General features: G+C 54.2%; 6 protein-coding genes across 17 annotated transcripts in view; 1 reads left to right on the top strand and 5 right to left on the bottom strand.

The window, feature by feature from the left end:
* DNAJB5 (DnaJ heat shock protein family (Hsp40) member B5) overlaps nucleotides 1-10,168 on the top strand; it is a 15,835-nt gene extending 5,667 nt beyond the window's left edge. Inside the window, exons 1-4 of one of the 2 annotated variants that reach the window (XM_065657010.1) lie at nucleotides 660-852; nucleotides 926-1,170; nucleotides 3,224-3,822; nucleotides 8,129-10,168. In XM_065657010.1, the coding sequence (XP_065513082.1) occupies nucleotides 960-1,170; nucleotides 3,224-3,822; nucleotides 8,129-8,362 (1,044 nt within the window). In that variant the 5' untranslated portion in view covers nucleotides 660-852; nucleotides 926-959 and the 3' untranslated portion in view covers nucleotides 8,363-10,168. Of the gene's footprint in view, nucleotides 1-659; nucleotides 853-925; nucleotides 1,171-3,223; nucleotides 3,823-8,128 lie in introns of those variants that run through there. The other variant, XM_065657011.1, reaches the window with a different exon arrangement.
* A 3,585-nt stretch (nucleotides 10,169-13,753) lies between these two features.
* On the bottom strand, nucleotides 13,754-35,719 carry VCP (valosin containing protein). Its single transcript, XM_065655784.1, has 17 exons — nucleotides 35,543-35,719; nucleotides 30,637-30,748; nucleotides 30,036-30,208; nucleotides 27,757-27,899; nucleotides 26,640-26,770; nucleotides 24,795-24,926; nucleotides 24,283-24,385; nucleotides 22,345-22,478; nucleotides 21,956-22,091; nucleotides 20,042-20,154; nucleotides 19,220-19,384; nucleotides 18,973-19,095; nucleotides 17,694-17,906; nucleotides 16,181-16,489; nucleotides 15,115-15,270; nucleotides 14,650-14,804; nucleotides 13,754-14,241 (listed from the first exon to the last, which is right to left on the bottom strand). The coding sequence occupies exons 1-17, from the start codon at nucleotides 35,557-35,559 to the stop codon at nucleotides 14,136-14,138; spliced, it is 2,421 nt and encodes an 806-aa protein (XP_065511856.1). The 5' UTR covers nucleotides 35,560-35,719; the 3' UTR covers nucleotides 13,754-14,135.
* A 1,456-nt stretch (nucleotides 35,720-37,175) lies between these two features.
* FANCG (FA complementation group G) lies at nucleotides 37,176-49,130 on the bottom strand. 2 transcript variants are annotated; one of them, XM_065657562.1, is made up of 14 exons: nucleotides 49,041-49,130; nucleotides 46,449-46,539; nucleotides 45,646-45,777; nucleotides 44,823-45,016; nucleotides 43,939-44,092; nucleotides 42,705-42,835; nucleotides 42,200-42,346; nucleotides 41,217-41,377; nucleotides 40,909-40,975; nucleotides 39,971-40,308; nucleotides 39,786-39,841; nucleotides 38,777-38,914; nucleotides 37,761-37,893; nucleotides 37,176-37,416 (listed from the first exon to the last, which is right to left on the bottom strand). In XM_065657562.1, exons 1-14 carry the CDS (start codon nucleotides 49,128-49,130, stop codon nucleotides 37,299-37,301), a joined length of 1,950 nt encoding a protein of 649 aa, XP_065513634.1. In that variant the 3' UTR covers nucleotides 37,176-37,298. The 2 variants fall into 2 exon arrangements, with proteins under 2 accessions (XP_065513634.1, XP_065513635.1); XM_065657563.1 differs by lacking the exon at nucleotides 49,041-49,130 and adding an exon at nucleotides 46,855-46,951.
* Nucleotides 47,146-64,265, bottom strand: PIGO (phosphatidylinositol glycan anchor biosynthesis class O). Of its 3 annotated transcripts, none has more exons than XM_065657560.1 (12): nucleotides 64,170-64,265; nucleotides 63,041-63,534; nucleotides 61,542-61,685; nucleotides 60,319-60,442; nucleotides 59,097-59,256; nucleotides 58,458-58,631; nucleotides 54,926-56,498; nucleotides 53,830-54,033; nucleotides 53,316-53,518; nucleotides 51,884-51,954; nucleotides 51,208-51,324; nucleotides 47,146-49,422 (listed from the first exon to the last, which is right to left on the bottom strand). In XM_065657560.1, exons 2-12 carry the CDS (start codon nucleotides 63,531-63,533, stop codon nucleotides 49,323-49,325), a joined length of 3,363 nt encoding a protein of 1,120 aa, XP_065513632.1. In that variant the 5' UTR covers nucleotide 63,534; nucleotides 64,170-64,265; the 3' UTR covers nucleotides 47,146-49,322. The 3 variants fall into 3 exon arrangements, 2 of the variants coding, with proteins under 2 accessions (XP_065513632.1, XP_065513633.1); XM_065657561.1 differs by lacking the exon at nucleotides 64,170-64,265 and adding an exon at nucleotides 63,881-63,907; XR_010607916.1 differs by having other exon boundaries at nucleotides 49,339-49,422; nucleotides 50,004-51,324.
* An 89-nt stretch (nucleotides 64,266-64,354) lies between these two features.
* Nucleotides 64,355-71,175, bottom strand: STOML2 (stomatin like 2). Its single transcript, XM_065657573.1, has 10 exons — nucleotides 71,051-71,175; nucleotides 68,793-68,945; nucleotides 68,348-68,447; nucleotides 67,624-67,682; nucleotides 67,171-67,272; nucleotides 66,200-66,334; nucleotides 65,490-65,634; nucleotides 65,095-65,174; nucleotides 64,741-64,869; nucleotides 64,355-64,609 (listed from the first exon to the last, which is right to left on the bottom strand). The coding sequence occupies exons 1-10, from the start codon at nucleotides 71,099-71,101 to the stop codon at nucleotides 64,478-64,480; spliced, it is 1,086 nt and encodes a 361-aa protein (XP_065513645.1). The 5' UTR covers nucleotides 71,102-71,175; the 3' UTR covers nucleotides 64,355-64,477.
* A 96-nt stretch (nucleotides 71,176-71,271) lies between these two features.
* ATOSB (atos homolog B) lies at nucleotides 71,272-119,487 on the bottom strand. 8 transcript variants are annotated; one of them, XM_065657572.1, is made up of 12 exons: nucleotides 118,594-118,658; nucleotides 106,439-106,533; nucleotides 91,181-91,293; nucleotides 81,505-81,597; nucleotides 80,720-80,920; nucleotides 77,737-78,996; nucleotides 76,109-76,167; nucleotides 75,795-75,891; nucleotides 74,866-75,024; nucleotides 73,978-74,046; nucleotides 73,308-73,513; nucleotides 71,272-72,970 (listed from the first exon to the last, which is right to left on the bottom strand). In XM_065657572.1, the coding sequence occupies exons 6-12, from the start codon at nucleotides 78,814-78,816 to the stop codon at nucleotides 72,817-72,819; spliced, it is 1,824 nt and encodes a 607-aa protein (XP_065513644.1). In that variant the 5' UTR covers nucleotides 78,817-78,996; nucleotides 80,720-80,920; nucleotides 81,505-81,597; nucleotides 91,181-91,293; nucleotides 106,439-106,533; nucleotides 118,594-118,658; the 3' UTR covers nucleotides 71,272-72,816. The 8 variants fall into 8 exon arrangements, with proteins under 8 accessions (XP_065513644.1, XP_065513643.1, XP_065513639.1 ...); XM_065657571.1 differs by having other exon boundaries at nucleotides 91,177-91,293; XM_065657567.1 differs by lacking the exons at nucleotides 91,181-91,293; nucleotides 118,594-118,658 and adding an exon at nucleotides 119,453-119,487.
* Nucleotides 119,488-126,582: the final 7,095 nt, after the last annotated feature.

Genomic DNA, 126,582 nt, shown 5'->3' on the forward strand with positions numbered 1-126,582 from the left:
CCGGAGGAGCTGCCCTCCCAGCTGCTCCGCCACCTCCCTGCGTCTCTGTGACTCCAGCAGCGTGACCAGGGCAGGAATTAATCACCCGTCCTTTTCCTTCCTTGGGTTATGGCCACCCGGTTTCCCATGCCTTAGTATAGGCATGGCCGTGGCCTCGGCCCCCGCGTGATGCAGGGAGCGAGCCCTGGGCTTCTGGGTTACTGCAAGATGTCACTGAGGGCTCTCGGGGAGTGCAAGTCAGGCTAGAAAGTGGTGGGGGTTTTTATTAAAAAAAAAAAAAAGCCCTCCCACCATCACAAGATGTTTCTGTCTAACGGCTTAGTTCTCTCTTCGCTAAATACAAATTACGGCTCTGACACGCCAGAGGCGCTTATCTCCAGCTGAATGCCAGTTGCTTTCAGAAACAAAATGTTTGAAGTTCCTTTAAGGTGAAGACAGCAGCGTGGTCGCTGCTGCTGCTTTCAGCCTCCAAAAACCTCCTGTCATCACCCCGACTCCCATCCCGGCTGGGGCAGAGCCGGGAGGGGACAGTCACGGGCCAAGGGCCACATTTAGACATGGCTCAGCCGTCCCGGCTCGGCGCTGGGGGGACGGGATGGGGACACGGCCCTGGTGTGACGTTAGCGGCGGCGTGGCCTCTATAATAATGCCGCGCCCCGGGACAGGCTTCTCCCTCTCCCCGCCAGCCTCAGAGATGAGTCTCCCCATCCCCAGCGTGGGGCTCGGGGGGGTAAAACCAGAGCCGGGGCACATCCTGGTGCCGGGGCTCTGAGTGCCGGTGGGAAGCGTGGACTTGAGCCGGCTCTGGTGCTGCTGGCCGCGGGGACGCGCAGAGCACCGGCTCCGTGACAAGTGTGTGCCGGTCCCGTTCCCAGCCGCCCCGGTGCCGTGTTCGCCTTACGGAGAGCTGTCTTTCTGCTTTCAGGAATAAGTACTCAGCTCCCGGCAGCGTCGCCGTCATGGGGAAGGACTATTACAAGATTTTGGGCATCCAGTCCGGTGCTAACGAGGATGAAATCAAGAAAGCTTATCGGAAAATGGCCCTGAAGTATCACCCCGATAAGAATAAAGACCCCAATGCTGAGGAGAAGTTCAAGGAGATCGCGGAGGCTTACGACGTCCTGAGTGACCCCAAGAAACGAGCTGTTTACGACCAATACGGGGAGGAAGGTAAGGGAACAAGCGCTGCCTGCACGGGGGCAGGGGTGCTGGGTCCAAATTGGTTATTAATGGCCGAGGGGGTGTTTTCGCACAGACCTGTCCCCATGGTTCATGCCTGCCCCTGAAACGGGGCTGGTAGCCATGAAACCGGGTGGGGGTGAAGGCTCCACAGGTGCCGGGAATCACCTCTTATCCCACTCGTCCCTGGGCTGCTCTGCTTTTCCAGCCCATCGTGCTGCTTCCCGGGGCAGCCGGGCTCTCCCTGCCCTCTGCCCCCACACCCCGGCAGCCGGCTGAGACCGTGGAGGTGGAAGGAGCTCACCTCCTGGGTCGTACCTGGGGTAATTCGTTAGCCACCCTTTAATTAACCTAAATACCCCAGCGGAGAAGTGTCGCTTTTGCCCACATTCCCTCACGCATTTGGCCGCTGGTCCTGCCGTCCTCCCCTGGTACGGTCTGACCTACAGGATTCAGAGCTTTTCCCAATTTAAGTAATAGGTCCTTGTTTTGAAACCAAGCGGCTGGTGTTGTCTGGTGGTTGGCATGGAGGAGGAGGAGGAGGAGGAGAGCCGCTCCACCACAGGCGGCCTTATTAGTCGAAGATGGAAGAACGCAACCCCATTCGAGGAGAGCGCCGAATAGCATCTGCATTAATCAGCCCAGGGCTTGGGCACTTAAAAGAGCAGGAGGTCTGGCAGGAGCAGGCTGCTGGGTGGAAGAGGCAGCCCCTCTGGCGGGGCCAGCGGGCAGGTGCATCCCCAAACAAGCCACCAGCGGAATTAACCAGCGGTGGGTTAATTCTCGAGCCGTTAATTATGTCAAGGCTGCGGTGGATGAGCCACTGGCAGAATTAACCAGCAGTGGGTTAATTCTCGGCCCATTAGTTATGTCAGGGCTGTGATGGACACGCCGAGCCAGGGTGATTTGCTGTGTAAAATGAGAAGCGGCTGTCGCAAGCGGGAAACCAGCCTTTCCCCAAAGGCACCTGAAATTGGACCCGCGGGCACTGGTGTCACCGAAGGCACCTAAAACCAGAGCGAGTTAAGGAGTGAGGGAAGAGTGGCCCCCTCCTGGCAGTGGGACAGGGAGTGCCAGCAAAGCCAAACCCCTTTGGCATCGGACCAGTCAGAGTCCATGGGCCCCCCCCACCTTTTGTTTCCCATCAGATTCCTTTTTTTTGGAGCAACATGTCCCCCAGGCTTGCCCGCCATGTGCTTGTCCCCCTCATATCTCCTGCAGCAGAGAGCTGGCACAAGAGACAGCCCATCAGAAATAGCCCTTCACTGTCACCAGCATGCCCTGAAAATAGTCCTGGAGCTAGGCTTGGCTTAACCCTTCCCACCCCTCCTGATCAAAAATAGCCTTGCGGAGCATGTGTGACCTCTTTGGGGAGGGCACTTGCTCTGTGCCTTGGCTGCTTGGGACTTGGTGGGGGTTACGGTGACATAAGGCTCAGCCCAGGACCTGGCTGGGGAGTTTCCCCTGGAAATGGTTGCCAAAAGGTCCAAACCTTGATCTTACCTGGCGTTTTGCAGAGTCTGTGCAGAGGGAGCTGTGTGCCGAGCTGGAGGTCTGACCTCCACCCGCTCTGCCACCCAGAGCCGTGGTCGCTGAGCTCAGAGCCTGTTCTCACCTGCAGGACACGATGCGCCTGGACCAAGGCCATCGGTGCAGCCCAACAGACAGGGCTATTTGGGCAGAAGGGAGCCTGCCCATGGGCAAAAATGGAAACGGGCTGGTCAGGAAATGTTTTAAATGAAAACGCTGTGAACTGGGTGGAGAAAACCAAAGAAGCACTTCAGTAGGGACAAAACCTGAATGGATTTTGTGCTTGCTGGGTGTGGGGGCAAGAAGGACTGTGTGTCATGGGTTGAGGCGGTGCCTTCCTCGCCCGTGCTCTCCGCAGGTGGCTGTGCTGGAGAGGGTGACCTGCACCCCTAGGAGATGCTGGAAAGGCTGCCTGGAGCCAGCAGAGACCACACTCCTGCCTGGAAAGTGCTGTCCTGGCATGGCGTCCACCGGCGGGGAGCGTTCATGTCTCATCTTACCCCTTCTCTTCCAGGTCTCAAAACTGGAGGTGGCTCCTCAGGTGGCTCAGGGAACACTTTCCACTACACCTTCCATGGAGACCCCCACGCCACCTTCGCGTCCTTCTTCGGAGGCTCCAACCCTTTTGACATCTTCTTCGCCAGCAGCCGCTCCCGGATGTTCAATGGCTTTGACCAGGAAGACATGGATATCGATGTCGATGATGACCCTTTCAGTGCCTTCGGCCGGTTTGGCTTCAATGGCATTAACGGCGTTCACCGGCGGCACCAAGAGTCTCTGCACTCGCGGAGGAAGGTCCAAGACCCACCCATCATCCATGAGCTCAAGGTGTCCCTGGAAGAAATCTACCATGGCTCCACCAAGAGGATGAAGATCACCCGCAGAAGGCTCAACGCTGATGGCCGGACCATGCGGACTGAGGACAAGATCCTAAACATTGTCATCAAGCGGGGTTGGAAAGAGGGAACCAAAATCACATTCCCCAAAGAAGGGGACGCCACCCCAGACAACATCCCTGCCGACATTGTCTTCATCCTCAAGGACAAGCCTCACTCGCACTTCAAGAGGGATGGGACGAATGTGGTCTACACGGCAAACATCAGTCTTAAAGAGGTGGGTATGACTGAGAAATCCCATGGAGTGGGAGGTGGTGCTGGGTCGTGGCATGCAGGGCCAAGACAGGAGTCCGTCCTTGTTCTGCACCGATGAGGAGGGACCAGGTAGGTCCTGAGAGACTGGAGCAAAGACCTCTGCAGGGAGGAGCTCCTTGGTTTTGGAGGTGCTCAGCCCCAAAAGGTGTAGGGCACAGGTGCCGCAGTCCCTGCTGACTGCACCTTGCTTCTTGAGCCAATGTGGGTGGTATTTATCCATTTTCTCCCTTGCCCATGTGGCTCATCCTTCTATTTTAGCATAAGGTGTTCACATATGGAAGAGAGCCCAGATTCTCTGTGGGAACAAGGGAAAACCCAAGTTGTCCGGTGTGCGTCTGGTACCTGCTTGTTCTTGTAGCTTAGTTACTGTCCAGGATATCCCGGGGAGCCTCTCACGTGGACAGAAGGCAGGGTCACACTGAGAGAGATGGTACCTCGCCCACCCTGAGCAATGCCTTTGCCAAAACCAGCTCTTTTCCTTGGTTCTGGCTTTCCTAGGTGAAGAACCAAATAAAGGAAAAGGAAATGTTTCAGGCAGTGAGCAAAGCCCAACCCATCCCGGCTGCCAGTGCCAGGGGTGACAGCGGCGCTGGGCTCATTGGTGACAGTGGGGCTGAGCGCATGGGTGACAGTGGGGCTCGGCTCATTGGTGACAGCGGGGCTGGGCACATCGGTGACAGCGGGGCTGGGTACATCGGTGACAGTGGGGCTGGGTACATGAGTGACAGTGGGGCTGGGCGCATAGGTGACAGTGGGGCTGGGTACATCGGTGACAGCGGGGCTGGGCGCATCGGAGCCAGCGAGCTGTGCGGGGGTGGGGGAGGAAAGGGAGAGCACCCCAGAACAAGATGTGCCGTTCGCCGCCGCTGCTGTATAACTACTTTTTATTAAATCGCAGCTGGCAGCTGCATTTAACATTGACGCTTTTGGCAGCTGCCATTTGCTGTTCCTTTCAAACTGTAGACGCTGTCTGTCTTCTTAATGAGCTGATTTTTTTTTTTTTTTGTCCTTCCTGAAGACAGATTTATGTTCTCAAATGCATTTAATAGAAATAAGCTCAATGAGCCAGACCTGAGGTAGGGAAACGTGAGCTCATCAGCGTGCCAGCGAGTCGGGAGAGCTTTGCGGTGTCTCTGCACCCCAGCTGGGGCTGTGACTGGGTGAACTGGGAGCACGGGGCAGCCACGGGGGTCAGACAGAGCAGCGTGCTCCCGGAGCAAACTTGGCTCCAGTTAACCTGCAGACTCGGTAGCTGGATTTCTTTCTCAGTGCGATGTGAAGAGGTTTATTCCTGCAGTGACTGGCTCCCCTGGCCGCTCCAGAAATACTCGGGAGAGGCTGCCTTATTTATGGAGCCATGCGTGCCATATCTCAGATGTTTCCTTCCGTGCATTCCCCTATCTGTAAAAGTAACCCTGAGCTGGCTGTGCTGATGTCCAGGCCACATTAGCCCAAGTTCATGCTCTGCTCAGGCTGAAGGGACTTTCGCCTGGAGTTGCCCTTTGAGCAGCAAGTGGAGAAACCTGCTCCAGCCCCACGTGCTGCTGCACCAGAAGTTCTGGTGCTGAGCGCCTGTGATTTCCATGCCCAAGGCATGCTTGCACAATGCAGTCACAAAGGGGAAAATTGCTGGTTTGGGCAAATTCATTGTCTCTTTGAGCTGGATTGTCTGTCTCTGTCCTCCCCCACCGCAGACCCAACGTGCTGGGCGTCCTTGGGGAGCTGCCGGTCTGGCTGCCATCTCTAACCTGCTGGTGATACTCTGCCGCTTTTATCTTCTAAGAGAAGAAGAACCTTAAGTGCTCTAGAGCACGAGCGGTGTCGGGAGCTTCCCCGCTCCATATGCCACCTCCTCAGTACGTGATGGGATACAACCTCTTCATCACCTCAGCCTGCAGCCGTGGCCCTGGGCGCGCTCCTTGCACCCTCCCTCCTTGCGAGGCTGCCTTTTTTACCTTGAGTTTTAGTATTTTCTGCTGCCGGGAGAGCAGCGCAGCACGGTGCCAGCAGGCAGAGCTGGCGGGTTGTGGGTGCTGTGGCTCAACTCACGGCCATACTGGGGACAAGGCACATGCTGCTCCGTCTGGGGGTGTTCAGGAGAGCATCTTCCTCCTCCTGCATCCCACAGACCTCTCTGTGGAGCACCCCGGGGAGACAGTGTCCCCCCAACCCTTGTGTCGTGGTGCCTGGGTGCCCTGTCCCCCGTCTGGGGTGGCGCGGGGTGTTTGCCACGTGGCTGCTGCAGGAGCCGGAGGTGCATGAGGGCTTCCCCTGGGCTGCAGGGAAGTGTCCCTTCCTAAAATTACAGGCGCGTGTGGCAGAGGGAGGAGTGACACCCCTGCCGCTCCTGCGGGCAGATCTGCAGGCAGCACCTGCCCTCGGCAGCCGCCCGCTTTGCATCCTTAACCTGGCGTCACCTTCCCCCGAGCACCCGCGCATCCGCAACCGGTGGCGACGTCCCCCCCTCCCCGTGGCATCACCACGAGCGGAGGAGGACCCGGCGCTGACCTAGATAAAGCTCTGCTCAGCTACCAAACCCGCGGTGGTTTCATCCCGAGGGATAAACCCAGCCTCTTTCTAGGATGCGGGGCAGCTCCCGTGGTTGGTGGTGTTACTTCAGCAACCGGTTTCCCAAATGCCAGTGAAGTTCGAGCAAGAATGAAAAACAGGAACATACGGCGGAGGAGCCACCGCCTCGAATTCTCGCGTCTTGGCTCTAGGAAGGAAACATTAAGATCCCGTCTGCCTTCACTGTTAGTGCCTGCTCCTGCTCGCATCCCTCTGCCTGCCCCGTCCATGTGTTCCCATGGGGAGTTCAGGTTCTCTTTCCTGTTTTGTGGCTGGAGATGTCCTTTCCCTGGCATGCAGCCGCTGCAGCCCTCCACGGCACACGATGGTGGGCACCGGCGAGCAGAAAGGCTCCAGCATCCCTGGGCAAACCCAGGGCAGGAGTGCATTGATGGGGGGAGATTGTCCTTTGCCTCCCCGCAGCCTCCTGGAGCTCCAGCCGAGCACCCGCTGCTCGCACGGAGCTGGCGATGGGCATTGTCCTGCAGACAGAAAAGCTCATCCTGGAGGAGACCCTTCCCAGGAGAAGACCCTTGCACATGAGCAAGGAGATGGCCCCAGCTCTCCTGCTCTCCCCTCAGCTGGCTCTGGCGCAGGTCCCTCCACAGCCACCCTGGGCCATCCGCCCGGAGCCAGTAGCCAGCAAGAGCAGGAGAGACATTTCTCCCGGTGCCTGTTGCTGCTCTGCCACCAGAGGCTTTTCCTGGGGAGGGGGATGCAAAGCATCCCACTGTCGAACCCAGAAACAGCAAATCGCATCCTCCTCCCTTTACAGGGTGTTTTTAGGGGGACGGTAGGGCCAGGACCCCAGGACGCAGCTCAGGAGGGGCAAGCATGCACCAGCCCCCCCAGGGAAGCTTGAGGCTGTACCCCTGGCACCTCCCCCAGCTCTTCCAGAAGCATCTCTCTGCAGTCCTCTCCCTCAGCCCTTGCTGAAAGCCTGGAGACGATTCTGCCCACGTGTATGCCAGAGCCGTCTGAGTTATTTAAGGACACCAGGATTTTTCTTGCTGCATTCCCGCATCACGTGGCTCAGCTAATGCAGCCGGCTTGCGGCTGCTGTGGGGGGCTGGGGGACAACGGGGTGGCACCCACAAAACCCGTTCTTGGCTTTGCAACAGGGACCGGACACGGTGACCAGCCCCTCCGGGACTCCAGCTTCTAGGCAAGCTCGGTGCTGTGCTGCGGCTGCAACCTTTTGGGGGGTGTTGGTTGTTGGGGATGGGACACGGGCTGTGCTATAGATAACCCCAGCGCCGGGCAGGGCTGCTGCGCTCGGGACGACGGCAGCTGATGAGCCATGGCGGCATCCGATGATCTCAGCTGGATTTTCGGCTGCCCGAGGTTGGGCAGCGAGGCCGGGGAAGGGGCTAAATTTAGCCCGCCCTGTTGCTGCGAGCAGACGGGTGCCTGCTGGTGGTGCCTCCTGGGGAGCCCAGGAGCTGGGGTGGGGGGTCCTTCCCCCCACGAGCCTGGGGAACCCCCTGTCCTGGGGCACCCTTCTCCTGCAGCCCGGTTCACGGTGGTCAGGCTGGCCCCAGCAAAGCCCTGCTGGGCATCAACTGATGCTCTTGGGCATCATCCAAGCAGAGCTGGTCGGTTTAACCCACGAAGCAGCCGGTGGGGGGACATGGCGTGGCTGTGGGGATGTTTTGGGGTGTCAGCCCCGTCTGATGACTCGTTCCTTCTTCTCCCCCCAGGCCTTGTGCGGCTGCACCGTGAACATTCCCACCATTGACGGGCGCGTGATCCCGCTTCCCTGCAACGACATCATCAAGCCGGGGACAGTGAAGAGACTGCGTGGGGAGGGGCTGCCCTTCCCCAAGGCCCCCAGCCAGCGAGGAGACTTGATCGTAGAGTTCAAAATCCGCTTCCCGGATAGAATAGCTCCCCAGACGAGACAGATCCTCAAGCAGCACCTCCCGTGCTCCTAAAGCCCAGGGGGGACTCTCCTCCAAGCAGCAATACTCCAAATGCTCTGTGTCGCGGCATTCAGCCCGCATGGAGCAGAGGTGCCACAGCACTTTTAAATGCAAAAAAAAGAAAAAAAAAAAAAGACAACAAAAACCCAACCACTCACACCACTTTCTTTTCCCCAAAATCCCACCCAACCTACTCCCCATCCATCCCTCTCCCCGTCCATCCCTCTTGCCCCATTTTCTACTCCAGCAGCAGGGAGGCTCCTGCCCATCGCAGCTCTCCCAGCTGCCAAACCTTTTCTTTTTTTCCCCCAGAGGTCCAGGTTTTCCACCTTGCACAAGCGAGCGGTGTGGGCCCTTTTCCCAGGGGGCTACATCACATTGTGGGGGTTTTTTATGTCACCCGCTTTCCAGGCCACTTTTCCCACAATAGGCTGGACTTGTCGGGGTCCGGTGCAGTGTAAATAAGACTCCGCAAGATCCGGCATCCCCGCTCTTGGTTTTTCTCTTTCCCCTCTTCGATATTTGCTGCTGTTCAGGGTCCCGGCTGTACCGCGGAGCCCATCGCTCCCACCCGCGGTGCCCCCCATTCCCCCCTTGTAGCCGGACTGTTTTCTCACCCGGGACCACGGTACCACGTCGGGCCGTGGTCCTCTCTCCTGTGCCAAGCCTACAACCGAGCCTCGGCTGTGCCAAATGATGGAGCACATGGGGATGGTCCCGTCCAGCCTCCCGCCCCTTCCCGGGGCTGTCCCCGGCCCCGACAGCCCGGGCTGGAGCTTTCTTGTTCAGATGTGTTGAGTTTGCATTGCCGCTTTTTTTTTTTTTTTTAAATAGATATATATAGAGAGCTCGTTAGGTAAACTCTGTAAGGGTTTTTCTCTGCCCATTTTGGGGATCCTGGCGTGGTGCACCCTGACTTTTTTTTTTTTTGAAGGGGATGATTTAGCTGCACAAACATCAAGCCCGTCATGGCGGGTGTGCGTGTGGCACAAGTCTGGGTGCAAAAGCAAAGCCAAGCGTGAGCAGAGCTGTGGGTTTCACTAGCTTTTTGAGTTCAAACTTACGGTTTTTCATAAGAAGAGAAAGGCGTGTGTATATATTTTTCTACAGGGACGATTCATTCAGGTGGTATTCCTGGGCGTCGGGGTGAAGCTGGGAGGCACATGAGGCAGTCTGCGTGGTGGCTTCGTTTTCAAATGCTGTATTTTTTTAAAAACCTTTGGATTTCCATCAGGAGAATTTTTATATTTCTTACCTTTATCGGCCCACTCTGCCTCGTGCCAGTATTTTTTTTTCTCCTGGGAAAGGGCTCCTACGGAGCCGGGAGGCGCGTTCGACCTGGCTTTGTACAGCTCCTCTTCCACTGCAGCACCTCCAGAAAAACCCCCACCAAAATATCCCCCTTCTGCCCCACGGATCTTCTTTTTTAAAGAGAAATCTCTGACTTGAAACAGGGGTTCTTTTGGGGCAGGGGGATGAGTGTGGGGCATCTGTTGGGGCTGGGTGTACAGCTGTACAGTGTATCATACAGGGCGAAGAGACCCGTTAGGCGCTGCTTAATTAATTGCCCGGTTTGGCCAAGGAGGGGATGCTGCTGTTTCCCTCCGCTGGTCCCTGTGGAGTTCGACATGGAGAAAACCTGGTGGACGCCGCGAGCGAGAAGACAGGCCAGCGCGCAGATGCAAGCTGCTTTGTTTTTCTCAATTTCAATGAGACCTGAATGTTTTATAGTGGGGTCTTTTTGTAAATTTTTTTCTTTTTTTTTTTTTTTTTGTAATGTCAGTATTGAGAGAAAAATAAAGTATTTTAAAAAATTTACTTCCTGGGGGGTGTTTTGTGATGGGGGATGCTGGACTGTGCTCATGCAGACAGCAGGGACAGGGTCGGAGCTCTGTGACAGGGTTGTCACCACCACCGGGCTGGCCGGGGACCTTCAAGGCTGGTAAGGAAGGGAGGGACCGGCCTGGCGCCCAGGAACCTTGAGGCTGGTAGGGAGGGGAGGAACAAATCTGTTTGGTTTGTCTACTTGGTGCACAGGACCTTCAGGGCCTGATAATGAGGGGAAGGGAATGAATACGTGACCTGCTTGATCACAGAGAACGGTGCTCGCCTGATGAAATAGTTGTGCTAATGACATTACCAGGGGTTGGGAGCAGGCGGGACCGGTCAGGGATGCACAAACACCCATGGGGAAGGGGATGTCATTTGGGAGGGCTCGTCCATGGGGCAGAGGTCACCTGTAAAGGAACAGACTTCCTTAGCTTATTGAATTATTGGAAATACTGCTTCTTAGAGAGCTCGGTTGGAAACTGCTTATATACAATTCACTTAGCATAACAAAGTTTGCTTAGCATAACTTCTGCAAGCTGTGAACTTCTGAACTCTCTGGATCATCACGTGAAAAAGGCGTCGGAGTCCTCAAGCTAGCAGATACAGGCAGCTGCCGGGAGATAAGGAACAGAATGGTGTCTAGCAAAAGGTGACAATAGAAGAATGTTTTGGCTGTTGCCAATAACTTGTTTTTCTCCAGCTGCAGGTGTAAAATAGCAACTGAAGGTCAGGAATTTGACTGACAGCCCATCTGATGAAAATGAAGGGATCGAGTGAAGAACAGGAAGACCTCAGGCTCTAATTTTGCAGTTGGCCCAGGGTGATGTGTGGGGCATGGGGGCTTGGATTTTGGGGGTGTAATTGTCTGAGTTTTTTTCCGCTAAGGGTGCCTCTTCAGGAGGCACCAGCTCGAGCTGCTACGCTGTACCTTGAGAATAAATTATTTATTTTAGAAGAATTTCTGGAATCTGTACCTGAGTCTCCGCTGCAGGAAACCTCAGGAAAAGAAACTTTGCTAACAGCGAGGAGGAGGGATGCCTGTGGCAGGGGGTTGCCTTTGGGGCAGGAGTAGCCATGAGGAGGGGATGCCCTTGGGACAAGGGATGCCCACAAGGCAGAGATGCCCGTAGGGCACCTGTGCCTGGCCCAGAGCGGGCAGGACAGGGGACCTGCCAAGTGTGGCCACTACCTGCTCTATGCAAGGTTTTGGGGTGCTGCAGGAGGGCCCAAATCCCTCGGGTCAGGCTCCAGCCTCTAACCCCGACGCCTCGGCTGGAGACTCCCCATCCTGCACCCACCATGGCTGAGCTGCAGCCCCTGTGAGGTCACACAGTCCCTGTGGGACCCGGCTGTGGGGCTGGGGAGGCGGGGACATGGGTCTGGGGCTTCACAGGGAATCCCAGGGGGTCAGAAGGAGATGAAAACCATGGTGGCGATGAAAGGGCTGCCCTCAGCTGCCCCCCTCGCTAATTGCACACCACCCAGGGCAAGCTCCAGCCACCAGCCCCTTCCTCGCCCCAGCACCTTCAGGGGGCCCAGCCCCCCCAGCAAGGCGCTGGGCAGGGGAGAAGGGTTCTGAGGGAAGGCTCTGGCCTCTGCATCTACCGGGGGTCTCCGCTGCAGGGGTGGTCCCTGGAAAGGGGCACGGGCTGAGGCCAAACCCAGTCCCCAGTGCTGACTGCTCTCCTGGGGCTGCTGGGGGGTTCATAGGTGTGGGGGGTGCCACCCAAGCTCCCCAGCTGCTGAAGTTGTTGATTCGGGGGGCACTGTCAGCCCTTCCAGCAGGTTTACACTGCTCCAGGGCAGGGGCAGATGCTCTCAGAGCTCCCATGGGTGCTGTCCCCACCAGGAGCCACATCCCACAGGCAGCAAGGAAGAAAGATGAGGTTTTGCAGCCCTCCTGCTGGATTTAATTAGCATTTGCAATTAGGAGAGACGGCAGGGAAGACATGGGGTGCTGGGAGCTGAGACACACACCCCCCACCCCGTAGTGTCCCGGCCTCTACAGCGGAGAGACATGCCAGGGATGGGTCTTTCCCCTGCGCTGGCTGGGCTGGTGGGGAGCAAGAAACCCACGCCCTGCCTGAGCTGAGGAGAGCTTTGGGGCATCCTGGTGAGCACTTGGCTGAGGCGCAGAGCAGCCCTTTCCCCCTTCCCAGGTGGCTGAGAGGGGCTGGTTCCTGCTTTCCCCCCTGGCTGGAGCTGCCTCTCTTGGGCTTGCACTGGTGAAGCCACAGGACACAACGGCAAAACCCAAAGCCCTGCAGAGCTGCAGGGTGAAGTGCAGGCAGGGAAGGAGCTCTGGATTAAGAGCTTCCAGGTGCCAGTGAACCCAAAAAACAGATGGTGTGGAGCAGGGGAAGCACCAGCCCTCCCCTCCTCAACACCGCTGCAACAAGAGATGGCGATGGCTGATGTACCTGCAGGAACCAGCAGCAGCGTCTTCTCTAACAGAGGCAGCATGAGGACAGGGTGGTGCTGGCAGAGCTCAGAAAGTAGGACAGAGCACCTGAGCTGCCCACCCTCCCCAGGGACCTTCGTGGCCTCCTACCCTTGCAGGAGGTTGTGCTATTTAAACACGGCACTCCCAATTTCAGCACGTTTCTCCTCATTGCTATGCACAAGCCCCCTCTCATGGACAGTCCTGTCCTTCTGCCATTTTGAGACTCCCCCTCACATCCAGCTGGTTTGATGGAGCCCTCCGGGATCTGCCAGGCTTTGGGCAGGAAATCCCATCACTCCGCACAACTCCTGCGGGGGAAAGTTGCCCTCTCCTTGGTGGCTCAGGCCCAAAGGCCCAGGGCACCCTTCTCCCACATAATCTGCATTTAACCCTCTGCAAAACCCCTCAGTTCCTGCAGCCCCCTAAAAGCTGACAGCACCTGGCCGCTCTGTGTCCTGCAGCCGCCACCTCAGAGGTTCCCCCTTGGGCGCTGGGCTGTATCGCGCTCCTGCCCAGCTCCCGTGCAAGCAATGGGACCAGACTCAGAGCTTCCCTCACACAGAACCAAGTACAGCAGGAGCAAGTTTTTCAGTTCAGAGAAGAGCAAATAAACCTAAGGCAAGGCAGGGAGCTAGAAGTGGAATGGAAGGATAAGAACCGTGATCAGAGCCCGAGGACAGGGCAACACCACCGGGCTGGCTGGTACCAGAGCACCAAGACCGTCATCAGAAACCCAAGAGGACTCATGAGATGATGTGCTGACGCTCTTCTCTTCCCTAACCACAGCAGTGTCACGCTGCACAAACCCCCCGGCCAGTCCCACAGCCCCCTCGCGCCTGCCTTCAGGCAGGGCTCGCAGGACAGGGATGGCTGGATAAGCCCGAGGAGCCAATGCAGATGAGGGCCAGCACTGGAGAAGCAACATCACATACCTGCTGCCAGGCTCTCCTAGCAGGTGCTTTCTGCCAAGCCAGGGCAGGGGACGGACACCGTCGAACCAATTTATTCCACTAACATGAAGCTAAGAGGTGTCAAGAATGAAGAGCAACCCCGCAGGCAGCAGGGAAGCACACACCCAGACAGACTGCACCAGAGCGAGGAGCGCACAGACACAGGTTTACAGTCCGCACAAAGGAACTGCCGTGGCCTGGCTAGAGTTTTGTGGGATTTTAATTTTTTTTATTATTTTTGTGTTTTTTGGGTTTTTTTGTTGTTTTTTTTTTATACAGGCTAGCGTTGTACCCTTTGCTAAAGCTGCTGATTCTGCCACATAAACTAAAACAGAAATTTCTCAGAAATTAAGTCGGTTCCCCTCCTTGTTAACTCACTGTCTGCCTCCCAACTGAACAACGGTCTGGATCCGTGTTTGCAGAAAACATTCCCTGTACAAAGTCTCACGTGCAGCTACACTGTTCTGACTGAGGAATGAAGAAGCCGAGAGTCCATTGAACATCGGATTTTTCCCTGTACAACATGGCCTGATTTGGAGTTTGGTCCACCAAGGACAGCGAGTTAACCGTAGAGATCATCGTCATTGTCTTCACTGTACACGTTGCCCCCACTGCCGCCTCCTGTGCCCTGGCTGGGGCCGGCGCCGCCCTGGCCACCCGACGGGAACCTGTGTGCAGCAGCGCAGAAGGGGAGAGAAGAGAAGCCGTTCAAAAGCCTCCTCACAGCTCAGCACCATCCCCTCCCTCCGCACCAATACCCCAGAGCCAAGCAGGAGAAGTGGGATGAAGCCTTAGGGCAGGTCATGGTAAAAGGCTCACACGGCTGCTGGCTGTCACTTGTGTTAAAGGAAAAAGGGTTGATGGACCTTCAGGAGCACTAACAGAGTGGCTAAAACCGGCCTGCAGCATGGTCTACACCCACCACGTCGTGCACTGCCTGCTGTATACGCTGGGGAGAACAGGGAAGTGCACTGGGAAAGGGGTTTGTCAGCCAGAAACCAGCAGAAAGCAGCCTCTGTGCTCTGCTCTGGGACCGACAGAGCCACACTGCCCTCCCCCCGCTCCCCCATGGTTACCTGAAGCTGCCAAAGCCACGGCTCTGCTGTAGAGTCTGTGCAAACATCTCGTATTTCCTGATGTCGTTGTCACTGACAGAGCGGCGAGCAAAGCGCATGGCCTCCTCAAAGTGATCCCGGCGTATCTCGGGAACTGGGTCGTCCTCCTCCACTTCCTGCAGCGGGAGAGAGGGCCCAGGTGAGCTGCGTGCCCGAGCTCTGCACCCACAGCCCAAATCCAGGTCAGGGTGCTCCAACACCCACCAAGGCAGCAGCTGGAGAGGGACACTGTGGCAGACTGTGAGCACAAGGCACCCCAGGAGGGCCTCAGCCTCCGCAAGATGAGAACAAAGTGCTCCAGCTCCACGCCGAGAGCCCACTTGTCCCCATCTGAGGGTTGCAGAGGGGAACACATCGCACCGCATCCACGGGCAGAGGTGGGCTGCTCATCCCATGAGTGAGGAAAGCTCAGAGTGCCCCACTCACCATGGCGGAAGGGTTGGTCTGCCTCTCACGTTCTCGCCTGATCTCACTCTCAATGGACTCGCGGATGGCCAATTTGCAGGCACGCTGGCAAATCTCTGTCAGGTCAGCCCCCGAAAAGCCATTGGTCATCTTAGCTAGGAAATCCAGGTCAACGTCCTGGTGAAAAAAAAAGAGGCCTCTCCTTAATACCTTACAACCTCAGGTGAAAAAGGGGTGTCTTCAGGCCCCATGGTACCAAGGTGCTGCCTTAACTTTGTCCAATTTTGTAAAGATCAGCTATTAAGGCTCTTGTTTCTGGGAAACATTACGCACACATAGGGTCCACACTCCCCACATACCCACCAGGAATCCACAAAGCAGCAGTAAATGCCTCTGCACTTGTGGATTTACGATATGATTTGCTCAGGTCTCAGCATCAGGAGTCAAACAAAACACTGTCAGACTGGAAATGGAGATGGGGCACAGGCACACCACGACACGCGACCTCCTCCTCCTCCTCCTTCCCCTCCACTGAAGGGGTAGTATTGCAACCTCCTTGGAAGTTTTCCTTCCCAACAGAACCTAAAAAGGTAAGCTTGAGACAAAAAAGCTTGAGCTCTCACTTGACACCTACTTTTTTCTGGTTAACTATCAGTTGCGTTACTGCCTGCTCCCCAGGCAAGGGACATAGCTCCTGTCTATAATAGAGTTCAGCAACAATTAACTGCAATGGTTCCTCTTCAATTTCCATTTCCCACCCCCATATTCTACAGTTACTTTTCTTTCAGAGTACAAGAATCTCTTCCATCTTGCCATAACAGGCTTTCCTGTTCCCACATGTGGGCAGAACTCCACTACATGACAAAGACCTGCTGTGCTTACACACCAACACCCAGCTTCGCTGGTACGTAGCTTCAGAGCTCAAGCTTCCCCCTACATCTTTATTTCCATCCTTCAGGGACCGAAGGCTTCCCAGCTCTGCACCCCGTGCAGCAGTCACCAGCCCTCTGCTCTGTCCGCAGCTTGTGAGGAACACGTGCATCACACAGCAAACCCAAATCAGATGCAGTCAGGGCACAGATCCTACCTTGGCAACCGGCGATTTCCTCAGGTTGGCCTTAAGAATAGCAACCCGGGACTTCTCGTCAGGTAGGGGGATGTAGATGAGCTGATCCAGGCGGCCAGGGCGCAAGATGGCTGGGTCGATGATGTCCGGCCTGTTGGTGGCACCGATGATGAAGACATTCTTCTTGGTGGACATGCCATCCATCTCTGTCAGGATCTGGTTGATGACACGGTCTGCAGCACCACCACCATCACCGATATTTCCACCTCGAGCCTTTGCAATGGAGTCCAGCTCATCAAAGAAGAGCACGCAAGGTGCTGCTTGGCGGGCCTACGAAAAGGAAACGGGAACAATTAGTCCATGTTAACACCACCTAGTAAGGAGCACACTGGTCTCACACTAAGCCTACCCTACCATTAAAGCAGCTCAGAGGAGTAGCAGAGCACTGCTGCTGCAAAGAGAGCTCAGAGCAGCTGCTCCAGAACAGTCTCCTGACAAAAAAATCCTCAATTAAATTCTCCTGAAAAAACAAGATCAATTTCCCCAAAGCTGGCGCATTGTAACTCCAATGCTTAGAGGGAAAGCTGGAGCCAATCTGCCTGGACTAGAAAGTTCCCTGCAAGACCTGGGGATGTCAATTGGTTATTCAGACACTCAGGTATCAGTAGGCAAGATACATCTAATGCAAGGGGGAAATCCAGTCGTTATCTTCAGCTATCTAATGAGTAGTTATATAGAAATGGGAGCCAGATCTTTCTTTGAGGTGTGCCGTGAAAGGATGAAAAACTACATGCACAAATGCCTGCAAAAAAAAAAAAAAACCAGTCAGAAATAAAGAAAAAAAACTCTTCCCAATGAGAGAACTCAAAACACTAGCACACAGGCCCAGGGAGGTCAGGCACTCTCCACCTTAGCACATGTTCAGAACACAAGGCACCAAGCAACCTCATCAAGTTTCCAAGTTATCTCCCTGGTCTGGAGAAACAGCTGGACTACAGGGCATCCAAAGTTCCCTCCCGACGAAAAGTTTTCTCTCTCTCTCCTTCCAACTTTGTTCTACCAGCACCTTCCCTGACCACAAGAGCAAGAATTTGCAGGATAATCCATGCAGATACCTTCTGGGACAGGGGGCAACACTATCTACAGGGCAACTGAGCAGCAGGACCTCTTTCCTAGGCCACGTGTACTGCAGAACAAGAACCCACAGGATATTTTGAAAATCTGTAGATGGTGTGGCTAATGAGCTGCCAAGGCAAGTTTTTAGGGATGTGGAGGATATTAATGTCATCCTAACGCTAGCCTTACTGTTAAGGCACTGGGGCAGTTATGATCCTCTAACAACAGATGCAAATTGCAGCCAGAGAAAACAGTTTGTTTCCCAAACATCAGGAAAGCAGCTTCTGCTCTCAGTGCAAGTGGAGAAAACACAAAAGACAAAAACCAAGAATCAGGCTGGTAAGGCAGACACAGTGGAGACAAAGTTCTGGAGGTACCTCAGCAGAAACACAGCACACAGAGTAGAAGAAATACTCACCTTGTCGAAGATCTCGCGCACGTTGGCTTCAGACTCACCAAACCACATGGTGAGCAGTTCCGGCCCCTTGATGGAAATGAAGTTTGCCTGGCATTCATTGGCAATGGCTTTGGCCAGCAGCGTCTTTCCACAACCAGGTGGCCCGTAGAACAGAACCCCTTTTGATGGGGTCATACCAAATTTGAGGAACTTGTCTGGGTGCTCCACAGGATACTGAAGCAGAACAAAACAAACAAAAACCTCTTGTGACGAGCCAAAACAGGCCTGTACCTTAGAATCACAGAATGGTTTGGGTGGGAAAGGACCTTCAGAGACCATGCAGTCCAACACCCCTGCCATGGGCAGGGCCATCTTTCTACAGGTCAGTTTTGTTTCTCCTCCTACCAGAAACACCATCGGACATTTCTGGTGGGTTAAACACAAGATCCTGCCTGCTTGGTGCCACTGGTTTTTCAAAGGACACTGGTTTGCAAAGCACCATGACTAAATTGGAAAGCCGCCTTCGACAACCTATTTACCTCTAAGAACTAAGTACCAGTTCAGGTAGTTTTCCAGCACACTTAAACCCAACTTCACTCTGCCCCGCAGAAGCAAAAGGGAACAGCTCATTATCTGTCCTATTCGCTCTGCTCTCCAGAGACGGGCAAGGTGTCTGCTGTGAGCATTTATCTTCAGCAACGAGGCCAGAGATAGGTGATGATTTTATCATCAGAAAACTAGACAGAAAATTAGATTATTTTATTCACCATCAGGATGTTTCTATGTTGCCAGCTGAAAGCAGGAATGTATCAAACCCAGACCATCCCAATGCAGCCACCAGGAGTTTCCACAGATTATTCATGACTTTTTGTCCCAGTCTTTGCTGTCGTAGGTTTCACAATTACTTCTCACTTTTCCCTGTGCTAATGCTGATGGGAAGCCGTTTGGAGGCTCTCTGAACGAGAATCGTCATCCACTTCCTGGCATATAAAGCCACCACAAAGGAGGATCCTCAGCAGTGGTCCTGCTGCTGGTCTCTACCTCAGCAGAACTGCTGCTGTTGCTGCATGTAGCACAACACCCACCCAAGATGATGCTGCAGACTAAGCCTGATGCTGCTGCGCAACACCTTCCTCTCCAAGTTCACCAAGATGAAACAGCATGGTATTTCTAGACCATTATAAGCAAATACCATAAACCCCTCGGCATTTACCCTGTTCACAGCCCAAACAGGAATCTGAAGAAGTTATTGATTTTATTATTAAAGTCGACTAGGTGAAAATCTGTTGGAAACTCTTACCTGTACGAGCTCCTGGAGTTCTCTCTTTACATCTTCTAGACCACCAATGTCTTCCCAGGTAACTTGTGGCACCTCCACCACAGTCTCCCGAAGAGCAGAAGGGTTGCTCTGGCTCAGAGCCCACTACCGTTAGAAGAAATGGCATTATATGAATGGCATTATATGAATTCTAACACATTATGTTCACTTGCTCCAGATAAACAACTAAACATTGCACCCAAAAGGAAGAGGGGTACTCCTGCATTACCCTGAAGTCATCCATGGTCACAGCCAGTGAGTTCATCACTTCAGCATCAATGGTTTCATCTTCTAGGTCTATGAGATCCATCTTCTTTCTGATAGCCTGAAGAGCAGCTTCTGAGCAAAGAGCAGCCAAGTCAGCACCAACATGGCCATGGGTCTCGTTTGCCACCTGAAAGCAGAGCACTGACTATGACTCACAGGGATACAAGCAAGCGCTGTGCAAGGGCAACGTGTGCTCTGGTCACTCACTGGGAAGCGTAACGAAGCTCTGGAGAACACGAACATCAGTGCTTTGCTGTGGATTCAAGACAATTGCTACCACATACTTAACAGGCAAAGACACCACTGTTCTGCCTCCTACTTGAGATCCAAGTTGCAACTGGAATTCAGACAGTGTGCAGAAAAGCAAGCCTGAGGACTGCCGTTCTTCATTCAGGACAGAGATTACAGGAATCATCCAGCTTACACACGGTGTCCAGTGTCACCACATTGCCCACCCAGCTCTGTGTGAGCTGTTTCAGGCTTGCTTTGCTTTTAAAGAGAATGCCACAGCAAACCAACCCAGGAGGAGAGCGCCAAGGCACCTCCAGATTGGACTGATGCAGGTTTGTTTCACTTCGCCATGCCATTCTTACCTAGCGAGTGTGGATTTTTGGTCACTGGGAAACTAGTTGGAAGGAAGCCCCGAGATCCCACATTCACCCAGTTTTATGCTGTCCTGAATGAGCAACTACATTTATGCAATCAAGCCTTAACAACTCTTCCACTATAAAATAGAGCAGCAGGAACATCTGTCTGCAGAGACAAGCTTTCCCATGCTACTCACCTGTTCCAGATCCACATCATCAGCCAGTTTCATATTTTTCGTGTGGATCTGCAGGATCTCCAGGCGCCCAGTGGCATCTGGGATACCGATATCTACCTCTCTGTCAAAACGACCTGGGGAGTACAAAACATATGTTGAGCTGCTGATTTTGTGCACCGGAGGAGCTGCAGTTGCTGCCTTCCTCTATCTGAACAACATGATGACAAGCCACAAACACAAGCCATTTCAGAAAATGCCAGAGTTCTGGGTTTCCCTCCAGCATTTATCAGCGCAGTAGCAGAGTAAGACCACAGGGGGAAAGGCTTTAGCCATTTAGAAAAAGTGACACTACTGTATTAACTACAGATTATACGACAACGGAGGATTGCTGGCTAAGTAACTTTTTCTGAGCCTCACTTTTAGGAAAATATGCTTCCCTGAACCCACATACCATAAGACATTTCTGTTTATTTCTACCTTTGTGTCCTCAGCACAAAAGTCTGCAAATACTGAGAGATTTAATTTTCCAGAACTTTCATAAAAGTATGCAAGTGGTGAAAAACATGAACTGCCCTAACAACTGGAGAGACAGGAAACCCTGATATTACTGCAGTATTAACTAAGGTGTGTACACCTATCATTTTCCACTAGCCATAGCTGTGCACTCAAATGCCTCACTATACATTTAAGAGGCGGTCTTCCCCTGCACATTTGACTGATTTGCTATTACAGACTTTACCAACTGGTCATACACCAGACACTTATTCACACCACAAAGTTTTGAAAACCTGAATCTCAGAAACTACTGGACTTCTCATCAACAAAAGAATGAGAAATCAGGCAATTCAGAGCCTTCTGCAACATAAGGCATGAACACCCTCTTAAGTATTTACTTCTTCAGTGTGTCCTGAATGCTTTTCCACTTCTAATATTTATTTCTACAAGTTCTAACCTAATACTGCACAAAAAATGATACCAAAGAAGCGTAGAAATTAATTTCAAACAATGAGCTGGAGAGAAGTCGCTGGAGACAAGTCAACAGTTTACATAACATACAGAAGATGTTTCTTATTAATTTCTGCTCAATCCTTCCAAGGCCCTGAAGCATAGCCTGTAACACAAAGTATGTGTGTGCCGGTTTGACTGAAATAGAGTTAATTTTCTTCATGCAGTTAGAAACTTCTCTTTTTTGTAGCTAGCATGGTCATTGTTTGAATTTTGTTTGAGAACAAGAAAATAACACCCCAGGACAGAATTTTCTTCAAGTAACCTTCCAGTGCTTTTGAATTGGAACAAAGACAACATAAGAACCAACTGTTATCTTAGTTGCTGTCTGGGAGACAAGGTCTTTCTGGGCTATCTGCAGATGTGGGGCAGCGAGGAAGTGGGGCACAGATGGGGCAGACCCTGACTGACAGCCAGACTAATCAATAACAACATTCCATGCTCTGAGTGTCATGCTTCATATTTAACGAAAGCCAGGTTTTCTGGCTGGGGAGACCTGTTCCAATCCTGCTCCATTCGGGAGCTCCTTTAGTTCGGCTTTTTGCCATTCTACCATTTTACAGTTGGCCTCTGGGCCCTTCTGCCTTTTTGGTCTTTTCTCTCTCTCCCCAGGACTGGCTGCTCAGGACCAGGGTGCTCCCTCCCTGGGACTGGGTGCTTGGCAGTTCATGAGGAATTGCGTTGAGTATCTTTTATTTTATATTCTATTTTCTGTTATATTTACATTAGTAATAGTACTAGTATACTACTATTATTCGGTTATTTTATTAAACTGTTTTCATCTCAATCCACAAGTTTCTCCCTTCTCTTAGGATTCTCTCCCCTGTTTGGGGGCGGAGGGGAGGAGTGAGCGAAGGGCTATCATGGTTTTGATTGCTAGCTGGGGTTAAATCATGACAGTGTGATACAGGAGATTGCAATCATGGTTACCGAATCGCCTGAGTGCTGGGTCAATGCTGTTAGGTCTGTTGGTAGCTGCCATAACAATCACGTGCGCTCTCTGTTTCAGTCCATCCATAAGAGTCAACAGCTGAGACACAATGCGACGTTCCACCTCTCCATGTGTCTACGGAGAGAGAAAGCAGTGTATAGACCAAAAGTGCTACAACACAGCACAGGAGCTAATTCTGCACCAGGGCAAGCAGACACGACAGCCACAAGCTAGTAAGAAACATCGTGAACTGTGTTTGATTCTTCTCACAGCCAACTGAATTCCACCGTCAAGATAAACACTGTTTTACCCTGTAGTCGAGCGCAGAGATTAAGCCAGCTGCTAACAAAAAGGATGTACTTCTTTACTTTCTACAGGCTTTCTTTACCTTCTCTCTCTTAGGAGCAATGGCATCCAGTTCATCAATGAAGATGATGGCAGGAGCATTCTTCTCTGCTTCTTCAAAGGCTTTCCTCAGGTTGCTCTCAGACTCACCAGCCAGCTTGCTCATGATCTCAGGACCTGAAAAACAGCAGCACTGTGGCACCCAGAAGAGAGGCAGCCAGCCTCAAGGCACACAGCTGAATTTTTTTAGCACCATGTTCACATGGGAGAACATGTATTTCAAGCCAAAGCAAACACCAACAACTGAGTTCACTAAATTTGCAGCTGAATAGGCAAGAACGGCATGCAGAGTTACTTTCTATCATTATTCTCTGTTTTCAGTTTACTCTAACAGAATGCAGCACTAGTGAATGAGCTACCTTTAGCTGCTTCTTTCCTTACCCTATTTCACACTTGGTGGAGCTTCTCTGTAATGTGCCACCACACACTGTTAATGCCAGTCCTGGCTTGCAAGGGAAGCAACCAAATTATATGGTGATGAATCGTCAGGGTAGGGAAGGAAAAAGCTATAAGATACTGAAGCTGCCTTCAGCTTACATTACACAAGTACACATTTACCTCTGTAAGATCCTATAAATGAGCTGGGAAAAAAAAAAGCCAAAGCCCATCTCTCCTCACAAAACAAATACAAAAATTGCAATGACTAAGCACATTAATCCCAGAAGGAAGGACAGCATTCCTCTGAGATCTCCAGCAACTGCTGAACATTACTGCAGGCTTAGATTTATTCTGTTTTTACAGATTTTTCCATCATGCTGATGGGAGTGGTAATGAAGAGAAAGTATGCTTCTGTAAGAGCCAAGAAAAAGAAACCTGACCTTCAGGAGTGCAAAGCTGCGAGCTGACTGAAGTGTGCGCCAGCTGCTGAGCCACTGGTATAGGCAGGTACTAACAGTCTCTAATTACAGGTAACTCACCAGTTCATACCAGCTCTGACTACAACACTGCCTGCAGCTCCAGGCTTGGGACGAGCAGACAGAGGAACACATCACTAACTCTGACAGTGTTATTTTTTATTATGCAATAGAAGTACAAGCGTCTAAAGAAAAGGCTGGCTCATTAGCATTCAGTGACAGCTTTCACACACTTTTGGAAGAATATGACAAGGGCGACATATGGTTAAAACCAGCCCATTTGCATCTGATATCTTGAGATACAAAGCAAGTCACTTCCCTACTGCTCGTCACTGCTATGCTGTGCTATACACTTCTCTGCTATCACCTTCAGGGCCCTATGTGATTGAAATCAGAAAAGAAAAGCAGCATTCCTTTAGTAAAAATGTTCAGTTATTCCAGCACTGACTGTAAAATGGGACAGAGAAGCAGCAAGGAAAATTCAGAATCTGGTCCTTCCTGGACATAAAGCAGTAACCAACTCAGCTGCTACAGGTAAGAGTTATCAATAGGATGTTCTGTCACTTGTAGCTAAGTCCCAAGGTACTCATTATAGCTTTCAGGAAAGTTCCTCCCAGATAATGTTATGTGAAACAAACAGGCCTTGTGCTTTACTTGAAGGGAAAGACAAATTCACAGCAGACCAGCTTCTACTCTGAATGAAATATGGTGGCAGCAACAGAAGCAAGTGTCCTGCACCCATATCATTACAATAATCTCAGCACTTCACTCCCATCTCTGCCCTGACCAACACAAATGAACACACAGACAGACGGACTCCAAGTTCCTGCATCGCAAAGCTGCCTTCCAACCACCCTGCTACAACACAAGCAGGCTTAAGGGAAGTGCCACTACAGATTCTTCCACAAAAATGGCCTTCAAGTGTCCCCAGAGGCATGTTTGAAAGAGGTAAGGAAGGATGTCAGGGAGACAACGTGGCGCTACAAGCCCTTTTAACACCATCATTACTGTAAAATGGATGAACAGGCACACAGCAGATCTGGGGCCAATGCAGCCACAAAACTTACCGTTGATCAGGAAGAAGAAAGCCCCCGTTTCGTTGGCCACCGCTCGGGCAATCAGAGTTTTACCAGTGCCAGGAGGGCCATACAGCAGGATCCCACGTGGAGGCTGAGGACAAAGGCAAGGGACTTAATTGGTGAGCTGGTATCTGAATGCCTAAGTAGCTTCACATGGAAAATGTAAGCATTTGACAAAGCCAGTCCGAAATTGCTATGCAAACTCATGCAACAGCTGCCATTCCAGCATTGCTATCAACACTCTCATTACTTTGCATGACACAAGAACAGAAACCTTGCCAGTAACTGACAGAGCTGATTCAAAGCATTGCTTCAATTTACAAGTTGCCAGTACTTTAATCTGTGTCCAGAACATATGAGGATATACTTTCCTAACACTGGCATTAAAATTACCCCCCACAAGTTACTTATTGACCCCACCAATGCCTCATAAACCTCTGAGGTCAAGAGCCATCTGCAAGAGCAAGCCCACTCATCCACCTGGTACACATCGGACTTACCTTCACCCCTATGGCCTTGAACAGTGCAGGGTGTCGGAGGGGAAGTTCCACCATCTCCTTGATTTGAGCCAGCTGCTTGCGGCAGCCACCTATATCATCATAGCCCACTTCATTCAGTGACTCCTCTTCATCCTATCCGGAAGGAAATATATTAAACATTAAGTGGAAACAATAGTTCAGCAACACCTTCCAGCCTACAGAACCTGGGAATCTGGATTTTTGCTCACAGCCATTTCTTTGCTGTCTTGAGATTCTAATTTTCAAGTCTTCCTGGTGTCTTCCACAATTGTTTCTTAGCTCTGTCTTCCCAGACACGCGGAGGGAATTGCCTGCACATAATTAGAGCTCACTGAAGCCCACCCTCTTGAATGACAGCCTCTGCTGCCAGGTTCCCTACAGACTCTAGTGCAAAACAAGCTCTGTGACCCTCTGATGTGCCTAACAAAGACAGCAACAGACAATGAGGTTCAGTATATAAACTTATTCCTTAAACTGTGAGATCTAACCACCTGAGATCTCTAACTAGCCGTCATACAGGTCTCAGATGTAGTGGGTTTTTTTCGGATTGACTCAGATTAACAGAGAATGTTAAGATCCAGACATGTGGATAAGATCAACTCTAACCAACTCTTCCAGTGTAGCTCTACAGCATCCATTCAACTCATGGCTGTGCAAATCTCTACTGGCCTTACTTATTGATAACATTTGGCCACATTAAAAGAACAAAACAACACAACACGGAATGTCAGGTCCAGCTCAGTTCAAGCCCCAAAAAACAGGGAGTACTACCTCACGCAGGTCACTCAGGGTCTGGCACTACCGAGCATTGAAGGTCTCCATGTTTGCACACTCCTGCCCTCTCTGGGCTCTTCTTCCTAGTATCTACTAGGAATTCCCCTTGATCCAGCTTATGCCATTGCCTCTAGTCTTGTCCCTGGGCACAGCTCTCCAAAGAGCCTGGTCATCTACCCCTTCACATCAGGCAGCTGCCAATAGGGCCTTTGCTTTCATTTCTCCAGAAGGCACCATCCCACTCTCCCAGACCCTCCTCAGTCCTGACCTCCAACTTCTCATCATTGTGGTGGCCTTGGCTGAACTTGCTCCTGTTTGTCTCTGCTGTGTCCTCAAGAGCCCAAAGTGGACTCCTCTGATGCCCATGGTCTCACAAGTGTCACATAGATGTGAATTTTTCAGAAGGTGGCTAACTACAAAACAGCACTCATCCTAATTTGCAGGTAGTAAAAAGGCACTTACTTTATGAGTTATACAACCACCTTAGCTCATTTCTCGGAGATTCCCTACTCTGTAATAATAAGGTGGCCAAAACCTGACAGACAAGCCATTCAGTTTGCCTCAAGCTTGGGATGCTCAAAGCTAGATACCTTAAGGGACTAAAGAATTTTTTTTTTTAAATCAATCAATCAGAGATTTCAATTTTCTCATTGAAAAAAGTACTAACTGCTTTATTTTCAGGTGGCATTAAATTTAGCAACTTTGTAAGCTCTCCCTGCTATGGATCAAGGGAACTTTGGAATTAAAAGATGCATCTAAATCCACCATGAGTTATCTGGAAGCAGACGCAAAAACGACTGCTGCCAAAGTATGGCATTTCATCAGCAAACCTACACACTGGTGCTATCTCAGCATGAGGAAGGACGCTGGAAGTGTATCTCTGGCTACCTTCAGCAGCAGCTCATCTCCTGAAAATGGAGTTTTTAACCATTCAGTTCAATACACAGAATGTCAAAACAGGAACAGCAAACATTGCTGCTCATAAGGACCGTCACAGAAATGGATTTTGGACAGCGGGTGTTCAGGAGAACTGCATGGCAGGATTCTGCTCACCTCTCGTTTGATGGGCTCTCCTTCACAATGGATCACTGTGTCTGGAGCCACTATGCAGTATGGACTTGGATCTGTCTCCACCACTTTGAACTCCACTGCACGCATCCCCCCACGCACCAAGAAGATGTCACCTGTAAAACCCCACACTTCAGAACCCTGCTGCAACCACCATCGGCAAAATGTTGACCCTTGTGCCACCAGCAGCCCCAGAGGACAAGGAAGTGGGTTACATAGGCACATGCTGCTGGCATTTTTAATACTGCTCTGTGTTTTAAACTCTGGAGCTGCAGGTATTGCGACTATCCGAGCACTGTTTAGAACCACAGCAGTTAAAGTTCTCAAATTTCATCCAGTAACAAACAGTAAATGAAACCAGCCAACAACAGAAAAGAATACTCTGCCTAAATTCAAAAGACAACGACAAGGAATCACATTTCCATTCAGTTTCAATTTAACATTTCTAAAACAGGCAAAAAGCCCTAAATCAATAAAAATTCATTTTGAAGTTATTATAACTGTTTGTTACTAGTTATGACTGTTTGTCTTCAGAAGCAGAATAATATAAAATACTGCACTATGACTCCTGGCTAAATGGGGCTACGGATGCTAGATAACTTCAAATTGTGTTTATACTGTATTAGAACCTATTTGTTCCAGCAGAAGTGCTACTACAACGACTCTAAAATTGTATTTGGTTTTCTAAGCACTCTCCCAATTATTAATTAAATTACTTTGAAGAAGTGAATTTAGTCCGGCTTCCAATTGGTATATCCAATCAATTGACTAATATGTGGGCAACTCCCCAATCCCATTAAGTGGTAGTAACTTAGTTTAATGAGATTTTCTCCTGTGTTCTACCTGAGCCTTTTCTGATGCTCTCCCATATCATGTAGCAAAAAGATGCAGGAGAACTACCGAGATGCTCTGCCAGCAAGCAGCAACAATCACCCTTTCTGCTGAAGATTTGGACAAAACTAAGTCATCACCAGCAAAATCTCACTCTACAGATGATCATCTAATGGAAAGATCTGTGCTAGCTTCTCGAAATTCTCTTTATTCAGCCTGATGACTAGCTCACACTTGCTGCCGCGAGGGCTTCAAGAACAGGCACTGTTACCTTTCCTGATGGGTCTGTATGCTTCCAGGAAGTAGGGCTTGAGGTAGACCTCAAACAGATTCCCCGTGATCCCTTCTACCGTGTCATCGATTGGCAGCACATGGATACGTTTGCCATATTTCACATCTGGGCAAGGCTGGATGCTGCAACAGAAAAAAACTCGTTAGCCACATCATGCTGGACTTGCATGCAAAAGGCAGTGACGCCCTTTCCCAGGCCAACACAAATGCCAGAAAGGACCCTCCAAAGCCCTGGTGAGACTTCCAACCTGCATAAGAACATGTCAATGCTGACAAAAATCACGTCCAGCAAGAGGTAGTCTTCACAATACACACTTTCCTTCACTCCTCTCAGCCCTAACCAAGCCCACTGGGGAGTTCCATAATTTCTTCCTACCTCCCTGCTTTCTGTAGCCCCCCTTGCCATCCCCAAGGCACATTCGTGAGTTACTAATGCAGCCTAAAGACCTGTGCGAGTCATGAGTTAACTTCTGTTTCAACAAGGAGCTGCAAGGGAAAGGGACCTGGGGGAAGAAGCTCTTTGTTCCTTCCTCTCTCTAACCTAATACAGAGACCAGAGCCCCTGTTGCTGACAACCACAGTTCTGATCAAAGGTTCTCACAGCATCAACCAGGGGTCACCAGCTTGCAGCCAGGTGTCTGTCAGTCCCACTTCGTGGAGGCTGACGTTCATGTTAAAGTCCGAAGGCCCCTTCCTCCTTTTAAAATAAATACTACAGTTATTATTTTGCAGATTTTGCAGTGTGGGACAACAGCGTACTGAAGCGAGAGGCCAGAGTATCAGGCTATGGCAGAAAACTTGAACTGGCTTTGCCAGGTAAGAAAAGTCTTTGTGGAGCTGCAGCTGAGCGTATAACTTTTCATACATTACTTTGCTCAAGCCTCTCAATATATACATTATTTATCACATGCTTTACAGAAAGGACACAGCAGAAAGGTAAAGGAAGAGGCACAGCCCCAGAAGGAAAACAGTTGACAGACCACAAGCAGGAAGCAATCACAGCATAAATCTGGATTTTGGCAGAAACCAGGCCACAGTAACACAATAAGCAGCTAAAGATCAGCAAGAAGAACTTTGAGGGCAAAGGGTATGAAAATTCTCTGATCCTTGCAACAAAGCTAGGAATCGGTAAAACAACTGGAAGGCTGAGAACCATGACAGACACAGTACCGGCAGAGAGGGGGAGAGCAGAGTCTGAACTGTCACACTAGAAACTATTCCAATAGTAACCTCACATCAGGTTAAAGGAACAATTCACCTTTATTTTAAATCCACAGACTGACTCAAAGCACTGTTCTTCTATTCCAACCACAGGGGTGTTTAAAACTTGTGTTTTCAAGTAGTAGAGGGGTGGGTGAAACAGCCTCATTCCTCTCTTCTACAAAGTTCGTATGAAACACATTTTGCATGTAAAGATTATTCCATATATCTAGTGTCAGCAACCAGGTTCCAATTTTCCCAGAACATGCAGGATATTCGAAATCAGGAAGATGCTCAGGAGGAGGAGTTGTTAGCTTTCCCATATTTAAGCCTGCAAATTACCATTTTTATCTTGAAGAAATGTTCACATGCTTCCTGTCTCCCCATCACAGAATGGAACCTGTCTTCAATAAGCCGAGATAAATACTTCAGTTCTTTCCTACTACTTTCTGCAAGTGTTGCAAAACAAAATCCCTGCAACACTTTTTAACCATTCCTAATTTTAAAATTATTTTTATAACAAAAACTGGAATATAGACATCCTTCAGGGTTTTTTAATCTTGTTATTTGATTGCTTCAGGTTTTTGTCACTCATTTCTATCAAGTTTTAACTTCTGTTTGCCATATGGCAGGGCAGATACTACGAGATCAATTACAATGTTGCTTACTGCCTTCCAGAGTGTTAAATGTGGACATTAAAAATAAAGACATGAAAAATTTGCGTGTTCACCTGACAGTGTAAATTTGAGAAAGGACTGTGACAACAGTGGGATAAATGAACCACTTAATTTAATGATGGGACCTGGGCTCATGAAGGTCCTGAAGAGACTTCGAGATCTTTAGCACAAATTTTTAGCATTAATCTAAATACAGATACAGTCAGAAACACGTGCAAAAATAAACTGAGATCCCTGATCTTGAAAATATTTATGTGGGGCCCTCTGGAAGATGTAAGAATACTTCCTGCAGACCCTGCCTCTGATTCAATCAGTTCAGAGCCAGCACACAAATTATTTAGGCAACCCAGGGATATGCGACAGTTTGCAAACAAGTCCTCACCTGATCACGTCACCCAGGCGCACTCTCAGGTTGTTGCGAACAACCCTGTTCATGCGAATCTTCTCATCTGAGCAGGTATCATCTGACAGGACAATGCAGACTGCTTCTCTCCTCTTCTTTCCTTTTAGCAGGACAGTGTCTCCTCTGAACAGCTGCAATTCGTCCATTTTTGCCTGTAAATAGTAGCAGCATTAGAACAAGCTTTTCATGAAACAGTATTTCAAGGATCTGAAGGAGTTACTTGACTTTGGAGAACTGCATCTCGGAAGCGATATACTAAATCCACAAGGATAGATGCTCCTCCTGTGCTGGTCAAGAGCTAATCCTGAAGCCAGACTAAGGGCACAAACTCAACTGAATTTTACAAGTTGAGAACCAAAGTACAGAATGTTTCAAAAAGATGGACCCAATTACAAAGCAAGGTGCTTTGAAACATCCTGTATATTTTATCACAGGAGAGTGTCAGGAAACAACCCTCCCTCACTCCTCACAGCTGCAGCTGCTGACACAAATACTTAGACTCATTGCAAAGTTACATTTCAAGTTAATACATAGCTTGCAGAATACCAGATTAAATGCTTTGCTTTTATAGATGACGCACCTGGGACAGTGACACAACACTGTTGTCTTCATTGATGGCTTCATCAACAATTAACCGATTAGGCCTGTTCTTCTGCTTCAGAATTGCAGTTGATAAGTCATCCGCTTTGGAACTGGCAAAGAAAACAGAAGTTACAAGTCTAAGTGATACTGCTCTCCCCTTTCCAGCCATCCCTCCGTTTTCATCTCCATTTTTTACAGGTTTCTTTGTTGTCTTGTCTTTTAGAAACCATACTGGTTTGTAAGACAAAGGAGAACATTTTTCCCATTCACTGGTTGCACGAGTTCAAAGGACAATCTTTTCTGCCAGTAAACAAAACTACTTTACTAGCCTCAAATGGAAATAGCTATAAAGCTATCTATGAAAAGAAGAGGTCTGTGAGATGTTGCTGACTGTAAGATGTTTTGCCTAAAAGAATTAGTCAGACTCATCTGAAATCACATGTAAACACTGCCACTGAGACAAAAGTTCAAGTATATTTGGTGTTAAATCCCAGATAAATAGAGGAATTAAAGGACAATGCTGCAGCTTTTCTGACAGGAAGAGTTTTAAGAGTTTAGCCTGCCGAGGTCTATTAGTTAAACCTAGCAAGCCAGTAGAAATATTCAAGTGCTCATGAAAAATGGGGTTTTCTTTTTAGGACATAAGCACCTTTCCATAATACCTTCACAGGAGTCCCTGCAGCTCTAGCCCCCTACACCACACAAAATACAGCAGATAAGTCATCTGCCTTGACAAAACGGAGCAAATCAAATAGCAAATAAATGGAAGAAAGGCAGATGAAGCAATTTCCTTCAAAATCTAATACAGTAAATAATTCACTCTATGAAAGAAATAAGAATTTGAGCCAACTGATTCCTGAGGAGCTCTTGGAAGCTGTACTTCAGCGCATCACAACAGTGGCAGACTGACTGCTTTCTCCAAGTATTCCAGATGTGCCAGTGCCTAAGTTCGGAACAGAAAACTTTGCAGTTTGGTTTGATTTTGACAAAGAAAATAAAGTCTTCTTCTGTCCTAAGTAAGCAGCAAGCACCAGCAAAGAGTAGGAAGCTTTGTGGACAACAGTGGTGGTTATATATTCTGGCTCTATTTCACTCTTCTAGGGGCAAAATAACCAGAAGAAATCAAACCTTGAACAGACGTGGCAGAGCAAGCAGCTACACAGCGCAAAGGCAGACCGTGGCAGCAGTGGTCCCTTGGCATGCTCACTGCATTTTTAAAAGTACATCAGACAGGGGTGACATACCTACAGTGTGATGTTACCCAAAGTCCCACCAACCCTCAAGACAGAGGTTTTTCCAAGACAGACTATGCGGTATTGGCTCCTTTCTCTGATACTTAAAAGGAGGAACAATACCAAGCCAGTCCATGAGAGCAGCCAGCTTGTTTCCAAGAGGTTTTCAAGCTTTGTATAAGCCCTGGAAGCATATGAAATGTGTAGGAAATGAGAGATTACATTATTTTAAGTGAGCAAAAGGAAGAGCTATAAAACATGTCTTTCCTGGGCTGCTAGCTCTAGGAAAGTTTATTTTTCTCTCTTCATTGAAGACTGCAAGAGGTGAGACATTGACATCCATCCCTTTCAATGACCATGTGAGATATTATAGATCCATTTTCTGAACTCAAAAACACACAAAAAAGTCTGCTGGATACATCCTGTAAGAAGTTCATTAATTCTATCTTCAATCTAAAACGTGGTCTTGGTAGAGTCCTAAAAGGATTTCCAGGAAAACTAAGTGCAATAAGAAAACTGAGTCAACACATTGTCAGGTCAGACAGGATTCTGTGTTTGAAAGAGTGGATAAAAACAACAACCTGCTTGTAAGGACCTTACCTCGGAATTAGCTCCTGGACACTGGAAATTAATTTAGCTGGTAGATTTTGAAACTTCAGCTAAGGGACACCAGAAAGAAATAATACTCCTATTTAGCCTGTTTGAAGTGTGAATGTAACTCATAGCCCTCTGCACATGAGATGTGGATCCAAAGGCCTTTGATAAGAAACCACTGCCAGACTGGCTACACGAACTGTCACTGAAACCAAGTGGCTGTCCCTTGGGATGCAGTGACTGCCGTGCAGCCTAAAAAACAGCCTGCAAAACAAGACAAAAATAAATGGAAGAGGAACTGGGCAGCAAGTGGAAGCTTTTCGCCCAAAACTGTCAAGCTATATAAGCCTGGAAATAAATTAAGATACCTCCTGACACATAGCAGTGTCGAAAAGCACAGCAAGAAGTGCCCCTGGTTCTGCTGAATGCGAGACAAAAGTTTTAGTACTGAAGAACTGAATTTGCAGTTTCCTAAGTAAGATGTGAGGGCTGGATCAATGTGGTCAGTACATTACTGCACTTAAAGCAATTTAAAAGCTTGGAGACATTAAAAATGGAATAAAGATCTCCAAGATACAGCATGCAGGCATCTAAAAGTGCGGGGTCAGCTTCTATTACCTGACCTGACAGTTCTGTAGACAAAGAAACAAAATTACATGTCACCTGCACAGAAGAGTGATGTTATGTCTCCTACAAGGAGTAAGGACTTCAAGAGACAAGCACTGCCCATCGTTCAGTAGTGATTTAGAATATTATTATCATGACTGTTTGCCCTCATCAGATCTCTCCTGGGTGTTCCTTATGCTGTAATCGAGACGCCAGAACAAAAATATGCCAATGCACCTCAACCACGCTCAGACAATCCCTGACATCTGTGCATTAGAGAGCCTGAACTGAAAATACCAAACAGGAAAGCCTAAGGCATGGGTTGGGGCTCTCTCCTGCCAACTTTCCTGCATGTGCTGGTAAACTCCAGCGAAGGGCAGGACAAGACAGCTAGCCTTGGTAATTTTTAAAGTTTCCAGTCAGGCAGAAGCTGGTGCAAATACTCTACATCATCTCCCCTAGTCAGTCCTTTTGTTGCACACTTTCCCTCTCGCTCCTTCCTTGCACTGATTCAACAAAGTGATAAACTGAACACTAAATGTAGCTTTAGAGCTGTTTTGGAATTAAAAGGAAATTCAAAACATGCATCGAGCCTGGCCCCAGACAAGTGGCCAGAAATGCAAGCATAATCCCCAGCACAGCTAATGGCCAAGCTTGCACATAATGCTCAAGACATCAATAACATTGTCTAACAGTCCCACTTGACATCAGGAAAGGGTAGGGGGGACTTTTTATAACTTACATCACTTTATCCTTTTTTGTCTGTGTCCGAGCTCCTCTCATTCAGCATGTGATAACGCCCAGAGGCTACACATAATGGTGGATGGTATGAAGTGTGAGAGCAGAAAGTAATTACCAATTAGCGATTCTTCTGAAAACAGCTACTGACCTCCAAAGCACCACTTACACTAAAGAAATAAATTGTTCTTGCAAGTCTGTGCTATAAATACAGCAAAAAGTTACTGACTCAAAATGATTCCAGCTGCAGTAACGGAAGTGAAAGCAAGCATGCCTTCTGTATGCTGGTGTGCCGCTTTATCAATGTCCTCATGAGTTTGCCTCTGAGATAAAACCTGCCAGTGGTTTCTTACCACTCTGAACATCCACGTTACGGACTGAACTGCTCTCCCCAGGTAGGTATTAACAAAAATTTTTTAAAAATCCATAAAACGTTTTATCCATTGAAGCAAATGAGGTATTTGATGGCTGCAGCCACTTACTGGAACAGCACATGACAACCAAGCGGTGAGTTCATACCCATGCTCCACGTGCCAAGTCCTCAGCACTGTTCAGACAGGTAGGCACAGGAAAACAAGAATCTCTTCAGAAACCGTGCTCTCTCACCTCTTCCCATGCTACTTGCTGTGCTAAGGCTCAGTTCAGCAAGATGGCTGCCAGCAGCATTGACCCAAAAATGGCAACTGAAAAGTAACTGTTTTCCAGTTGCGGAGTAACTTTTGTTGATTCCTATGTGGTGAGAAGTACTTTGCTAAAGTAGAAATTTTTTTTTAAAGACACTGTTCACCTCACTCAGCCATAAATTATGTCTCCAAGACCACCACTTTCATCACAAGCTCTAGTGCAGACACTGAATTCTCAGCACACCTTGCTGGAACTGACTCAGTAGGACCAAGCACGTCTAAGTTTCAGAAGTTGCAAAGGACAAGGAGAACATAAACAATGGCCACTAAAGGGACCAAAAGTGGCTCTGGCAAGCTCAAAAAGTTGCTTCAAGTATTCTTGGGTTTGGGAAATTTATCCTTAGATTCTATTTTTACTCCTCTCAAGGGTCAACAAAGTGGCCTGTGCGCGTGGGCTGGGAGTCAAGAGACCACAATTACTCAACTGATTTTTGAGGACCATGAAAGATGATCCTCAGTCTGGAACTGAAAACAGACCAAGGCAAGACACCGGAGACGAAAATATAGCCGATTGCCTCAGTGGTCAGAGAGGCCGGCCCGGCACAACATGTCTGCCCCTGCTAATGCCAAGTCACTCACCAGCCCCAGCCCGAGGGCTGCTGTGAGAGGAGGCCGGAACATGCCTCTCCCCCGCTCGCTGCCCCGCCAGCCACTCCGGGACCTGGGAGACAAAGCCCTCCTGGCCGAGGCCTAGCCCAGCGCCGGGGCACGGGAGGCAGGCAGCCCCGAGCCCCGGGCGGGGGCACGGCCAGGGCCCAGCGGGAAGCCCGGCCCGGCCAGGCCTCGCCCTCCCCCCATGACTCGACACTTCCCGGGGAGGCCCGGCCGGGGGAGTGGGGGGGTGGCGGCGAGCGGGGAGCGGCCCATCCCCCTCCCGGCACCGCCTCCGCCTCCTCAGGGCCTGCATGACACAGCGGGATGGCGGGACGGATCGGGCCCGGCCCGGGCCGCACCGCGCTGAGGCGAGCCAAGGCGGGCTAGGCCGGGCTGGGCACAGCGCCGCCGCGGCGGGGCCTAGGCCGCGGCCTGCCGGTGGGCGGCCCGCACTTACTCGGATCCCGAGGCCATGGCGCTGGGGGGGAAGGGGCGAGGGGAGGCAGGTGGCGGCGGCTCCTCAGAGCGGGCGGCGGCAGCGGGCGGCGGGGCTCGGGCAGGCTGGCGGCAGCGGCGGGTCGGGGCGCTTCGCGCTGACTGAACCTCAGAGCCGACTCATCGGAAGGGGAAGCTCCGCCCCGCGCGGCCTCTCCTGCCTAGCAACTGTGTGCGATGACCAATCGGAAATTCCGCCCGGCCAGCGCCTCAGCCAATGATAGAGGCGGAAGGGAGTGAGAGGAGAAAAAAAAAAAAAAAGAACACGCACTCTCCCTCCTCCGCCCCGCCCCGCTCCTTTTCTCTTACCAATCGTCACGAGCCAAGCGCTACACACGTCAGCCAATCACAGCGCCGCTCCTGCCGTGACTGTTCTACCGGGCAACACGGGTCGGGCAGCCAATGGCAAAAATCCACCAATGGGAAAATCCAGGCGGGAAGCACCGCCCCGATTGCCATCCGCTTTACTCTCGCCTCGCGATTGGCTAACGCCCGAGGAAAGGGAAACTGGCGGCAGGGTCGCAGCCAATCGGAAGGGGCGGAGGGCGGGTCCACGGGACGCGCCGGGTCCCCACGCGTGGGCACGGCCGGGGGCAGCGGGCAGTTCGGCAGCGCCGGGTCGGGAGCGGGGGACGGGCCGCGGGGGCTCGTGTCCCTGCGGTGCAGGGGGCTGTGCGGAGTCCGGGCCTTCCCGTCCACCCACAGCCACCCGCATCCCCTTTTATTTGTGGCTTTGGGTGTTTTTTCTTTTCCCCGGTTGATTTTTGTGGCAGGGCTGGACTGGGTGACCCAACCAGCCCCGGTTCTCGGTCCGGTTGGGCACTCGCATCCTCACATCCTCACCTGGGGGGACATTTCCTTGTGGCCGGAGACATGGCTGAAGCCTAGTGTGTCCTGCACAACCTCAGCCCCCTGCTATGGTATTTCTTGTGAAGGAACCTCAGGGCAAAGCTTGCTTAGAGCTGAGCTTTGTCGTGGCCTCTTTCCTCTTGCCCACCTTTCTCTTTGCCTTGCAGCTCTCAACGCTTTCCTCCCTTGTAGGCCAGGCATGCCAAAGGCTCAGCTTACATGGTCATGGGACCTTCCTCACCCAAAACCAAACACTGAGCAGGGGCAGATGCCCCTTTACCCCTGCTCGCTGTCACCCAGGGACACACAGGCACAAGCCTGGCTCCTGCTGCCATCCCTGGCTATTGGTGCAGCATGGTGGAAACGGACCTCGGAGCTGCGTGTTCCAGCCAAAACCACTTACCTGGTCCCCAAACCACATTGCGTAGAAAGCCAGCACACAAAGCAGAGGTGGGACAGGCAGGACCTGACAAACCCTGTGCTTTATGAGACCGTCTGGCTCTGCCACAAGCTCCCTGGAGCAGGGAGCACAGAGCTGTCCCCCCCACGTGCAGCAGCACAGATGATATCAATGTCAAAGGCATGAGGGTATCTCTGCCCTTGGTCTCCCACACACCCAGGACACAGCCCGCAGGTTCACAGCAGCTTCAGGCAGCATCAAGGCCATGACTGCAAAGGTTTGCTCTGGAAAAAGGGCACTTAAACTAGAGCCGAGGCTTTTATTAGAGAAGGAGATCTATTCCGGTTCAGTCATTTGGGAATCCAGCTTTATCCAAGAGTAATTCTGAGCCTCAGAAGAGTCCTGAAAGGCGTCATGCCAGCACAGCGCAGGGAGACTTCAGCAGGTGGGCATGGGGAGACCGACCCGGTTAGTACAAGGGGTCCTGTTTTGTGGTCCCGAGGTAATCCTGTATGCTCCTGGCAAGAGACTCACTGTGTGGGAACATCGCCTGCTTCAGACATGAAACCAGGTACAGAGGGAAGGGCCTGAAATAGAAGGGAATGTTGTGGCAGCAAGGACTGCAGCTTCACTGGATATGGTCTGAGTAGAAGTTTGCTCCCCGTGCTGCACAGACCCCCCTGGCTCTGCCCCAGCCTCTGCCCTCCCATTGGGCCTCGTGTCAGTTCATTTGTGCCCCGGGGGAGTCCTTGCAGAGCCACAGCCCGTGGTCTCTCAGAGCAGACATGGGGGGAAAGCTCCTCAGACAAATTTAGGCTGTGGATGCAGGCTAACGGGAGCTGAACCAAACCGTCTGCACAGTTTGAAACACAGGCTGCACTGCTGGAGCACTTGTGTGGCCACGTAAGATCACACCCATCCCTCTACACACCTTCCCTGCCCTTCCTGCTGCCTGTCCTTGCCAGCGGGGCTCTGGGAGAACTTCTGCCAGTGAGCAGCCGCCTCCTGCTTTCGGTTCAGTTTCCACAAGGCCTGCACCAGGTAGGAGGCAGCAGCTGGGTCACCTGCAAGACATGAAGGGGAATTCAACCCTCAGCAGGGGAGGAGCAGGTCCCCAGTGCTACTGTGGGTTGTGGGGTGTTGCAAAAGCAGCTCAGAAGCCAGATGAGGGCGGTGAGCATGAGGAGAGGTGGTGTAATGGGGAGGAGACCGTCCGGGCAGTGTCACAGGCTCTAATTAACCCTGTGGCTGGCAGCCAAGCCAGACAGCATCAGCCCAGTGGCACAGCCAGCCACACCTCTGCTTGGACACGGAGTTTTCCTTGCAGGCAGGTCTGCACCCCCAAAGGGAGGGAGCCTCGGTCAAGACTGTGACGAGGGGGTTTGGCAGATCCTGGTGAAGCTCACATCCCTGCAGCATGTCAGCACAGCTAGACCACTAAACAGGGGAGGTCACCCCTGGAAGCAGCACTAGCCATGCCTTGGCTGTGCTCAAGACGTGGACAGCTCCTCGCTTTGCTCCCATCTTCCCTGACAGGCCTCTGTTCTCGGCCTCTGTATGGTTAGGCACGGACGTGCTGCTTTCTAGGATGAGGCAAGAGTCCAGCTGCTCCTCTGGGAAAGCAGACCCTCTCTGGGAGGAAGCTGGCTGTACCAGGCTGAGGTTTGGGCAGGAAGAAGTTTCCAAGCGGTCTCAGGACACAGGTTATGTGTAGGATTCCAATACACTCCTCTGACAACAGTTTTGGTCTGTTTCTTCAAGGCAGTGAGCTCACCGGGCCCCAGAGAAGCATCTCAAGTATGCAACATTGCCAGTAGCCCTACTGTAGTCCTTGATGTCCAAGTAAGCGTGGCCTAAAGCATAAGGCCTTTCTGATGAAGACAGCAAAACAGCCCAGGACAAATTTGTGGAAATCCCCTCTGTTCCTCACCAAAATGAGCCTCTTACCTGGCGAGATCTGCAAACCGTGCTGGAAATCCAACAAGGCTTCCTTGTGCCTCCCCAGCTCCAGGAACTGTGCACCTCTACTGATGAGAGCGAGCAACCTGATCTTCTGGAGCACCTCCACTTCTGGCAGGAGACTCTCTAGCATAGAAAGACACACAAACCTGGAGACAGCATCCTGCAGATGTTCCCTCCCTCATCCCAGCAGGCCGAGGCAGGTCAGTAGTCAGGATTGGCCTAACATTGACTACTGTTGCTCATCTTGCAGATCCCCAAAGCCTCAGGGGCAGAGCTCAGCCTCCCCACCAGGCTGGGAGAGGCTGGGAGGCAGCAGAGGGCAAGACAGAAGAACGCCAAGAGCTCAGGACATTACATGGCAGTGGTGAACAGTGACCTTGGCAGCAGCCTGGCCTTTGGCTGCTCACCCGCACAACCAGTATAGATCTCTTCACAGAATCATAGACTCAGAATCATTTCAGTTGGAACAGACCCTCAAGATCATTGAGTCCAACCATAACCTAACTCTAGCACTAAACCATGTCCCTAAGGACCTCATCTATGCACCTTTTAGACACCTCCAGGGATGGTGACTCCACCACTTCCCTGGGCAGCCTGTTACAGTGCTTCACAACCCTTTCCATGAAGAATTTTTTCCTAATATCCAATCTGAACCTTCCCTGGTGCAACTTCAGGCCATTTCCTCTTGCTACTTGAGAAAAGTGACCAAGACCCTCCTTCTTTCCTGAAATCTGGATGGGAAAAGCTTCCCAGTTCACATTTAACTGCCATTTAGTGGGAAAGGAGGCAGAGCTGATGCCAAACCCTGCTCCAACTCAACCAGCTATTCCTTCCAAAGGCTCCAGTGTGACGCAGAGCTCAGCACTGTGGGACAAGCACCTCCTGCCAGAGGTGACGCTGGGCCTGGAGACTCGCTTCTTTGCCCACTGCTGCCAAGCACGCAGATCCTGAGTCAGCCAGGCCCTGCAAAGGACCCAGCTGCTCAGCATCCTACCTGTCAGTTCAACACCAGACCCACAGAGCTGGACTCGCAAGAGATCACCAAGGCACCTGTGGGAGGGAGGGCAGAGGAGCTTCAGTACCACTCCAGGCTGGGAAATGAGCTGCACCCTGCCCTGGTCCCCCACCAGCCATTGCTGCCAGCTGGGGAGGCCCCTTCTCCTTGCAAGGCTCTGTCACCTGCTGAACTGCGTTATGGCCTCCTTGCTCTCACCCAGCGTGGCCCATGCGCAGCCCTGGTGCAGGTATCCAGCTGCTCTCCAGGTAAGGCAGCACAGACTCTCCTTCTTCTGGGACAGAAGTCCACCCGCCAGCCTGGCCCCTGGTGATGGGCACTCAGGCTGCTCCAGCCTCTCCTCCACTCGTAACATCTGTGGGATCAGGTCAGTCGTCCGGCTGATGACTTCCTCGCACACGGTTATGGCATCATGGTGCCTCCCGGCCTGCTCCAAGGCAGACGCTGCTTCCAGGAACACCTCGGGGATCCTGGGCAGAGCTGAGCCACCATCTAGGGGCACCTGGGGAGTGAAAGCGATGGCCAGGCTCATACACAGAACTGCAGTGTGCCCTCCAAGCAGAATCACCCTGTGCTTACTGGAACCCCGGAGCTGCTGCCCAGCAAAGCTCAGACCCACTCCCACAGACATTGGAGCCTGCTGGAGGAGGCAGAAGCTGTGAAACACTTAACAGCTCAGCAGACTCAGGGTGGCAAATCCCTGTTCAGCATGGAGAAGGCTGAGAGGGGATCTTCTCAATGCTGATAAATATCCCAAGGGTGGGTGTCAAGAGGACGGGACCAGACTCTTTTCAGTGGTGCCCAATGACAGGATGAGGGGCAACAGGCACAGACTGAAACGCAGGAGGTTCCGTCTGAATATGAGGAGAAACTTCTTTACTTTGAGGGTGTCAGGGCCCTGGAACAGGCTGCCCTGAGAGGTTGTGGAGTTTCCTTCTCTGGAGACATTCAAAACCCACCTGGACACATTCCTGTGTGATCACATCTCAAACTAGACACTAAAACATGGAGCCCAGGGGTGACACCTGGGCCCAGGCCTTGGGATGGGGATCCAAACCTCATCTACTAAGTCACCAAGGGAACTCTTCACCAAGATACCTACCTGCTGCTGCAGCCCCTCATGAAGCAGAGCCATAAAATCCAGGTAATGTTCCACTGCATCAGCCACCCTGCAACAGGGACAGGACATGTGGTAGAAGGAGCAGAAGGACCCCAAGTAGTGACAGCAGCCAGGTGGAATCTGGATCACCAGCCCATAGGCTCTCCCTGCACCACACTTGCTCTCATCATGATACCCATGCCTTAAGCAGACCTACAACAGCAGCACTGAACCAGACAATTTCCAGGAGCACAGAGAAAACCACAGCCCAAACAAGCAGCCTGTTGCAAGCAGACCAGAGTTGCTGTTACCTCCCTTCTTGGAGACACCGCTGTGCCAGCAGGTACTTCACTTCAGAGGGGTGGCGATGGCGAAGAAGGGAAGCTAGTAGTGGTGTGTGGACAAGGAGCTCTGTTTGGATTAGGCAATATGGACTACAGGAAGCAGGTGCTGCAAGGTTTTTATCCAGAGCCTGTGAAAGATGAACAGAAAATATGGTAAACACAAAGCTGGTCAAGTCCAGAGCAGCTGCAGTCACTTGCCACTTCTGACATCTGGAGATGTACCCAGACAAGCAGAAGCACTGCCCTTCATAAGCACAGACATGCTGTTCTCACTTGGTACAGCACAGCTGCTTCCAGGAAGAGCAACCAGGATCACACAGGGACAAGCAAACTTCCGCTCGCCACACGGCATCCACTTTGCAAGATCACCCAGATCGCCTTAGGTTTTCAGTTCAAAGTATTCCGAGCTGCCTGAAACACTACCCCTCATTGCAGCGGCAGACCTAAGTTAGGCCAGACCTTAGGCCATTCGTAATGAGATCCCTCTCCACACCTATGTTTGTATCTTATGGATTTCAAACAGCTGACAAGCTAACTCGGTGTCTACTGCTGTGATCTACTCCTCCCAGGCAGACCAAGGTTGCTAAGGCTAATGCACACCCCCTCACAGGCACAATCTGCCTTTTAATAGCCTCTAGACTGTTAGATACTTTATTAAGAGACTGATACGCTCCGACACGAGAGTGTAACCTCTTCTACCAAGCCACCAAGAACATGAACTGGGACCCAAAGGTCTTGCGACATCCAAATGCCAGGTGATAAGAAGGAATTTCAGATTTCGCTGCTTCCTGCCCACTGCTGAAGACAGCACCATGGCTGGATCGCTATAGTCTATTTTGGGGACCTCTCCAGGGTCAAACAGCCCCCCCCAGATGGCAGGAGCCCGCTTGAAGCTCTGTGCAGGCTCTCCTGGGCAAAAATCAACCCAGAACTACAGAAAGCTGACGAACCTCGTAGAGCAGAGCCAGGGCCTGCAGCTCCGCGTCGGTCTCCCCCAGCTCGTGGAACACTGCTGCGCTGTGGGACAGGGCGGGAAGGCACTGGAAGTCTACCTGGAAGGCCTGTTTCAGGTGCTGAAGAGCTGTCTGAGGCTTGCCCTGGTTAGATGGGAAGAGGTGCATGTTGCAAGGACATCTTGCTGACATCTTTACAGTTTGGTGGGGTCCGGATCCCTGCTCTGCTTGCCCAGCAATCCCCACTAAGCAAGGGTAGCAGTTTAGCCAAAGGCCACCCTCCTTAGACTGCCTTTTGAGCTTCTCTCTCTGCAGCAACCCTTTGCGTTCAAAATCCCTGCCCAGATTTTGCAGCTCTCCAGCTGGGGCGACATGGGCAACTTCTGCTCAAGACCTCGCCTTCCTGCAGCAGCCTAGAACCACACAGAGGCAGCACGAACATCTGTCTGAGCCTCCCCACCCTGCTCTTGGCTGCGTTTCCCTGCGAAGGACCAGCCGTTACCATTCGATGAGCGCAGCAGCCAAGGCAGGTGTAGATCTGGGCCAGGACCCTCTTGGAGCAGAATCCTCGTGTGGCCTCTTGTAGGAGGGAGAGGGCGGTGGGGAAGTTCCCAGCCTCCAGCTCCTGCAGCCCTAGGACAGACCCAACACCTCAGCTCTGCAGCACCCTTTCCCACCCCACCCGGTCCCCAAAAAAACCATACATGCCCTTTTCTTCCCAGTGCCACAGGGACCTGTCTGATCCCCTCCACACCCAGCAATGCACGGCAGGAGGGTGCCAAGCTGCCCACATTGGCTTGGTGGTGTTGCAAGAGATCAAGCCACTCAGTGGAAACATCTAGCAGAAATCATCACACATTCAAAGCCCAGATATCATGATGCCTGCCTTGGTGCTGAACAGGGGCTGACGTAGGGGCTGGCCAGGTCCACCGGCGCATTCATGTGCAGTGACAGCGGTGCAGATGGAGAATCTCAGTCTTTTTAGAGCACATCTGGGCCATTTCCCAGGAGGATGCTTTGGTATATTAATTCATGACTATTTACCACAAATGGTATTTGCTTTTCTTCCGATCCTCGTTTCAAGCTTCCCTCTGAGGGATGCCTACATCACATTCACATCTGCTGGAAGTGCTGTCACCACCACAGAGGCTTTTGAGAAGCCTGTCGGTTGGAGCTCCTGCCGTCCCTCCTGGCAGGAAGGCCCTGCGCTGACTGCCCCCGGAGTTGCTGGGGTTGTCAAAATAGCAAGCGAGGGAAAACCATGAGATGGACAGAACACAGCAGTGAGATGAGATTAATCACCTGCCCTGACACCAGGCTACAAAGCCACACAACAGCTTCATGTGGCTCCTGCAGCACCATAATCTGACGGGAACAATGTACTTGTAACAAGACAGGGGCCAGAAGACAGACAGGAGAAAGGAAAATCTTCATAATCTCCCTGCCAGCTTGCCGCTTCATACAAGATCACGGTGGGGCTCAGACAGGCAGAGGAAGCCTGTGACAGTGCGGAGAAAGGCTTAGCTGTGGAAAAAGCTGAGAAGTTCTTTGGATACCAAATGGCAAAGTTGAGACCCAGAGGCTCAGCCCAGGCCCTCTTCCAAAGGAACAGCCCAGAAAACCCCACGGGTCAGTTTGCTTGGGAAGAGAAACCAGAATAAGGGCAGGGAGAGGGTGTTCTGGGACAGGAGAGCAGTGTGAGGCTGTGCTGGCATGAGTACTTGCTCCACACAAACCTTGCAGGAAGGCTGCTGAGGTGCAGAGGATCTCTTTCAATTCCTTGGCGCTCTGTACAAGGGGCAGGGAGGACCCCTCAGCAGGTACTTGCCATGCTTTGAGCAGGGAGAGGAGTTCGTTCTCCCCCTCACTGCAGTGAGCTCTGCCTGGGTCCTGTGAATACACAGAGGAGAGAGAGCAGGGAATGCTGAAGGGAAGCAGGAGACACTGATCCCAGGGCACACAGAAACAGAGGTCACACCAAACCCTTCAATAGTGCTCCAAAACCCTTCAACAGTGCTCTCTGTGCTGGGGAGCAATGTCCTACTGCTTCCTTGCTTCAAGTGCAACCAACTCACAGCAATGATTCTTGCCTGGCCTGTGGCAGCATCTCCCCACCTCAGAGCGAGAGGCACTTCGAGAGGTTCCTGGCAAGGCAGATCCAAGTGCTGTTGGAGGGTATTCAAGAAGGTGGGACCCCTCAGCAGCCTTCACACAGCCCTCACAAACAGCAGAGAAGGTTCCTCCGCACCCCACTGCTCACAGTTCCTCCCTACAGAGGCTGCAAATCCACCTGCAGCCCCCTTCCAGCTGTTCTAGTCTCCTCTCCAGCACCTGGAGGTCCAGGGCCCCAACAAGCAGGAGATATTCTGGGACCCATTAACTCACTTGTGGCCATTAGGCTGCGCTGGGACCCCAAGGAGAGGAATACTCACCCTGACTGGGCAGCACTGGTGGGTTCAGCTCTCTAAATGCCACACCAACATTTTGCAGAGTGGCACTTATGACAAACACAGTATTTATGCCAGCTTTGCCTCCTTTGGCAAACCCACGCGCATTTGTATCTGTGCGGATACTCTGGTGCAGGTAACCCGCTGCGGAGCACCTGCCCATGCCCAGTTACCTCAGTGTTGCTCAGGAGCCGGAGGAGGCTGGTGGTGCTCCCCAGGTGGCCAGCTGCCAGCCACCATGCTGCTTGCAGGGCACCCAGTTGTTGCAAAGGTGCCTGCAGCTCCTCTGCAGTGGCCTCCTGCAGCACCTTCTGCCACAGCTCCTCGGTGCTAAGATCCTGCCTGCAGGCCTCACATGCCTCCAGAACTGAAAAGAAAAAACAAAAAACCCCAGCCATAAGACAACAGGTTAGTGCCCTGTAACAGACCTCCTCCCAAGAGGGAGAGAAAGCCTCAAGCAAGCATGGGCTCCTTGTAGCAAGGGAAGGAATGGGGTTACAGGGCTTGCCCAGCCTCAGCAGCATGGAAACCAAGCTGGAGTTAATGGTGGCACACTCAGGAGACAACACAGGGTTCAGAGCTATGACTCTAGCTCTGCCAAGTCCTCCTGACTTCACTTGCCGACACTGCAGATCCCCCCTCTGACCTGCAGCCTATTTCAGTGAGTTTTCTTTGAAGACAGTACACTGTAATTAAAGAAAACACTAATTTCCTACCATCGCTAAAGCTTTGCTAGAGATTTGGCACCTTACGCCTTGAAAACTCTCATTACTCTTAAGACCTTTTGGCCCATCCCTGCAGGGAGCAGCAGGCAGACAGCCAGTCAGCTGCACATCATCCCTGGCCATGAGCCACCCCACCATCTGCCCTTCCCGGCAGAGCCGGGATTCCCTGCTCACAGCCCCAGCACCTCAGGCCACCCACCACACATCTCCAAAGCACAGAGAACAATCTCCTTGCCTCAAGGAACCCCCATACAGAGAACGATCTCCTTACCCCTGAGGAGCCCTTGGCGTATTTCTTCTGCTTCTCCTTCGATGGCAGAGTCGGATGCTCCCATATTGAAAACCAGGGAGTTGTATAGGACAGTAAGCTCCAGAGGGAGGGCGGGGAGAGCAGCTGGCAGCCCTGTGGTCACAGCCAAGCCAACAAGAAATTGAGCTGGCTAGGAAAAACCCAACAACCATGCACACTAAGGTGTCATCACCCAGCTTTGTAATAATGGAAATGTCCTAGAAAGTATTTTTCTGTTGTGGTGAGATTTAACAGCTTGGGAACTGCACTGCTAGAGAGACAGCAAGTGTCAGTTCCCCAAGTGCCGACACAGCTTTAGTCATCCATTCCTCCAGGACTAAGGCCTTTCAGATCTCCCATTGGTGCATCAATAGGCCACCCTCTTCCAATACATACCCACCCTTTTGTACACGTTTCCCATGCTGTCTCTTTTTCCCTCTCATCAGGTTTCCTGTATAACACAGCTGTGGCAGGGACCCCCTTCCCCAGCTTCCCAAAAGCTCATTTTTTCCAGAAACCCCAAAGCTCTGCCCACAACCTGCAGCAAAAACATTAGATAGAGATCCGTGCTGGGCCTTAATCCCTTTGCAGGCCCAGTTCAGCTTAGGAACAATTCACTCCGCTCCCTTCACAAGTTTCTTTCCAGCCCTGGCATACCGGAGCTGCAGCCCAGTCAATACCAGTGCCCAGAAACCGGTTCTTCCATCCTGAGGTGCTTCGTGCCTGGGCCAGCAGCAGGAGGGAGAAGACAAGGCAGAGGGCCAGGCGGCCCCCCCGCTACTCACCGCGCATCCTCAGGAGCAGCTCCCTGAAGCTGTCTCGCTGCTCTCGCACCTCCCGTGCCACCGCTCCGCTGGGCCCCGAGCACCGCGCTGCCTGCAAGGAACACACTCACCCACCGGCCTGGTGAACAGGTCTGCCTGGGCCCCACCATCCCATCCCATCCCACCCCATCCATCCCACCCCATCCATCCCACCCCATCCCATCCCACCCCATCCATTCCATCCCACCCCACCCCACCCCATCCCACCCCATCCCACCCTCTCCGGCCCCGCGGGCAGGCCGCGGCCTAGCCCCGGGTGGCGGCGTTCCCATGGCAACCGGCACCGGAGACAGAGCGGCCGCGGAAAGGGCAGCCCCAGGATTCGGGGAACAGGGCGGGAGGGGGATGCAGAGGGGACGCGGCGCACCCGCCAGCGGCCGGCCAGGGCCTGGCTCTCGTTGGCCCAGGCCTGCAGGCAGCCCGGCTCCGGGTCCGCTCCGCGCCGCCGCTTCATGGCTGCGGCCGCTGCCCTCCAGCGCGCGCCGCTCTCCTCCCGCCTTCACGCTGATTGGCCGGCGCCCGCCGCACAGCCACCGCGACTGGCTGGCGGGACACGGCGGAAGCGGCGGTCGCCAAGGTAACAAACAGCCAAGCATGGGGAGAAGGGGCGGAGCCACTTAGCGCCCCGCCAGAACGACGGTGGCCGAGGAAGCCCAAACCTCGGCGATACGTAGAAGCGCCAGCCAGGCCCGGCGGCGACCCGGGGTCCCGCCTGCCCGCACCGGCGGCACGAAGGAGGAGACGAGCATTACCCGGCTTGGGTCTCACAGGTTTATTCACATCCGTTTCACAGCCGCCCAGAGACCCACAACCACCATCGGACTGCAAATCTCGCCCATCACCGATTAATTAATTAATGAGTCATTTAATAGCAAAGCGACCCCTCTCCTGCGCCAGGTACAGCGCGGTGCCAGTGAGGCTGGGCAGCGGCAGCCCAAGCGGAGGCACCGACCCCACGGACTGCGGCAGTTCAGAGGCAATACTGTCAGGTGAGCGAGTGCTGCCAACTTGCCTGTTTTGGGGTTTTTTTGAAGGAAAAAAGGCTCTACTGCCTAGCAGAGACTCAAGCATCACTTCCACTCTCCCAGTGCAGCTGCTGAGTGGGAACAAAAGTGTTAACAGCCAGATATGTAGATACCCAGGAAAGCGTAGCACCACGCTGCATGCAGAGGTTGCAAATTGCTTTCTAGAACTGAGTTCATCCCCTTATTTTTTTTTATCCCAAATGGGGTACTGAGGCACAGAGAGGTTAATAACAAAAACAAAACAAGCCAAAACAACAATCTTGCTCCAAGCCATGTGATGAGTCGAGCCAGAGGTCGGGGAAAAGGCAGCGCTCCCCAGCCGGGCTCCCGCACGCCAGCACCGCTGCTTCCCCGGGGAAGGGAGGCACACTGAGAACGTGACCATGCCTGAAGTGCTGAGGGTAGAACGGAGAGAGACGGGATAGAGAAACAGGCACGAAAACGGTGATACACAGAGCCCTGGGCTTCCCATGGCAGTGTCAGCCCCGCGGACCAGGGCAGGGAGACGCTCCGAACACAATTCTGCAGCAGCTTTGAGGAGCGCGGGATGAAACCGCACTGCAGAGCATGCTGAGGATGACACGTCCCCTGTCACCCTCAGCCACAGGACACGGGGACCAGAAACAAACCAGTTGGAATAACTGCTCCAGGAGAGACCCAGCAGGCTCCAGTGACAAACTCAGCAGGGACGCAGGGCAGAGCCTGCTTCCCAGCAGGCCAGGATTCCCAAAGAGCCCTGGTTTGGACCAGCGGGCACTTTCCTCTGGAAGCTCCTTGAGGTTTTAAATCAGCAAACACAGCCATGTCTGCTCTAGGAGCAGTGGCATGTCCTGCTTCCAACGTCACCAAGCCTTGGATCAATGTTAACTCTGTTATCCCCAGCACACTCAGGAGAACATCAGCCAAAAAAAAAAAAAAAAAGAAAATCAGCTTGGGGGCAGCAACTAAAAAAGACAATGAAAGAAAGCAAGAGCATTTCCAGCCCTTGGAAAACTCGTCTTCTTGAATCTGAATTCTTTGGTGTAGTATCCAGCCTGCCTTGACCAAGCAGCTAGCACTCCTTGGCATCTCTGCAGTGACAAGAACACACTTGCAGCTTCGTTACTCGAGTTTCGTTTAGTCTCCAATGATTTGTGCGTGCTTTTGTGGCACTGCAGCCTCCTGGGGTTGTGAGCCTACAGCCCCTGCAGGAGGGCAGAGGGGCAAGATGGAAGGATGAGGAGAGGATGCCCACATGCTGTCCGAGTCTCTAGCCACGAATGAGGGGTACAGGAAGGCTCAGCAGCGTGAAGGTGACCACTGAAAGAGGAACTAGTCCCAGAGATGGGAGAGAAGGAAGCCCAGAGGCCTGGGTGGCAGCTGCAGGGATGTCACAGGCCAGTACTACAGCATTAGCAAACATAAGGATTTCTGCAAGCACAAATAAAGCCAGGCAGCAAGCTCCTGACCAGGTTACAAGGTTACAACAGGGCCTATTTGTGCTCCAGCCTCACAGTTTAGCAACATGTGTTATTTAGACTAACCTTACCTGGGTCACTGCTACCTCCATCCCCTTCCTCTTCTCCACGCCGATGCACCCCTCATCCATCAGCATGGCTCCCTCAGCACAAAGAACCATCTGGCCACCAAGGAGTCACAATATACAGCAAACAATCTATTTTTAAGGGTGGGACTGCTTAAGCCCATCTAATTGTGGGCTGGTGCATTCCTGCCCCCTCCAGCCTCCCCCACTGCGCGCTGCTACCCCTTGCCTGGCATTAGGAACCGGTGTGTGCTGCAGGCAGCGCAACAGCCCAGAGAGTCACACCAGCTACAAACTGGTTCCTGGCTGTGTCAGGTGAAATGGAGCAGGAGAGGTCCACAGGGCAGGGGAGATGCGAGGCCGAGGTGGCAGAGCACAGCCAGCAGGTCTGCAGGAGGACAGGCAATGGAAACCCAAAATCAGAGCAGTTTAAGCCTCCCTGGAACTGCAGCTTACCACCTGAGTGAGCATTTTGCAGGGGTAAAATACAAAACTAAACCTGTCCTCAAGCACCATTTTCCACAGCGACTGGGCAGTTGGGCATAATGACAAGAACTGAAATGATGGGAGAGGTGACGAGACACTTTCCCCAGGAGTCTCCAAGGCAGAAAAGAGAAGAGCCTGGAGTTATGCTAGCCATCTGCAGTGATGAACTCAAATAGGGGCAGTCATGGTGCACGAGTTAAAAAACAAATGGGACCAGAGCAAAAATCAATGCAGGAATCTCAGGCAAGCAGTCCTTAGCTCTTTCTGAAGTGGAAAGAGATAGAAGGTTTCATAGCACCAAGTAATGCCACACAGTGGTTCAGGGCAGTACGGAATCTCTGCTCCCATTGGAACTGCATGGGGAATTTAGCCGGGATGTGGCCAGGCACTGTGGTCACTGTCCTCTGCCCGTAAAGAAAGAAAAGAAAGAAATACGATGCCTCCTGACTGCAAGCAGTCAAGGGCAGGTTTGGAGTAACTCACTTGTGGCACAAAGGCCCATGCAGAACACCAAGGTCGAGAGGGAGATAAGCACCAAATACGAGATCACAGACGCCATCAGCTGCAGTGCCTGGCGACCCTTCAAGGTGACATAACCCCCAGCACATACACAGACACCAGTGAGTGAAGCCACCTCCCAGAAGAACTATTGCATGCTCAGAGCTTTTGGGCAGCTGTTCCCTGGCACTAGAGCTCCCACCACAGCCACTCTCACAGTGGGACAGCTACTCCGTAATCCCCCTCTCCTCCTGACCAAATCAAATACAGGGGTGAGCCAACGTTCTGTCACTACACCCACTCAACCATTCACCATCAACAGCCGGCATCTGGCAGCAGGTACTCAGGAAGAGATCGGGAGCCCTGGCTGCTACAGCCCAGCCCACGGGGACAGCAACAGGCAGAGACCACAAGTGGAGAGTTCTTGGTCATGGACACAGTTCTCCCTGCTACCACCCCAACAAGCTAAGCCTGCTTCAGGCTCAACAAGGCTGCCTAGCCTTCTCTCCTTCGCAGTGGGGTCCTTCACAGGGCTGAGGAAGACCACGAAAAGGGGAGTGAGCATAGGGCAGGAGGGGCCTTGCTACAGAGCAACCAACTGGCTTTACAGAGGAGCAGCTGCCACTGAGACCCTTGGAACCATCTGCATGAGTAATCATGTGCACTTTTGATTCCAGCATGAAAATTGAGCACGTGAAGAGCAGTGGTGGCTGCAGGGCCTTCCTTCTCCTCTCTCCCTTCCTTTCCTTCCTCAGCAGGCCCCTGACCATGAGTCACTGTCTCTGCACAGGCAAGGTGACACCCTGATGGCCACCGAAGCTGACCAGCTGCGCAGTGGGGACAGTTGTCAGGAGAGCAGCAGCGAGACCCGCAGTTGGTGTTTCTCCAGAGGAGCACTTCAGGACTCTTGCTTCTTGGTCTGCTGCAGCAGAGTCCTCCTGCTGCCAACAAATGCCCAGCAAGAGCTCTGACCTCCCCTGCTGAGAAACACCACCGCAAGGACCAGGGAACAGTTGACTCCAGTCCTTCTGTGCAGCACTGAGGCAGGGAGCTGGGGATGACCCCCGACTGCTGCCAGCAGGCACTCGTTGCTGGTGGCTCATGTGTCCCTGACAGCTCCAGGGAGGCAGGGAAACCACCACAGCCTCGGCCGACGAGCAGGTCAGGTTCCCCACATCACCGGCGCTACCTGAGCTGAAGGTGGCTGAACCAGGTGCTGACGGCACAGTCCACACGCATCACCAGGGAGATCCCCAGCAGGAGGCAGATGCTGCTCACCACAAAGCCCAGAGACTCGAAGAGGAACCTGCAGGCACAACAGAGGCAGTAAGGATATCAGAGCAACCACGCCTGCAAGGACAGGCTGCTGCTCTCACTCCCAGCAGACTGAATTCCTACAACTGGAATCACATTCACTTGCCAGCAGTTGCTGCCTGCAACCTGGGAGCCAAGCATGCCTCCAGTTTAGAGGCTGTTCCAGACAACAGCCAGTTAGGATTTTGAATCTCTCACAGGCTGAGGCCACCCCACACTTCTACTGGCCCTGAAGTTTATTAGTTTAGCATTTCTGGGTTTATGATTTCCGATCTGGTATCTCTACTTTTGGCTCTCTGCCCTGAATATTCTTAGCTTCCAGGTGAGCTCTGTATGTCCTTGGAAATAAAGAGAAATTTCTAGGCGCTAGTTCAAGTCCAGCTTTTGATCTTGAAGCAGGAATTAGTTAAGGAGAGTCCTACAGCCTCTGCTAGGTAAGAAGTCAGAAGATCGATCACAGGGTCTCTTCCAGCATTACTGTCTACAAACTCTAGTCAAGATGTCAGGGACATGAGCCCTAACACAGCATCAAAGCAACTCCTGGGACTTACTTTGGGGCAAAGACCTTCCAGACCATGAGGTGCCTCCTGAGGATCATAGCTGCACAAACACAGGCCAGAAGCTGTGGGGGAGATCAGGAAAAACAAGTTACAAGTGACTCTGGAGAGACCTCCTGCACACTAGGCTCACATTTGAAGGTGGTACCAAACTGCACACACCTGAGAGGCTGCCACAGCGCACACCAGAAATCACCATCCCAAGAGGATTCCCTTCCATCGTGTCCTCATGTCAGTGAAAACAAACAGCTCAGAGTACATGCAGGCCCGCCGAGGCAAGAGCCAGCACAGGGGAGGGCTCACACTATGCCTAATCTGACCTAATATTCCACTGAGAGGGACAATTGCTCTCCTGCTGCAGGGCCTGCCTCGTCCTGTCCACTGTCTCTGGTCTGACCACACAGGAGAAGGATTTGAAGGGCTAAACCCCAGAAAGCTATTTGCTTCTTTCACGGGATTAAACTCCTGGTGTTTAGCTCCCTATATCACCACAGCACAGGGTCAGATGAGAACCAGAGCTGGTGGAAAATAGACAGGCATGGTCAGGAGGAGCACGATTACAACCCTGCAGTTTCTGAACAGACATTGCTACTCTGGGCAGATGGGTATGAAAAGCAGCCTGATCCATACTGCAGCTTCCGTATCGGAGACCTTCCCAAAGCACAGAGCAAATAGCATGGCAAGAGGAGAACCTGTGCAGCTGCTCTTCCACCTGCAACCAGACATATCAACCCTGGACCTGACTATGCCTTGGCTGATGCCTTTCTCTCATCAGAGTGCCCCATCATTCTCACAGTAACCCATTTTTCTCTTGGACAGCCTTCTCCACAGCCATCCTCTCTCTGACAAGGAGGTCGAGAGAGGTTCTCCTTCCCCTCTACTCTGCCCTGGTGAGGCCGCATCTGGAATATTGTGTCCAGTTCTGGGCCCCTCAGTTCAAGAAGGTCAGGGAACTGCTGGAGAGAGTCCAGTGCAGAGCAACGAAGATGATGAAGGGAGTGGAGCATCTCCCTTATGAGGAAAGGCTGAGGGAGCTGCATCTCTTTGGCTTGGAGAAGAGGAGACTGAGGGGTGACCTCATTAATGTTTATAAATACATAAAGGGTGAGTGTCACAAAGATGGAGCCAAGCTCTTCTCAGTGACAACCAATGGTAGGACAAGGGGCAATGGGTACAAACTGGAACACAGGAGGTTCCACTTAAATTTGAGAAGAAACTTCTTCATGGTGAGGGTGACAGACACTGGAACAGGCTGCCCAGGGAGGTTGTGGAGTCTCCTTCTCTGCAGACATTCAAAACCCACCTGGACACCTTCCTGTGTAACCTCGTCTAGGTGTTCCTGCTCCAGCAGGAGGATTGGACTAGATGATCTTTCAAGGTCCCTTCCAATCCCTAACATTCTGTGATTCTGAGATTCTGTCCATACCTGTGTCCCGAGGACAAAGAGGTACTTCAGCCCCAGCTGCAGCAGTGCAGTGGAGAACTTCTCTGGGGACTCCCGCAGCCTCATCTCCATCATGTGCTCCTCCACCTCCTGCAGCTCTTCCTGGGGCTCCTTCTTGGGCTTCTTCCTCTGTGAGCCAGGCATCTCACACACAAAGGGCCAAAGCAGGAGCAGAGGGCAGCCAACTACCTCAAGGACAAAGACAAATGAAGTTACTGGAACCCAGGAGGTGAGGAACAGTTTAGGCTCACACCATCATGCCTTGGATGTGCAGGAAGCACATACCGCAGCTCCAGTTTGCTGGTCAGGCACAACTGCGTGGAGGCTGCAGGCCAAGGGCAGCTCTGTGGCCCCAGAAGGGGACAGCGAGGACGCTGCTGTTCAGCTGGTGCCATAGCCTTCATCGCCTCCTGCTCAGCCTACTAGCCTCCACACAAGGCCAAGCAGCTGAGCCACGTCTGCTCAAGCTCAACAGCCCAGGAAGAAATTGATTTACCTGCAAAGAGGATATGGGACGCAAAGGTGTTGGCGCCCACCAGGACAGCGGGCAGGAGGTTCGTGCTGTGGTCAAGGTGGAAGCCCACAAAGGCCGCATTCCAGTGGATGGCCGGGAAGATGGGCTGGTGGCCTGTAGAATAGAAGAACTGGGAAGCAGCAAGGAGCCAGGAGATAACTGCATACCAGGGCACTGAAAAAGGCTCTGAGAGACAAAAAAAAATTTAAAAAAAGATTGAGAGATCAGCATCAAGGAACAAGACAGACCCAAGGTCAAGAAAAGCCTGTTGACTTTTCTTCCAGGTTCCAATTCCACAGTCTCTGTTTTGAGAGACAGAAACCAGACAGGGTCCCACCACAGACACAGTGAGGGGCCAGGCAACTCCTCTGCTGCCTGTCCTGCTACTGGACTCTGTCAGCAGCTGTGAGGTTGGGTGGCTGCTCACACCCAATGGGTGTGGATGGAATGGGTGTAGAGCCTCCTTCCCTGACACAAGGGACTTGTCCTCCTCCCACATTACATCCCTGCTGCATGCATCTCTCTTCTACTAGAGGATTTATGCAGCTCTAAAAAAGCTGGAGAAGGCTTATCCTGGAGAAGAGAAGGCTCCAGGGAGACCTTATTGTGGCCTTTCAGTACTTCAAAGGGGCCAATAAGAAAAGTGGGGACAGACTTTTTAGCAGAGCCTGTTATAATAGGACAAGGGGTAATGGTTTTAAACTAAAGAAGGGGAGATTCAGGCCAGACGTAAAGGAGAAATTTTTTACACTGAGGGTTGTAACACACTGGCACAGGTTGCTCAGAGAGGTGGTAGATGCCCCATCCCTGGAGACATCCAAAGCCAGGCTGGACAGGGCTCTGAGCAACCTGATCTAGTTGAAGATGTCCCTGCACATTGCAGGGGGGCTGGACTAGATGTCTTTTGAAGGTCAGTTCCAACCCAAACTATTCTATGATTCTATGATCCCATGAGGATCAGTGCATCACTGTTCCCCAAGAGCAGAGACTGGGCCCTGCCTGTCCCACTGGAAAGAAAACAATGTCGCTGCAGATAAGGTCACACCTCCAGAGGATGCTCTACTGAGCCCTGACTCACCAGCATCTCCAGCAAGGCCTCTGGCACGTGTGTGGATGTGCAGCAGCACGAAGGCCTCCAGGAAGAGGAGAAGGAAGGCGAGACTCAGCCGCTCGCTGTGCAGAAGCATCAGTAGGAAGCCCAGCAGAGTGAGTGCTATGACTAGGGCTGCCGAGTACACGCTGCCCAGTCCGTAGGCTGCGACAGTGGCCTTTGTGCTGGCCCGCGCCAGGCGGCTCTTCTGAGACTCCTGCATCCTCTTGTAGATCTGAGGGACGACGTGGAGGAAGTCGACTTCAGAGCTGGGAACCCCCAGGTAGGGAGTGACGATGGATCCCGCCGACTCCCGCGTGTCCTTGGCTAACACTGTCATGGGATTGCACAGCAGGAGTAGCAGCCCCACAGATGCCAGTCCATAGACAGCCCATGGAAAGGCAACAACTGCCACCTGCACCAGCTCCTGCAGCTTGCCCAGAGAGTCGTCAGCGCTGGAGGCAACGGCCCAGTAGCAGGCGATGCACAGGACCACCAGTGGGAACCCCCAGCGCACAAAGAGCACGAGAGGGTCCGAGCTGTTCAAGTTGCCGTAGTGTCGCAGCCAGCTCCGCACTGCATAGACCAGCCCAGCCAGCAAGGCCACGCACAGGAGGTAGAAGAGGTTCTTGGCCCTTGTGTTTCTCAGGCTGGCAAGGGGAGAGAGGAAAAGAGAGGGCCGGCACTGCGGGATTTCTTCACGGCACTGGTGGAAGAAACCGGAGAGGCGCATGCAGACCAGGAGCACCACCACAAGGCACAGCAGGTACCAGATCTCTCTCCGGTAAGAAGAAAAGCCAAGGAGCTGCTGCTTGGGGCCTTCCAGCACAGTCAGGCGACCATCCCAGTGGAGCTTCCCCACCAGTAACATCACCAGTGAGGCCAGCAGGAATGGGGCCACCCGGGCCTCGGCCACCACAAAGCTATCAGAGAACATCGCTCCGCAGCGGAAGAGCAGAATGCCCATGGGGAAGGCCAGCCCCAGCCACGCTTGCAGCCTCTGCCTCAGGCCAACACTGGCCAAGGGTGGCTGACCGCCCACCAAACGGGCTCGCTTGGGATGCCGGCCCCACCAGTGCCAGAAAAATCCCAGCTGAGAAGCTGCAGCTGCCCAGGACGACACCAGGAGCAGATCCAGCCCCTCCTGGGTAAGCGCATGGGCCAGCCCAAGCAGAAAAGCCCCCACCAGGCCCCAAAGCAGTGGGTACAGGAGGCAGCTGCGATAGAAAGAGTCTGACGCTGCAGCCAGTTCTGAGGCCATGTAGCAGAGCAAGCAGGAAGCGGCGATGAGGGTGCAGCCCCCCACCATCCGCAGGGGCTGGAAGCGGGCCCAGGACTGGGTGCACACTGCCCGTGCCTCCCGCAGGTAGAGCTGGAAGCGACTGATGAGGTTCCTCAGCTTGGACTCCAGCTCCGGAGGCACCAGCGTTGTCCCCTTCACCTGGATGAGGAGCTGAGTGTGCTCCTCCACGGCACTGGAGAAGAGCTCCTGCAGGCGCTGGAGCTTCTCTGCCGGCAGGTCCTGAGCCACCAGTGAGTACGAGCGCAGGAAGCGGTCCACCTACAGGAGATGGGACACGGGGTCACACAGTGGCACTGGGACCACTGGGAACAAGAGTCACTGTTGTCTTCCTCACTTAGCCCCTTCAGGATGGAAACAGCCCCAATCTGCCAACTCGCACCAGGAGAGACCCATCCCCAGCTGCATCATCCAGGGCTGGTCACCCAAATCCAGGATGTGACTGGCAGGAAACACAACCCTTCTGCCAAAAGGACATCCCTCTCAAGTGACATATCCACCCTGACAGCCACACTGACTCTTCTTGGTTCTTCACCAGCAGACACACCTTTGGTAATGGCATGCATTACTAAGGACTGTTTATATAGAGTATTTGGAAGCAATTAGGCAAATGTCCTCCAGAAGTGCAAGTCATTACTAGCTATTAATCTGCATTCGATGTTGACTTTTACATTATTTGTCTGAGGACAGACATCAAATTAAAGAGCTTATAGTGGATCAAATCAAACTGCTCTGTCTTCTTCAGTACAGGAACATTAACCCTGTCCATAGGCTAAATTGATCTCATTCTGCTTCCTACTTCAAGAGCACAGGAACAGAGGCAGCTATGATCCCTAAGTCATACAAAAAGTCTTACAAGGGCACTACCTGGGCAAGGTACCTACACAAACACCCAGCTGCTGTAGATCTGCTCAAGCCCTGAAACACACCAATACCCTCACATGCCTTACAGCCACCCCAGGGCACAGGCAGAGTCAGCCTGCCCCTGCAAACACACGTACCAGCTCCCTCCCAGGCCTGCATGACACCCCTGGTATGCAAAAGCTTCTTCAACACCGTGATCGAGTCTCAGGCAAACGACTGCAAATATTTAAACAGGTAGGACTGGATAATGCTAACTCCCAATAAATGATGGTCGATACCCTCAGTGACTGATGAACAGTAACGCACACTATCGCCTTTAAATGACGAAGCACTCTGCTGCTCTATGAACACACAGCAGAGAGGCTGAACACTTCTGCCCTCCCAACAGCAGCCCTATCCTCCCCAGCTCCTCACCGACCTGCACCAGTGGCCTCCAGCTGGCACATCTCAGGTTGCTTCCAGGCATCTGGGCCCGAAACAGGACCTGGTCTGGTTTGGCTTCTTCTTTAAGAAACCCAGGTGTTCACCTGGGAGCCGCATGGGGGTGGTATTTGTGTCCTCCCAGCAATCCTGGGGTCCCCCAAAGGCAGGCTGGCACTTAGCTAAGACACGTGCCTTGTAAAATGTGTGGCAAATCTGGTTCTGTAGCATGCCAAGAGCTACAACCAACAACTCTCATCCTCCGTAGAGGCTCTGGCTTGCCCTGGCACATGGCTTGCTCCATTGCCTGGGTTTATTTTATACTCGGTGTAGTCACTTTTGTTCAAATTTTGTCACTCAGATGTTGGGGTTATGTATTTCATTGCAGCTGGTGTAAATTGTTCCTTCCCTATCCCACTTTACTGTCACCTGTTACATGGTGTTTCATTTATTTAGTCCTTCGTTACTATTTTCCTTCCGTAACTGATTTAGAACAGCTTTTTAGCTAACAGTGTTTCTCCTCCAAAACTGAAGCAGCATCAAAACATACACTTGTACTCTTGAATCTCCATTAATCAAACTTGCCCCTATTCACCTCCAGCCTTAAAGAACCAGCCACCCCATCAGTGTGCCCAGTGACCAAATCCGCCTCTGACCACCTGGGACTAAGCCTCACCCTGAAGCAGATGCCACCTTCCTGGTCAGTATTTTCCACACCACAGCACTCACCACCAAGCACTAACCAGGTATCTCTCATTTCTCTTCTGGAAAAATGGCGCTGCCTTTTACTTGTTAAAAACAAGACAAGAAGGTAACTCTTCAAGGTTCCCCACAAAGATAACACCATGTCACCACCCCACCTTCACCAAACAAAAGAGGTTTTTGCTTAAAAGGCCATCCCTCTAGTTCAATGGGGACGCCTACCGTAGGCCGTACCTGCTTGGCATTGATGTGGTAGACTGAGAGCTGCTGTAGGGCTGCAGACACAGTGTCACCGTCCCCAGAGAACAGCTCAGCCATCACCTCCCCGATGTTACTGTAGGGGATGGGCACACCCAGCAGCAGGGCCACAGTGGGCACCAGGTTCACCTGGGGAACAGCCTCAGGCTCCTGGAGAGATGGGGAGGAATTGCAAATTCGGAAAAAACACAGCAAACGCGGCTTTTCACTCGGGCTAGAGGACAGTGGGGAAGACATTCCTGTTCAGAAGGGAATCTGGGGAAGCCAGGAAGGGGAAAAACACAGGGGAAGGCAGAGGCACAGCTCAGCCCTCCCTGAGCACCCTGCAGAGAGGGGGCTGGCTGCTGAGAGCTGCAGGTCCTTGGGTCTGGCCCCAGCTGCCTGACAGCTCCCCTGGTCCCACTCAGACACTCCTCACAGCTGGAGGGGCCTGAACATGGCTCCCAAACACTTCAGGCACCTGCATCCCATGTCAGTATTTCCATTCTTCCCTTGGGAAAGGTGATAGACTTTCCACCCCTCTAAATCTACACAATCCCCATCAGTTACTCGCTGTAACCCAAGATGCAGTTTTCACCCCAGATGCCACCCCAGGCAGTGACAGCTTCTTCTCACCTCTGGAGGGCCACTGTCAAACAGGGGTGTTTTGCTGTACACAAACAAAGCTGCATTCACTTCCTTCTCGCTGTCACCACCATGGTCTCCAGTCTCTGTCATGCCGTGGTCCCCAGCCACCAGAAGAAGGGTGTCATTCCTCAGGTGATCCACCAAGGACCTGTCACCAGGATAAAGAAGGTCAACTCCTACTTTGGCAGGGCCCAAACAGCCCAGGTGGGAGAGGACACGTCCTCACCAAGCCTGCCTGCACCACAGAGGTGAAACCCACAAAAGGGTAGGAGCAAAACTAAGTGCTGATGCAGAGCTGTAATAACTGCGCCAGGTACCAGAGCAATTGATGTTTTAAAATCAAACTGAAAATTCAGAGCCCTGAGACAGAGTGGACTGATCTTAGGTCCCCAGGCAACAGTGGCTGGTTCCTCAGTGCCTTCAGGGTTCTTGACAAAATGCAATTCAGAAGGACCAAATTTTAGGCAACTTGAATTTGGGTCTTCTATATTGCATTGTGCTGTGTGAGCAACTTCCTACTTTTAAGGAAAAAAAAGGGGATTTGTCCCTGCCAGGATATATACCACACTCTCAGATGCAAAAGGGCAAGCAACCCACTCCTTCCACATACTAAAGCAGTCCTGAGAGTCAAAAGCTGCAGCATTTTGGGCTGAGGCACGGCTACGTGATCAGGATTGCTAGATCCCATTCTGCCCTCTGACATGAAGGCACAACTCATAGGCCTGTGCAGCAAAGGCAGCATTCCCTAGCCAGGGTTCTCCAAGTGCTTCTCCAACATCAGCAACACCTCAGTGTGACATTCTTCATTTTAAAGATGGAGAGAGTGAGGCTCAGCTTGGTTGAGAACCAAAGCTCCAAGACCTGAGGACAACCTTACTCTGAAACCAAGCCTCTCGTGAACATCTGTCTATGCAACTGAGACTGCCTCATCGCTGGGGTTTCAGCTGCTGCTGGCCAAAGCCATTCTCTGTGTTAACAGGTACAGCAAAGCTGCTTTAATTTTCCAACTTGCAAGTTTCTCTTCCTTTTCCTCCTTTCCGTCATGGGGAGAGCGGGGGTTAACAAGGAGCATCTCCCACACTTTATTGTTGTCCTGCAGTAAATGGTGACAGTGTTGCCTGTTGCCCTCTGCATCTGCCTTGGGAAGATCCCACCAGCCTGGATGAAGGAAGAGGCCAGCTGGCAACCCCTCCACTGCCGCGCTCATCACCTGAGCATCTCGTTCATCTGTGTGAGCTTCTTAGCCATTTCAGGATGGTCAGGTCCGTGTTTGTGCCCACAGTGGTCCACGCCAAGGAAGTGAGCAATCAGCACGTCCCATTCACCACTGTCCACTGCAGAACAAGAGCAGCCTTATCACACACTAGCCTGGGATTCAGGCACAAGCTCTGCACCTGGATCCTCCCACCAGAGCTTTCTGGTTGCTTCTGAAACCTGCTGCTTCTTCCCGTCCTGCCATAGTCACCCCCAGCCCTCAAGCAGATCGATGTAGGTGTCAACACAGGCACACTCTTGGTCTGTGGGTACCTGGGTGCAACATCGTGGGGAGCTCAATGTGCAGCAATCGCCCCAATACCCGTGTTTTTTATCAGCACTCCTCAGGAGAGGAATGGCCCAGTGTCACCCAAGTCACCTTGAAATCCCCAACTCAAACTGCTAAAAACTGAGCTAAACTAAGAAGACGCTCAGGAAAAGAACCCAGAACTCCAGTCCTTCCCTGGAGGTATTTCAGGTCAGACTCATCAATGCGCCCCTCTGCATGCCACCCAGGACATGGGCCCAGGATGCCAATGCTGTCCCTAGATGAAAAGTTACCCCAGCCTCTCCCCTCTGCTTCAGGCCCTCAACACATGAAAACCAACATATTTGGAGTTGAGTGACGAACCACAGCTCTCCCACAAGGACAGCCCCATGAAAGGCTACTGAACCCCTGATTCAGTTAGATTCATACACATTAAAACACCAGCAATCCTCTCAGTCCCAGGACCTCAGGGAAGGGTGTGAAATCACCTAAAATTCACAAACCAATCTCACGCTCCACCTTCTTCCCAGGCCTGGCTGCCACTGATGCCTCCCAGTGAACAGCTGCACTGTTGTGTGTTTCCCAGAACACAGTGTCCCTGCCCAGGCAGCCACGTCTCACAGTTAAGCTGCTCCTCCTGCTCCACCCTGGCACTGTATTTCAAGGACAAACACAGAAGTCTAACCTCGTCCCATCAAGCTGCACTCCCTCCCAAATGGGTGAAAGGTATTTCCAGAAACAGTTTATGGGCCCAAAAAGCTGGTTTATCTGTGGAAATCCAGCTAAGGCAATGTAATCCCCAGGCAGCAATGTGTGACAGAAAAAAACCTCTTCAGCGCTACCCCAAACTTGCAGCAGGGCCCCCACACAACACAAAGGGTTATCCAGGCTCTAGGGATAGTGCTGCTTACCAGTTGGATAGAGATGCTGCAGGATTCCATTGTCCACAGTATGAAGATCCTTCACATTAAAAGAAGGGAAGAAATACGAGCGGAAAAACTTCTTTGGGAAGAGCCCTTCCCAAGTGTCATCGCCCATGAAGATCACTCTCCTTCCTGAGTTGGCAAGAAAGGAACTAATGAGAGCAGAGAGCCCACCCGAGTCATGATATTACCCACACTGGTGCAAAGAGCCTGGGCAGATCCAGGTCAGGATCTGGAGCACTGGCTCCCCTCCAACCCACAATCAAAAGTGACCTAAAATTAAAATGACCATCTGGTTGTACATGAATTTGAATATCGGGAGTGACCACCTCTGTTTCTAAGCCTGCGAGTGGCCCTCCCACCAAATCCACCAGTGCAACCTCTGACACGTCACCTCAGCAGAGAGACCCGTGGGTTGAGCAGGCCAGGAAGCAGGTAAGTACCCACCGTCTCTCTGCAGCACCTGGGAACGTGCAGCACGAACAGAGAAGCCGTTCCGCAAGGCCCATGACCCCACTGTAAAAGACAAGGTGGTAGATCGCTGCCGACACGGGTTGCGTAGAAGCCGTGAGGCCCGGGCTCCAGCTTTAAACACAACAGTGGTGGTTTTCATATGCACGAAAGAGAAGGCAACAGCACTGGTGCTTCCCATGGCCCTCGCTTTGCATGTCGTGCCTGCCCCCAGTCAGCCCTCCGCGTTTCTGCAGAGCCTCTCCAGCCTGGGAGCGAGGACCGTTTCCTCCAAGGCACCTGCTCTGGCACAGAGTCCACCAGCACTTTTCACCTTGGATGATTTACTGTGTTTGCCCACCTTGCTTGCACACAGAGGAGTGGACAACCCAGTCACTGTGCCTTATCCCAGGCACTGGTATTTGTTCTGCTCTGAGACTTAGAAGGAAATTTCTCTGCGAAACACAAGACTGTGTCCCATCCCCTTTTCTTTACTCCACCATCCCACTCTAACAAGCCCTGTGCAGCTGCACTAAGCACACTCCAGTAGCACCAAACCACACAGAAACTGTGATGAGGTTGCTGCCTACCAGGCGCAGGCAGGAGGCCAGGCATGCTTGCTGCCTGAGCGACACCCCCACAGCACACCTGGCACCAGCCCCTCCCTCTTCGTGCACCTCACCCGAACGCAAACACGACATGACTGATCGCCCTTGGCTTCGTACAGCCATTCCTGGTGGTGACCTTGTGACAGCCACCACCAGTACAGCCACTTTAGCCTGCTCTCTCTTCATCTTTGAAGATGAAGACAGTCCCTGCTACCTCTTACTCCCAGTACAAGCTGGAAAATCCCTGCCTGTGTGACAGGTCTGCCTGAGAGCGCTGTCAGCTCAGCAGGGCAAAAGAATCAGCTGACAGGGTGGAGGTGGTGCAAGCAGCTCCCTTCCCAGGTACAGAGGAATAAAGCTCCTACGCGAGTCCGGACCATCAGTTTGCATATACCTTGTCCCAGTGAGACACCACCCCTGCCCACCTACCGTTCTGCACTAGCTGTGCCAGCAGGTTGTCCTCCTGGATTGCGTAGGTGGCAAAGTTGCTGCCCACATCGATGAAGGTGGGCAGCGAGCCAGTGGTGAGGCCCTTGATGCGCTGCATAGTGGCAGTGGGGGGGTCGGCTCGGAAGCGGTAGAGGCGGGCATGGCGGGGCTGGGAGGTTGTGAGGTGGTGCAAGAAACTCAGCTTGTTCTCGTAGGGCAGCGGGCTGGCCTTGGCTGGGTTAAAGCGGGCAAACTCGAAACGGAGGGCATCAATGATAACAAGCACAGCCTTGGAAAAGCGCTGGGGTGCCCAACAAGAGCCCGGCGGGAGGCTCTGCCTCTCCCAGGGTGGTGGCACCAGCGGGTCTGAGCAGGAGCTGCTGCTGGGAAGCTCGATCCGGGTGAGCAGGAAGCCGCTCATGAAGAGCCCGATCCCGGCGAAGAACAGCAAGCAGACCCAGGCCAGGAAAAGCAGCACCGGCCACCGCTGCATCCTGCAGGGAAGGACAGGCAGGCTCAGCGCCCCGCACCTCTACCTGCCCCAGGTGCCAGCAGCACCGGCCCAGGTGCTGCCCTGCGCCCCACACCCGCCTGCCCCGCACCGCCACCCCCGGGGCCGGAACCACCCCTGTACCCAACCCGCCCCGCGGCCCCCAGCGCTGCCCGGGCCCTCGGGCCGGGCCCGGCACCCCAACTCCCCTCCTGCCCCGCCGGCACCCCGGCTGCCCTCACAGCCCCCACCCCCCGTCCCTTGTGCCCCCTCAGCGCCCCCGTCCCGCTCCCCCCGCCCCGCCGGTCCCCCCCAGCCCCGCCGGTCCCCCCGCTCCCCTCCCGCCCCACCTGCGGCCGCCGCGACCCGGCGACAGCCGCCCCCGCCCCCCCACCGGAAGCGCCCGAGAGCGGCAGCGCCCCCTGGCGGCCCGGAGGCACCGAGCTCCCTGGGAGAGTGAGCGGACCCCGAGCACCCCCAGCTCGGCCGAGGCGTTGTTTTAATTAACTAATTAACTAATCGCCTGAGGCGTTCCTCTCCCTGCCGTGCGCCCTACGACGAGCATGCTGTAGAGAATCCGTCATCACGCACCGCAAGGGCAGCTACTGGGAAAGCAAAGGGATGATGACAGGAGCTCACCACCCTGGAGACAGACCCTTCTGGGAGAGGGTCCTCCCGGGGCAGAATCGTCCCCTGGCTCCTCTTGTGGATCACCGCATGTCCATTAGGGCTCCCTGCAGCAGCCTGTTTAGGAGGCACAGTCCTCATTTGGCGGCAGACAATGGGGTGACAGGTGGCGCTCCCGAGTGCCAGGGGACGTGCTGCAGCAGCACCAGTACCATTTATTACACGATTTAAATCCAAATACAAAATAAGGAACAAGGGAAGAAGGAGAGCATCTGACCGGGGAGGGCGGCAGGCCCCGGGTGTGGATCCCTCCAGCCCCGCTAGCTGGAACTGGCCTGTTCTGCCTTGAACACCTCCACGGTGGGAGGCTGGGGGTCTGCGCGGGCTGGGGGCACCTCGTCTTCTGTCTTCACAGGTTGGGGCTTGGTCAGCGTGCTGTAGATGCCCAGGGCCTAGAGGGCACGAGAGAGGCATGAGGGAGGAGAGGGAGAGGGAAAGGGAGAGGGAGGAGAGGGCCAGGCTCTGCCAAGCTGCCACCTTCACCTCCCCCAGCAAAAGACGGGGTCCCTCCGACCACACCGACCTGTGCGACCATGTTGGTGACGTCGCCAGTGTTGGCGGGCAGCAGGATGGTGTTGGAGTCTTTGGCAAGCTTGGAGAAGGCGCTCACGTACTGCTCTGCCACAGAGAGAGAAGCGGCAGCGCTGCCGTGCTGGGGAGAGAGGGATGAGGCTCAGAAGTGAGACACGTGCCACCAAAAGCTCATCCCTGCCCCCTCCCCCAGCCCACTCTGGCTGTCAGCAGCTCCCATGATGGCAAAATTCCCCACTCGCTGCTGCTGAAGACGCCAAGGAGTCTCTGGGAGAAAGGCAGGTGCCAGCCAGGCCGTGGGTTCACCTCACCAAAGCTGTGTCTGCCCCAAGGAGGCATCACCCACCTGCTGTGCCAGAGCAGCTGCCAGGAGCTGAATAGCCTCCGCCTTGGCCTTGGCCTTGACCAGCACCGCGTTGGCTTCTCCTGCAACAGACCACAGCAGAACACCCATCAGAAGTGGGACAAAGCACTTGCAAGGAGCAGATCAGGACAATATCAAGGAGCAAATGAAGGCAGTTTCACACATGCAAAGCCTCCTCTTCCCCAGCAGCAGCATGGTGACACTCCTGCCACACATGTCCTGTCACTGGAGCTCAGCCCGAGGCTCCAGCAGGGCAGGATCAGCGTGGCTGAGGAAGCCTGGCCCACAGTGATGTGGTCTCTCCCTGGGAGCACCACCCCTCAGCGCAGAGGGCGACAGATCCCCCAAGCCCTATGTGTTCTAGCCCAAGGCACTACCAGCAGCTTTGTTGATTTGTTCAGCCTTCTGAGCTTCTGACGCCAAGATCTGGGCCTGCTTCTGCCCCTCAGCCACGTTGATTGCCGATTCCCGTGTCCCCTCTGACTCCAGCACCATTGCGCGCTTCCGTCGCTCTGCCTCCACCTGCAAACACAGGTCAGACGCCAGCCTGACAAGGCTGCACTGGGGAAATCCCATCCATGGGGTGAGCACAGCGAGGACACGCTTCTACGTCCTGCCTGGGCAAGTGTGGCTTAGCAGAGGATGAGCACACAGGTACAAAACACCAAGCGATCCCTGGTGGGGGCTGGTTCTGTTCCTCAGGCTGCAAAGCCCCCACAGCCCCATCCATGCCTATTCACGCCTAACCAGGCAGCCGCATCCCCCTCCTGCCCTACCAGCCCAGTGGAGATTCAGCGCCCAGCTTTTCTCAAAGGGAGACCTTCAGCCATGGGATTTGCTTCCTACAGAACCCAGCAGGGATTTGAGAGGGAGCTGGCAGGGCTTGCCTGTACCAGGCAGGGGCCACCACTACTGAAATAAGGAGGGGAATTATTGATTCAATAGCTGTACGTTTGCAGCCAAAGTGCCAAAGGGCTTCCCTCGCTGCAGGAGGGGCCAGTGCTGTGAGGTCTGGACAGGTAATGAGGAGCAGCACAGAAGGGGAAACTTCCCTCTTGCTCCAGACTGCCCTCCCAAAGAACCGAACCTGCATCTGCATGGATTCCTTCACGCGCGGGGGCACGTGGATGTCCTTGATCTCGTAGCGCAGGCATCGGATGCCCCAGCAGTCTGAAGCCTGGTTGATGGCATCCACAATGTTGGCGTTGAGGGACTCCCGCTCCTAGGAGGCACAAAAAAAACAGCAGAGAGAAAAAAAGAGGCGCTTAGCACGAGAGGGGGGCCAGGCGGGGAACAAACATCCCACTCTCCCACAGGCCAAGGTCAGCCAGAAGAACCTATCTCCACAGGCATAAGGCAGGGTCAAGGGCTTCCCACATCTCACGACGGGGTCACTGTCTCCTAGGGAAGGCAGTGTCCCAAACTGAAATTGCGGGGATACAAACATCTGGCATACATCTGGATACTAACATCATCCAGGAATGCCAACAACTCCTCTTTCTGCCCAGCAAATGCTGCCCAAGGGTTACAGCCCCCACCCCGAACTGGGTCAGACAGCACATTCATCACTGGGCCTGAGTAAACAGTAATTGACTCAAGAAAAGCAGCTGAACCAGCTGGGTCTGGGCATGTGTGACCCATCACCCTTTCCAACTAGCTCAGGGCAGGCTAAAAAATAGCTCCTATTAAAGATAACTGAAACAAGACCCATCTCCAAGAATTCACCAATCACAGAACGGTTGGGGTTGGAAGGGACCTCTGGAGATCATCTAGTCCAACCCACCTGCTAAAGCAGGTTCACCAGAGCGGATCACACAGGAATGTGTCCAAGTGGGGTTTGAATGTCTCCAGAGAAAGAGACTCCACAACCTCTCTGGGCAGCCTTTTCCAGGGCTCTGGCACCCCAGAGTAAAAAGTTTGTCCTCAATAATAGTTCGACTGAAACAGAAGCCCTATAAGGAAGGGCATTCTGCTGTTAAACGTATCAGCCTGGCTGCACGGACTGCCCTGGGGTTTCCAGAAATGCTGGCAGCTCCGTGATCCACCTCCCCAGCTCACCCGGAAGACTCTGTCAAGGGAAAGTTTGCCAAGTTCAGATCTCATGGTGGTCTGGGCCAGCTGGGTCACTGCGTACTCAGGATCTTCCACCCCATAGCTGGCCTGGAGAGCAGAAGCAAAAAACAATGTCGACGGCAGTGCCGAGAGGGACCTTGAATGAGGCAGGGTGGGCAAACACAGCACTAACACAAGAAACGTGCCACAAACACCTCTGACAAAGGAAAGCAGAGTCCAGAGACTCAGAAGGGATCAGGGTGCTCAGCCCACCCGCCCCACAAGATGCAGGAGGCCGGGCAGAGGCTGAAGCACACATCCTGGGGAGCAGGGAGCCGGCAGAGCCTGGACAGCGGTGCCTGAGGGGCTGCCAAGGCAGCACACGCTGCCCGGGCTGGACGCAGCCACAGAGGCTGCAAGTTTGAGTCCCGTCAAGTGTCAGCGCAGCAGGGATGGTACCTTGTAGGGGTCCATAACCCGCAGATAGAGCACGCCGTCAATCTGCAGGGTGACGTTATCTGTGGGAGAGAACACCACGTCCTGTTTATGAAGCAGCAAAGACAAAATTGAGCAATCCCCTCCCCTTAACAGAACTCGCAGAGCTGGGCAGGGTCATCCCTTTCCTTTCTGGTGTCAAAAGCACGGCACAGAAGAGGATTAGCTGAAATGGACCTCTGTTATCTAAAAGGCTTTGTAAAATTGACTTTGACGTTCCCTAGAAAACACTACATTTTGACGTTTTAATACACAATAAGCCTCAGGTCTCCAGACCAAAACATTTCATACCATAGTTATCTCCATAAAGATTTAAGGGGGAAAGAAAAAACAAAAAACAAATTTTAATATTAATACTAGAATTGTGACTAGCTGTTCATTAACCTGATCTGAAACATTTTTTACAGAAACACAGAGGAGATTTTCATGGTTTAACGTGGGAGAACATCTGCAAAATGGATTCCTGCCCAGGTGCACTCAACCCAGCAAGAAGGGGCAGCCGTGAAAGGGCAGACGGGACCTCCTGGGGTTCCCCTCCTCACGGAGCCGGGAGCCTGGCCAAGCCTGGGTCCCCAGGGACAGGGCTGAGCACAGGAGCCTGGGACATTTCTGCTCCTCCCCACACTGTCCCTTGGTCACCCTGGATGCAGGGAAAGGAAACAGACAGGACGCAGAAGCTGTTCCTTACCTAAGGTGACAGCCGACTGCTCTGGGACGTTAATGACGATTTCTTTGAGACTCTGCACATAACGAATCCGATCCAGCAGAGGGATGAGGAAGTTCAAACCCTGGGAAAAGGGTGAGATGAGATGGATGAGTCCTCTAACCTGGAGTTATCCTCCCACAGACCTCAGCCAGAATAGAGGGAGCTGTGCAAACAAAGACCAAGTACACTGCGGTACAGTACGTGCTGCAGATGCAGCAGGTAGAGCAAACATGCAAACACACGGGGGAATTTAGGTTTCTCAAATTTTAGGTTTCCCAAACCAAGGAAAATTAGTCTACAAGCGATCAAAAGGATTGTGATCTCGAGGGATAAGCACATCACATGCCAAATCCACACACAAAGGACGCGCCTCGCTACAGCTTTAGGAACCTGCTGAATCCAGAGGGGGAGAAAAGCGGCTCCTTACAGGCTCGAGGATTCGGTGGAACTTGCCCATCCTCTCCACTACCCAAGCCTCTTGCTGCGGCACAAAGAGCACCCCGATGTTCATGGGCAGGCCAGAGGTCAAGCGGTGCGGTGCTGGGGCGAGCCACGCTGAACGCTTCAACTGCTGGGAGCGCTGCAGAAAGGAAAAGGAATGGGATAGAGATGGGCTGCCAACACCTTCTGAGCCCAGCACCGTCCCTGCTCCCCCTTAATAAAGCTAGTGGAGGTGCTCGCCAAGCCACTTTCCATCATTTATCAGCAATATGGCTAACTGGGAAGGTCCCAGTTGACTGAAGGTTGGGAAATGTAGTGCCCATCTACAAGAAGGGACAGAAGGAAAGTCAGGGGAATTACAGGCCTGTGAGTCTGGCCTTGGTGTCAGGGAAGGTCATGGAGCAGATCATCCTGAGTGACATCATGTGGCACATTCAAAACAACCAAGTGATCAGGCCCAGTCAACATGGGTTTATGAAAGGCAGGTCCTGCTTGACCAACCTGATCTGCTTCTATGACAAAGTGGCCCACCTAGTAAATGGGGGAAAGGCTGTGGATGTTGTGTACTTAGACTTCAGTAAAGCCTTTGACACCATTTCCCACAGCATTCTCCTGGAGCAGCTGGCAGCTCATGGCCTGGATGGGTGTACTCATTGCTGAGTAAAGAACTGGCTGGATGGCCCAAAGAGTTGTGGTGCATGGAGTCAAATCCAGCTGGCGGCTAGTCATGAGTGGTGTTCCCCAGGGATCAGTATTTGGGCCAGTTCTGTTTAATACCTTTATAAATGATCTGGATGAGGGGATCGAGTGCACCCTCAGTAAGTTTGCAGATGACACCAAATTGGGTGGGAGAGCTGATATGCTGGAGAGTAGGAAGGCCCTACAAGGGATCTGGACTGGCTGGATCATTGGGCTGAGGCCAATTGTATGAGGTTCAACACGGCCAAGTGCTGGGTCCCGCACTTGGGTCACAACAACCCCAGGCAGTGCTACAGGCTCGGGGAAGAGTGGCTGGAAAATGCCTGGTGGAAAAGGGTCTGAGGGTGTTGGTAACAGCAGCTGAACACGAGCCAGTGTGTGCCCAGGTGGCCGAAAAGGTCAACACCATCCTGGCTTGTGTCAGGAATAGTGTGGCCAGCAGGACCAGGGCAGTGATCGTCCCCCCGTACTGGGCACTGGTGAGGCTGCACCTCGAATCCTGTGTTCAGTTTTGGGCCCCTCACTACAAGAAAGACATTGAAGCACTAGAGAGAGTTCAGAGAAGGGAACAGAGCTGGCGAAGGGTCTGGAGCACAAGTCTGATGAGGAGCAGCTGAGGGAACTGGGGCTGTTCAGCCTGGAGAAAAGGAGGCTGAGGGGAGACCTTATCGCTGTCTGCAACTGCCTGAAAGGAGGTTGGGGTTGGTCTCTTCTTCAAAGTAGCAAGTAATAAGGCAAGAGGAAATGGTATCAAGTTGTGCCAGAGAAGGCTCAGACTGGATATCAGGAAAGAATAAGGAAAATTAGAAAAAAATTCTTCATGGAAAGGGTTGTCAGGCAGTGGAATGGGCTGCCCAGGGAAAAGGTTGAGTGACTATCCCTGGAGGAGTTTAAAAGATACGTAGATTCTTAGGGACATGGTTTAGAGGTGGACTCGATAATGTTAGGTTAATGGTCGGACTTGATCTTCAAGGTCTTTTCTACCCAAAACGATGCTATCATTGTATGATCCGGGATCGCCGCTTGCGCCCCTGATACACCAGGGCAGGGAGCAGCACTGACCACCCCGTGTGCTGAGGGAACACGGGCTGTCCCCTCCGGGGTGAGACCTGGGCCCAGGGCCGGTGTGAGCACCAGGGTGTCCCCCGGTGACTCGGCCCCACGCAAGACCCTCTTCCCCGTCTCCCCTCGCCGCACGCTGCGGGGAAGGGGCAAAGCGTCCCGGGCAGCATGAGGGAAAGGACGGCGTGTGGGGGGCCTGTCCTGCCCCCTCAGCACCCCAACCTGCTCAGGCCCCTTCCCCAGCCCCGGCGCCTCCTGCCCCCCAGGCCCCGTTCCCCGGCGCTCCCTCACCCCCCTCCCCGCAGCGCCTCGCCCCGCAGGCCCGGCTCTCCCAGCCCCCGACACCCGTTTCTCCCGCACGGCTCTTCGCAGCTCCCCCCGGCGCAGCTCCCCCCACCCTGCTTCCCCCGACACCCTCCCGTTAGCCCCCCGCCTCCTCACTCCCCAGGCGCATTAGCCCTCGGCCCCTCGCCCCGGCCGCACCTGCAGCAGCCCCAGCCCGGCCCGGGCCCGCCGCCCCGCCAGCGCCAGCATCGCGCCGCCGCCGCCCCGGAAGGACTCGCGGGAGGCCCCGCCCCTTCCGGGCGCACCGCCCCGGGCGGCCCGTCCCGCCGCGCCGGCCGCTTCCCCCGGTTCCGCCCCGCCGCGCCGGCAGCCAGCTGGGGCTCCGAACGGGAGTTTATTAAACTGGAAACAAACACGAAAAGTACCGGCACGGCCTCCCCGCCCCCGCCGGGACGCGGCGCTGGACCCGGGTGCCGGCGAGGGGAGCGGGACCCCGGTGTGGGTCTGCGCGGGAGCCCGCCCCCTCGGGCCGGGGAGAGCAGGACCCCGCGCCCTCCCGCCCCGGGGCCGGCTCGGGCACCCGGGGGCCGGGGGCAGCGCCGCGAACACGGGCTGGGCTCGGGCCAAGTGACGTCCAGCCGGGAGCCCCGGGGCTGTGCCCGCCGCAGCCTCCCCAGCCCGGTGTGCGATGCGCTGGGGACCTGCCCGCCTCCGTTCTCCCCCATCGCCGGGAGGGGCCGGGGCTCCCGAAACCGGCAGCGGGAGCCCGGCAGAGCCCCCGGGGATGGGGTGATGCAGGCAGGGGACGTGCCAGCTCGTTTTTCCGTGCCCCTCTCACCTCTCCGACCCCCCCAGGCTCGGCCCGCATCTCCCCAGGCTGCAACAGAGGGGGGACACTGCTCCCCATCACCCCCACGCCCCCTCCTGAAGGTCTAGACTGACTCCCCTTTGGTGTCCTCTGCTGATTCCCCTCTTCCCAGGGACTAAGCCAGGGCTCCTGCCCTTCCTCCGGCCCCTGACCACCTGCCCAAAGCTGCCTCGGGGATGGGATTGAGCCCGCACACACAGGCAGTGCAAGACTGATTTTTGGGAATCTCCACCTTCTCCCAGATCCACAGCACACGTGGGTCTGCAGGTTCCTGCCGAGAGCCCCAGGTCCCCACCCATGGGACAGCCACCTCTCTTAGCCCCAGGACCTGTGGCACTGGCCACTTTCCTGCCAGTCACAGACTTCTTAGGGTCTGGCTTGCCCTCAAGGGGCGGGAGGGCAAGTCCAGGCCTCCTCAGGCTGCCTGAAATGCGGCTGACCCACAGAGCTGGTGCCCAGGAAGTCTCAGCCTCTCCCAGGGTTTTTATCAAGGGCCCAGCGCAGCAGCTGCATCCTGGCTGAGGTAGGTCACCTTCTTCAGCAGCACAAGGTGTCCCCATCCCCAGTCACCCTCACAGTCCCCACAGCCCTGCCCCAACCCAAGCAGCCCCACGCTGCTGCGGGCTTCATCCAGCACCCACAGGGTTGGGGGAGAAGAACAGCACAGCATCTCCAATCCTCCGCACAAGCCTCCTCTGCGCTCCCAGCAACAATAAATACTAATAAATACAAACTCTTCCGCACTTTCTGCTCCCAACCCCAGGGCCAGCATGGGCAGCCTTACCCAGAGCCCCTGGCCCAACTCTTCAATCCCCCCACCCAGCTCCAGCCAAGTCTCCAAGGTGGGAGCAGCATCAGAAGAAGGCTTGGGCATATCCCTGGAGCACCAGGGTTGATCCCCAGCCCCTGCCTCTCCTGGTGAAGCTCCCTCGGCGATCCCAGCCCTGCCGCAGTGCACAGGCATTCGTGCTGCTCAGGAGGATGAGGGCACGTGGCGGGGGCAATACTTCTGAGCGGTTTTTGCTTGCTGGCACTTTGCTCATCTCTCCCCAAAGTGCTGGGCTGGAGGCTCGCCGGTGGCCCTGTGGAATGGGGGTCAGGCCCAGGGTGAGTAGCAGGGGTTCCTCGGCATTTCCGTGAAGGATTTCAGTTCATAGGGGATCCCCGAGTCGACCTCGATCGACTTGCGGGAGAAAAGCAGCCGAATGTCATCATGAAGGTAGATCTTCCCCGACTTAGAGCTGTGAAACCTGAATGGAGATAAAGAGCAGGGCAGAGGGGCCTCAGGCTCCCAGGCAAGGGCAGCACAACCTCAATGGTGGGGCATGACCCCTTTGCCTACTTTGGCCCCTGGTCAAGCCAGCCACGCCCCAGTTGCCCTCAGAGGGACAGAAATAGCTGCCCTTGGGCAGGGTGACAGCTACAGCCTCCCCAAAGGAGCAGCTGGTCTCCGCTCCTCCCCAGGGTGAGTGGTCAGGCTGTCATCCCCCCAATCTGGCCTGAAGGTTTTGGAAAGTCAGGGACACACAGGAGAGGAGCCCTGGGGTGACCCTGGGGCAGGCATGTGTCCCTCCTGGCATACCCTACCTCAGGTGCATCAGGTAGCAGAGGACCCTGCGGGGTGGGCCCGTGCCTGCTGGGTTGCTGGGGACCATGGTGGCCCCCTCCTCTTCCCCCACGGGCACCAGGAAGATGCGATGGCGTAGGAAGGTCATGTGGTTGGCTGGCATGTCCTGGAAGTCGTACGTCACCAAGAACATCTTCACCACAGTCTTGTTGGGGTTAAATAAGGTCTGGGAGCAGAGGGGTATAGGGATGAGAACAGGAAGAGCATGGGAATGGATCTGTAGGGCAGTGCTGGGGCATCCAGAGGCAGTAGCAGTGGGTCCAAGGGTCCAGAAAGCCCCACACCAGCCCCAGAAGGCTAAGCCTGAGGGCACAGATCAGACCTCTCCACTCACCTACATTCCCATGCTCCATCCCCACTGCACGTACGCCCTGTCCCAGTGAGACCCTGTCCCTCCCCACCAACCTCCTCCTTGCCTGCATCTCCCATCACATTGTCTCCCTGCCAGCAACCTGGGGACCCTGTGTTCCCATCCATGGTACTGTCTTGGCAGCCACGTACCCCCTCTGCAAAGGCTTTCTGGCTACTGCCCTGACAAACAATGTAATGGAACATATTCCACCCTGGGGGCAACCAGAGCCCACTCAGAGCCCTCCCCACGGCATTACTGGAGATGAGGGAACAACTCACCACTTGGATGGTTCCAGCTTTGGGCACACTGTAACCCTTCTTTCCCAAGGCCTCCAAGTCAATCACTCCCTGGGACAAAACAAACAGCACGTGTGAGAGGGAGAAAGCCCACGGAGAGCCCAGCTCGGACCCGGCACAGGGGCCAGGGCCCCTCCTGCCACAGATGCCTGGCACAAGGCAGCAAGAAGACATCCATGGAATCACAGAATGTCCTGAGTTGGAAGGAACCCACAAGGATCATCAAGTCCAACTCCTGTCCCTGCACAGGACAACCCCACAGTTCACACCATGTGTCTGAGGATGTTGTCCGGTCTCTTCTTGAGCACTGTCAGGCTTGGGGCTGTGACACCTCCCTGGGGAGCCTGTTCCAGTGTCCAGCACCCTCTGGGGGAAGAACCTTTTCCTAATGTCCAACCTGAACCTCCCCTGACACATCTTCCTGCCATTCCCGTGGGTTCTGTGATAGGTGTCCAGAGAGAAGAGCTCAGCACCTGCCCCTCCTCCTCCCCTTGTGAGGAAACTGTTGACTGCAGTGAGATCTCCCCTCAGTCTCCTCCAGGCTGAACAAACCAAGTGACTTTTGCTGTTCCTCAGTGACTTTAGCCCAGCTAATCTCTCTGCAGACCAGGGCACAAACAAGCAGCAACACAGAGGTGACAGCAAAGCAACAACCACAAGACAGCTTGGCAGCAGCCTGCAAGCGTTCCTGCTTCTTTTCCTCTTTGCTTTTTGGGTTAAATACTGCTCCTAGCACAGCCAGTGATCTCCTCATGCAGGTCGTTGCTCGAGCCACGATCTCTGGAGGGGGGCAGCCCCAAGGATGGGAGGTGCCTTGGTACAGCCCCCACTCACCTCCCTCGTGGCCCCAGTCCTCCCTCATCCACGTACCAGGAAAGGAGAGGGTGCGCTGTGTTCGGAGATGTCGAAGTAGGTGACGTCGACAGGCAGGGTGACATGCTGGGGGCAGTAGGAGCCACTGGCACCGATCTCTGCTGTGAAGCCCTCAATCCTCCCTGACGGTGCGAAGCGCCCTTTCAGGATGGACTCCTGAGAGAGGGGGAAGTATTAGGGACCTTCGAACACCAGTCCTGCCCCTCACCTCAAAGCTGAAGGTGACATCACCACCACCTCTGCCGCAACCACGTCTGCTTGTGCTCCTGTGTCTCCTGGCCTTCCTGAGACCACCTGTGAGGGTCCCCGGCTGCTCGCTCTGAGACAGACCCATCCTGAATTGGTGGGCTAAAGCCAACCATCTAACATGGAGAAGCAGCAAGAGCTCCTCAGCTTAGGCCCGCCGCAGCAATCTCAGAATAGTTTGGGTTGGAATGGACCTTCACAGGTCATCTAGTCCAACCACCCTGCAATGAGCAGGGACATCTTCAACCAGATCAGGTTGCTCAGAGCCCCATCCAGCCTGGCCTGAAATGTCTCCAGGGATGGGGTATCCACCATTTCTCTGGGAAACCTGTGCCAGTGTGTCATCATCCTCACTGTAAAAAATTTCTTCCTCATGTCTTGCCTGAATCTCCCCTCCTTCAGTTTAAAACCATCACCCCTTGTCCTGTTGCAACAGGTTCTGCTAAAAAGTCTGTCCCCATCGTTCTCGTAGGCCTCTTTTAAGTACTGAAAGAATCACCTGAGGATCTGCTACCTGAGACATCCTGCTGGTGATACAGCCACTGCACACCAGGCCCTTGGGTACAATCGACCCAGTTCCACGCTGGGGATCCTGTCAGGTTCAGCCTCTCATGTCCATCACCAGCTCACCCTGGAGCCTCTGGGACCCACCTCCCTCCCTGACAGGTGGGTGCCGTTACCTCAAAGTTGCCCAGCAGAGCATGGCTGATGGTTGTGGTGGCCCAGGGCGCTGTGGAGGACCTGGTGCCCCTGCGGAGACTGCTCCGGAGATGTCGCCTTTGAGAGAAGAGAGAATATTGGTGTCAGACTAGAGAGCACACAGCCCTGGGCTGCCCTCTCCAGACCCCCCTGTCCCTTTCTTTGGTGACAGTTGAACCCACTTTCCTACTCCCCAGGGGCAGAAGAAACTTCCTTCCACTGCACAGCCTGGGGTCTTGTGGAGGGGAGACACTTGGGGCAGGGAAGGGACCCAACCTGACCCTCCCACACTCACGATTTGAGGCGCAGCCCACTCTTCAGCCTCCTCCCGACTGCGGTGCCATCTGCAGAGCTCTGCAGGGGACACAAAACAGAGAACCGTATTAGGGCAGCGACTGAAGACTGCGTATCCCCAGGATGTGCCATTGCCCCCTGCCCTGCCCCACGAGGCTCCCAGCACATCGGAGAGGCTCCCATCCACGGGCAGCCATCAGCAGCCTTTGCAGGGGCAGCGCGAGGGCTGCGGTGTCCGGTGGAGATGTGGGGCTGCCTAAACCCAAAAGCAGCTCTGCTGGGGATGAGGGTGCTGGTATCCAATCCAAGTGTGCGGCACACGGATCCCACCCTGCAAAGCAGGTCTCAGGACCAGCCCCAGTGACAAGACACCCAGGGACAGAGCCAGGCCCCAACACCCCCTTGCACCTCCCAGGGAGGGGTAACACGTACGATGAAGCTCCCTGACCAGCCTGGGAACAGTCCCATCCCCTGGTGATTCATGCAAAGTCCTCGGTAGTGCCACCAGGCAAGGGACGTGCTGCCCGCCCCTGCTCGCAGCCAGGCTCCCACAGCCGTGGGGTGGTGGTTACAGCCAGGGCCACACTGCAGCCTCCTTTTTAAAGATATCCCCTTTTCAGGGGTTTTCCTTTCTGGAAGCCACACAAAGGGCAGCACAACACAAAGGGATGATGGACCTGGCTGGCATGACCAGGCAGGAAAACCCAGGGAAGCTGCTGGAGGGCTTCGCTCTGCAAGGGCAGTGCTAGGGGCAGCCAGGCTGGGGGACAGTCACCAAAAAGGGCAGGTCTGGAGCTATGCCCCGTGGATGGTGTGTCCTGGCTCCAAGCAGCAAGAAGCCAGCGCAGCTCTGCTGTTGTTCCCTGTACCACGGATGCCTCAGGGAAAGAGAAGAACATGCCAGCTCTGGTGTGAGCCTGCTGCAGGCTCAGCTGGCGGGACATGTTGAAGGCAGGGAGCTGGTCAGGAGGGGTGGGTAAGGAGGGAGGAATTGCAGGCAGCTCCTGAGCTGCCAGGGTGGTTGCAAACCTCCAGAGTCTGCCTCATTTCTGATAGCTTGTGGCAGCCTGGGGACACGACATGGGCACCTCAGAACTGCCAAAAAGCCAGCGGAATCTGTGCACACAGCACTGGGGCTCCTGCTCCCTGGGCAGAGCAGTCCAGTCCCACTCCCTGCCATCAAACCCTTGCCCTGATGGATATCATGGCCAGGGACCCAAGCCATCCCACACCTCTGCCTCCCTCCTCCTCAGGCAGAGGTCAGCCGCTCTTCTCAAGCCTGCTGGTAAGTCTGGCTTAATGTGAAGTTGTCAGACACCAAGTGAGGCCCCACGCCATGTGTTCAGCTCTCACTACCATGCAGAGGTCGTGTCCTGTCTGAGCAAGGCTCTCCAGGCTAAAGAGCTGCTTGGAAGCAGAGGATCCAGTTACTAAAAGGTGTCAAGAGCTGGTGACAACCCACAGACCATGTGTCCCAGGGCTGGCTGTCAGCTGCTGCTCTGCTCACAGCAGTGCTGTGCCACTGGGACAGGGCACTGTGCCACGATGGACCACATTGCCCACAAGGACAGCTTGGAGCTCCGGGTGTCCCCAGGCTGTGCCCTGCCTCCCCCCACGACCAATGCTCACCTTGGCCGCAGGAAGCAGGTGATTCCAGAATGGGGCCCCCTTGGCATCGGTGCTGCGGCAGGCCGTGGGCACTGGATGGCATGGCAAGGTCCTCTTCTTCCTTGCTGGAGGGGACAGGCCCTCATCCTCAGAGCAGGAGTCGGCCACGGCCTCGCCAGCAGGCAGCAGCTTCCTTTTGGCTGGACAGCTGCTGCTGCCGAGCTGGCTGCTCCCGCAGGGCGTCTTCTCCAGGGAGCTCAGGTTGCTGGGCTCAGGGCTGAGCGCTGTCTGCAGAGCTGGGGGCTCCTTACAGCCGTTGGCCACCGCTGGCCATTCTTCTTCTCCACTAGCCCTGCTGCTGTGAGGTGGGCTGCTCCCCGGCTTCTCTCTCTTCCCACCAGAGTCCAACTGAGCTGTTTGTGCAATATTGTGCAAATCAAGGTGAAGTGAGTTGTCGCCATGTGCCTGCTCCCCATTCTTCCCACAGTCTGTGGGCTGATCCCCTGGTGAGACAGAGCAACCGTCTCTCGTGTGCAAAGTACCGCAAGCAATGTGCTGGGGCCAGGAGGAGGAGGAGGACACATCCTGCAACTTCTCTCTGCTGGCCTTGGGGCTGTGGCTAGGGCTGCCCTCACACCGGTGCTCCACCACCCGCAGCCCACTGTGGGAGAAGTGCTGGGCAGAGCCGCACAGGGATAGCTCCTCCACCAGCAGCCCATCCTCGAAGGTATCATCGTCATCCAGGGAAGCCTGCCCAGGGCCCCCATCGCGCTTGCCGTCCACCCCCCCGCCACCCCAGTGAGTTCGTTTGGGATCTCGCCCCCACTCTGGAGTTCGCTGCTCGGGGTAACCCCTCTTCACAGCCAGCCGGCTGCCTGCCCGCTGCTCCGTGCTCTCGGAGGAGCTGGAGAGGTGGGAGAAGATGGACACCTGGTAAACCTTCTGGCGCTTGATCTCTGTCTCATTGTAGCCCATGAGGATGTTGCGGTGGGTGCAGTGCTGTGAGGAAGGCTCCAAGGGTGCCTCTCCGCTGGGCTGGGACAGGCTGGGGTCTGTGCCAGGCTCTGGGGGCAGGGACGTCTCCGCGTGGATGTGCCGCATGGAGCCTTACTCGCCTGGACTCCGAGCGGAGCCGGAGTCAGAACAGCCCATGCAGCAGCAGGAGGGGAACTGTAAAGTGCCACAGGTCAGGGCGAGAGGGCAGGGGGTGTGAGCTGGACCCCACCTCACTCAGGACGTCCTGGTGAGCTCTCCACTACAGGGTGGACTGGAGCGCATCATCTGGAAAGAGAGAGCAGGAGGACAGAGATCAGCCCAGGATCGATGTCCTTGTCTGGGCTTTTGGCCACAAGGGACCTGTGGGACACAGGCAGCTCCCCGTACAGCCCCACTCAGATGTCTCTCTGGGGACAGGAACCAGGCTGGTGTGGCTCTCCAGGGAACTCTGTGGTTTCACTGACCTGCAGGATCAGACCCTCCTTCCCAGTCTGGGCATGGAGAGGAGTCTCCAGCTGGGCTGGAGGCTACTGGGGACAAGTCTGGACAAGCAGAGAAAAGGGGGCCTGCCCTCTGCCAGGGACTCAATGTGCTTGCGCCGCTCTGGAGTGCAGGAGTCAGGCAGGTTAGACCAGTCCCAGGGGCTCAGGCCTGTCATCACCCTTTTGGGCAACAGCAACAAGATCTCCTAGCACTCATCAGGACAACCAGCCCCGGCCACATGTGCTGCCGGCCCCATAAACCTGCCTGGGCAGCCTGAGGAAACCTCACCTAACACCACAGTTATCTCTGCCAGCTTGAACCAGAGACCTCCACCACCTCCATGAGCAGCTGGGTGGTACCAGGAGCTGCAGAGCCCACCATGGGCTCCTCCACCATCCACCCAATCCTTCCTGCCTAAAGGGCTTGACCCGCTCTGTGCTGCATAGCACTTCACTTTCTATTTTCAGCCCTGTTTCAGAGCTGTGAGAATCCCGGACATGAGTTTTTTCTGGCATGACAAATACTGAAATGGCTGGAAGAGCTGAGGAGGTGCAGGAAAAGCCACCAGCAGGCTGAGGAGCTCCAGAGCCTGACAAACTGCCTGTGCCTGGCAGCTCTGTCCTCTGCCTTTCCCCACAGCTCTGCCTGTTCCTGTGGAGCAAAGGCTGAGGGGCAGGTGAGCAATTGGGGGATTGTTTCTCGGCTATCTGGAGAGCGAGGCTGCACATGGTATTTTGACCCCCACCACGACAGGGATGGGAAAGTGGCAGGTTAGGGTGGCCGAGCCCAGGGATTTTGTTTAAAAGGAGTGATGGAAGGTATAAAAACGCACCAGCAGATGCTGGGGGCTGACCAGCTGGAAAGCAGCTTTGCAGAAAAAGCAGTGGGGTCCTGGTGGACGCCCAAGTTGAACATAAGTCAGCAACATGCCATTTTCACAAAGGACAATAGTGTTGTGGGCTGCATTAGGCACAGTTTGCCAGCAGGTGGAGGGAGGTGATCCTGCCCCTCTGCTCAGCACTGGTGAGGCGGCACTTGAGAGATGCAGCAAAGGGTCACTAAGACAATTAAGGGACTGGAGAATCTCTCCTGTGAGGAAAGGCTGGGAGAGCTGGGATTGTTCAGCCTAGAGAACAGAACACTCAGGGAGCATCTTATCATCTATATAAATACCTGAAGGGAGAGTGCAAAGAAGATGGAGCCAGGCTCTTTTCAGAGGTGCCCAGTGACAAGACCAGAGGCAACGGGCACAAACTGGAACAAAGGAGGTTCTGTCTGAACATCAGGAAACACTTTTTTACTGTGAGGGTGACCGAGCACTAGGACAGGTTGCCTAGACAGGTGGTGGAGTCTCCATCCTTGGAGATATTCAAAAGCTGCCTGGAAACGTTCCTGAGCAACGGCTTTAGGTGGCCCTGCCTGGGCAGGGGGGTGGACCAGATGACCTCCAGAGGTCCCTGCCAACCTCAACCCCTCTGTGTTATCCACCACGCTGCAGCCTGTCCTGGCTGCCCCCCGCACTCACCCCTCTGCAGCAGAACCCTGCTTTGCTCTGGATCAACTTCCCTGTCCCGCAGCGGGCAGTCGTTGGCACAACTAGCTGAAGACACCTGCCAGTCAGGCACCCCCAGAAGCGGCGTGGCTGCCGTGGAACGGCTCCCACCATCACGGTGTGCCTCCGAACCTCTGCACCGTCCTTGCCAGCTCTTCAGTCTGCCCAGTGGCTCTGAGGGGAAGGAAAGGGGGAGATGCAGGGCTGGAGTGATTCAAATGCTTTTCCGGAGAAGGGCAGGGGGATGCTGCCTGCCCGCGGGGTCACAGGGGCAGAGAAGGCAGCACTGAGGCTCAGCCTCTCCCAGTCTCCCAAACGCAAAGGGCACATACATCTGGGCCATCTCAGGCGGCACTGTCACCTTGATTTCTATTTAAACTGCAAATACTTTAAGCTAAGCTGTGAACTCGCATCCCTGGCTGGTATTTTACATCCCTTTTGCATGCCTTCCCATACGAAACCCTGTGCATATGAACAGATCCCTGTTTCTGGTGACCATTTCATGCCTTGCTTTCCAAGACACTGCAGATCACCAGATAGCCGCTGGTCTCACGTCCACCTCCTGCCCCTTTCACCCACAGCACAGGACACTTTCTGGCCCTACAGACAAAGAGAAGAGCTTGCAATTGTTTTCTTCTGATAAGAGTTGCCTGGCAGGGGAGGCAGAAACCAGAAGCCTGACAGCCCCGAGCCATGATGGCCCCCCACCAGCTTCCCCCATGCAAAGACAGCAGTCCTTTCATGTGCACAGCACTCACCTGCTCAGATGTGCCCTTGATGTATGACGGAGATTTGCAGATGCAACACAGCTCCCCTGCAGTCATAATCCACCAGCACTGCAGCTTTGATGCCTGGAAGAAGGCAAGGAGGAGAGTCAGCTCGAGCAGCAGCTTGTGGTGCAACACCTTCAGAGTGGGCAGGAGCCTGTGGGCAGCTCCAGCCTCAGCCCCTCTGTGGCAGGGACAGCCTGTAAACTTTGCTGGCCCAGGAACCTCTGGGTAAAGGAGGAAAAGTTGCCCATCCATGGGGACCATGCCCTCCACATGCAGCGCTCAGCTGGGGGCTCACTGCAGCAGACATCTGCCTTCTGTCCCACCAGGCATCCCAACCCAGCAGCGAGCGCTGCACTGAAGGCTGCAAACAGCAGCACCAGGTAGATGAACAAAATCCCCAGAGGAATGCTCAGAGGCACTGAACACCGAAGTGCACTCCCTTTCTGGCACTCGGGTCCAGCAAGTTCTCCATCCCATTGTGTTGCAGGTGGGAAGCCACCTTCTGCAGGTCACTCGCTGTGCTCGCTGCCTGACCTCGCATGCCCCAGGAAACAGGCTCTTCTTTCATTCCACTACCATGAGATTTGTAATTAATAGACACTCATGGCCAGTCCCCAAGAGCCAGCCAGCCTAAAAGCCACTGCCAGTGAACAGCCAGAACAGAGATACACGCACCAGCTCCCAAGGAGCACTCACAGAAGGGCAAATCAACACCGCAGCATGACAAACCTCTGGTCCAAAACCTCAACAAAAGCTCATTTTAAAGATCAGCTCCTCCTGGCACCCCACATGAGGCCTGCACCAAGACAGGTAGAAGACCAGGTTGCTCAGACCCCCGTCCAGCCTGGCTTTGGATGTCTCCAGGGATGGGACATTGACCATTTCTCTGGGCAACCTGGGCCAGTGTGTCACCACCCTCATTGTAAAAAATATCTTCCTCATGTCTAACCTGAATCTCCCCTCTTTTAGTTTAAAACCATTACCCCTTGTCCTAACACAACAGGCCCTGCTAAAAAGTCTGCCACTTCCCTCCTCCATCCCTAGGTGAGATTTGTACCATGACTTGTGTGGCACAGTCAGCCCCTGGGAAGCAAAATCAGCAACCAGTGGCGAGAGTCAGCATGGTGAGACAGGAGAAAGCCACATCCTTCCTGCACGTGTCCATGCTGGGACAAACAGGCAGTTTCACCTGCATCCTTTCTTCTTCCCACGTCCCTCTGCAGTCACAGCACTTTGCTCCCCAGCGCCAGCTGTCTTTTGGGGCAATGTGTCCATCAGGAAAGGCTGACATGTTGACACCACAAATACACCCCAGGCGAGACCTCGATGCCAGTCACCAGGTGACGCCAGCACTGGCCAGCAGTGCACACACCTCGCACAACGGGCTGTAGCAGGTTTTGCCAGCCCAGATACTGTTTCCTAAAGCATCATGGTGGGAAACGCCAGGATTCCCCAGACCACCTCTGAAGTGTCTCCAAGTACACCTCGGGACCTCCTGGTACATCCCCCTGGAGATCTACCCATTAGCCTGGGATGGGGAGCAGCTGGAGCACAGCACTGCTCCTCACCTTCCTGCAAGGCTAAGGGAGGTCCCCATCCCCTTTCCTTTCCCCTGGCCCCCGGGTTTCCCTTGGCTGTGCTTAGCTCTGCCTCCCCAGGCAGCTCCTTCCCACAAGCGCCCAGCCAGGTCACAGCAGGGCTCAGCACCCAGCAGGAGCCCACCACCCCGAGAGAGGCAGAGAGCAACACCAGGGACTCATGCACCCTAAGCAATGACAGCACCTGGTCACCTCTCCCTTCTCCTCTCCTTGAACCAGGCATCTCCAGAGCCTCACTTCTGGCCACTCAGATGGGACAGGTCCAGGTCCTCACCAGCTCAGCTGAGCAGCACAGGTACCATCTCTGTGATGCAGTACACGGGGCTCCATGTGCCCTAGTCAAGAGTCTGGCTCCACCTAAGCCCAAGTGATGGTGATTTTGCTGGTGCTTCAGCCTGTGCTGATGCTGTGACCCTACGACAGGACTTAAAGGGCTTTACCTGTTGGGGGAAGCCCAGTCAGTACTCCTCCTGCTCTCTGCCCTGCTCCTGCCAAGCTCCCAGAGCCCCTTGATGCTCAAGGGCCAGGAGGGGGCCTGTACTTTTGCCTGGGTCTCCCAGCACCTGGGTCCAGAGCTGTGCCAGGCACAGCTTTCCTCTTGTCCTCCAGCCTGCCGAGGCATGGAGAAGAGCAACATGCTTCAATGGCCATGAAGTTGGTGAAGGGTTTGGAGAGGAAGCTGTATAAGGAGAAGCTAAAGTCACTTGGTTTGTTCAGCCTGGAGAAGAGGACACTAAGAGGAGATCTCATCACGGCTACAGCTTCCTCACAAGGGGAGGAGGAAAGGCAGGTGCTGATCTCTGCTTTTTAGTGACCAATGACAGAACCCAAGGGAATGGCAGGAAGATGTGTCAGGGGAGGTTCAGATTGGACATTAGGAAAAGGTTCTTCACCCAGAGGGTGCTGGACACTGGAACAGGCTCCCCAGGGAGGTGTCACAGCCTCAAGCCTGACAGTGTTCAAGAAGAGACTGGACAACACCCGCAGACACATGGTGTGAACTGTGGGGTTGTCCTGTGCAGGGACAGGAGTTGGACTCGATGATCCTTGTGGGTCCCTTCCAGCTCAGGACATTCTATGATTCTGTGAAATGCTCAGTGCCAAAGGACATGCCAGGGGGGAGCGTCTCCCAGGCTCTGGGGCAGGGACATTGAGTTCTCTGGGGACACCGAGCCACCATACCCTGATGCAGCATGACTCAGCCAGGCCTGGGGAGGGTCGGGGACTCGGCTTACCTGCAGGTTCCATTCCTATCAACACACCCAAGCAGAACTGAGGATTAACAGAACATGGTCTCAGCCTGGTGGTAACAGAGCAGGACGGCGGGTGAGGAAGGGTCCCTCACTGGGCGATGCAGCCATGGTACCACATGCTGGGCTGCAGCCTGAAAAAGGATCTGTTGCTGTTTTACCTGTACTGTACCAGCCAAAAAGATGTGGGAGGGGTTCGGGGGCAGCTCTGCCAGTTGGGGGTCATCTGTGGTAGGGCAGGGGCAGCAGAACCCTCAAGATGGGGAGCCCCTGTGCTAGGGCTGGCAGCGGGGCACTGGTGCAAGGAGAGCAAGAGCTGTGCCCAAAGAGGATAAACTCACCCAGCAGAATCCATGCAGCTTCCCAGAGCAGCACTGCCAGCAAGTCAAGGGGACACATGGACTGTGGACAAGAGGCTTTGGTCTGGGCATGGCTGCCTGGCGCAGAGTGCTGTGCCCTGGGGCTGACGGGGCTGAGAGGGGTCCTTGCAACATTTAGACCACAAAAAAACCCCACCAAACCAACCCCAAACCGGCTTTTGCTGCCTTTCTCCCTCCTGCTTCCCGTCCTGGGAAGTGCTAAGGGGACCTTTGCAGCCTGACTGTGGATGAAGCAGAACCGCACAGCCAGGAAAGAGAGGGGCTGTCATTACAAGAGGCAAATAATCATCCTCATACAAGCAGAGCACAAGGCAAGAGAAGAGGCAAGGGAAACTGCAGGAGACAGACTGCCTACAGGATAAGTTGCAGCTCCATCAGTCCTGTCTGAAGCCAGGGAGAAGGAAGGAAATCTAACCAGTGGAAGTGCAAACCCAGAAGAACCCCGGCACAGGCTAAAAGCAGAGCTTGAGAAGCGCCAGCAGGCAGAAAGTTTCCATCACTACCCTGAAGGATGGCAGCACCAGCAGCAGCGCTGCCACCCGAGAAGGGTTTCTCCACATCCTGACAGATCAGGCGTATCGCCATCAGGAGACAGACAGATGCGTGAGGCTGGGGACCACCTCCAGCACCATCCTGCAGAGAAGCTGGTTAGAGATGTTAGAGGAGCAAACCGTGCCTTAAGGGAAAAACAACCACCATGGACATGGCTCTGGCACTCCCTGGTATTGAGACTGGGGAGGAAGGAACTCACACTTGGTGGAAACGAGAGGGAAGGAGGGAGGAAGCAGAGGGAGGGAGCATCCCTGCCCCTCTGCAAGAGCAAGCGCTGCTCTCGGGGGTCCTCAGGAGACCTCCTGCCATGCCAAATTTACGCAGCTGCAGAGCCTAGCTCAGTGCTGGCCCCTCTGCAGATAACGGGGAGGAAGCCCGAGCCCAGAGAGGGAGGATGGGGCCAGAGTCTGTGTCCACATCAGGAGTGGGAGCTCCTAGAAACCACCAGAGACAGCTTCTACAGAAACAGACCCGACAGCTCCCTCTGCCCTGCAGCACCCATGTCCATCAGGTGCTGCTGCTGCCCTTCCTCCTGTCCCACAGGAGGGGACACTGACGGGGTGCAGAAGCCCCTGGGGACAGAGCAGCCCTCCTACAGGCCACTCGCTGGGGCTCCTGAGGGGCCGAGGTCTGTGCAGCGACATGCGGTGCCTCCCCAGCCCCATGCACAGGTGCCGCAGGGATAGAGCCCTTCTGCTCAGCCAACCCATGGTGACACAATGAAACCTCTCCCGGGAGCTTGGGGAGCTGGAGAAGAGCTCCCAGCCCCAGGGACTTACCCCTGCTCCCTCTGATGCCCCACGTCTCGGCAGGGACCACCTCCACACACCTTGCCCGGGTGCCCGGCATGCAGGCAGCAATGCTGACAATAGCCTGCAGCTGGGAAGGGGGGTCGCAGGGGCTGCAGGCAGATCCCACTATGCACTGGCCACCTGTGTACGGCTTTCCCCCACATCGAACCCCGCCGCCAGCCTCCCCTACATGCACGGCTGCCCCTTTCCCCAGGAGAGCGCAGTCAAAGAATGAAAAGCAGCTTAAAATCCAGCAGGACAATCGGGCAGCTCTCCAAAGCCGGCAGCACCCCCTGCCCACCCAGCACCAAAGGCTCAAACCTCAGCGACACAGCCCACGGCCGCCCAGCTCCAGCGTTGGACCGGGAGCCCAGGAACCCTGCGGCAGGCAGGGCAGGGAGATCCCAAGCAGCAGCCGCTGACGGGGAGGACAGCCCAGGTTGAGGACAGACCTTTGTCTCTGCCTGCCTGTCTCGCTCGCTGCCGGAGGAGGAAGAGGGGGGCGGTGGGAGACAGCAAGCAAAGATAACACCCCTAGGAGGGATGTCACAGCCACGTTAATCACTTGGAATTCCAGCCAGCGCAGACCCAGGCGCTGCAAATATGGGCAGCAAATGGAGATGCTCAAAGCTCTGAAATAATTGGATCCTTTCACAAGTGCCGAGCCCAGAATCCAGCACAGGAATTCAGTCCCCGCTGGAAGTCGAGAGATCAAATACACGGAGAGGCAGGCGCAGCACAAGCAATCCTCAGCCACCGCCGTACCCGTCTCCGCAGCCCCTGGAGCTGCTCGAATCTCAGGTGCCTTCCCCACAGGGGCAAGGGTGAGGAAGGACCACAGCCGAGAGCCCGAGGCCCCAGTGCAGCCCAGCCGAGGACCGGCCCCTTCCCATCCAACTTACTCCACTTGTGGCAAGGTGCAGAAACGCTGCCAATGCAAAAGAGGGTTTTGTGTAGGAAACCAGCAGCCTCAAAGCCTTGCTTGACCGGAGGAACAGCCCATGGAAAGGAGAGCCCTGAAGCTGCCGGCTGGCCTCTGCAGCCCTGCGAGGGAGGTGCCCGGCAGGCTTGCCAGCCCGCATCACGTTCCCGGCGAGACGCGCACACGGCACATGTAGGCTCCTGCTCGGCGCCTCAACGGCAATGAAAAGGCACAGAGGCTTCTGCCAGAAAACAAAGAGGCAGCGGCAGAGCTGGGGGTGGGGAAAACTCTCCGCTGCCCAAGAGGATCCCTGCAGAGGCAGCAGGATGCTGCTGGGCTCCACCACGGATACTCAGCCCCACCGGCTCGAGGTGGCACCCCCTAGCCCGGCACAGGGGGTCCGGAGGGTGGGCCAGTCCCCACTCCCCAAGGCAGCGCCAGGTGGGAAGTGCTGGAGGACACAAGCCAGGCCCAGGACAACAGCTGGCCACACGGGGAAGATTCCTCCAGGCTGGCTCCGCTTCCTAAAAAGCTGCATCTTTTCACCTCGGGGTAGCTGCCACACACCACCGCTCCCAGGGGAAGGCGCAGCCAGCACCGCGCCTGCCAGCTTTGCCACCAGGGACATCTGTGGAGCCTGATGGCATTGACCTTGCAGGGCATGGCGGCCTCAGCAGTCACCCAGGGGCAACAAAAAAGTGCTCACAGTGAAAACAAGCCCCTGGTCACCCAGGCACGGGCACATGTTGGGCAGCTCCCTTCCATTCTTCTTGTCCCTCTCTGGGAGCAGTGGCCCAAGGGACAGGGAGCTCGGGGAGCAGTGGCCCAAGGGACAGACCAGCTGCTCCACTCCAGACCTCAGTGGCAACTGCAACTGATAGAAAATTTTCCCCCACTGGTGATTAGAAAGCCCCGTGTCTGTGCAGCTGGTCACAGGACAGCCGTGAGAAGCCTCCTGGCAGAGGGGCAGGGACCACTCCTGTTCTGCACTTGCACAACACCAGAGGTCTCCAGCTGTGACTGGGACATCGACATGCTGCCATGTTTCAAGTTGAATAAGGACATTGGTCCAAGGGAGGCTTGACCCAGGTCCACACAGGACTAGATCCTCACCATACTAAGTGATGCACAAATATTAGAATTCTCAGTCCTCTTTATCTGATGTCCCAAGAGGAGGAATGATGGAACGATGCCCTGGGGTCAGTGCATGCCTCAGAAGCTCTGAGAACCCTTTCCCGATCTGTTTAACTCAACTCCAGTGGAAAGGTAATCGCTCACTGGTGAATACCACCCCATCAGCTCCCTGTCCCACGCCATGCCATGGGAACTGTGATCTACCCGTGCAGTGTGAACAGCCCAGACCGCTCTCCATTGCTACAAACAGAGTACAGAAACACAAGCCCTTGACAAGAACCCCCAGGGAGTGGCTGATGCTTTGTGAGCCGGGAGAAGACAGCAAGGACTCCTTTTGCTCCCACCTTCGCTGTCTCCTCTCTTGTCCCCTTGGCCCACCACACAAACAGCCACAGCATCCACAGCCCCATCTGCCCTCCTTACCAAGCCAGCTCCTTCTGCACCCCGATGCCCTGTCGCCATCCACATTGCCCAATCCTAGATCCACAGTCCTTCACCTTCCTCCATCCTTCACATGGCAGCAGGGCTCTGAATCCCCTAAGGATGTTATTCTTTGCTCCCACCTCAACCTCCTCTTCCAGCTGAACCTGCCCCGTCAACACGCAACTCTGAGCAGGGCCCCAGTGTCCCCAGCTCTTTACCTGTGCTCTGTTGCCTCCTGACTGCTGCATCTCACAGAATAACTTACCCTGGTTACCCCCCCATCCCCAGCTGCCACCCACCTCCAGCTCTGCCAGCCTGAGCTGCCTCGCACACGCCACACTGATGGGTTCCCGACACCGATCTGAGACAGCTGCAGCAACGTCACCCTTCCCTACCTCCCCAAATGGTCACCAGGGCACCGCAGAGCAGCCAAGAAGGTCCTGGGGATGCTGCATTACCTCGAGCAACTCCGGACACAGGCAAAGCTATGCGTGGGAAGAGGGAGCAGGCAAAGTGGCAGCAAGGATTGTGCAGGCAGCATTTACCCCGTGGGAACTGCCCATCCCCACCGCAACCCCTCTTGCGATACACTTCCTTTTACAGCAAGAGCCCTCCAAGGGAGGTGCTTGGGCACAGGCACTCGGGCCTCCAGCTCGGGGCTACCAAGCTGCAGCCTGCAGATAAGGCTGTAGCAGATGTGGGGACATCCAGCATCTTTTCCACTCCCTGTGCTAAACATCTATGTGGCACAGAGGGAAGAGATACCATGCACACACACATATGGCCGTGCACACCCACCCAACTCACCCCTTCCCAGCTGCGATTTAGAAAGTCTCACGTCCAGCACAGGCTGGAGGGATTTGGGTCATAAAGGTGAGGCTTTGTCCATCCTTGATTGTAAAGAGCTGGACATAGCCAAGGCTACTGCAGGGAAGGAGGATTTCCACCATGAATTCAGTGTCCTGTGCCTTCTCAGGGAAAAGGGAAATCTCTCCTTCCCATGGGACTGAAGGTGAGAGAGGAACGCTCTGTGGCATTAGGAAAAGGGTACCACAGCTGTCACTTAAACACTCACGCTGTTGCCCACAATGGAGGCAAGCTCACAAGTGCACAAGCCCCTTTGAAAGGAAACGGGGTAGAATGGACTGGCACGTCTGACTGCAGGCATAGCCATATGCAGGGCAGTGGGCGGCACATTCTAGCTCCTGTTTCACAGAATGGTTGGGGTTGGAAGGGACCTCTGGAGATCATCTAGTCCAACCCACCTGCTAAAGCAGGTTCACCAGAGCAGATCACACAGGAATGTGTCCAGATGGTTTTGAATGTCTCCAGAGAAGGAGACTCCACAACCTCTCTGGGCAGCCTGTTCCAGGGCTCTGGCACCCTCAAAGCAAAGAAGTTTCTCCTTATATTCAGATGGAACCTCCTATGTTTCAGTCATCTCATTAAAACAGCAACCCTCCCAGTCCACACAGGCCAAACCACCTGTGAGGTCCCACTGACAGCAGAACCCTCTGTCTGGTGAATCCACCACCCCCTCCATGGGAGCGGGGCTCCTGCAGGGCTGCCAGGGCTCTCAGCAATACACATGGCCAGGGATGCCCCTGGGACGGACGGGAGAACCCACCTGGCACCTGGGTGTCACACGGAGATGGAGAAAGCCGAGGCTCCACTGGTGCTTCACATCAGGCGGAGGCTGGAGAGGACCTGCCCGCAGGGCTATCTGGCAGGTGCAGCCTGCTGGGACTACACAGTACTGGGGCATATCAGTGTCCCCCGTCTTCACAGAAGCAATAGTGAACAGGGATGGGCTCGAGATGCATCTGCATCCCCAGAGAACCCACCTACACAGAACATGAGCCCCCACATCTGTTCCTGAACGATGCGAAGGCTCCTGTGCAAACTCTGGTTGCTGCCACTCTTGCAGCCCATGTTTTGCTGTTCTGATTCCGTGAGAACACACAAAGCTCAGAGGCCTCAGAAACCAACTTAACTATGGCAACTGGGTCCAAAACACCTTCAGTCCTGGTGGCAGACACAGATGTCCCCTGAGACCTGACCCTCCTAAGGAGATGGAGCCCGTGAGAGACCCAAGAGCTCCCCATGGACTACCAGGAACCAGCTCATCCCTGGCCATGCTGTGATTTACATGCGCAGCTGGGGACAGAGCCCAGGAGCTCTGGGGGCTCAGACCACCGGACCCTGCTGCTCGTGATGCACACTGGTGTTATAACGGGGATTTCCAAGTAACGCAAGAGTGCCCACAGCAGTGTCGAGTAACAAGGGGACTGCTGAGGAAGGGGGAGCACACCAGGCTCTGAGCAAGGTGGCAGCTCAGCATGAGCGAGCCCAAGGGAAAGGCTCAGAGGAGCAACTTGAGAAGGGATCTCTGGGCTGACACAGGCTCATGGGAATGTCCTAGACCTTGAAAACCCACCATAAAAGCATCTGGTGAGCCTGGACACTCTCCCAGCCTCAGCCAGACAGGGAGGCAGACTTAGCTACTGCTGCAGGTCAGCTCTGCCCAGGTGCCATGCTACACACAGCCCTCTTTGCTCTGGTTTGCAGATGGAATGGGGCAAACACTAACACCCTTTGAGCACTTACACACCAGACATGTGCTTCTGCAGCATCAGGCACCAGGGTCAAAGCTCGGAGACACAATAAATTGCAGAGCAAAGTTGTTTCTGAAGACAAGACTGATGAGGCTGCCAGCAGCCAGCCCTGCAGAAAGACAGGATCAGAAAAAGAGCAGCCATGAGAATAAAAGGCTGGGAAAGAAACAGAAAATACTGGGAGCAAGTAATTCTTCCTAGACAGTTCTTTGGGCTCATCTCAGCCTCCATCTGCTCAGGATGGTCAGGCAGCTGGAGCCTTTAAAAAGGCTACTGGTGAATTCCCCTGCAATCGTCACTGTCTCTGGGACAGGCACCACAGAGGAGATAAACCTGGAGCCCCTCCAGCCAGAGGGCTGGGGGCCAGCATCCTCCCCAGCCTCCTGACAACGCCAGCATCCCCCTGCAGATCACAGCTCCGCAATGCCAGCAGAGCAGGGTGGGTGGTTTATACCCTGCACTTCACTGCCAACGGGCTTTTTGTGCTTGTGCAGTGAGGGAGTAACATGGACGTCTGGAGACACGGGTGCTGCAGCTAAGATGGGCTGTGGCAAATCAGTGCGGTGGGCAATGCCACTACAGCAGGGCCTCCATCTCCCTGCGCTGCTAATGCAGGAGCCAGGAGAAGGGGATGGACAGAACAATCCCCCGAGCCCTCCATTTGCCTCCAAGCTGGTCAGTCCAACAGATCACAAGATGCTACATTGCCAAGCGCCCCGAGAACTGCAGAACTGGGGAACAACAACTGTAGGAAGGGACCTCAGGGCGTTTCAGTCCCATCCTGCTGACAGCAGGGCCAAGCTCTAGCGGGTTGCTTTGGGTTTGCCCCTGCCAAGGGCTAAAAGTCTTCAACTGTGCAGACTGCATCGCTTCTCCAGGCCTTGCTCCAGAGACCAACTGTCCTTGTGCGGAAATATTTTTCCTGATATCTAATTGGAATTTCCCTTGTGTGCTGTTACCTCTCATCCTGCCCCTGTGCATTTGCCAGGAGAGCCCAGCTCCAGCTTCTCTCCCAGCCCACAGCTGCTGGCAGCAGTGAGCCCCCTTCACTGCCTTCCCTTTCCAGCCGCACAAACCCACCGCTCTTGGCCTCTGCCCAACACTAGAAGCCCCACGGCAGGGCCAGAGCTCTAGCACATCTCTGGAGAGTGCTGGAGCCTGTCAGTTTCCATCCTGCCCAGCCAAGGATGCCACCAGGGAGGAGCAGCAGACACCTGCATGCCTTGGGGGTATTGAACAAAACTCACCTCAACACTGAGACCAGTGGGGGCTGTTTTTGTTCAATTATTTGATCCTAGCTCTGGTTGGTAGCCTGCTGCAACACACATAGGTTATCTCATGCCAGAAGTGCCAAGTACCTGCTCTGAGAAGTTTGTCCCTAAATACAGAGGGCTTTGGCTTCACCACTGTGGCACCAATACCAAGCCCACCTCCATCATGCCTACAAGTGACTCGCCCTCAGGAGCGATAAGCAGGATCATCAGGAGTCAAACCCAGCAGAGACCAGCTGGGCTAGATGGAAACCCAACAGCCCAGAGCAGGTCCCTGGATGAGGGAAGCAGCCATCTACAGCCCCCGAGCATCCCCACAAGGGTCTGCAGCAGACCCCAGGTCACACAAAGTATTTCAGAACCAACAACCAACCATGCCCCCAGATCTGCAGCACATTGTCCCTGTTCCAGCTTTCCCCCTAGGCTGTGTTTGCTCAATCCAGAGCTAGCTGTTTATCACTTTCTGCCCCAGCAGGAACATTCATTCTTCCACCCTCTCCCTGCTCTCTCAGAGCTGATGGGGGTTACTGGGCAGGATCCAACCAGGACAGACACCTGCTCAGCCTGCCCAGAGCTGGCTGCATGGGGACACAGACCCACCCCACGCACTGGAGGCTGAGACACACGAGTCACCGCACTGCTCCCTTGCAGTGCTCGTCTTCGGCCCCCTGGGAAAGCCTCAGCACTGAGGATGCCCCAGGCCCCTCTGGACAGCCACGTACCCATGGCTGGAGGAGGCACGGGCACGTGGCGGAGTCGGATCCTGGCCCGTTCCCAAACCGCAGGCACTGCCTCCACCCGCGGCTTTCCCAGCCCACCCCGGCACCCTCACCCCATTGCCCACGGGACCCGGCACGGGCTGCCAAGCCCTTGGGCTCCCTGAAAGCCCAGCCCCAGACGAGCACCTGCTCTCTGCCTCCCCGCTGACTCATTCCCCTGCGATCCACCCCCTCCTCCTGCCCAACTCGCCCATTTCTACCACACCTGTGTGCATGCACACGCGTGCCTGTGTGTGTGCAACCCGGCCGCAGTCGCTGGGGCAATGCCATGAACTCTGCAAGGCAGCGAACCGGGCAGGAGCCTGTCTGGGCTGTGTGGAGCCCTGGGCTCCCGCAGCACCCGCGGCAGGAGGGGCAGAGGTGACGCCGCTGGCTCACGTCCATGCAGGGGAGAAAGGCAGGCCGGGAGCGCTGCCCTGTGCCAGCGCTGCCGAGATAAGGAGCCGCGGGGGGGACAGCTTCCTCTGGGCTCCCAGGCTGCCTTCCAGGCAAAGCCATTCACTTTATCATCCCTCCAGCAGCCCAAGCCCCACCGCTGGCTGTGGGAGGGCTACCCGGCGCTGCTGCAGCTGGGATCCGCAGGAGAGCTCTCTGACAAATAACCTGCCTTTGAGTACAGCCAAACATGTCCCCTGGGCTGTGCCTCTTCCCAGCTCAACCCTCCGTGGTGGAGAGCTTCTTGGGAGGCAGAAAGGGATTTCCCTAAGCACAGCTATGGTCACTTGGCATCATCCAGTGCCACTGCCCACGCAGGGCCTGTGGGCTTGGCCAGTTCCCAAATCTGGACAGTACAACCCACGCACATGATGCTACGTATACGTGTCATCTGCAGGCTGCTCCTCCAGCTAGCAGTTCCCCAGTGCTTGGGGCTGAAGCTCAAACAGGCTTTTCCCCTCATCCTTTCCCTTCGCCTTTTCCCCAGCATCACCCCTTCCCAGGGCTCTCCGGTGAACCTCAGCCTCCTTCTCGGAGGGGACCAGCCCATTGTAGCTGGAGGATCCATTTCCCATTGACTACAGGAGAAAATTACTGGGCTCAGACACTGACTCTTCTCTCACCCTTTCCTCTACACATCCCAGGGGTCAGAGTCACACTGGCAAGGGGCTCTGGTCCCTTCCACCCAGGAGTGCTTGGCCAGCTGCAGCATTTGCCTTCAGCCTCACGCAGGTTGCTCGGCACAAGACTTGCTGGTACTGCAATAAGGCAAGTTGGTCAAGCATCACATATCCAGGAGGGTCACACAGTCCAGCCAGCTCAGAAGGCCCTGACATGCAGGAATTAAAGCCCTTCTCCCTTCCCAGGGCAAAGAAACACAAGATATGGGACACACAGGGCACTGCAGCACCAGTTGCTTCCCCTGCGCACCACCCCTGCTCCCATCGGGCTGCTCCAGTCCCCGCGGTCCCTTCTAGGGAGCCAGGGCGGGACATCCATAATGCTCAACACATCTCATCAGCGAGGCCAAAGGCAGAGCCAACACCGTGGTCACAGTATCACCGAGGCCACAGCACTGGGCAAACACTTGAACGAAACTCAGCAGCCACCAGCAGGACAGGCCTAGCAATTTAAATGCATGTGCTTAAATCAGTCCATCATCACCAAAAAGATGGGCTTGTCTACAAGCTCTAGGAGCCCCTGAGAGAGCACCAATAACCTATGTGGCCTCTTAAATAAGACTGGCTCCCTGCCACAGCCCCCAGGCGAAGGAGAAGCCAAGGGATGTGCTCTACACCCAGGCAGAGCAGTGGGGACTGCTCCAATTTGAGCCAGACTGTAACAATCCCCTGCCAGCCCCTGATTTGTGACTACAGAGCAGTAACATCGCATCTGCAACACCCCACTCCTGGCTGGAGGGGAAAGAGCAGAGAGGAGACAGCCAAGCTGCTCTTGCTTGTGAAGTCTCTCCAACACCAAGGGGATTCCTTGCAACTGCCTCATGTTCCCCTTCTGCAGCCCAGGTGGCAAAGAACAGAGGAGAGCATCCCTCCAAAGTACGACGACAAGACCTTGCTGCCTTCAAAGAGCATGTTTCAGGTCAGCACGCTGGGAACTGTGAGCAGCAGGGACCAGTTTATTCACGCACCTTTACATCAGTGGCATGCTTCTGCAGCACAGGTGATGCCAAAGGGCAGAATGAGAAGAGGTGATTATGGGCAATGACAGGTGGAAAAGTTCGGGTTTTCTCAATGCAGACGCTAAGCAGCAAATAGCACACAAAGTGGATGCTTCTGCTGAAATAGTTCCTGGTTACAGGATCAGACACACAGGGCATGACTCTGAGAACAGGTCATCTACCAAGGTGAACTGGGGACGTCAGCATTTCCAAGAGCCCCTGACCCAGCCTTCCATTTCTGAGTTCTGCTTCTCACAGCAGCTCTGTGCTCCTTCTGCGGTGCTTGAAAAAGGAGAGCAGTTTCCAGGCTGCTAACTCAGGTGGTGGCTGCAGTGGCCTTCATGGAGTATTCCTGGGGACCAGATTTCATCTCATTGACAGAGCCCAACGAAGCAGCAGCCCTTGTTAAAAAACAAAAAAACAAACAAACAAACAAACAAACAAAAACAAAACCAAACCAAAACCAAACAAAACACATCCAAGGTCATCTGATCCAACATAAAGACCAGACATGGAATTTCTTTAAATGGAAGCTTAGATGGGGGAGCACGCCTGTGCCACGGGATGGACCTGAATGGCCAAGTGCCTGCTAACCCAGGCTGAAAGTTTCAAGGACTAAGCTGCCTTTTCTGGTTGGTAATACAAATCCAAGTTTGCTAAAACTGGAAAGCCCACCGTGCGGTTCGCAGCTGGTGCTCACCCTTCCTGCAAGCTGGAAACCCCTATTGTCTTGGCAGCCCTGATCGGCCCACCTCCTCGGCAAGGGGATGCTCTTGTTGACTCAACGCATCCTGCAGCCGTCTGTACATGTCCTGGGTGGGCTGGCCACAAGCTCACACCATCTGAATCTCAGGATGGAAATGAGCTGTGTCCTCTTCCCACGTTGCTGTGGGATGGGAAACGGAGCTGCCTGCCATTCATCCCTTCCCCAGCTTCTTTTGTGGGCCCCTCTGGTGCTCTGCCCTACGGGGCACCCTGAGCAGACAACACTAAGCAGAGGGTTAGGAAATCAGCTAGACTTGGGCCTTCCTGCTTAACTAAACATGAAAAATCCACTTTTAGCCTGGGTAGGCATTTGAAAAACAACTTCCTTCTTCTGTCAAGGCAAAACATGCCTCTAGGCACCCAGGACTGTCTCCTATTCTGCATTTTGGAGATATCCTCCCTTGCAGGCATTGCCTTTTACCCTCTGCAGCCGTCCTCAGCCCAGAGCAGGTAGGAGAGGCCCAAGTGCTGGCTACAGCAGTGAGGCTGCAAATTCAGGCACCGCATGTGGGGGCAGCTGCAAATGCAATATTGGTGGGCAAAACCAAAACCAAACCACTGAAAAAGCCCAGGGCAAAAGGCCTGCACAAAGACTACAGTCCTGGCCTCCTGCCTCCCAGCCTTGTGTTCAACATGCATTCATCTCAGGATACAGTTCCAGTTTTCACTCTGGTCTTAAAGCTCTCCATGAAGTTGCTCTCACTGACCTTCACAATTTCTTTTCTGTCTTCCCCACTTTCAGCAGGGACCTCAACTGCTGCTGCCTCCCAGCAATAGGGTCTCCATGACCTCTGTAATTCAACACACTGGGAAAGGCTCAATCCATCCCCTCTATTCCTACACCAACACAGACCTCAAAAGCCCTCTTTGTTCTTGCTACAAACCCTATACCACAAGAGTGGCTTAACCCTTAGGGTACTGCCTCAAATTAAAAGTGCTTCACAGCATCAAGACAGGTTGCAGCAACCATAGGAAGCTGGACCTACCCTCCATCTATGGTGGCTCACAGGAGGCATCCTATACACACGAGGCACAGGGAAGATGTCTCTGACCATCCTCATCGTCAGGACAAAGTACTACAAAGCTATGTGGGGATCCTGTGCCCCACACTGCTGCACCAGCATGGGCACAATTAGGACTTGCAACCCTTTATAATCTGTTCTCACTACACCTGCCCTCAGTTCAGCAGGTTTATTAAAAAGCACGCTCTAAGCAGGCAGATTCGGGTCTGCAAGGAAGCAACAGAGGTGAGGAAGGATGGAGGTGGGACCGGGCACTCCCCTTGTCACTCCTGCAAGGACTCCTCTGCTCCTGTCCCAGGTACAGCCATTTCTCCATGGCACAGAGACAGCAAGGGACGCCATGCCATTACCCCCGCAGCCTGCATGCAGGCAAGAGAGCAGTGACAGTGCTCCTGACTCTTGCCTCATCTGAGATAAGCTCAGACCCACACCTTGAGCAGCAACCCATAAATCACACGTTGAAGGAAGCAGTGCCATGGGACTGTCCGTAGCCATCCATCCTGCACAGGGAATGCAGAGGGGGTGGGAGGTGCAGTCCCTGCCCTAGCGTGATCCTGGCACGGAAGAAGGTAGCATGGGGCAAAGGCCGCTTTGCAGCACGCAAAAACGCCAGCTCTGCAGCTGGGATGGAGCAGGGCTGCCCTGCAGCACCCCAAAACACCAGCTCCACAGCAGAGAGCACGTCTGCACCGTTGCACCCCAAAACACCACCCCGTCAGACAGGGTGGGGTACAGCTACCCTGCAGCACCCCAAAACGCCATTTCCTTCCAGCTGCTGTAACTTCCCCTCTGCCCCCTTCCACTCCAACTCCACCCCTCCCTGCTTGCCAGGCCACAGGGAAACTGAGGCACGGCATGCCATCCCCGCCCTGGGGAAGGAGAGCGGATGGGCAGCCCCCAGCACAGCGCAAGGTGAGGCTGGTACGGACAGCTCTGAGAACCGCAGTGATGGAGAGAGATAAAGACACTCGCGTGTCCTGCACTAAGCAGCTAGCTGAATTACAAGCCGCCTCTGTTCCCACCTCTCCTGAAGCAGAAGCTGGCCCTGCTGCTGGCCATATGGACTGCACCCAGCTCAGCTGGGCAACATCTGGCCCTGCAGACCGACCCACGTACTTCACGGCATCAGAAGGGACAGGGACACGCAAGGCTCTGCACAAGGTGCACGTAACTTGGCGTGGCCCAGAAAATAGAGGTAATGCCACACAGGAACAAAATAAAAAAAAAAGCTTCATAGCATTATAAACCAGAAGGGTGCCCTGGCTCCCAAAAGGCTGTTAGGGGTCTGGATGCTTCCTTGAGAGTGGGACATTGCATTCTTTGCTTTCAAAGGCTCCTGGATTCCCTGGCCCAGCTCTAGGATCTGATAAGTTTCTAGGTCCTGAACTCAGACTCTCCGTTTTCACCACACACCACCAAAAACCCTTTTGAGGCCCTGCTCACCAGTTGTGGTTCCCAGACCAGGTCCACAGGAGTGTTCACCCACACCAGCATCCTTTAAAATCCCCAGGTCTGCTGCAGTAGCAAATCACCACTCATCTATCTATCTTGTAGGCAGAGAAGCTAAAGATTTGCTCATTCAGGCTCCAGGTTAGACATGTCACTAAAGCTACGGTTGCTTTACTGCGTTTCTCAAGATCTCAATGAGTTTGAGATCCCAGTGTCGTCCAGTTCAGCTGGGTCACTGAATGGGAAAGCAGAGCTCAAGCTGCAGAAAGCACACAGCTGTTACACGCTCCCCATCTGCAAATCTCCTGGCATCTTTCTCCAGGCTCACATCTCTCGGTTGTGTCTCTCCACCTTTCCGCGGACTCTCTGAAAACAGACCCTTTCACCCCTCCCCAGGGATGCGTGTTCAGGTGGTATTCGCTGTTGTTGTCATGCAAAGCATAATGTTATTGCCAATACCCTTGCCCCATCTCTGTCTCCCAGGACAACATAATAGTAGATTAAACTCATTATCCCCTATCACTTTATGGCACAAGCTTTTCATTTCTCTGTTAACACACATCTGAGACGTATCGAGTTTCAGGCAGGCTCACTCCAAGGGTAATTCTCTGCTCTTTCCTTACAAGGATTTGCACAAGCAATACCTTTTCTTCTTGGTATTAAAAAAAAAAAAAAAGCAGGAACCAAACCACCACCACAAAAAAAAAAAAAACCACCACCACAAAACGCAAAACAAAAACAAAAGCCACATAAAAACCCCACCACTCCAAAAAAACCCCACTTGGAGGTTCACTTAAGGAAGAATCTGACTTTTATTTCCAGACCACCACTCTGGTCAGACCTTTCCCAGGCTCAGGAGTGCAGCATTCTCACTACTTCTCACATCAGTGCAGCTCCATCACGATGTCTCGAGTGCTGCAGTAAGGAAGCTTCCAAGGGCGAGATGCCTTTTCCTTCCCAAAAGCCACCAGCACACGAGCACAGGCATTTCCTGGTGAACTCCAGCCTCTGCAGCAGGGGTGGCCTCCGATAGCCGCCTTCCTCCGGAAGCACCACCGCGTCTTGCTCAGTTACTCTTAACAGTACGATATTGTAGGGAAACTCAATTTAACAGAGCTGTAATCTATAATAAATCATTCCTACTGAGCTGCCAAGGAGATAGCTGCAGAGGAGAAAGATAGGAGCTGTAAGTCTGTTTCCCCAACAAATCTAAGCCGTGAAACAGCTCTTTGGTTACAGGGAACAGGCGCAGCAGCAAGAGGGACACTTTCAGGGTGGCAGCTTGATGCCACCGATTTCTATGCTCTTTCTATCCAGATTTATCACACGGCTGGGACAGATTGTTGCAAATACCTTAACATCCCAGATTGTCAGCCCAGGGGAGAGGTCAGCAGCCCAATTCCAGACAAAAAGCCTGAGAATATTCTAGTTCCTCAAAAACTGCTCATATTTTTAGCTGTTGCTAGCTCCTAGAGGGTGAATTGAAAGCAAAGCTCTGAACCACTATTTGATGCCATAACTGCTTTATTTTGCTGGCAGCCACAGCAGAGAGGACCTTGAAAACCACCCTCTGTGTCCACCGCTGGCCCAGCTGTGCTGATCTCATCAGCCATGCAAACACGGGTATAGAAAGGACCGGAGTGACTGTGCTAACCTGTGCTCCCTCTGCACAGACACAGCGCTGCTGTCTGCCAGCAAGAAAACCCCAATGCACAGGACCCAGGCATTTTCCCCGGGTCTGAGCTGAGCAAAAGCTGCCTCTTGCAAGGCATTCTTTATGCATCGTCCACTCAGGGCGATTTGCACGGCACTGCTGGGCTCTGCTGTCTTCTTGCAGTGTAGGGAATGCAGGTAGAAACACCCATCAAGGTAAAGTTTTTTCTTGTTCCCAACAACTCATCATCTCTTTGCTGAAATCCCCTGCACTCTTTCCACAGCAGCAGCATTACAGTTGCTCCTAATGTCCAAAAGGACACTGGCCATTTTTCCAGAGGGGAACCGCTCAGGATGGTGTCCCCATCTGACTGCTGGCAGGTACATGTCCTGGATTTGCCTAAAGCGATGGCAGCAGCAAAGCGCAGCAGCACGTAACCTACAAAGTACTTTCCGAACTTCGACGCTGCAGCTCAGCCAGGAGGAAATCTCTCTTGGCTCCCTCTCCCTAAATGCTTATTCCAGCACTGCCTGCCTTAACTCCTCACCAAATCGGGAGCAGAGTATGCAACCCCACCGCCTTTCGGCTTTTCTGATCCTTTGTGCTGTGCTTAAAAATGCGTAGTATGAGCAGGCAAGTCAGAAAAGGAGGGAGTAGCACACTTAAAGATGACACGGTTATAACTCATCAGGTCACAGCGCCCAGGAGCTCGAGTCTTGGGCAAGGATCTTGGCATGCGAGGGGCTGTAGAAACGGCAAAAGAGAAAACACCTTCTGCCCTAGAAACTGGCAATTGACACCCCAACACACATGCATAACCCCGAGCCTGCTCTGCTGGGCTCTGCGTCCACTCTGTGACATTCCACAGCACATCTTGGGGCCTCAGTCCAGAGGAATGATCAGAAACAACAGGCTGTGAAAGTGGGGTCAGGGACAACGACTGTTTGGCTTGATGGATTCTGACCACACTCCACCATCATCCACACCCATAACGTATTGTAATGACAATTCTCGCACCAAATGTTGAAGGTCACGTCCGTGAAGAGAAGTGCCCAAGCTGCTGACCTGAAGTTGCCTCCAGCATCGGGTACCAGTGTCCCAGCTTCCTCCGTGGGAAGGAAGCGCCAGCTGCCAGCGCAGAGCAAGTTGTTCCCCTCTGAAAAGGGAAGAAACCTGCCATAAGCAGCTTTCCCACCTTACAGCTTATGAACGCCAGGGTCAGAAGTCCAGCCAACATCTTCCAAACAAATTTAGCCCATTTGGGAGTCTTGAGATGATGGGAACTGTGGCACTGGACAGAGTTGGGCAGCCTGTACAGATCTTGAAATAATCCTAAATCAGACACAGACACTATGATGGACTGTAAAGCGTGAAATGGTTTTCAGGGGAATTTCTGAGACTTCACATCCTGATTCAGAATGTGATAGAGGGGTCACAGCTCAGGTGAGGATTGTGACATTTGTGAGCACAAGGCCGTTAGGTCAGCTCACGGACAGGCATCCTTTCTCCTCCAGTTTCTCCTGAATGTGAACAGATAAACTCTGGCCACGGGCACTACGGCAGCGTGTGCCACCACATCGCAACTCCACACATCTGACCTGCATGAGTTCAGAGCATCCTCCAAAGATGGAGCAAGCTTCTTCCCCTGTCATTCTGGGCTAGGTGCAGAGCTGCGGGCAGCGCATTGTAGCTCACTGCAAACACTGACCTTTGAGAGGTGTAACGAGAGAGGTTTACAGCTCACACAGCCACCGATGTTGAGACAGGGAAGCTATGCTTGCTGCCAGCCGGTCCTTTCCCACTGGCTCACATCCAGGGCTTCAGGCACATCATGGATGACAGGTCAGGTCTCAGTCACGCTCACATTATGGCCAGGCTGGAGCTGGCTTACTGACCTGTTCTCTCTGCACAGCAAGTGGCTCGATGTTCCCTGCTTCCTTCAGCAACAGGAGAACTCTACCAGCATCCAGTGAGGGGTCTGCCCAAAGGCAGGTTCAGAAATGTTTAACTCCTTATTCCTTTACCTGTCCCAGCAGATGGTCTCAGACCATATCAGAGGGCTCACTGGAGCGTCTGCTCTCCATCAGAGCACAGATACCCTGGAGCAAGGCAAACTGGTTGAGCAAGGTGGACGGCACAGTACAGGGCCAGGCTTCCCTGGAAGACACAGCTATGGCTGGAGCCACTTATATTGACTGAGGGTGAGCAAGGGCAGCAGAATTACTTGTTTTCTCCACGGTTCAGTGAGAGGGCTCAGGAGACCAGTTTCTTTCTGGCTGGGCCTGCTTTGTAACTCGAGGCTTCAAACAGAACAGGTCTGCAAACAGGAGCTGCCTGCCTGTCCCCCAGTGAGGGGCAAAAGAGGGAAGAAGCTGGACTAAACACCCCTGGCCACCTACCCTGAGGCTGCTGCCTGGGGAGAACGTGTCCTGACAGCAGGTTGCTGTGCAGGAGCCCAGCGGTGCTGAGCCCATGGCGCGGCTGGGACGGGGCTGCACCGAGGGCCGCGGCAGGCTGCGCGTTTGCCCCTGCGCCGTGCGCTGCAGAAAGCGAGGTGCAGAGATGCTGCCAGCGGCGAGTTGGCATAGCGATCCCCCCAAGCACGTCCCCCCACCTCCCTTTGTCTCTGCTCCCCCCAGCCTTGCTGTCCACTCACCTCTACCCCACACATAAAACGCGTCGCACAGCATCCAAAAGCCTCCATGTGCTCCTAAAGGGCTGTTCATCACGCTGAGGGAGGAAAGGGGGCAGAGGTGGGAGCCCACCCCCACGAGCCACCATCCCCACCCACTTGGCAGGCAAGGTGCCTGCTCTGGACCCAGGTGCCTCACACCCACCACGCCTGGTCCTGAGGGGCGACAATGGAGAGCCGAGCAGCCAAATCCGGGGCGCAGAGACCCCTCTATCTGCACCCCTCGTTGTGCTGTGGCAGGCAGGGACGCTTCAGCATCGCTGCCCGATCCGTGGTGGTGACGCGCAGCCCCTGCCCAGCCCAGCCATCTCCCAGCACCACTGGCTGCCTGCATGTCAGAATGACAAACAAACTCTACCTTGTGACAGCACCAGGTTTGATGGAAATGGAGGTCCCAGACTCTTCCTGTTGCAAGCATCTCCTAAGTCTCTGCTATCCAGTCCCAGCCCATTTCGACTTCAGGCAGTTCTGTTCTGCTGCGCTGAACCTCGCTGTGCTTGAACCGGAGACAGGATCCTGCTTCGCTTCCTGTCCTAAAAACTGTTGTCTACCGTTGCTACGTGCTGCTAAACAGTTACCCAACAGAGCTCCTCTCCCTTTCACCTCTCCCACATGGGCACAAGATGCAAGGGGAAGACCAAGGACCCTACCCAACCATGCTCGGATGTGACACTTGCCAATATCTTCCAAGAAATGAATTTAACAGCTGAACAGAATGGATAAAAAACAACTTCTAAAAGCTCTGCTTCCCTCCCGACTCTGCTCTTCCCCAGATCCAGTAAGGCCCACCACAACTGGTTACATCACTTGAGGGTTACAGCAGAAGCTAGTGAAGCCTCAGTTGTGATCCAAGATGAGTCACAGAGCTCAGGAGACCACGCAACTTCCTTCTGATACCATCAACCATGTCTTTACACTGGCTAAAAATAAAGATGGGCCAAAATTGCAGAGCCACGTCTTGCCCCAACATGAAACTTAGCAAAGCTCAGCGCTAAGCTCAGCACTGCTGAAAAAAAAAATCACCTGAGCAAGTGGAAACCAAAAAGTGCAGAGAGGCCAAAAGTGTTGGGTGTGCAAACAAGGGATAGGCTAGGAGGCCTCACTCTGTGTCATGCTGGGCTGGAGGACGGTGGTGGCAGATGCCAAGCAGAGAGGGACACAGCTGGGCTCTCGTCTCACTCAGCTGTGGGCTTTGGAGTATTTCCACACCCAGAGGCTTTGCAAAGACTGTTTTCTGCACTGCACGTGCCCAGCCAAGACAACAGGAACAACCGCTGCAAACAGGAGGGGTGCTGCATTTTCAGCAGGGGAAGGACGGAAAGCTGCAGCCTGCTTCATGCCCTGCAGTGCGTGGGCACCCACAGAGCAAGGTCCAAAGCGTTCTTGGTGCTTGGGCTAAAGAAAGGGGTCACACATACATCTGATACGGCTTAGACACCTTAGGTAAGTGAGGAATTCAAAGTTCTTCCTAATCCCTGGGATGTTATGCGCCAGCAAAACCTTTGCGCGCAAGGATAGAGGACTCATATAGCTCTTAGCAGGGAGCCACAGGATCACACACAAATAGGGGCTCAGAGGGACACCAGCAATGTTCGGACACCTAAAATTAGCCCCAGCAGATGATCCTGTGCTCCATTCTCGGGAGCAGTGAGAACCGAACAAGGATCCAGCTGTCCCAACACTCCCATGAACGGGATCTTTGAATGCCCAACCTACTTGTGACAGAAATGATAGTGCAAAGAGGGGATTCCTTGCATAACTCCAGTGTTAATACTCACGAAGGACCCACGGCGCTACCTCTGAAGCGAGGGCAGCATTTTCTTGGGGTTCCCAGTGGAAATCAGACCTATTCCTAGCTCAGCTGGTAATACCAAGGGGCAATGGCAGCCCACACAGGCTAAGAGCAAGCTGAAGATGCTAGGCTGACCACTTTCTGTTGAAGATCCAACCTCCACTTTGCCCAGACTTTTGAGCTTGCCAGCCAAGCATTCCCAACTGAGGCACTGCAAGCCCGTCCAAGGGTCTGCAGGCTGTACCAGCTTTCAGATTACTGCCAGCTGCACTAAACCAAACACAGTTAATTAAGCCCAAATATAAATTCACTAATACCACCTGGGTTAGGCAATATCCAAACCAGAGAGAAGTTGTTCATGCTATGACCAAGTAGTGGGAGAAGTTGCTGCATTACACATATACAGGAGATTTGCTGTCCCTGGAGGTATCAAGCTATTTGGTCAGCAAGCAGGGGTGGGGGTAGAAAAGTGGATCCATCATGGTGAGCCTTGTGTTAAAATGCCTCTTGTCAAAAGGCAGGAGAGCCCTGAGAGGATGCTGCAAGCTTGGTGGACCAGGAACTGCAAGCACCTCCAGCAGAACTGAGGGCAAAGCTGTTCTCTGATGTCAGCCACATAACCTGTCTCTTTTCCGTCACTAAGAGAGATGTATAATAAGATCCCAGTACGGAGCAGGTATTAGTGACTGTCACAACTCACCTGGATAAGGGGCTGCTCTGCCACCACTGTTGTGTGGCTGGGAGTCCATAGCACTGAAATGAGCAAAGCACCTCTTCCTTCCTTCCTTTTGACTTTGCAGGTGAATCTACCCCCGCCTTACTCACTGTGGGTACCACTTCAGCATCAGGCTGAAGGATGAGATGGCCTGAGGCCCAGTCTCCAGCTGGCCCCAAACTTCCCTGGCAGACACTTCAGAGGAAGAGCCACAGGGCAAGCAGGCGTCCCAAAGAGCAGCTTCTCCATGTCACCTCTCCTGGCCAAATCATACGTGAGCTCTGCGGTGAGAGAAGGACTCACGGTGCTGATGAAGGCTCCCTGGATTCAGGCAGGTGTGCAGGCATCCAGGGACAGGGATGGGGTGGGAAGTCCACAGCCATCTCAGCCCCCTGGTCACCTCAGAGCAGTGAGGGCCTGACCTTCACATTTCATGACAGTGGAAATACGAAGACTACCAGTCCCTCCTGACACTGTCACTCTAAGCCTCATATACCATGGCCAAGGGCTTCATCGAGCCACAAAATTGTGGGAAAATGCAGAGAGAACTCAGCTGGTGCTGATGGAAAGCAGGATCATGACTGCCACAAGTTCTGGGTAAAATCTCAGGTCTGTTCAGGTGAAGGACAGAGAGCAGCAGAGACCGGCACCAGCTGGGAAATGCTCCCATTCAATACTGCTGGTACGCAGAAGGGCGAGTGCAGCAAGCAGCACAGATTGCAAGTTCCCAAGGGCTTAAAACATGCTGCCCTTGAGCTCCTGACAACTGTGTGCAGGGTTCAACGGTCTTAACAGCGCCGCTCGCGCACATCCAGGCTCCCTTTGCCACGCTGGTGGGAGGCAGGAGCACCGAGCCAGCCTGTGGGAGCAGCTCACCTGGGTGACATCTACTCTATACAGCTGTCCCTACGGGCCGAGGGGAGGAGAGCACAGGGTTGCCCAGTTTCTTCACAGAGCCCTGGTGAAGGAAGATAAACTGGTGATGATCGAACGAGTGCTAACCTTGGTGTAGGGCTGAAGTAGAGGGAAAGGCAGGTCCTGGCTGTCAGCACTCACAGCGTGGTCTTGGGGTTGCTTGTTCTGGCATGTTGGGTCCCCTGGAAAGAGAAATGCACAGACCATGTTCAGGGAAATGCCCTGCCCACACAAGAAGACCTTCCAAACACTTGGTTGGCAATTAATTGCTCATCCAAGCCAAGCGAGTTAGTGGCCTTTGCACATAAGTGACAGACCCTGAGTACTTCAACACCTGAAAGATCTCACTGTGTCTATTACTGGTGCTGAGGCCGCCCCTCCAGCTGCTGCCCTGAGGCCCTCCCAAGGTTCCAGTTATCACCCCAGTTCCCTCCGTGACTCCAGGTGGGTGCATGGTTGGTTTCCCAGAGGTCGCTGGCACCATCCCTGGATTTCAGTGGGAAGTCAAGTCCTCTCTGTGCCCTCAGCTTTGCTCTTCTCCACCCGCAGAGCTGTATGTTGCCCCACCACATGGGCTTTGCTGGTACTCGGGTGGCTGCACGGGCACACAGTTTGTCTGCAAGAACAGGCTCTGGCTGTGGCCCCCACAGGCTACCCGCTAAAGCACCCCGTGGGGACAAGGAGACAGAGGAGGAAGGGACAAACTCCGCTGCAGGGAGACACTGCTCCCAACAACCCAAACAGGCCAAGCCAAATCCAACACTGCAGCATTTCTCAGGCTACAGCAAAGGGGGAAAACGACAACTGCTTAATAGAAATCTCCGAAAGGCCTGCCAACACCATCACAAAGACATTGTTAAAGACTCCTCCCCAGGCTCCCAGTGCCGTAATTGCAGACTACTGGAGATTGCACCGTGTCGGGGCTAAGTCCTTGTACCCAGCAGGTCCTGAAAACTGGGACAACATCAGCCCCCTCAAAACCAGGTCTGACATTCCCTTGGCCGCAGGCACAACGAGAAAAAGCTGCTTAGGGGCAATCCCTGCTCCCCAGCCTGCCCTCCTCCTTCAAGGGCAACCACCCTGCGGTCCCCCCAGCAGCACAACTCAGCTCCAACCACAGCCATAGTGAGCAGAGCACTGCGGGGAGCCACGCTGCCGGCCCCCAGAAGCAAGCCTTTGCATCGTGACACGGGGAGGCACCCTCACATTAGCTTACTGGTGTGCTGGTCCTTAAAACAGTCATGAAGCCACCCAGAAAGTTTCTGCTTAATGTCACTTGCACCTACGCAGACAGCAGGTCAACCTGCACTGGCGTCCCAGGAGAGGTCCCACCTGGACGCTGTACCAGCGGGTCACCAGAGCAATGTTTCTGGACAGCTTGCAAGCAGAGCAAGCCCCAGTAAGTGTAGCATAAGTATGTGTAAATATACAAATATTTAAAGCCCTCCACCAATTCCCTGCTCTACTACACTGTCTTTTAGAGAAGGCTCAAAAGGCTCTAAGCCTGAGCAGTGACAAGAATTGCTTTGGACACGGCTGCCACCCACATACCGCTGCAGCACAGGAAGCGATGGGTCGAAAACACTGCCCAGGAAGAACGGAGTTACCCCAAATAGACTGCGGCCAGGAGATCTGGCTTATCACCTCAGCTCTTGCATAAAGGGCTTTGCATCTTTGTTCATTCCCAACAAGAAGAATCACAGGGTTGACACCAGTCCTGGCCCGGGACATGGATTTGTTACTAAAAAGCACTTACAGTTGAATCACTAACTGCACTTTTTGCAGCATACAGGACTCCTTTGAAGGCCTCCCATCCACCTATTGTTCTGTCATCACACTGCTTAGCTGGGGGTTTTCCAGGCCACAACACAGGCAAGTATGACTGCAAATCACCAGTCAGTCCTGAAAAAGCTCTCTGAAATGCCGAGCATGTGAGCTCAGCTGCTCTTCATTCAGGATTCACAACCAGCTGAAGACACTGACAGAAACAGGGGGAAAACATGTTAATTGGCAGCTGGGCATTCGCGAGGCCAAGTAAGGGAGACTATGAGAGAGAGGAGGCAAATGGAGGACAAAGATTTGCAAAGACACTTCCCAGTCAAAGAAAAGAATTTTTAAAGCAAGCGTCAAACTGTGTGAGACCAAGCTCTCTGGAAGCTATATCCACCGGGCTCACTTGCTCACAAGCAAAAGCAAAATGGGAAAAAAACAAAACACAAAGGAAAAGAGCTGGTAAGAAAACAGGCTCCGCGGAGTGCAGCTGCCAGGCACTGCGGGAAGGATCAGAAACATGCGATGGCATTACCAGGACACAGGCACCCACACAACCTGCTGCAGGAAGGGGAGTGATGTGAGGTGAGGAGAGGCATCAGGCAGAACGCCCCCACAGAAAACTCTCACTGCCAAGTAACCTGCAACAATACCATCCACAAGCCATCTGTTAACACACAAATGCCTCCCGTCAGGATTTCTCCCATGTTGCCCTTCACACCTGTCCTGCTTCAAACCTGACTCATGAATTCCTCCAGCCATGGAAGCCTCGGATAATTTGATTACAGCTCCATTGACAGTGTGCTGAGCACACCAGTTTTCTAACCAATACGGTTTCACTTTTTCCTTTCACATATGTGGTCGCATACCTATTACGGCAGTTGCACATCCCCCTGAGATCCTGAGCCTTCAATGGGGCAGCTGATGACTCTTTAGCACCTTTTGTGCCCACTGTGCCTGTCCCCATGTACACACCTAGCGTGGTACCAAGGTCCTGACAGTCACATCCTCCCCTACCCCAGGGCAGGGTGACTTCACCTCCACCAGCTGGTGGGGCAGGAGGGGTGGGACCCTCGGTCAATTGACAGGGTCCTTAATGGGACCCTGAGTCAATTGACAGGATCATTAACAAAGGAGGTGCCCAGAGTAGCTGCAAAGCTTCTGGATCATGTTGTAATGCCCACAGCCAGATCTGACCAGACTATAAAATGGGGTTCCCACCGAAGGCCCCCTTCAAGTAGTCTCCTTGGAACAGCGAGTCTGTGAATGGGAGCCCTCCCCTTAGACTGGGATGCTGTTTAAGGAAACTTCCTGGGATTGAGAGCATCTCACCTCCTCGTTTGGGTGAGTAGTTATTTACTGGATATAACCCTGAATAAACCTTGCCTAACCCAGGCTCCAGTTTTGTTTCTTGTGAGTGTGTGCGTGCATGCTGTGGATCCTCATTATTCTTATTTTGCTGTACCCCAATAATATCAACTGATATCCAAACCTGTATTTTATGTTGTCAGAGCGCTCACCAATTGTATAAACCCTGTTTCTAGTTGGTTTACTGGCTGCACTTTTCTGGCTAGAATAAAGTCTGTTTTGGAACTTGTTGTCCACCTAAAACTGACTTTGGGGTGCCTCTGTGACATTTAAATTGGTGTAGTCGGCAGGATATCAGAAACGAAGGAATTACTACACAGGTACAGCTGTAATAATCCTCCCACGCCAACCTGCACACATCTGGCGGAAGCAGCTGGTGTGGTCCCAGAGTGGCCATAGCCACGTGTGCTGTTTTATGTGCTACTGTTTGTGTTGTTGTGTGTGCTGTTCTTGGTGCTGTTCTGTGCGTCTGCTTAAAGCAAGCCTGGCACCGGTGCAAACCCTATAACCAGTTGGAGAGGCACGATTCTGGAAAAGAGCTGGAAATAGATTGTTTGAAAGCGGAGTTAGGGCGAGAGAGAGAGAGAGAGAGTGCGTTTGTTAGAACAGAAGATTGAGCTCATGTTAACCTGAGCAAAATCTCCCCCAGTGTTGCCCAAATTCGGAAACTGATTGTGGGCACAAACCCCAAGGATGGGACAGGGATATCTGGGAGATTCTGAAAACAGTGTTGATGAGGAGGAGGTGGAGACAAGGATGTACGACCTCTTATTAAAAGTGAGACGTGTACGGGTCCACAGGGTGGTTACCCCCGTACTGCTGTTTGTACCACCCCGTGGATGGGACCTGAGCTCGGCCACTTGCAAGCTAAATTCTCACACAAGCCGGGCAAAACAGAAACTGAATATATTTGGTGTGTTTCGCTCATGGGGGGTGATCAGATATTACTGAGTAATGAGGAAGCTGCAGGCTTTTGGGGAGCTGGTGTGTTTTTAAGTGATGGTCCGGATGGTGATCAGCCCATAACATCTTGTGTAGCTTACTGGGCTGGCGGTGTGGATCCCAAAGAATGTGGGGAGCCTGTCAGCATTAGGATAAGACGGTTGTCGGAGCTGGCTGAGGGCATTCTAAAGGCTGCTTACATACAGGTGATGTATGAGAGAGGGCATCAAGGAATCCCCATGGCTGCACCGGTAAATCCAATCCACCTTCGGTCACTTTTCACAGGGCTGCTGGATGCTTTAAAAATACATGTCCAGTCCCTCAGGGAGAGAATTCAGGAGGCTATCAACTGTAAAGAGCAGAATCCCTGAAATGCACCTGCACATATATTAACCTGGGCTGAAATCCTGCACAATATAGTCACCTACGGGCGTGAAATGTGATGGGTGGACCCAGGCAGCAGCACAGATGAGCAAGAGGGTCCAGAAAACAAGCCGAGCGCCTCTCCCCGGACAGCCCCCCGGCCCTGGGAACCTGAGCCCTTCCGCGGCCGGTCGGACCGAACCGGAGTGGGGCAGCCTGTGGCACCAGGCACTCACCTTGGGGGTGTTCTGAGCGCTGCTGCACAAGCTTCCACCGAGCATATAGAGCATATAGGGGAGCTGGTGGAACTGTTAGAGGGGAAAACCCAGAACACAAAGGGAGCACTGGCAACCGTCCCCCCGCACTGAGGAGAGACGAAACCTTAACCCTTTCATATCCTCACAAAGGGAGTCAAAGGAGTCAAAAAACTAGAAGCTGCAGATTGGGACCTGGGCCGCCCAATCCGCTCAGTACTTTCCTGCCAATGGTCCGCTGATAAGGAATCATACATAGACATCCCCGTCAGTCCAAAGCAGGTAAGTTTAAAATTTCTAATTGACATAGGCACCCAAATCAGTGTTTTGAACAAGCAGCAAGCTGACGAACTCGGGATTAAACCATCGAGGAAGGCCATCAACATACTAGGGGTAATGGATGTAGCAGAAAGGTGTCCTTTGGCTCAAACTCAATTTTGGCTGCCTGGGGAGAAGTGGATGACGGCTGTGGAAGAGGCTCTGAGCCCTTATAAGGGAAATATATTGGGATTTGATATTTTGGCAGGTAAACGGTGGTGCTTGCCTAATGGTGAGGTTTGGAGTTTCGAGGCAGAGGCAGCTTGCATTAGGATCTTGCAGTTTACCTCTGCACCACTGCAGCTTAAGGGTGCTGCTGACATTAGGATTTTGCAACTTGCTCCTACTTTGCCGCTATCTAAAATAACCTGCACTCCACGATACCCCCTGCCGAATGCAGCAAACCAGGGCATTACAGAGGTCATTAATGATCTTGAAAAAAGACAAATAATCAGCCGCACCCATTCTCCCTATAATTCTCCAGTTTGGCCCGTTCACAAGCCTGATGAGTGGTGGTGCTTAACTATTGATTATCGAAAACTGAACAGTAACACTGCACCCCTAACAGCTGCCGTACCAAATATATCCTTGGTGGTGACCGCCATACAAGCAGCAGCCCATCTGTGGATGGCTGCCTTAGATGTCAAAGATATGCTTTTCACGATCTCCCTACGGGAGGAAGACAAATCACAATTTGCTTTTACCTGGGAAGGGAAACAATACACCTGTAATCAGCTTCCTCAGGGGTACAAGCACTCTCCTACCATTGCCCACAATGCCCTTTCTGCACTCATTGACACTGTGAAGGTGCCCCTGGGCATTCGCATATATCAATATATAGATGGCATCTTAGTGGGCGGAAACCATAAGGAACAGGTCAGGCTAGTAGCGGAGACTGTCTGGAACCTATTGAGACAGAATGAATTGGATATTCCACCTTCCAAGTGCCAAGGTGCTGGCTGGGAAATTAAATTCCTAGGGGCTTGGTGGATAGTGGGAGCCATAGCAGTGCCTGATGACACCCTAGCTACTATAGAAAAGGGGCAGACCCCAAACAGCAAAGCAGATTTGCAACACCTATTGGGCACATTAGGGTACTGGAGAAAGCATATCCCAGGATTTTCAGTGATTGCCCGCCCCCTATATGACCTACTCCGAAAAAACAGGAGATGAGATTGGACCTTATAGCATACAGAGGCCCTTAATGTTCTAAAAGATGAACTTAAAACCTACCAGAAATTGGGCCCACTGTACCCACAAGACCCATTAAGGGTGTAATGGGGGTTTGCAAAACATGCTTCCTATTGTGGCATATTCCAAAGGGGGCCAAAAGGGCCAGACAGACCCTTGTTGTTTTCTTCTACCGCATTCAAGAAAACTGAACAAAGATATTTGGAGTGGGAAAAGGGACTCCTCTCACTCACCCGAGCAGTTAAGGAGGTAGAGAGACTGTGCATGTCACACGACATTATTGTGCAAGGCCATTTTCCTCCGCTAAACTCAACCCTCAAAGGGTCACCCCTCCTCCCCCACAAGGGGGTGGCACAGAAAGCAACAGCACAGAACTGGTATGCCTGTTTGGAGGGAGTTAGTCAGTTGTTGCCGTTGAAAGAGGGTCCTGTCAAAATTTCAAAACTCGAACAACCTGTGAATGCTGATCCAGTCCTGCTGAGCCTGCCTTATAAGCCCTCCCCAATTAAAGAAGCACCCGAGTTAACCCAGGACTCAGACACACAAGGGGTCTGGTTTACTGATGCATCAGCCCACCAGGCAGGGACAAAGTGGCAGTATAAGGCAGCAGCACTGGAGATTGCCACTGGAAAAACAATAACAGAGGAGGGGGAAGGTAGTGCTCAAGCAGGGGAGTTGCGCGCTCTCTTGTTAGCAGCAGCAGGAGGGGCCTCCACGCTTTACACTGATTCCTATGCAACTTATAAGGGTGCAACTGAATGGATATGCCAATGGGAATCCAACCGGTGGGAAGTGGGTCACACCAGAGTGTGGAGAGCTGAAGATTGGCATAGACTATTAGAGACAGGCAGGTCACGGCCCTTGACTGTGGGCTGGGTAAAAGGACATGCAAAAGATGGAACCCCAGCTGCCAAATGGAACCAACAGGCTGACCACCTAGCCCAAATGAGAGTGGCTAAAAGGCATACCACAGGAGTGGGCACGGTTAGCTGAATGGCTGCACATTGAGCAAGGCCACTCTGGGAAAGCGGATCTGTATTATGTATGCCGCTCTCGGGGATGGCCAGTGTCCATGGGAACATGTGAAGCAGTCCTTACAGCTTGTCCACAGTGCTGGATAAGACTTAAAGCTGATCACCCAAATCAGGCCCTGGCCCAGCATATCAGACAGGGCAAGGCCCTCTGGAGTACCTGGCAAGTTGACTATGCTGGGCCATTAAAACCCTCTCATGGAAAGAAATACATCCTGGTGGGAGTAGAGGTGGTATCAGGACTATCAACGGCTACAGCTGTCAGCGCTGCCACTGGAGACCAAACGGTGCGAGCATTGTGTGAGTGGTTTAGTGTTCTACCTACCCCTGAGAATATCCAAAGTGATGACGGCACACGTTTTTCTGCTGCCGCGGTTCAGGATTGGGCTAGGGGGGAAGGTATTAACTGGGTTTTTCATACACCATATTACCCCCAAGCCAATGGGATCGTGGAAAAGACCAATGATTTGATTAAAAAACATGCTGACATTTCGCAACCCAGCTGGGACACGTGGTGGGCACAAGCTGTTCTCATCGTCAGTAACTGCTGTGGGAGCTATGGAAGCCCCAAAATCAGGGCATTTTGCCCCAAGAGGCTGTTAACAGACAGTCACCCCATAACAAACAAAGGAAAAGACCAGCACCCAAGAACACAAGTGGGGCAGCCTGTCATGGTGGAACTACCTTCCATTGCTATTGTGCCCATGACTTTAGCAAAACCTAGAGGGTTATATGCTTGGGAGGCCCTTGATGAAAATGGGAAAACCCACTGCATTAGTGTCTGGTGGATAATCCCAGACTTCTAGCTCCAAAACCCCGGTTCCAAGAGACCAAGGCCTGTCTTTGTTATCTCGCAGGACGAAAGGAAGATGGACAATCCTGACCGCTCCTACTGAGGGACATATAGACGGGGTGGAAGAAGGTCCAGCTGAGACTGGGCGGTGGTTAGAGTCAGTCTTTGGAATGAGGGCCACACCAGGGCAAAACCAACAGGCCATTCAGGAGGGGAGGCCTGCAACTGGAAACACTAATGAACTCCATGCATGATGTTGCATAGGCTCCCTAAAGCATCAGCAACATGAAAACTGTCCAAAGCCAGGCCATATTGCACTTGCTTCTGTTGAAGGAAAAAGGTATAGACCAGAAGCTGTATCTACATCCTGAGCATCTGGGTGCCATTACAAGAACCACTACAAGGACAAGTAACAAAGGACTCGGGGCAATTGTTGCTGTACTGGGGTCTAACTGGTGAAAAAAATCTTCAATGCATTTGTTTTCCTAATTAGGATGACTAACCAGCCTCTTCCAATATTTGATAATAACTGTAATTGTTGCAATTTGCACTATTCTATTGTTTATTAGTAGGTTGATTTGTAATGATAATGTATAACAGGAAAATAACACATAAGGTACGATGATCCACAGTGGGCATTAAAACTCACCAGCAGAATGCCCCCTTTTGACTTTGGAGGCAAGAGGTGACTGCACCACCACTCCAAATCAGCCTGTCAGATGATGACTGTGGTCATGGGGTGGACTGTGTGTCAGTTGCACATCTCTCTGAGATCCTGAGCCTTCAATGGGGCAGCTGATGACTCTTTAGCACCTTTTGTGCCCCACTGTGCCTGTACCCATGTACACACCCAGGGTGGTACCAAGGTCCTGACAGTGACATCCTCCCCTACCGCAGGGCAGGGTGACTTCACCTCCACCAGGTTTGGGGGCAGGAGGGGTGGGACCCTGAGTCAATTGACAGGATTGTTAACAGAGGAGATGCCCAGAGTAGCTGCAAAGCTTCTGGACCATGTTGTAATGCCCACAGCCAGATCTGACCAGACTATAAAACAGGGTTCCTGCTGAAGGCCCCTTTTGGAGTGGTCTCTTTGGAGCAGCGGACCTGTGAACTGGAGCCCTCCCTTTAGACTGGGACGCCGTCTAAGGAGACTTCCCAGGATTGAGAGCGTCTCACCTGCTCATTTGGGTGAGTGGTTATCTACTGGATATAACCGTGAATGAGTCCTTGCCTAACCCAGGCAAATGATTATTTCTTCTGGGTACCCTGGAGTCAGAGGGCTCCGGTTTTGTTTCTTGTGAGTGTATGAATGCACACTGTGGATCTTCATTATTCTTATTTTGTTGTACCCCAATAATCTCCTCAACTGATATCTGAACCTGTATTTTATGTTGTTGGAGTGCTAACTAATTGTATAAACCCTGTTTCTAGTTGGTTTATTGGCTGCACTTTTCTGGCTAGAATAAAGTCTGTTTTGGAACTTGTTGTCCGCCTAAAACTGACTTTGGGGTGCCTCTGTGACACCTATGAACAACACGTTTTCTTGTTCTGCATCCAGGAAGCGTCCTGGCCCCCAGGCACTGTGTGTTTCCACACAGCACACGACAGTGCCTACGAAATCTAGCAGGGGACAAGCATGGGCAAGCCCAGAGCAGTAAGGGCAGGTAAAGGACTCGGGAAGAGTCAAGAGTCATTGACTTTCAAGCATCAGATCAATAACCATCCCCTTGAAAGACCCTCGCTTGGAAACAGAGATGAAGGTTTGAGCATCTCTGGCCTCTGGTACTCAGTGCGGCGGTGCAGAAATGTACAAGGGCAAGCAGCTGGGATCAGGCAGCAAGGAGGAGGACAGATGTGCTGCTCTGCCCTCAAAGGTCCCTTGAACTCAGGGAGGGAACTTCCTTTCCTCCTCCTGCTCCGCATGCTCAGAAGACCTGAAACTGCTGAGGGGGCAGGGGCTGGCATAGCTCAGCAGCAGAGGGCGGGTGTATGGACTGGGTGCTTTGTCTGCGTTGGAGGAAGCTGCTAGGAGTGAAACAGCAACCCCACCACTAAAATTAAAACGATGTCTTATTCCCTAAAGCCCATTTCTGCAGAGAGGGCAGAAGTAAAGAGTGCCAAGAGCTGCTTTGACAGCTTGCTGCAAAGGCAGCAGAGTGAAGCAGCCTCTCAAAGAGCTGTGACTCGACTAGCAGGGTCCCCAAAGTCCGTGCGGGGTGACCCCACCAGCTTGCCTCCTGGTGGTGGGTAAGAAACCTCTCACACGTGGAAAATAAACAAAGTGGGTGGCAGGTCTGAAACAGCCCCAGCCCTGCCCAACTTGCAGGCTGGACCTCACTCCTCAAGCTCATCTGCTCAGGGACCACAGCTGGTGTGCCAGGAGGGCTCTGATGTCCCCGCACGTCCTGGCCACCCCTCAGCACAGGCAGAGCTGCCAGGAGGCTGCAGATCCCATCCTGCCGCCGTGCCCGCGCGGGCGGCTGGGCTGTGTGGAGGGAGCTGCATGCCGGGACCTGTAGTCCCTACCAGGGCCCTGCCGCTCGCTCACGCCGAGACCCGCAACGATGAGAACGGCTGCTGCGAAACCAGGCGATGACGAAGCTTTACGGGATGACTGAATTCTCCCAGTCCTCAGCCCCTTTCTAAAGCAGAGCCCAGCCAAAAATAACTACAGTGCTGCTGCATTGTGAGTTTGCTCCTGTTTCACCTGCCAGACCTTGTTCACCTGCTGCATATGTTGCCAAGTTTGCCAAGACTCTCCTTTGTGTCAGGGCTCAATCCTGCTACACTCTCCACAAGGTCTCAGCTGTCCCTCTTTGCTAAGGCTTATGGATGCAGTTCAGGCACATGAGCAGAGGTCCATAAACAAATCTCTGCTTGTGCGATGTTTTTTTAAAAATGCACTGAGTGGAAATTACTTTTAAAATACCTTAAGACACAGCACAGCATTCCCCTGCCACACACCGCAAACTCCACGGTCATCCTTTAAAAAAATAAAAGGATTCTGGAAACCCTGGACATAAGTCCATGCTCCTTGTACCCATTACCAGACATGTCACGTTCACAGGCGGGTTGCGAGCAAGCCCACAGCCCCAGCTCACATCACGCAGCCGCCCCCCCATCTTCCCTAGCACTCAGCAGTTTTCTAAACACAACCTCTGGGACTGCCAAGAGCCCCCTGCGCACCGCACGTGTGTTTTCTGTAGAAACTGGATGCCCCAGCCACAGCAAAATGCTTGAAACCCCCACGAGGTCCACAGCTGCTGATTTGGGGGGATAAATGTCCCCCCGCATGGGTCCTTCTGCCCACGGCGGCTGTCACCGGAGGGCAGCAGGCCTCTGGCCCTGGGTGCTGGGGTTCACAGCTGCCCCATTTTCACAGCCCCACGCTGAAGGCAGCGATTCACCCACGGGGCAGGCGCTGGATGAGCCTCGCCAGGCTGCGTGGCTGGGCCACGGCGCAGCGGCTCCGGGCCCCGGGCAAGGCCCCACCGCCACAGGCCCCTCGGGCACGGGTGTCCGGGGGGACAAGGACAGCCCCCGAGTGCCAGGCGGGGCTGGGCTGGAGCCGCTGCCCGGGCGGAGGAGGAGGCCCCAGGGACAGGCTGTCCCTGCCCATGTTACAGCAGAGAGGACGTGGCCTTGGTGTGCGAGAGCAGGGACAGCACAGCCACCCTGAGCTGCCGGGGCCTCGGCGGGGGGCGGCAGCCAGCACGGGGGCACCCCGGGCACAGCCCCTCCCGACCTGCCCCTGCCAGACCGTCCCGCCACAGCCCCCGCTAAGGCCACGGCCCACCCCGGGCACCGAAAACCCGCAGCAGAGCGGGGTGGGGGGGGGACACGGCGTCCCCGCCGCAGCCCCCGCAACGCCGTTCTCCGGTCACACCTCCGCAGCCTGCCCCCTCCCCCCGGCCCCTCCCCGGTCCCGAAGCTCCCGGCTATAGCCCCCCCAGCTCACAACCCCCATCCCGGCCGCCGGTACCACCCGGTCACGACCACCCCCGGCCACGGCTCCCCCAGGTCTCCCTCGGCCCCCCACCCCCCCCGCACCAGCACCCCCCCCTTCCCGTGCCCCCCGAACCTTCTCGAACCGGGGGCAGTGGCGGGGACGGGGCGCATTAACCCCACCCAGCCGGACAGGCGGCCCGTCAGCCCCGGTTCTGCTCCGCGCCCCCCCGGCCCTGCCCGCCGCCGCCGCCCCGCCGGACCCACCAGCGCCCCCTCCGCTGCTGCCGCCGCGGTCCCGACTGCTGCGGCTCCGTCCGCTCCTTCCGGGTGCCGGCGGGGACACGCCCTACGCGCCCGCCTCCCCCACGCTGATTGGTGCGCTGGGCGGGGAACGGCGCGGGGCGAGGCGAGCGGTGGGGCGGTGCAGCCAATGGGCGGGGGAAGAGGTGGTGACGCGCCGCGCCGAAGTTCCACCCCCGACCCGCCCCCTCCACGTGCGGGTGTGTGATGACAGCGGGGAGGGGGCGGTCTCAGGCGAAGCGGCTTCTCATTGGTCGGCAGCGGCAAGGGGCGGGGCCTGACCCAGCGCTGGGTTGGGGGCTGCCATCGCCGAGACCCCACGGCCGCGACGTGTCCCGGCCCCACGGACACCCCCGGGCCCCACAGACACCCCCCTGGGCCCCGCAGGCCTGCCGTGTCCCAGCCCCCCGCTTCCCCAGCCCCACAGGCATGGCCTCCCCCGGAGTGTCCCCCGCTCCACGGACACGTCCCGAGTGGGGCCACCCGGGTTTCCCCCATCCCAAGCGGTGCAGGTGCCCGCGGACCTGGCCCGCCAGCCCCCCGCGCCGCCGGGCTGCGGAGCAGCAGTGCCCAGGCTGGCCGTGGGCGCAGGACCCGCGGGGGCGGCCGCCCCCGAGACATGGCCGCTCAGAAACACGGGAGCACCGAGCGGCACCCGGGCTCTGCCACCCGCCGGCGGGGACCCGGCCAGGACCCACTGCCCCGTGGGGCAGCAGCCGGGGGCTCACCGTCCTGACCGTGGCCATTCGGGCCAGGGGCGAGACGCTGTCACTTCAGCGGTTTAGGGTGAGGCTCGGTGAAGAGCAGCCCCCCGGCGACTCACCTCCCTCCTCAGGGAACTGCAGCTGCAACGCCGCTCTAAAAATAGTAGGGACCGGTACCGTCACATGATAAATATAACCAAGATCTCGTCTTCTGACGCGCAGTGAGCTGGATGCAAAGCGGCAGCACGCCGGCTGGTGAGCCCCAATGTCTCCCTTGCCTTACTGCCAGGACAGGGGCATTATTTTCAGAGTCTCTGTCATGGACAAAGCCACACTGGGCACGCTCCAGGAATAGCTGAGCTCAGGGAGTAGCAGGAGGGCCAGTCCTTTCATCCCCCTGCCCCCCATGCACTTTTCTGTGGGGAGAAGTGGTGGCTCAACATGCTGCTATGTGGTCGTGGAGTGGCTGCTGATACAGGAGCTCGTCTCCTCCTGGGGACTCAGCCTGTTGTTGTAGGGGATTTCTTGTTAAATATCCCCTGGCTGGTCCCAGAATCGGGTTGTGGGCCATTAAAGGGTATTTAACATACAGAACATTTTAATTTCTGAGTGCGATGATGGGAACACATGATCCTCCAGTGCCCATGGGGGTTTAGGAGCTCCTGCCTCAAACCACGTGTGGGCAGGTGCCGGTTTCAGGGGGGAAGAGCCCAGGAGGCTCATATTCCCTGTACCCCTGCTCATTCCTCACAGCGCAGGTTTCCTGCATGCTCTGAGAGCAATACTCAGCTTTTCTGCCCTTTGGCCGTGTGTGTCAACTCTGCCAAGCTGGCGAGAAGCTCTGGTGTCCAAGCAGGATGGGAGTGGAGGCTGTGGAAACCAGAGATGGGCCGAAAACGTCTCAGTCCCCATCACACAGCCACTTCCACAGGCTGTTTTTTCCAGCTTAAACTGCCTGAAATTAGTTCAGGGCTGACAAATGGTTAATGAACCATTGTTGGCCTGAACGGAACTGAACTGGAACAACTTCAGTCGCAGCTGAACCCGCCGTGGAGCTGAATCCAAAAGATTTGCTGGTTCTGCTCTTCAGCTGTGGGGAAATATGGGCTCCTTTGTCCCTGACAAGGATAATACATATCTGTTTTTTTGTGTGGGCAGTGAAGGATTAATAATATCCCAAGTTATTTACCTCCTGCTTTTGAGCATTGAGGGTTTGCAAGTGATGTCCCTGTTGAGCACACTGTCCCTTAGCAACCTCCCCTGATTTTTAAAACACAGTCTTGTTCCAGAAGCAGGATTAAGGGGCAGGACATAAAAGCTCCTTTTAACAGGCTGGGTGGGGTGAGGGTGCTCCCGCTCCTCCCGGGCACAGGGCAGGAGCTCAGCCGTGGCCATTTGGTAGGGAACGGTAACACAGGCAAGAAAAAAACCTCCAGAGGCTTGGGGCCGGGGGGAGTTCGGCCAGGAGCCGTGCCGCTGCCTTGCGGAGAGGCACAGCCCACCCGGAGCTTGCCAGGAGTGGGTTCTGTCCCCTCTCTGCCAACCCTCAAAGGGCTTCACGAGGGTCTGTGAAGGCAAGCGGGGAGGTTTAAACACATTAGGCAGGGCTCCGCGCCATGGCTGGCCGCCTTCCAGAGACCGGGCTGCCAGCCGCGCTGGGAAGAGGGTGTTTCTCCAGGAAGATGAGGTGTCCCGGGCAGCGCGCGGTAGAACGACGTCCTTCCGCAATGAGCTCGGCTGCCCGCGGGGCTTCCCGTGGTGGGGTGCGCTGGCGAGGTGACGGGGTGCCGGGGAGTTCACGGCGGGGTGAGCTCCCTCCCGGAGCTGCCCGCGCTGCCCCGACCGGCCGGCTCCGGGGCTGGGGCCGCTCAGCCGGTTCGCCAGGCCGTCCTCGCCCGCCCCACAGGCTGCCGGGTGCTGAGCTCTGCCAGGCTGAGCAGCTGACGCTGGCAAGGCACCTGCCGCCGTTTTAATTCGATTTAATAGTTTTCACCATGGAAGGCTGACGTTCCCCGTGAACATGCTTGTTTTGTTGGCGTGAGCGGGTTTCGCAATCACAAAAGCACCTTCGAAAAAGTGCAGGCATCATCTCCCAGAGCTGATGGGGCAAGATGTGCCTCCATGGGGGTGATGCCACCCTTGCATGCCCAATCCGAGTCTGTGTCAGTAAAGCAATAAAGGACCTGAGTGCAGAAGCGAGCCCAGAAGGACCCGGAGCCCCGCCAGAGAGAGACTGCAGGGAAATTTAAAAGGCCCATGGAGGATGCTGGTGGGAATCACCTGTCATGTTGCTTGGGGTCCCCTGGTGAGCCATGCTGGGCTGGACGGGTGTGCAGTGGTGTCAGGGCTGGACCAGGCACCCCGTGGTGACTCACGGCCTCATCCCAGCTGGCAAAGGACATGGAGAAAGCCCCAGGGGCGGGCGTGAGAGAGGAGCATTGGGTGTCACTTCCCCTCTTAATGGTGTGCCACGCAGGCAGCTTTTCATCGGGCTGCTGCAAAAGGGCTTTGGCTTTTCTCTCTCTCTTCAGCCCTCCGCGTGCTGCAGAGACCTTGACTCCTGCACCGTTGCCTCGCACAGTTTTCACACCCATCATCCTCCTCATGGTTAGCAATGGAGGAGAGGGAAGCCAAATCCTGCTTCTCTTTGCCTGCTGCTGTCTCAGGAGGGGATGCATCCCGGTCCCCCATGGTGCTGTGCTGGGGGACACCCCCAGGGGAGCGTGGACTGGTGCTGCAGGACCTTTCCCCAGCGTGAACCTGTTCCCAGCAATGTACCTGGCTTACCTGTTCAACCCAAACAGCTATGAAACCAGAGATATGAATCAGGTGGGGACAGTTCCCTGCTGGAGCAGCCCTCCAGCCCTCGGGGGCAGGGGTGGCATTCTGTCCTGGCGCTGTGGGAATCCCACCCTGAACAGCTCGGAGCAGGTCTTAGCATCACAACCCAGCCTAAATCACTGCTGTGCCCTGGCTGAGCCCTGGTGCCCACTGACACCTCGTCCCAAACTGGGGATGTCTGCTGGGATGCAGAATCCTGATGGGAAAGGTGGGGGATGACAGCACTTGTGAGGAACAATGGATCTAATGTTGCTTGAACAAGCAACGGCGGTTGGGTCAGACTGGGCTCCCAACAAGCTGTCCCCGGCATCTTTCGAAGGAGGGCAGGATTGTGACCTGCATGGGACCATGGCGGAAATTAGGCACTGAGGAGCAAAGGGACCTTCCAGGCTAGGCAGCTGGATGCAGGTCATTAATGCAGTGCTTTAGCCACCACACTTCACTGCTGCTTTGTCTGAGACGCACATGGGGCTCCCCAGAGACAAACAGGGGTCTTGGCTGTGGGCAACACTCAGGAGAGCCATCCCAAAGCTGCTGGCAGAGCACGTAATGAGGGGTGAGGGCTGCAGGCTGCAGTTTGGCAGGCTGAGGATGCTCAGCAAGAAGAGTTTCTGCGAAGGGAGATGTGCAACTCCAGGCAGGTTACCCAGAGGAGGGATCTCCACACCTTGGAGTCTGCAGCACAAAGCCACCGCAGATCTGATGTTGTGTTGGTTATGTCCTCTGAGCAGGAGGTCAGGCTGGAGTTGTCCTTGCCTGTCCCTGCCAGCAGTGCTCAGGGAGAGTTCGGGTGTCACCCCATATCCAGTGCTGGAACAACACCTGGCGATGGTGTGTGCCAGCTCAGCACCAGCGAAATAATCCCTGCTCACCCCTCGCCGCTGGGCACACAAACTTCTCCCTGCTGCCACTTGACCCCTTGGGGTTGCCTATCGTTATATAGAATCACAGAATAGTTTGTTTTGGAAGGGACCTTCAAAGCTCATCTAGTCCAACCCCCTGCCATGAGCAGGGACATCTTCACCCAGATCAGGTTGCTCAGAGCCCCATCCAGCCTGGCCTGGGATGTCTCCAGGGATGGGGCATCCACCACCTCTCTGGGCAACCTGTGCCAGTGTGTCACCATGCTCATGGAAAAAAGTTTCTTCCTCGTGTCCAGCCTGAATCTCCCCTCCTTCAGTTTAAAACCGTTACCCCTTGTCCTGTCACAACAGGCCCTGCTAAAAAGTCTGTCCCCATCTTTCTTACAGGCCCCTTTAAGAACTGAAAGACTGCAATAAGGTGGCCCTGCACCCTGACATGCAGCTGGGGAGCTGGGAGATGGGCTGCAGATTTAGGATGACGCCAAGGTCTTGTCCCGGGATAGATATACCTTGCCCTGCTGTCGAGCATGGGATCAGGTCCCTTAGCTTCTCCCACTGTGGCTTCCCTGCAGAAATGTTTCTTTCCATTCGTGCCTGCCTCGAGGGAAAAAAATAAAAAAAGGAACTGACAAATTCTGTTTACTCACCCAGATAGCACTGGCCTCCAGCAGCCGCTGGCGTGGGCTGTACCGGGGCCGGTGCGCGCCAAGGCTGCCTGGAGCCGGGCAGTGACGTCTCGGCCTTGCCGCTGCCCCCGGCCGTGCCAGCAGCCTTTGCCAACGCCACGTGTGCAAGCTGGGGCTGACAGCAGAAGGTGAAGTCCCCTCGGTGTCACCTTGGCAGGGTGGCGGAGGCTGGGGCCGCCCAGAAATGCCTTCCACTGCGGCAGGCTGCCCACTCACTGCAGGTACCTGCCTGCACCTAAATTTTGGTATTTATCCTTAGTGATCACCAGAGTTTGGGGCTCAGCCCTTCCCCAGAGCGCTGCGAGCCCGAGCGCTCGCAGGGATGCTGCACCTCGCACAGCCCCAGCACCCTGGGGTGCTGCACCCCCTTTCCAGCACCCGGCGGTTCCCCAAGGACACGGCTGCTGGACGGCAGGGCTGAGCTTTGCACAGATACGGGATTTTTAAACCCCAGGTTGTGGTGAAGACACCTCTGGGGCTGTGCCGCGGGGAGGGACAGCAAAGCCGCTTCCTTGCTGCTGGGGAGGTGCTGAGCTCTGCGCCTGAGGTCTGGGGTTATATGTCCATTTCGGTCACTGAAAATTTGGGGTGACGGAAAACCCCTTCCCATGCCTGGCTCGGTCAGTGGATGCTGCCTGTTGGCACAAGATGGCAGCCCAGCCCAGCTTATTTTTAGCATGGCCATGTCCGGTGCCATTTGGGAGGGGTGGGCCCTCCCCTCCGCTGCCCGGGGGGCCCCTGTCCCCTGCAAGGTGCTGCTCTTGCCCTGCCGTGGGTCAGCGTCACAGGAGGGACAAGCCCCACTGCAGGAGACAGCCCCACCAGTCATGGGGAGCAGCTGGGGGCACCACCTTGGGTCACTTGGCCAAACTGGCCAGGGTGGCAGAAACCAGAGCTTGTCTCCTGCCAGCACTGGGCAACCTTGCAGAGTGTGTCCCCTGCAAGCACGCACCCAGCAGCTCAGTGCAAGACCCTGGCAAGTGCCCGTCTCCTACCAGATCTGACATGCCCTCGAAGGAAGGCTGTGGGGGAAGCAGCCTGGGGTCTGCACACATGTTGCCCACCCTCTGGAGGAAGGAGGACCCTGGCCACTGAGCTCCCTCTGCTCAGATGTGTGGCAGTGAGGTCCCCCCAAGGCACGGGGCAGCTCTGCTCATGGGCACCCATGGGTTACACCTCTGTCGTAGCTCTGCTGCACCTTCCCTTTGCGAGGGCATCTGGGGACAAGGGACAAGCTGGTGGGCTCCAGTCCCACAGCCCCTGGGCAAGCCAGGTACATGGTTGCTGCCAGAATCTTCTTTCAGGGCCTTTCTGAGCAAGAAGGAACAATGCAGGAACATGGGAAACGAGCCAGCACGGCGATGGGGAATGATGGGCTCTTCTCTGCCCTTGTGGGGAGCAGAGACACCCTGGGATCTGTGATAACCAGCTCAAGGTGGGGGTGTTAGGATGCATTAAAACTGTTCATGGGCTTCTCACCCTGATGTGACCATGCACCTCCACCAAAGGGATGGAGAGAGGCGTTTTCACAAAGCCATAATGCTGTGGAGACTCCGGTTCTTTGGCACCGGATCTTACTTCTTGGGGTTCATTGTATTCCCATGACCTGTTTTTTCCCTCTGCCTATTGCAGGCTGGAGGTTGTTTTGTGCCCAGGATTCTCTGTGGATATGTTCAATGAGAAAGCTATGAGGACACAGGGCAGGCTCCCATTTTTTCCCTCCATTGGCTCTGCAGATGCGTTTTTGTAAGAACAAGAAGAGCTGCGAAGCTTATGCCGTGGGATAATTCAGTGGATCTTCCTGATGGTGCTTGGCTCAGGCGTGGGATTTACCCATGTCCCCCAAGCAGCCCAAGCTGCTGAGTGTGCCTGCGTTGCTGGATCAGCTCTGTCTTGATCTGCACACTTTCCCATCTTCTGTTTGCCTGTCTGTAACAGGGACACGTGAGAATGCTGCTGATGTGACAGACCTTGTTAGAGGTCTGCACTAGCTAGCTTTTCCTTTAGATTTATAGCCAAATCTCACGCCAGACTTATTTACCCCCTTGTTGTTGGCATAATTTGAGCCTTGACTACCTAAGGCTGGGAGCTGGGCACCTCCAACCCTTCCCATCATTGCAGTACCTCTCTTTCCAGACCACTACACCTTTGTCTTAAAACGATGTTTTTTGGGTGGAGGCTGCTCTCAACCTCTGTAGGAAACTCTGGTGGACAGACACTTCACTGAACCATTGATCTTCCCCTCTGTGCATCTTAGGCTCATCTGCGTCTATAGAGGAAACCAGGTCAGAAGGAGCCCATGGAGCAGAGGGGCAGATCCAAAGGAGGGTCTAAACTAGCTGCCAGCATTATCAGGCAGAGCTGGGGATCACAAGCAAGCTTCTGCACTGCCAGCATGTCATTTTCCATCCAGAAAAACCCTGTCTGAGCAACCACCTGCATACGGCTGCTCTCCGTGCTCAGATGTGCAAACACATCCAGGACCACAGCACAGGCATCTCTGTGCTCAGGGTAGCAGGTAGCAGAGAGGGCAAACCTTCCCGTCACAAATGACAGCTGTGCCCAGCCTGTCACCCCTCCTTGCACTGCGCTGGGACTCTGCCCGATGTTTCAGCGTGCTGCTTGCAGCTGGGGTGGGAGCTGCCAGGTCTGGCTGTGCTACCATTTTGCTGGACAGAGAATTGCCCCTTCTGGCCAGCAGGTCAAGGGAGGTCGTCCTCCCCCTCTACTCTGCCCTGGTGAGGCTTCAGCTGGAGTTCTGTGTCCAGTTCTGGGCTCCCCAGTTTAAGAAGGACAAGGAATTACTGGAGGGAGTCCAGCAGAGGGCTACAAAGATGCTAAGGGGTCTGGAGCATCTTT

The sequence above is a fragment of the Caloenas nicobarica genome, chromosome Z (genome assembly GCF_036013445.1).
Source record: "Caloenas nicobarica isolate bCalNic1 chromosome Z, bCalNic1.hap1, whole genome shotgun sequence".
Classification (NCBI taxonomy): Eukaryota; Metazoa; Chordata; class Aves; order Columbiformes; family Columbidae; genus Caloenas; species Caloenas nicobarica.

Bases quoted from the DNA above. Each gene is read 5' to 3' on its own strand.
- VCP (XM_065655784.1), bottom strand. The intron at 22,479-24,282 runs GTAAGTTTTGTG...GCTGTTTTTCAG, and splicing joins TTTCTTCTTCCTGATCAACG to GTCCTGAGATCATGAGCAAG. The intron at 14,242-14,649 runs GTAACCATGGGG...TGCTGCACACAG, and splicing joins CGTGGCTTTGGCAGCTTCAG to GTTCCCGTCGGGTGGCCAGG.
- FANCG (XM_065657562.1), bottom strand. From the start codon at position 49,130: ATGGTTCTTTGTGCTGAGGGAGCCATGCTGATGGATGAGGGGTGCATC. The intron at 40,976-41,216 runs GTAACAGCAACT...TCCCTGTTGCAG, and splicing joins CGGTGTCTCCAAGAAGGGAG to GGTGGCTGATGCAGTGGAAC. The intron at 37,894-38,776 runs GTAAGAGGCTCA...CATGTCTTGCAG, and splicing joins CGGTTTGCAGATCTCGCCAG to GTGACCCAGCTGCTGCCTCC.
- PIGO (XM_065657560.1), bottom strand. From the start codon at position 63,533: ATGCAGCGGTGGCCGGTGCTGCTTTTCCTGGCCTGGGTCTGCTTGCTG. The intron at 51,955-53,315 runs GTATGGACAGAA...TCTCCCCCACAG, and splicing joins TCTTTGTCCTCGGGACACAG to CTTCTGGCCTGTGTTTGTGC. The intron at 49,423-51,207 runs GTAGCGCCGGTG...GTCCTCCTGCAG, and splicing joins TTCAGCCACCTTCAGCTCAG to ACCTGCTGGCTGTGCTCTGC.
- STOML2 (XM_065657573.1), bottom strand. From the start codon at position 71,101: ATGCTGGCGCTGGCGGGGCGGCGGGCCCGGGCCGGGCTGGGGCTGCTG. The intron at 67,273-67,623 runs GTACCATCCCTG...TCTGCTCTCCAG, and splicing joins GGGTTATGGACCCCTACAAG to GCCAGCTATGGGGTGGAAGA. The intron at 64,610-64,740 runs GTCGGTGTGGTC...CGTGCCCTCTAG, and splicing joins TCACCAACATGGTCGCACAG to GCCCTGGGCATCTACAGCAC.
- ATOSB (XM_065657567.1), bottom strand. From the start codon at position 78,816: ATGCGGCACATCCACGCGGAGACGTCCCTGCCCCCAGAGCCTGGCACA. The intron at 76,168-77,736 runs GTGAGCATTGGT...TGTCCCCTGCAG, and splicing joins ACCTGCTTCCTGCGGCCAAG to AGCTCTGCAGATGGCACCGC. The intron at 74,047-74,865 runs GTACGTGGATGA...GTTTTGTCCCAG, and splicing joins GCGCACCCTCTCCTTTCCTG to GGAGTGATTGACTTGGAGGC.